Source organism: Fringilla coelebs, assembly GCF_963513975.1.
Source record: "Fringilla coelebs genome assembly, chromosome: 1".
Classification (NCBI taxonomy): domain Eukaryota; kingdom Metazoa; phylum Chordata; class Aves; order Passeriformes; family Fringillidae; genus Fringilla; species Fringilla coelebs.
The window spans coordinates 120,071,218-120,215,396 of NC_140028.1; the positions used below are offsets into that span (position 1 = coordinate 120,071,218).

The 144,179-nt window shown below is 41.1% G+C and overlaps 4 protein-coding genes across 15 annotated transcripts; 1 reads left to right on the top strand and 3 right to left on the bottom strand.

Annotated features, from left to right (window-relative positions):
• Positions 1 to 42,432: 42,432 nt before the first annotated feature.
• Positions 42,433 to 83,170, bottom strand: SNX10 (sorting nexin 10). 5 transcript variants are annotated; one of them, XM_084201033.1, is made up of 9 exons: positions 78,484 to 83,170; positions 74,637 to 74,725; positions 68,963 to 69,001; positions 61,868 to 61,924; positions 56,537 to 56,623; positions 53,818 to 53,918; positions 53,139 to 53,237; positions 45,071 to 45,286; positions 42,433 to 44,628 (listed from the first exon to the last, which is right to left on the bottom strand). In XM_084201033.1, exons 4-9 carry the CDS (start codon positions 61,889 to 61,891, stop codon positions 44,550 to 44,552), a joined length of 606 nt encoding a protein of 201 aa, XP_084057159.1. In that variant the 5' UTR covers positions 61,892 to 61,924; positions 68,963 to 69,001; positions 74,637 to 74,725; positions 78,484 to 83,170; the 3' UTR covers positions 42,433 to 44,549. The 5 variants fall into 5 exon arrangements, with proteins under 5 accessions (XP_084057159.1, XP_084057156.1, XP_084057157.1 ...); XM_084201030.1 differs by lacking the exon at positions 68,963 to 69,001 and having other exon boundaries at positions 78,484 to 83,166; XM_084201031.1 differs by lacking the exons at positions 68,963 to 69,001; positions 78,484 to 83,170 and adding an exon at positions 77,958 to 77,988.
• Positions 83,171 to 100,353: 17,183 nt separating this feature from the next.
• Positions 100,354 to 112,151, bottom strand: CBX3 (chromobox 3). Of its 4 annotated transcripts, none has more exons than XM_084217876.1 (6): positions 111,080 to 111,211; positions 109,501 to 109,551; positions 105,634 to 105,776; positions 103,954 to 104,119; positions 102,508 to 102,602; positions 100,354 to 100,992 (listed from the first exon to the last, which is right to left on the bottom strand). In XM_084217876.1, exons 2-6 carry the CDS (start codon positions 109,522 to 109,524, stop codon positions 100,866 to 100,868), a joined length of 555 nt encoding a protein of 184 aa, XP_084074002.1. In that variant the 5' UTR covers positions 109,525 to 109,551; positions 111,080 to 111,211; the 3' UTR covers positions 100,354 to 100,865. The 4 variants fall into 4 exon arrangements, with proteins under 4 accessions (XP_084074002.1, XP_084074001.1, XP_084074004.1 ...); XM_084217875.1 differs by lacking the exon at positions 109,501 to 109,551 and adding an exon at positions 107,586 to 107,735 and having other exon boundaries at positions 111,080 to 111,140; XM_084217878.1 differs by lacking the exons at positions 109,501 to 109,551; positions 111,080 to 111,211 and adding an exon at positions 111,979 to 112,151.
• HNRNPA2B1 (heterogeneous nuclear ribonucleoprotein A2/B1) lies at positions 111,289 to 124,734 on the top strand. 5 transcript variants are annotated; one of them, XR_014616605.1, is made up of 12 exons: positions 111,289 to 111,489; positions 116,522 to 116,632; positions 117,572 to 117,718; positions 118,843 to 119,053; positions 119,341 to 119,442; positions 119,531 to 119,611; positions 120,117 to 120,179; positions 120,642 to 120,761; positions 121,034 to 121,156; positions 122,198 to 122,280; positions 123,605 to 123,735; positions 124,560 to 124,734. XR_014616605.1 is itself a non-coding variant. In XM_084217836.1 (11 exons), exons 1-10 carry the CDS (start codon positions 111,460 to 111,462, stop codon positions 122,257 to 122,259), a joined length of 1,050 nt encoding a protein of 349 aa, XP_084073962.1. In that variant the 5' UTR covers positions 111,289 to 111,459; the 3' UTR covers positions 122,260 to 122,280; positions 124,560 to 124,734. The 5 variants fall into 5 exon arrangements, 4 of the variants coding, with proteins under 4 accessions (XP_084073962.1, XP_084073961.1, XP_084073960.1 ...); XM_084217836.1 differs by lacking the exon at positions 123,605 to 123,735; XM_084217835.1 differs by lacking the exon at positions 124,560 to 124,734 and having other exon boundaries at positions 123,605 to 124,549.
• Positions 124,735 to 127,849: 3,115 nt separating this feature from the next.
• Positions 127,850 to 136,612, bottom strand: NFE2L3 (NFE2 like bZIP transcription factor 3; the record flags this gene model as incomplete). The annotated part of the gene is made up of 4 exons (XM_084208989.1): positions 127,850 to 132,705; positions 135,099 to 135,182; positions 136,042 to 136,143; positions 136,559 to 136,612. The coding sequence occupies 4 exons, from the start codon at positions 136,610 to 136,612 to the stop codon at positions 131,494 to 131,496; spliced, it is 1,452 nt and encodes a 483-aa protein (XP_084065115.1). The 3' UTR covers positions 127,850 to 131,493.
• Between the last annotated feature and the right edge of the window lie 7,567 nt (positions 136,613 to 144,179).

Genomic DNA, 144,179 nt, shown 5'->3' on the forward strand with positions numbered 1-144,179 from the left:
CACTGGTGGGGAGGGTTAACCCACAGGACAAGGGCTGCTGGTGGAAAGGGGCTCCAGGGCACATAATTCCCTCTGTGGGATTCCTCTCCAGGTCATCCTGTAGGAAGCATGCAAAATGCATCTTCTTACCAGCACAGCATGCCCCTTAGGCCTTCCTCATCCTTTAAATTCCCTTAAAGTGCATTATTGTCCACGGTGCTTACAGACACGGGGAAGGAGAAACAGGTCTTTATACTTACGCTGGCTTTTCATTTTGTTTTCAAATTGCCGTGCAAATCTCCTGACTTTTCATCTCATTTAGTTTAACCCCCAAATTCCTCATGGGTACAAGCACAGAGCCTGGCGTCAGATGAAGTTACTTAGAGAGCTTTATGGCATAACTACTGAGGAAATTGTAGCTGTTGTTCCTTATTAATATTTAATGTTATTTGATGCATATATTAAATAAGAGTAGCAATAATTTAGACCAAAGTATTTTGTAAGGTTAATAAAGACAGGAGACCATATTTCTCTCTCACGTAGTCCTCAGTTCACCAAAAACGTTGTGCCAATAACTGCAATAATAGGATAACAAAAGAGATCCTGGCAGAAAGCATGGCTGAAATCCTTGTCCCAAGAGTCTACAGTAACACAGTCACTGTCTTTGCAAGGACAGGATTTCAGACAAAAAGCTATTTCTATTATGGACTAAGGAACAGCCAACTTTGAATCAGAGATTAACTCCAGCCAGAAATTAGAAGCAAAAGGTTTTCTTCAGATGTTGATTGAAAGTTTGATTAGCAGAGATAATAATTCAGATCATAAACATTTCTCAGACATCAAACAAAATGAAAAAACCCGACACAAGCAAAACCAAGATAGAACAAAACTAAAAGAAAACTATCTACTAAATCAAACATTCCTGCTGCAGTCATTACTCCAGTGAGACCAGGGTCTAAATGATCATGGCAGATGTGGGTGTAAGCAACCCCATTCTGAGGGTCCTTTTGAAAGGCGGCAGTAAGGTTCCAAGATGCAAAACAGAAAAAAAAAAAGGTAGTGGATAACAATTTTTAATTGAGCCAACCCTCCTTTTTTCCCCTCACGGTCTTTGCACTGATGACTGGTATGTCATCTTTGTCAGTCCAAAAATAATTCTTTATAAACACACTGAATAGTAATGACCAGTGTTGTAACGTTACTGACTACTGTGTGTGGCTGTTTGCATGAGAGAGAATTTGACCTTCTTAGCCCCACTCTCAATTATTGGAAACAAATGGAATTTATAGTTCTTTTATAGCATAAATACATGCATAAAATTTTGAGATGTTTAGGAAAGCTTAATAGCAGAGCTTTGTGTAACAACTTGCCTAGACAGCACAGATAAAGGCCAGTTCTTATGTTCCTACAGAGTTTACACAGAATACAAAGATTCCTTTGTGTTTTCTTGCCTTTGTCTCTGCCTCTGATACCAAAGTTTGTTGGTACCATCTTAAATAAGAAAGGGTTGCTTTTCCAATCCATCAGAATTGCTGTATGAACACATTTTGCACTGTAGCCTTAAAAGTAGTTGTGCTTCTCTCTTTTGTTCTTTCATTATGAGAGACTCACAGTTATTCAGTATTTTATTCTCATTAGAACACTGCTTGTCACATGTTCTCACCAGAAACATTCATCACCAAGGTCAAAGGGTGAATATTGTGATCTATTATGCTTAGAGGAATCTAATGAAAAGCCACATAATTATCCAATTTTAAGAGAAGAATGTAAAAAAAAGAAGGGGGGGCACTTGCTATAATTTAAATTGTTTTGTTTCCCTGAAGCAAAATTCTGCACCTGATTGACAGGACATAATGATAATTCTTATTGATATGGTGATGTTAATTGTGTAGAGATATTTAATAAGTCCCATATTCCTGAGGTAAATGCATGCTCTTAACCTGCACCTGAACCTGATTTTTGATGCAGTCTGAGGATGAGGCAAAGATACAGATAACTGAGCACAAGTGGATTTTCAGTCTTGTGTGGCAGAATGGAAATTGGAATCTTCAGAATCTATTAGGAGAACAATTCTGCAGTTGCTCACACTTTTATAAATTATGCTGTATATGATGCTAAGACACAAAGTCAGGAGTTCCAACTGGGGAAAATTACCATGACTTTACTGCATCTGCAGGAGTAGGCTTTTTTTTCTTCTTTTCCCAGAAGAGGTTAGAAAGCAGTTTACATTTTAATAGAGACATACTTAAATAAGATGAAAAACATTCTGTCACTTAACCCACTGACTGGCTTGTCCTCTAAAAGCTGGGACAAATAGCAGAAACAACATGCACAACAAAAATATGTAAGGCAGAAAGCTGAAAACAGCAGAGCCACTTAAATGTATTTTACATTTAGATTTCCATTTTGGTCATGATGGTCACCAGCTGTAACAAGAACAGGGTAGAAACAGTGAAGGGCTATTGAAATGGCTGAGATCAGGAGTGGGTTTCAGAAAGAAACAGGTTATATAATTGCATTTCCCTTGAGGGCACATGCCTTGAGTGGACTAAGTTCTTCAGCCTTTTCCAATGGGAAGTTGGAAGGTCCACAATTTGCATAATGTGTTGGGATTGATCCATTTGGGGCTTGATAGCCCCAAGATGCTCAGCACTTCAAACACTCGTTCATATTTCAGCACATGCCTGAAGCTCACTGGGATCATCCATGCATCAAAAACTAAGCACATGCTCTGCTGGAAGGTGCCCTGGATGTGCTGCAGGGGCAAGGCTTCAGTTCCCCCTGAGGACTATGTCAGAGGGCTTCCTGTATTTGGCTCACTGAAATGACAGAACTGATGTCCTTTGCTGCTAGGGCTCATCTTTCAGGTGCTGTTCCACGATCCTGCAGGCACTCAGAGGGGTAAGAGTACCTCTTGCTTTTCACTGCCCACCCAGGAGAATCCATTGCTGGTTCAACAGTGTGCTGATGTGTAAAGCAAAGCCACATCCTTCCTTTTTCTGGGATCTGAGGAACTTGGCCATGGGTATGCTCGCTGTACCCGAGTGCCTACAGAGCTACTCATGGTGCCTGAGCACAGGACCAGGTCCTAAGGACCTGTCTCTGACACCTGCCCCAGCAGTGTCACCCTGCATCTGATACCAGCTCGCTGAACAGGGCTGTGCTTTGTGCTCTCACACCATCAAAGGCAGAGAGGGGCGTGAGGATAACACAATTATCCAAAAGAGCTGAAGGGCATGAGACCTCCCTGCACAGCTTCTCTGACAGCTGCTGCTACTATAAACTAGTGTGTGTGCTGCCCTGTGCATGTTTATTTCTCTCCAGAGGAGGAGGAGGTGGGTTGGGAAGCCTGGAGCTCACTCCTGGCCACCCACAGAACAAAGGCAGGGTTGTCCTTCTGAAATCCAGGACAGAAGCAGAATTACTTCCTCCCGAGAAAGGTGGAAACAGGGGAGGGCCTGTGGCTTGGAGAGGAGTCTCAGGGTTATAATGCCTCTCTGGGGTGCTCTGGGTTTGGTACAGTGTGTCCCACCCTGTGCTGGGGCACAAACACAAACCCAAACCCATGAGGAGGGCTGGTTCTTACCCTTCAGGCATAGCCACACACTTCTTGCAGTTTCTGTCATCTGGAAATCTATCCAGTTGACATTTTTATTCACAAAGACTTACAATTTAGGACACAGACTATTCCACTATGGTAGCAGAAGTCTTAAGTAGGAGCCAAGATTAATGAAACAATGAGGGACAAACCCAGAAAGAGGCAAGCAACTTCAAAAATTATATATATGTAGTCTGAACACAAGGGAGATGAAGAAATAGTGTTTAAAACTGAGTCAAACACCAATAAAATAACCCCCAAATCACATTTCTAAACATTAATAACACTTTAAATAAGCTGCTATAAAACTGACAAAAAATAATATATTAACTTTGAAAATAGCATTTACAGCACTTGCACATAAAACTGAAATGCACTTGTGGTCCACTGTGTAGTTTGCTCATTAGATGAGCAGCCAAGGATCAATAACTCTGCAGGACAACTGTTAAGAATGGCTTAGATAAGATAATTTCAGCCTCTTTTTTTATGAACATGTGTGGCTGAACTACTGCTTTTTAAAGTAGTTTGGAGATATTGCACCTAACAGCCCCCTAGCTTTGGTTTGATTTTCATTTTAAGTTATAACATGCTGGCAAAAATTATTATGTTTTAAATGTACATCTTGCAGACAAGTGTTTCCTTATTAAGTGAAACTGCCATCAGAAGATGCTGGCTGCCTAATTTCAAAGGCAGTCTCTGGATAACAGGATAAGGAGTGAAAAGAAAATACATAATTAACTATGTGTCATAACGGTGAGTGGACATAGGCAGGATAACTGCATCAGCCTCAACCACTCCACTGAGAAACCATAGAATCATAAAATCACAGAATTATTTACTTTGAAAAGACCCTTAAGATTATTGACTTCAACCACTATACTGAAAACAGAGTACAAAATATATTATTTTCATAAAGAGTTAGTCTTGCAGACTCCCCCTCCAGAAAAAATAGTATGAAAATAAAAAAAACCAAAACAACAAAACTATTTTGGCTACAGAAAAATCAAACCATGGACCATGGATAGTACTTCTGAGTACTATAAATAGTGTTAATACATGCTCTAACAGGGAAAAAAGAAATGCTAAAACACTATTTAATCTTCATGTTTTTTGCACTGATTGTTTGGCAGGCTTGTGCTTCTTTCTATGAGAACTGGCACATCCTTCTAAACAACCCTTATGATCAACTCTTTAATACAATGGATGTCTTTCTACCCACTGAGCATATCCATAAAGAACTGATAAATATATCTATGGGACAAGAAGGATTGATGTGTAAGGAAAAATAATCAAATAAATTGGGATTGATCTTGAACTGAAGAACTGAAAGTAGCATATTGAAGACAGTAGGACTTTACTATTTTAGATCCATTGTAAGTGAATAAAGACCCTTTATTATCTGGCTTAATGATAAATGGGAGGAAGTTACTGTAATGAAAGATGCCCTATTGTGCCAGAGAGACTAGAATATAACAGTTTACAGGGTGGTAAATCTATAAACAATATCCTTAAAGGTATCATAAAGCTGTTGTATAAAAAGGTCTCCTTGAAATGCAACAACGTGGGCAATGCCTACACTTAGCTGATATGTTGAAGGATGCACAAATCCTTTGGTGGCCCACATATTGCATTTTTCTTTCCATGAAATCCAGTGTGAAAACAGAAAAGAAGCCAATATTCAGCCTGTTCTCAGATATGGATGAAACACATACCCACACTCATGAACTTTGATATGCTCCTGGATCCATGACATGGATTACCACCTGAAAAGGATTCAGATACTAAAGAGGCAAGAGGATCCTGGAGCAGACTGTATGGTTTTACCCAGTAACAAAGCCTGACAACATTAGTAAGGGTCAGTATCCACTGTGGAAATAGAGTGGTCAAGGAAATCTGTCTGCAGAGACTATGGGACCTTTGACAGACAATTCTTCTAGGCATGACTTGCTGTACCTGAACAGAAGCTGGATCAAAAACCCCCTAGGCTTTATGGCATTGCTCTTCTCTGCTTAGGGATCTGCTGGATATCCTGGAAGGAGCAGAGTCACTAACTTAGCCTGGCTCCACAGCTATGACCAGCTCTGTATCAAGGTTTATTACCACTAAACAAGAATTCAGAGTCCAAATTCTCATACAGGTTATTTTTCGACCCTGAAGTTTCTGGGTAAAAACAGCAGAGAAATCGCCTGTGCAGAGATGGTGTCACACAGGCAGCCAAGATGGTACAACCCCTTCCTGCACCAGCTTTGCCTGTAGTTCCATGGATAACAAGAAGGAACACACCAAGAGGGGTTCAGGAGAAGAAGGTGGACAGAAGTAACTATGTTATGCACTACAGTAATTTTTCCTTGCTAGGTATCCTTGTTAGAGTCTGGAGCTGGAACACTCTATGGTGCTGAGTTGTTTAATAGAATGAAGAATTAGGGTCTGCACTATTCAAAACTTGTATATCCCTCACTTTTTACCACAGAAGAGTATCAGGTCCAAGGCCAGAGAGGAAGCCCTCATTAGGTATAATGCAGCATACCTGGATATAACAGTGTAAATGATGGCTGGCCCAGCAATTTTATGAGGTCTTCAGGTTCCTGGCCTGTCACAAGCCTTTTGTGCAGCATGGTAGCTACCCAGCTGTCCTTGATGTTCCTTTCAGAAAACTGGGAAAGTAATGCTTTCTCTTTTTATGGGATGAAAATTATTATACTGCTGCAGAGAGGATCTTCTTCTTGAAGGCAGCTTGACAGAAGGATTTCTTAGGTACAAAGTTGACTCAAAAGAGTTGTGGTAGAAATCCTCTCATTAGAACTGTTTCTAGACAGAAAGAATATGGCCTAGGAGAAGCCTGTCTCAACAGGCTGTTACAAGCAGCTTGAAAATTAAACTTTTGCACCTTGTGGACTATCCTTTTGTGCCAAGACAACAGATCAGATAACTTTGATTTATGAGAAGCAAATCCTGAGAAGTGCTGAACGTGCCTAACAAATTGATGGGTGACACCCTCCCTGAAACGCTCCTGGACTCAGAAAACTGTGCAACTCAAAAGTCAAGTACAAGAATGCAATGAAAGGCAGATAACTGCAGAGCTGACTAGTCTTAAGAATCATGTACTGAATTCCAAACCCCAGCCAATGCCCTCTAAATCATATTTCACTTTAGGAATCCCTTTGCTCCAGGGATTAGTTTAGTCACCTTGCATGTCACAGCCCAAATCCATAGGGAACAGCTACCAAAATAATTGTTTTGACCAGGTGTCATAGACTGCAAGCTTTTATCACAGTAGACGGTGTACTTGTGGCATAATAGGAGATTAGGACTCACTTGAGAAAGAAATAGCTTGTCACTCCATCGATCAGAAGGTCACACAAGAGACCAGCGTTGCCATCATTTTGGAACAGGGGCAAGTTTGAGGAGGGACAAGGAAATTACTGCTGCTATTGAAGAGACATAGATCACCTCCCTGCTCACACCTGGCCAGCTACTTTGACCATCAAGTTAAGGCAGAAAACTTCATGACAGATTGAGGATATATCTATGTCAAACTGTGAACTCCATTTTGTTCTATGAAACCTGTTTTGAGTCAAGGCTTCTATACAGTGCTATGACCTTCACTGAAGAATGTCACCCCATGTTGGAATGCAAACTCATTTGTAGATTACAGCATAGATTTTACTGCAGAAACAAACAAGCCATCAGACATGAAAAGCTCTTTCCTGTGGGAGCAAATGCATTTTACTGGATTTTGTCTTTGAATAACACTCCAAACCACAGCTAAGGAGGAAGTTGATGGTAAAGTCTGGAAGAAGCATATAGAGCAAATAAAGCAGAGCCAAGATGCAAGAAGGCTGGAAGAAAACTCACCAACTCTTGGGTTTATATGACCCGTTCTCTATCAAGGTTTATCACACTAAACAAAAATTCAGAGTGATTTGTTGACAGTGAAATATTTGGGCTCAAGAACATCCTTCCTTTCTGACTCACTGCTCTTTGGATACTGCTAAAGCTTCCCTGCATGCAGACCCTAGGGAAAAGTGCCTAGGCAGACAAGGAATCAGGAAAGCAGAGATTCATTTAGATGGGCAAAGATTGTGCTGATGAGTGTCTCTACTCAGAAGATCACACTCACAAGGGTTTTCCTTTTCCAACTTGGAAAAAAACCATCAACTTCTGGAGATGTATGTAGCAAATTTAGAGGAAGAGGCGATTACAACAAATTTCCTGAGAGGGTAGCTACCCACTGCAGGTGGTTCTGACCATTACACCTCTGCCTGTCCTCTGCTCTTTTCTCAGACTGTGCATCCAGATTTAAAGCAATAGCTTCAAAGTTGAACCAAGAATCTCTCCCTGTGCTTGTGTGAACAGAGAAAAGACATCTATATGCTGCTCAAAGAAAAGGGACAAATGGGCTCCCTAATTCAGGGGAACAGATTGTAGGTTGCTGTGCTGATTACAAGAAGTCATGACTACTAGGAGACCTTTCTGTGGAATGTTCCAGGACATAAGGGCTGCTCCTCAGCAATATCCTTCTGCCAGTAGTTCTGACTAAGAACCAATGAGGGTTTTAGCAAAAGCTATGAGGGACTACTCAAAAACTGTTGAATTACATAAAAATAAAGGGAAATGGTCCCTTCTGCTTTAGGATTTGTCTCCCCTGATGTCTCTTACAGGGCTCCTGGAAACTATCTGTATATATTGAGTTGAGATTAGAGTCAGAATTTCCCTGTTTCAAAAATCCATTTTCATCCTTTCTTTCTCCTTCTATGGATGAAGTTTGAAAACTGCAACTCAAGCTGGAAGTGGTCTTGAGGCACCAGAGACAGCAGGGACTGGGGGTCCTCCTATTTTATCATGTCTGATTCTGGTCTGACTTATTCACAGAAAAATTCCTGGGAAGAAATAGCACAGTCATGGCAATTTCCTTAATTTTAAAAGCCCACTACATAAAATTAAAGACCTTTATTTAGTCTGTCTCTCTGGATAGTCATATCTATGTAAGCCAGAGACTGAAGGGAAGCATTCAGTGACCATGTTAGAAAGCTCTGTGTGTCTTCCTGTCAGATGCCCCATGAGAGAGAAATACCTTTCATTACCAGTCTAGTCCAAGGAAAAATAGGAATAAGATGAGAGAGAAATATAAACAGATAAACTTGCCACAAGTCTGGATGTATATTTTTTTGGAAAATTTCTCAGGTGTCTGTGCTCAGTCACCTGGAGTCTCCAACAATGGGATGAAATAGGAAGGTTTTTTTTTTAAATCCACAATCACATATCCAAACTAATTCTGCCTAACTCATAAGCAAGATGTGAGGTAGGACAAATAGGTACTGTCAGATGTAATACAGTGAAACAAATCACATTTCATCCTTCTTCATCTGATTATTTCCCCATCGTATTGTTTATCCTCATAGGCCACACGGGTTTGGACACTGAGCTGGGATACTGTCTGGAATAGGAGAAATGGTTTTAAGTCCATCTAGGTAATTTGTAGGTTTTACTTCTCCCATTTGCACCTGAGGGCATGTTGTGGCTGAGTTCATCCAGGGCAAGAGACAGTGAAGTGTGATTCATGGAGCTCATGCTCAGAACACAGGGTTGGCTAAAAGGAGTGGAAGGACATAGCCTGAGTAAAGGCAAGAGAAGCCAATGGAACTAGAACAAACTACTCAGATCTGAGGAAAACTTCTCAGCGAAGCCTAACAGCAACCACTTGGCTATTTTTACATTAAAATACTGTGGAACAACATATGATGTTTCTCAGTGCAAAAGAAAAATATGGCATCTATATGAGCAAAGGAATGTGAATAATCTGTGTTTTACCATGTGGGTGTATGGAGCAGTACTTACACAAACTGACACAGGAGGTCATGTTTGGCAGTGAATATTCACCTGTGAAAATTCTGACATGGTCCTGGGGTTGCAGAAACACCTATGTTCCTGTAAAATGTGTTATAAAAAAGAAAAAATGCCATAGAGTCAAGTTCCAAACCTAATCAGGCAGGTGTAAATGTGGTGGGCCTAATTTATATACATTTAAAAAGAAAACATTAAATAGACATAGGATCTATTACAAATAATGTTTGCTGTAGACAACAATACTGATTTTTTTTTTAAGCCTGCATTTTTACAATCTGCTGAGCATATAGTATTCTACACCTGCTGCTGCTACCTCTGTAATACTAAGATACACTGGGAGTAGCTTAAGGCCAGACTCTGATTGTACAGGACAGAAAGGAAGACTGTCTTTGCCATCCTAGCATATTTACTGAAGAGCTGAACCTCCCTGGACTGGATCAGAACAGAAACAGAACTGAAACAGAAAAGACAGCACAGCCAGCTGGACTATTTGTTCTAAACTGAGCAAGTTTTCTCAGCCTGAGGGTGCACCCTCAGGGCAGGACCCTCCCTGCAACCAGGAACCTGCACACAGACAGCATACAGCGCTGTAACTTAATGCTGCTTCTGAACATATTCCCCATGTGTCTGGAAGAACCAGTCTTTTATGACCTTAAAACACATATACTCCATGCACTTTCCCCAGCCACTGGGCCAGAGGCTTTACCAGTATGATTTATCCAGTAATAAAGTAGTGCTTGGTCCTTGGTTTCTTTAAATGAAAAGCTTATTTATAAACAGAGAAACAACAGATTTCTCCTTAAAGAATCCCAAGGGCTTGTCATAAACAACTGCGAAATCGGGGCACAGATTTAAACTTTACTTGTTTTCCTACTGCTTTATTTGCAGGAATGGTAAGTGCCAACCTTTATTTTGGGTATCCTTATTGTAAGTATTAAGTATTAAATATTAAATGGTGAAATCTTCATGATATTCATGGAGAGCTTTTTGCTCTTACACAGGCTTTTACCTGGATATCTGTGAGATGCATTCATGCATGCACATGCCAAAAGCTAGACAGACGTACATTCATGCAGTCACTGTTCATGCTGCACAGACTACGCCTCAGCTGGGGTCATTCAGACCTGCTCCTCCCTGCAACAATGCTGATTTACATAATCAAGGACCTGGCCTCGAAAACACGGCCGATCCAGCCATGGTTGCCTCCTGCTTCCCCAGCCATTGCTGTGAGGTAGAATAACACATTATGGGATTTTCAGGCTGAGTCCCCACACCAGGAAACCCATTGAGCTGGGAGTGCCAACTCTGGACATCTGTGCTGTGGGGCAGCCTACCAGTCATGAGCACTGACTTACAGCAGCCCCCCAGTGCCCCAGAGAAGACAGACTGCTCTGCCCTGCCCCCAGAAGGTGCTCAGGCACCGCTTCCTCGGAGCACCACTTTAGCAGTGGTCTAACACAATACATCTCAAGGAGCATTTATGCTGTGTTCACTGCGCATTCAACTGTGGCCACTTCAAAGGTTTAACCAAGTATTTTATGGCCATAGTAAAGGGTTCTTATTGATTTAAATTGCAAGCCTGGCTCCCGTCAGCTTCACTTGAGGGCAAAAATGCAATAAAATATCCCACATCAGAGAGACAGACGTATCGCATTCAAAATCTTAAGGCATCTTTTTTAGTATAATCACCTTCAGTGGCGTGCTGTTTTCCTCTTTTTTTTAAGGACAAGGTTATCGTAGAGATTTCTCCATCTCTACAGATTTGTGATGGGCTGCCTTTTAAATTTGCCAGCACGTCCATCCAGTGGTAGGCATGAACCAAGCCTCTTGGGGTTTGGGTTTTTCCCTATTTGTTGGACACATGTGCAACTTTGCTGGGATGACATTGATGCATTGGCAAATGTTAGCTCAGAGTCGTAGAGTTTGGCCATTAAATTATTTGCATATGCAGCAAGCAAACCCTCAGAGGGGTGTGCTGGGGGGTGGCTTTGCTGTGCCCCTGGGATCCTCTGCCTTCATTGGTGTACCTGCCACCATTTCAGGAAAACCCATTCCAGATTGGGAAAGTCCTTTGCCCTCTGGCACAGTTTTAATAAAGGAGAGACATTGTCAATTCAGAGCATTGTTTACCATCTTCTCATCATGGAGAGGCTCTGTGCAGCCACAAAGAAGGTTTCCTCACCGGGGCAGTACAAAAAACCAGACAATACTTTTTTGTGTACTTCACAGGTAGTTTCTTTAAAATAATTTATCTGAAATGTATCTGAGGTGAAGATAACCTCCGGACACATTCGGAAAATAGCAAACGATTGCTAGGTATCTGACATTTGAAATAACATGTTTCTGGAGGGTTGACATTACAAGAGTCATTTCACTTCAAAATGTTATTCCTAATGTAATTTTTTCAAATTCATAAGAGGCGCTTGCTAGGATTCAGCGCAGCGCCGGAGTCACTCGAAAGACAGAGGTCAAATTCATTTCATTTCTTTTATGTTTTCCTCTCCTCGCTAGATGAAACAAATGATTGAGCCAGGAGCACTTGGCAGGTCGGTGGCTGTGCGCGGCGGCGCCGTCGCAAGATCGATTTTCCCCATCTGGGGGGCGCGGGCGGCATGGGTGACATCTGTCGCGGTTGTCATGGCAGCCCACGGCGCGGGCCGGGGTCAGGCCTGACAGGGAGGGCCTCCCTGCCTCCGCCCGACGCGCTTCAAGGTTAACAGCCAATGGACCAAAGAAATAGGCAATTATAGTGCAGTCAATTCTGGTTAGGGAAATACCCAAGAAGTAAATATATCTGATCAGCAGATGAAAATGAAGCAGCCCGGCACTGTGGGTGGGGGCTGTCAGTGCCCTCCGGGCGTGGGGCTGTGCCCTCCCAGACTCGGCAGCTGCCTTCACCCACCTCCGGCTCTGCCTCATGGAGAGGCTTCCCCCTTTCATCCGTGGACGGTCTCTGTCTGGGTCCCCAGCCTGATGAAGGCCGCCACCAGCTCCACAGGAGAATCTCCCCCTTCACGAGCTGACAACAGACTGTTTCATGGCTGGGTACTCGTAGTGCCACCCAAGGGGCCTAAACAATGGCTTCAATGAATTATGTCTCCATCTATCCAGGTATTATATGTATATTCTAATGTTGGTATCTTTTCTGTGGGTGGTCTGGTTGTAGATCCGAGAGGGGGAAGAGATGAGGGCTCCTCAGCTTCAGCCGCTTAGCAGGAGTGGACGTTGCCTTCCCTCAGCCGTCGAGGCAGACCGAGGCACCACCATGCCCAGCAGCTGCCCTCAGAGCTCAGCACCTTCAAAGCCTCTCGGTCTGCCTCCGTTCTGTCTTCCCTGATCAGCAGGGTGAATGCAGCAGGCCATCCCAGAGCAGCTGTGGTGTGGATGGGGGAGGAGGAGGCAAGCAGCTGGGTCCCTGGGCTGGTGAAGTACCCGAGCCTCTGAGCCAGCTGTAATGTTTGGGATGGACACCCTCTTCCACAGCAGGAGGGGTGGGTGAGGCATCAGGAGATTGCACTCAGATACATGCAAGAATGCCTGGGCACGAGTCCCACAGCCATCTCCACTCCTGAGTGATTTTGGAGGTGATGCAGTTTGTTCCAGACCTGCTATCCATCAAGCAAGGTACGCACCAGCTACCTCCAGAGATGCCCATTTCCCGCATGGATTTCCTGCGGCTTCTTCCAAGAACAGGCTAAGGAGGGTGGGATAGAGACCACCTTGGACAGCAGGAGAAGAGTGATTAGCTTCACGGGCAGTCTCTGCATGTCCTGTCATCACAGGCAGGCTGGAAACACTTTTCTCTGCCTCTTGATGCTCGTGGAAAGAAAGAAAATCCCCCTGGCTCAGCGCTGCAAAGGCTGCTCTCACTGAAATGCACGCACCAATTCCGGTACCTTGGGGTAAGAGTCTGCCCTAACCAGAGCCCCTTGTCAATCACTCCTGGCTCCCAGGGGGATCAGCACAGCAGAATGGAGGCTTGTTTGTCCCGGCAGCTGCAGTTCCTCCAGAAAGAAGCTATCTGAATCAATGAAAACATTCAGTTTTAATGACCACAGCAAATAAATCCCTGAAGATCATGAGTGTGTTTCAAATGATGCACCAAAAGCAATACTGCCATTTCCTTCTGAAGTTATTTTCCCCGTATCTCAGTCTGGTAACAGTCTTTTCCCCCACATTTCTGACTTTAATCCAGAGCTACAACTTGAATGAGATGAAACTTTTGACTTACAAGAGCACGGAGGAGCTAGAGCAAAATTTTCACAATTCTGAATTGTGTTTGCAACCCCAGTTGATTCATCACTTCTTTCTGCCTGTATCTGGTTCCCACTAGATCACCTGTGGTGCTCCTGTGGTGTTCTACCTGCTCTGCTCTGCTCAGCCATGTGTGGACACGTGTGGGGTCAGGGCAGGGAAATGAGACTCAGCCTTAATCCTTCAGCCTCAGTGCAGAGGTCCAGCTACTGCTGATCTGCCTTAACAGTGTTCATGGTGCCAGAAATATCCTTGCTGGAGTTTATGAGACCCCACACCTCTTTGGTATCACTTTTAAGATTTCTCTTGCACAAAAAAAAAAAAAAAATACACATTTTTGCAGCTTTTTTTTTTTTTCCAGCAAAGCCAAGATATACTGCCTTCCCCCCCCCCTTTTTTTCCTGAGAAGTTTTTCTTCAGATTTGCCTTTAGCAGCCTTTTCCACTGAGAAATCTTTCACAGAACTAAATGCTGTTTACCAGAAACTCATTATCAATGACAAAGCGAAGTACCAAATACTGAAGATTTCATTTCTTCCATTTATTAGTGTCTTGGCTGTCATCCTGGTCTGGGGTTCTGTTGATCTCCTGTTGCCCTGCTACATTCCTGTCAATCTCCTCAGCACACTGCCTGGGTACCAAATTATTTGGCATTGCCCCTCAGATGCCCTCTGGACTCATTACATGGGTAATAGTGTTTTCTGTATTACTGTCTCCATCTGCTAAGGAATTACTTTCAAAGTATACCGTGTTTTCCTGAAGATCTCCCTCTGGTATGCTAAAAAAGAAATATTTATCCCTAAGAAGGTCACCACCTCTATTTAGTCACCTGTTGAATGGATTCAAGATGCTTTGATTGCAGGCTTTCTGGGGCAGGTTTTCTTTGTGTCACTCATTGACACTCAACACCTGCTAAAATGATCCTGTTCTTCAGAAGGAGTCTTCATCTATTACTGCAGCAAAAATAATAAATGCAAAAAAAATATGCTTCCCAGATCTGGGGTCACAGTGATACAATTTTTCCTCATCTTGGTCACATTTGTTGTCCCACAGAAATTGATTCATGAAGTCATTTAATTTCTCAATCCTTTATGTGATCAACGCAGCAAAATTTATAATGCCCATATACTGTGTGGAAGGCACCAGTATGTTGCAGCATTTTAACCTTTTAAATATTCTGTATTTCAGCTGGCTAGCCTTCCTACCCCTTCTGCACAGTTCACTGCAGCTGTAAATAGTGGAGGGAGAGGAACAGACAGCCAATCAAATTACAAAAAGCTGAAAAGGTCAAAACTGCACAATTTACTACTACCTTTTCCAAAATACAGGAGACTTTAAGATCCCATTATTTTCTCTTGAAACACTTAATTAAAAGAAGCAAAAATTGTGTAAAAGGAGTATGTGGATGGAAAAATAAGTAAGGCAGTCCTTGTATAATATGTGTCATCAGTGTAACTGTTTCTTTACAGTCTTAATGTCAACTACTTCTACTCTTTCTCTGTTATTAAGAGCCAGTCCTGCAGCTGCCTTCTTCAATTTTCTGTGGGCATCCCAGTGACTGGCTAGCTGTCAGCCTTCCACCCTTCTTCTGCTTTTGATCTGTTCTTGCAAGCAATTGAGCGAAAACCTGGCAATTTTCTTCGGGGAGATAAATTTTGCAAACACACAAAATTCACTTCACAGCTTCCAGCAGACCGGAGGACACCAATACGTAGGAAAAGGAAGAAGACAAGAATTTATCTTGACATATGCAACCCCCAGACAACACTACAATCTCCTTTGAGTAATATGCAAGGCACCTTCTTTAGGCTGAAGACGACACTGGAAAATGTCCCTCCCTCTCTATTTGCAACACCACCATTCATATTGCAAGTCCATTTGCTCTTATTTCTGGCAGAATCAATGTCTACAGCATCACACCACTCTCCCTGTACTCTCCACATGCTGGCCTTCTGTCCATTGCAAATAGCTTAAAAAATTCCTGCTGTAGACAGAAAGAAGCACCACTCCTCTGCTCCTTGGTGCATGGAGAAACAGCTCAAGGATGACAGCTCTGTCACCCCCAGGTGTGGGCTGATGTCCCAAGACTCCATGATTTGCAGGCAGAAAAGTAATTTTTTTGTTCTGTGTAACTTATTCAGCCAGTTCAGCAAGTGAAAAAGAGGCCTCTGCCACTTTGCCAGCTGACTGGTCTTCTCTGTGGAAACACTGGCAAATAATTGTTAGGATGTGCTTTCCTGAGACTTTTCACTTTTTTCTTTCTGTTGAAGTCATATTTATGTAATTTTATGAATTTTGCTTGGTTATCCTTGGCAGTAAATTAAAACAAAAGCAGCAGAAAATGAACAGAAGGTAGACCCTGTGGGTTTTGATACATGAGAAGTAGGATAAAAAGAAAAAAAAAAAAGAAGAAAAAAAGTGGAAAAGAAATACCTCCTCTCCTGTTTTCCACAGCTATTTAATGGAAAATCCTAAAGAATACCAGAATTGTTTTTCTTTTGTCAGGCCATACATATATTTTCCTAAGGAAAAAGAACTAAGATCATATGGATGCTTACTCACTTGGTCTTATTTTCTTTTTCTGCAAAAAGGATCCCCACTTTTTTGTGTCTGGTCTCTGTACTGTACATGGTAGAGGAGCCCTGGCTGAGGATGTGTTGCTGTAGAGCTACTACAGCCCTGCACGAGGGTGAGAAACCATCCCAGTGCCAGGGCGGTTCAGCGAAGCCTCCCTCTTCTTCCAGGGCTGAGCAGGGGCCCCAGACACGTAACTGGAAAGGGTAAAACTCTGCTGGGGCTCGGATGAAGGGGCAGCTGCTGAAATGAAGGACTGGCTGAGGTGCTGCCAGTTTAGCTGCCAGGGACTGAAGCTGGAGCTGGCACTGCATTGCATCCATGCAGTCAAGAGGCAGAGGTCAGTCACACAGTCACGCTGGTGCCAGCCAGGAGGCAGCAGTGTGTAACCTCATGCCCAGGGTACAAGGAACTACAGCTCACACCAGGCTGGTGAGCAGCAATTTGTCTGAGGTTACCTACTGGCTGAGGGTTCACAAGTGTAACATGTGGAATCACATCATTAATAGAAAGGTGCCATTTCCAGATTTTTTCACAAACAGACCTTTCAATTCATTGTGCTCAAAAGATTGAACACACAATTCTAAGGTATCCCATTTTGTTAGAAAAAACATCTTAGTCTGGATTTCCCATGCCCAGCCACGGGGAAATGGCCCCCATTCCCAGTAAATCATTCTAATGGTCAGTTTCTCTCTATGTAAACACTAAAGTGTTTATATGATGAAAGGGAGCTTTTGTAATTGACTTTAGCTTGTAGCCATTTCCTTCTCCTTCCCGCTTCGAGTTTTCTGCTTCCTCATGTCATTTTACTCCCAACTATTGTTTATCTTCTTTCCCCTCAGCTTTGCTTCCTACCCACCTACTATTGTTTCTGTTTTCTCAGCCTTTTTGACCCTCCATTCCTTCTCTCTCTCTGTTTCCTCTTACAACATCCGCCTTTTTCTGAATTTATCTGCTCTGCAGAATCTCACAGTGTCCGAATACAACCATGGCACAAAGCCTGCTGTGATTTAGTCGCCAGCAATCTGTCACTCAACCATAATGAAACCCTGTCACAAACAAAATTCCATCATATGAGAGGAATTTCCTGTATGGAAATTATATTTTTGGATGAGAAGGGCATTTCTCTTGTGGCAGTTCTCCCCACAACATCCCATTCTTTGCAGAGCCAAAAATTGATTTACTTTGATATAAGAGAATGCCAACATAGCCTTTTGGGGAGGGAAGAAGTAGTGCAAACTACTGATAATCAAGATAAATCAAGCCATGACGTAGAACATAAGCACTATGCTCCATTCAATTCAGCTAGGGAGCTCAACTTGTTCAGCACTGTAGGTTATTTTCCATTTGTAATTAGAGCAACAAAGAAACAGCCTTTCCCTGTTCTGCTCCATCAGCACAGCCCCAGCAAACATCCTCATTTTCAATAACTCTTCCCCTTTATCTCACTCTGCCTGATGCCTAATAAGCTGATTGCTATTTACTTTGGACCAACAGCTAATCTGTTAATGATTGATTTTAAATTTTTACAGCCATTTGTCTTTGGCAGGACTTGAGAGTGCGAGCAGCAGTCTTTCTTACCTGATGAATTGGCTTTTCTTTAAAAAAAAAAAAAGGGATTTAAGTCAAAAGTCTTCACTGTTATGTGTTGCTGACAAACAGCTGACACACAGTGAGCAAAGCTTAGACAAAAGGGTAAATCTTCATCAAAAATTTCATAAGCCTTTGAAACCACCAGTAAATAATATAAGTGGACATTTTCTTAATAGTTGTAGAGGGGTAGAGACCTACTTATGAAGTAAAACATAATTGTACTATAAATTCACAGGGCTTAAAATTCTTAATTAACAAAATTGATGCTTGTAACGATGGTAGGTAGGGAATAAGAACTAATCCTGCTACTGTGCTCGAAAATGATCTAAATTGTATACCATATGATATATGTATTACCATGATATATGCCTAAAAGTGAATTTCATTTCCCATTAAAGGACTGCCAAATAGACAGTAGTTATTTTAATTGCTACAACACAGCAGTGTGGTGCAATTTAATCGTTGATTCTAAAAATGGAAAAGTGAATAATAACAGCTTAGCCTGTATACTCTGAAAAGAATAGGAAAAATTCTATACCAGGAAGCTATGCATATTTATAAATGTTGTTTCTTCAATGAGCCACTTAGGGACAGGCCCAGCAAGGAAATAAATCATGCTTAGAATGCCTATACTATGTCTCACCCATAGATCTCAACGCTCTTTAAAAAGCCATGCAAGTTGTGTGATTATCATTTTACAAAGGGGAGAAGCCAAATATCAAAAAGTTATTTCCCTAACATCTAGAATGTTCCAGATCCAGAGTTTGGTTTAGGACTCACACTGGAAAAGCAATCTCTGTTCAAGAAACCAGAAAAGCCACTTTGTGCTTAACTATCAGCAAGTTCCAACAATAAATGCCTTTTAATCACTCAACAATTGATTCATAAGATGATCTTAAAAACGGTATATTCATTACACATGCTGTATATACATTATATATGCATCCAGGATCCAGGTACATAATGAAGGATAGTCTGACAGAAACAGGGAGGCAACCCAAAAGGTTGTGCAGCTGCTCTGTCCCCTTGTTGACAATGAAATAGCAGCAGAGAAGGTGGTTTAATCCTCACCAGTCCCACACCACAGTTCTGGTATCACAGGTAGCCTCTGCCAGGCTTGAATTGCAGAAGCCTAAGAACTCCTCCCAAACAACCCCAAAAGCAGACTGATGCACATGGAAGTTGTGACCTACCATTTCCTTATGTATATTTTGCACAATTTGACCAGGACTAATAAATGTAACCAAACATAAACTCTGTATGTACATCCAAACCTCTCAGCTCCAGGCTGAGTTACCCAAAGCTTACTATCCTCCACAAAAATTTTGAACTTATGGCTAGCTTAAAATGCAAACTGGCACTTTCTCAAAGGAACTGAACACTGATGTCACCAATTTTGGCAATACCACCCCAGGCCAGCAACCATTGGTGCAGAGGTTTTGCATTCCATGGACTGGATGCATAATTGCAAAGCACCGAAAAGGAAGCACTGAACTCTTTGAAAGATGCAAGCTCTAATCTCATTAATATTTTAGATGCCACAAGACATGAAAGCTCCACCTGCTGTCAGCAATATCGTGAAGACAATCAAGGTGACTTGGGAACAGGACTCATGGGTCTCCACAATGGTCTATTGACCTTCTGGTGAAGCAGATACCGTGCGACAGAGATTGCCTATCTCAGCAGGCAGGATGGAAACAGGAGAAAGTGTTAAATATAACCAGGTAGACAGTGATGAATTGACATGCTGAAAAATCGAACGCTTCAGTAATCAGCCTAAGGATCTGATATCAACAACATTTTTCAGTTTTGTCTGAATTCATTGAAAGGTGTAGTTTAGCAAGCTCACTTCTCATTGGTAAGACCTTTCATCTTTATGCAGGTTTTCTGATTGGATTCTGAGACATCATCACTGGGCTCTGTGTCTTGCTGTTCTTTGCATAGAAAACAGAGAAAACATTTGCATGAGAGTGAAGTGGCCTGAGCAAACCACAGAATCGGAGAAATTACTGGATTTGTGACATTAAAAAGTGCTACTTTGCTCCACTTACAATAAGAAGTCAGGGCGAGATTCAGCCCCAACATTCCCACACATGGCTGTGCAAGGTCTCCAAGCCATTTCCAAAACATACCTGTGATCCTCATCTAACATGAAAACATCAGTCTGAGAAATTAGGGATCTATCTGAACCTTTGTTGCAAGCTGGAGGGGACATTTAGTTGAGGCATGCTCCACAGCAGCCCCCACAGAGAGGATCTTGGAAGGTTGCAGGGTGTTTAGGAGCTGGTCTCCAGAAATGTAGTTTTGTGGGTTATTTGCCCTGTTTGACACTCAGAACCCTCTCACCAGTTTGGAGGTGAATCCCTCCTCCACAGCTCTGAGTTCTTCCCTAGATGAAGGCTGTTTATTGAAAGCTTGAAACAAGTAAATGTTGCATGCATATTTAGCACTCTGAAGTCTTTGTAGCTATAATTCTAATTACAGAAGTCTAATGAATGTCTTTATGGCTTCATTAAATCTTTGGGATATTTATATTATCCAAAGAAATAATCTCCATCCATTAAGAGTGCATAAATCCTGAAGCAGAACTTTAGATATTGCTACAGATATGCTTATTTCATTGCAAAACACATATAGAGAATTTAAAGAAATCCATTAATAGGATTATATACCTTTCTTCTAAAATATATTTTGAACATAATATTTTATTACAAAAGCCTGACTGCTAGCAAAGCAGTACAGGAGAGGACATTCTAAAGTAATTACTCAGATGGTCAAATGGGCAAATATTATTCAGCTAATGTTTGAAAGATCTTTCATAAGGAAAAGTTTAGTGTACTTTTCATCTGTATAAAGCAGCCAGGTTCCTTTCATCTCAAAATTAAATACTAAGGGCACAAATGTCGAAATCTGGAAGTTAAAAAAAAAAAGAAGAGGAGTATTTTTCAGGGTATATTTATCTCAGGCATGTGCACAGGACTTAAAGGTTCTCAGGACAGCTATAAATTGCACATGCACAGCACCAGTTTTGCAACAAGACCTGCATTTTTTATGGGACTCGATCTGTTGCCTAGACAAGGGGGCTGATGTCACCTGAGATGCCCTTGGACAGCTGGGATAGGCTTCAGCTGCCTCTACTGATGGGCAGAGATCTCCCACAGATCCAGTGTCACTGCACCCAGCCTGAACAGACCGCTGAAATGGCCAAGGACATATCCAATGGGAGGAGACAACCATGAACAGATAACTGAGATTCACCCTATCCATCTTCACACAAATCTCATGCACCTTTATACCAGAGGGTGTCAGGAGGTGTCCCCAGCCCCTGGAGAGCTCTTCTTTCAAGATACGCACTGAGAAGTGGGTCTTGCCATCTGAGAAAAAGAAAACCAAAACAACCCACTTCTGAGACACAGATGGATTTCTTGCATTCTTTCCTTAGGGCCCAATCTTTTCCCTTTCTTCTTCCTCACTTCTGTGGAAAAATGAGCCTCAGATCCTTCCCTGAACTGACTCTCTCAGATCCACTTACATCCTGATTGCCAAGCTGAAATCAACCAAGAACTTTTCCCTCCATTTCTCCATCTATTTCCTACTTGGACTTTCCATTCCTCCACATATATCAGGACTCTGGCCATATATTTTTATTCTTTAACAACTTGAGAGTTGGGGGTCTAATTTGCAGCATGATTTTGAGCACAGTAGTAACTGGCATTGGTTAGGTTTCTCAAGAAAGAGAGATAATATAATTATTATTCCAGCCTTTCAACTTCTGAATGCATCAGATCCATAATAGGTTTTACACTTTTGCATCATTTCCCATTAATATTGCAAAGAAAAGCAGTATTCTCTCTCAAATTGGCTGAAGTGTGCAGTATGTCTAGGAGCAACCTCAGCAGGAGATAGATAGATAGTGGCTGTCCCCAGGGTATCCTGCTGCTACTGATGAGGACAGATTCAGCCCTGTTCAGACATTATATGGTACTACTGAAAGCATACCAAGCATCTCTGAACAGAACATTTTCAGAAAAATAGGAATTTTCTGTAAAATTATGTGTGGGTATATCATAGATCTCTTACTGGGAATAAACTCTCTGGACTATGGCAGAAGGTTAGGGCCATGGCAGATACTAGGGATGCCACATGTTTTCCTTCTGCCTTCCCTTTTCATCTTTCTTAACAAAAACAGATACCATTTGTTGTGCTTTACCCCAACCCCACTGAACTATAATGATGCCTTGTAGTTTAGTCAGCTTGGGAAAAAATTTACTTCATTTCTATATACACCAGGGACTGGCAAAAGTGCCTCAGAGCAAGATATGCAAAAGGCTCATTCTGGTTAGCTTATCAAAACAATTATACAATTATTTTTTAAGTAGTGAATACTGTGGGCATTATATATTTTTTTCATTTTGATACTGCAGTTTCACAATGCACATATTTACAAGCAAAGGAGTATAGAGGAAGATTGGCTAAAAACGGAGCAAGATTTGTGGAAATAATGTTCTTGAGAAGAAAAATTCGTTATAATTATCAAAATGGGTGAATCCACAGTGTGTGTGTGTATATATATATATATATATATATATATATACACACACACACAGACAGAGCGTGCTAGGGATGTTTGCTAGTAATAAAGTCATGGTTTGTCTCACCTGGAATCAAGTCCCATGGTTTCTCCTTAAATGCAACAAGACATCACCCCAGTATCTGGGATCTCTGAACATCAGCAGAATCATCAGCTGTCAGCTGAGATGGGCTTCTTAAGCCTCTGTGTGGAGGTAGATTGTGAAGAAGTCAAGGACAGGTGTTATGAAGAGCCTTTCCAAAGATATATTTCCATTTTTTGAAGACTATATGATTCTTCTGTATTCGCAGTACTTCTTTAGGATGCGTCCCCTCTACTTCTGTCTTCTGCAAACTGCGTTGAGTGCCAGCCTGTAGCCCAAAACAGATTACTCAATACCCTGATTTCCTACTGCATCTTTACTTTGCTGTCCAATCTGGAGTCCCAGTTGTCACTCCCTTAGCACTAAATAAAATCAGTTGACTTTCTATGGCAGAGAGAGAGGTTGGTTGAACAACTGCTTATAACCTTTTCCGTTTTGTATTTCTTGAAATGAGCCATTAGCAAGCTGAATGTTTGCAATAATTTCTGCTTCTCAAATCTCCACGCTTGTCATCAAAAATTGTCAGACCTTCAGGGAAAGGGAACTTCTAGGAATGGGGAGACTGGAGTAGTTTACTCCTGAAAATCAGCTAGTAATGTGAAGGGAAGGGAAGCTTTCACCTTATACATTATGAAATAAAGCAATTCATCCACTTAAACATGATTAAAGTAGCTGTATGTATGCTATAAAGTGGTTTCTTCTATTAAATTATAAACTTAATGAAATTTGTAATTTCAGGAATATAAACAGTGAAAATTATTTGGAATTTAAGCCACCAAGCATCAGTGATGATCCCTGGACTTTTCTCAGTAGCACATATTTTACCTCTGAAAATAAAATGGAAGTCAGACTTCACTTTCTGTGAAGGTAAAATTATGCAGAAGATGGAAATACTCTTAAAATTCTTACTATGTACCTTTTTCCCCGACTGTCAGGAGTCAAGGAATTTAAACATTTCAGAAAATGGTATATTATAATGGAAATTTTTATAATGAATGTCAGTGGACCTGAAAAGCCAATATAATGCATCTATAAGCAGCATTTCATCAAAGAATCCAGTTGTCAATGTGTAATGTATTTGTTTATATTGTAATCACAGTCAAAGACCTTCTCCCTTTTTTTCAATTAAATGTATTCAGAGTATTATGAATTTCTTCTGAGATAGCTCTGTGAAGGTTGATGGAACTCCAGTTTTAATTGTATGTTTAAAATTTTATATTTTTGTTTCAATCCTCCAAAATTGGGTTTTAAAATATTTTTGACTCTGCCTCTCCTGCTGTTTCATTTGCAACCTGATTTTTTGACATCTTAACTTTTCCTCCACCATAGCAATTCTAAAGCTTGAGGAGCTGAAGGTGAAAATGCTGACCGTGGATGCTGCAAATGCCAGACAATTTCTGGATGACAAACACTTACTAACACTCTCTTCTTACCTGTCTCTGTCTTCCTGACTTCTTCTCTTCTGTCTCCACAGAAACAGTACAAGGACTAGACAATATTATTTTCAACGCGTTAAGCCCTGCTGTCGGTTTTGAGGCATATTAGGAAAAGCTGTATTTTGCTCATAGTTGCTCTGTAGTCACAGGTTTACCACATTATATTTGTTATTTACCAATATTCCCATTTGTGCAAAGGGGAGGTTACAACTGTTTGAGAGGCATTTTCTGAGATGCAAGTAAACAGAATAACTAAGTATTATTATGGCTGGGGTTCTCATTTCCCCTCCCCACCCTGCTCTATAGTAGGAAGAGCTATGCTTTTTTGCATAGGAAGTCAGTCTGTATCGAGAATGATACAGACTCAGTTTGAGTCTTGGTACCCTCAATGACAGTGACAAAATTTTAATGGGACAGTCTGCCTCTCTATGAAGAAAGATTTATGCATATAAAAGGTATAGGAGTGCACTTGCCCACTTTTTTCATATGAACCTGCCTGTGCATGTACATACACAAGCAGAAGCCACCCAAACTACAAAACCCCACCACTGAAGACGCTCCTCAACTGATCCGAAGGAGGAAAAGATTGTGAAAACTTAGTCCACGTTCCTGTAGCACCCAAAATAGTCAATATTACTTAAGTGGGACAATTTTAGCTTTTCCTTTAGGAACCACAACAACTCTGGTCTCAGTGGATCTGCACAAGACACTGTCATTATCACCGGATCATTGACATGATAGACCAAAACAGCTCCAGTCTATCGTGTCAATGTGCACTTAGGGAGCCCTTAATCCATGGATCATTGGCATAGGATGCTGTAAAATCTCTGTAGGAAACGTTATGGTGTAGCGAGTCAATGCACACCTAGGGACTCCTCCATTTGTGAATCATTTACAGTGCATCATGCCAATTTATACTCAGGGAGCCTTTAATCTGCAGGTTGGTGCATTTAGAGTAGCCCTGTATACTGGAAATTCTTGTAGGCTAACTGTTGTACTGCAAACATAAAGTTCACTTTCTTAAATAAATTTTGGGTTCTCCAAAAGGAGCTCCTGAAGGCATATGAATTCAAATGATGTATCATGCCATGAAAATTTGTATCTTGCTGGGGTTCTAGGGAATCTTTCAAAATCTCAGTGTAAGAACAAAGGCCAAAAAATGCTGCTGCTGAAACCTTTGTGGTTTTGACCCTCCTCTAAGTTTTTAAAAAATGCTTGAACCAGTCTTTTTAGCATGTTGCTTACAAAATAAATTAGTCCCAGGGGCCTCCTGTGCTAAAGAATCATTGATCATTTTCATAAGACCACCAAAAGTATCCTTTTCTGCAAATAATGAATGAGTTGCTGATTCAAAAATGAGACTATTGAGGCAGCTAAATATTTACCAGGGTGATGAATTTTTTAAAATGGTTTTCTGTTTCACAATGTGTATTTGACAACCTGCAGTTTCCTATCTACCTAATGACATCTGCCCATCAAGCCTAGAAGCTATGATTTGTGCCCACAAGTGGGTCCAGTTACTGAGAACAGAGAAAAGACAGCCTTCCTGTTAAGTATCCATCCCCCAAGTCTTCATCCTGGTATAAATCACTGTCATTCCATTGACTTCAGTAGGTTTGCACCAATTAACACCAGCTGACAGCCTAGCCCCATATTTAGTAAAAGCTAGTTTCCAAGGCTAATGGGGTTGATTCAGACCTTTTGCTTACCAGGCAGCTTTGCCACAGGGAATTTTTAAAATTCTTTTCCTCCTAAAATGGATGTAAAATTTACCAAAGGCCAGTTCTAACTGCCTTGTTATTTATGATGCTGTGGTTCCCTTTACGAGGACAAGGTATTTCTGCAGTGCCCTTTGCCAGCATCCCCTGGTGAACACGAGTGCTGGATACCGCTTGGTTGCTGCCTCCCTCCCAGCTGTATGCACAATTTGCACCACGTTCTGTTGCTCCCCAGCAAAAGGGCATGGAGGGCACGCCAAGCACGAACGTGCCACTTCACTTCGAAAATAGACAGCAATGTGAAACCCTTCTCTTCTCTTTGACCACAACAAAGTGCCCCCGACGTTCAACCTGGGATTAATGTGGTGTCTTGGGAGCTTTCCTCGCAAGCTTATCAAGACTGCTGCTGCAGGCAGGGCCATGGTGGGGCTGTCCAGGCACTTCAGTGAGCCTGTGACAGCCCGTGTGCCTGGGCAGCGTGGGCAGCGTGCGAGGGTGGGCAGCGGTGTGCAGCCAGGCTGGGGCTGCCTGCTCCCTGGCTTGGAAACAAAAGCACTTGACAGGGGCAAGAGTGCAGGCACAGTCAGAGCTGGGGAACCAGCCAAGCAGTAATCCAAGAAGTCAGTAGATCAGCTGTGGGGATGGGGGGAGAGCGGGGAGCAGAGGGCGGTGGTGAGGAGAGGGGAGAGCTGGCAGGTCTATTTGAATATCAGGCTCTGCCACACTCGAGGCTCCGCTGACAACTTCATTACCTCCACATATAAAAATGACTGCAGGGTAATGCAAATGGCTTTTGCGTTGTACACTCGCCTGCGTTCTCCGTGCCGGCTGCAGGCTGAAAAGACCTGGCAATGGAGCCTGGAGGCAGACGAGCTTTTGTGCAATTTAATAGGATATCTCTTCAAGGCATAATCCTCCCCTCCCACTCCCCATGCATTATGGAGTCCGGTGACCTGGCTCTTCAGACACGGGGAGAGGAGGGGGGCTGTCTCCGGCTTGACCTCATCTGTCAATCACAGAAGAAAGAAAGCGAGGGGAGAAGGAGGGAGGGATGCCTATCTATCTATAAGAAATTTCTAATGAATGTTAAGCAAATTTCCTACAGCCTGACACGGTGATCTAATTAATATTATAGAAATGTCGACGGAATATCATTCCGCAGATAGGATTTATCACCTTGAACTGCTGTATAACTGATGGTGAAGGAATGGGCACCCCCGTCCCCCCTGATGCTGATTAAATTAGACATAAGCATCAATATGTTACTTATTGGAGACTAGAATTTCATGCTATTACTCTTCAGTTAATCAGAGAACTGTATCTTTTTTTAAAAGATATCAGACTCCCAGTTCTGCTTGTCTGATAAAACAGATGAACAGTTTGACTACACGACACTCACTGTGTGGGGGACAAATTCAAAAAGAAATCCTACCTAAAGCAGGCTGAAAGGTCCTGCAATGACTTTGGGAAAGCTCATTCTGAATGCACCTGACCCAAAATTCAGGGTGGTGTTGGTTCAGATGAAAGGAGCAGGAATGTAATATTATTGCCCCTTTACTGAGCATGAAGAGACTATTTTGGAGGAGATCTGCTATTCACTTGCCCAAGATATTTGGAGACAAGTCTTTTTCTGCTGTACAAGATGCATCCAAGCCTTACTTTCTGAAGCAAAGACACCTGAGAGTGCCTGAGAGCACTGGGTTGCGGCACAGTTCTGCTGCCTCTTGCCTGAACCAGTCACAGCCCACTGGGCTCTAGTATTTATCGACCTACCAAAACCTGGAAATACAGAGGAAGCCTTAAGCTCCTCTTGAAAGAAGCTTTATCCTAATTATTTGTTGTTAGGGGACTTTCATGTGTGAGTAGCAAACGTCTCTTTCCACAGTAGTGCATAACACCTGAAAAGTTGGTGGGGTTTTTTCCTAGACTTTCTTTTGTTCAGCCTTTAGCATGCTTCTTTAAAGGCTGTGCGCAGAAAACTTTTCCTCTTGGAGCAACTTCGTTCAATGCAGAATGATCAAGGCACATCAGCACTGGCATACCACCAATAATGATAACCAGTGGCTGAAATAATTGACTTTTTCTTTATGTGTTTACTGCCTAGGAATCATTATTCCAAAAAAAATAGTGAGGGGGGGATGGTAACTGTCATTATGTTTTGCAATGATGTGGCTATAAAAGAAGATAGAACTGTTCAAAAACATGTAACTATGTAAAAAGGCATGAGTCTAAGCATAGGAAAATTGTGGCAGAATATCAGGAAACATTTCCTCACAGTGAGGCTTTCAATTGTGCAATGGTCACCCTGGGGAAGTGATAGAAGTCTTGGCACTTGAGTAATTTAAAATTAGAGTGGGTAAAGCACAGGGGAATATACTGTTGGGAACAATCCTGTATCGATAGTTGAATAGACAGAGTCACCTAATTGGTCTTTTCAGGGAGAAGTGGGAGTCTGTGATGACTGATCTGTCCCTTAGGCATTAGGTTTCAGAATGACCATTTTGCATCACTAAATGCCTGTTCCTGATTTTCTGGTTGGACAGTTTAATGCATTTCTAAGCTTGGCTAGCAGAGATGAATATTGTTGCATCCTACATGAAGCATAAAAATATTAAGCTTGAAAGAAGTTCTTATGGCAAATAAGAGGATTTGTGATTCTGATCCAAAATGTTGTGATTAAAATCTAACAGCAGGATACAAAATTTAATGAATGGGTGTCAGCATCCTTTTGCTCCGGGTTCAATTTCACAATCTGTTTAATTTTGCACCGCCACCAGCAGCAGCAACCCTGCCACCTCACAACATCGGCAATCACTGCCTTCCCATCTTTCTCCCTTGTGCCAGCACCAGTGACTGTGGGGCTGCATGGTCAGCTAGATCTCTAAAAATGAAAAGTTACACTGTGACACCCCCCAAAGACTTGTGCTCAGCCAAATCAGCTCTAAAAGCAGCTGCCTGCTGTGCTGCGTGGATGCTGAGGCCAGCAGAAGTGAGGGATACGGATATAGCAATGCAGCTTCAGGCTGGGGGCTCTCTGTGACAGCCCAGGCTTAGGTCAGCCTCTGCTGATCAGCAAATCCAGTCCTTTTTATTTTAATATTTTGGGAAAATAAGGCACAGCCAGCATAAGCACTTCGCTATGGTTGTGTGCTCAGTCTCCCTGAGCTTCAGCTACCTTCGGGTCATCATCTGATGACCTTCCCTTAAAGATCCTCAGCAGAAGTCAGATCCAGATGCATAGTGTGGGATTCAGCTCATCTCATTTAGCAGACTAAAAGTTAGGCTTCCAGTATCAGCTTCCTACATCCCAAAAAGAGAGCCAGCATCTCCAGAGAGTGATTCACCTCCTGTAACTTAGGCTCAGCCTCGAGCACCAGTTTCAGGCTGGGATGAATCTCAATGACTGTGAATGGAACCCAGATGACTAATTCAGACTAGATATCTAATTTTCCACAGCAAAAGTGAGCTGGGGTGAATGCCTATCCTTGGATATAGAGAATTAGCCCATGAAGTGCTTGTGATAGTGATAAGCCTCAAAATGATATTGAAATATTGTTTTAAATATGCTTTTAGCAATCAAATTTTCTTTCAGAGAGGGAGCTTTGAAAAATACCTTTTGGGATTGAGAAAGATTTTCTGTGGTCCCACAGCAACACTTCTCTGTCTCAAACAGGTGTTTCATCTCTCACACACATTCTTCTCAGACCCCAGAAGGCATAAACTCACAGAGTAATTTTGTTTTGGTTTTTTATTAACTAGAACCATTTTCCCCTTAATTTGCAAAAAGCAGAAACAACTTGATAGCAAGCTAAGGTGAGGAGTGGTAAGAGTGACATGGGACATAGCTCCACTTTTAAAGCCTTTTAGTCTGGCTGATATACTGCTGGGTCCAGGCACAGCCACACAACTCCTCGCTCAGGTCACCACCTTGGCAATATATTAAGGTTTGTGTTCATGTGGACCGACTCACCCACGGCCCAAGAAGTAGTCAGATGCACTGCCCCACTCAGATGTCTTATGGTTGGTACACCTGGCTTTTTTCTTACAGTTGAGCCTTTCTAATACATGCATGCCCAGGCAGACATGCATGGTGTGAAGATGGTGTCTGTGTGACTTCTGCTAAGGCACGACATGGCACACAACACGAGCAAACACAGACTGCATCACCCACCATTTTGTGCCACCTGTGTCCTCCCCCCCAACAAATGTACGATCATATTTGTGCTTGTGTGTAAGCAGTCATTCATCACCTTCAGTCCTAAAATGCCAGGGGATAAATACAGTGCAGTTCATCCCTTTTAAACACTGGGGAACTCCCGTGTCCTAAGGAAAGCAAGAGTGGGGTATAACATTGGCTTTAAACTACACACAGCTGCAAAACCTCTCCACTTTGATAGCTGTTTGCAGAGATGACAAAGTGCACCTTCCCAGCACAACTTAAAGACTGCTCTTCTTACACGTTTAAAACACAGATGAGAAAAATATATAATGATTTACTAACATTCCAAAATTATGAAATACAGTAGGAGAGAAATGATAACTTTCCTTTTCAGCAACTGCTCTAACCTACACTAATGAGTAGACTGTTAGGAATTTTCTTCACTTAGCATTTCTCATTATTAATAAATTTTGCACTGACAACTATAAAGTGAACACTTTGGATTTATGCACCTAACCTAATTACATATGCTGCATGTACGCATTTCATTATTTACTTGACAGATTCATTCCTTGATACCATAAATAATTAAAGAAGGATCAAATATTAACAATCAGATACATGTTAATTCTCCTCAAATCTGGGGAAACAAACACATTTTATTTTCTGTTCAATAAAAAATGGAATAAAATAAAATGCTTTCATTAGAAGGATTTAAAAAAATAGGTAAAGTTCTTGAGTGTCATTTTTATTTTGCATAGAGTGAAAATTAAAATGTCCAGCTGCTCCCTAGTCCCTTTACAGGAACACACACAGCAATTTTAACAAGTATAAAAGGTTAGTAATTCCCTTTTGACAGTTTCTAAATGAAGCATTTTGGTTTAGTGTTTGTCAGGCAGTTTGTCAGAGGGAGGTGACTTCAAATGTAAAGTCTGATTCTGTTCCCATGAATGTCAACAACAAATTTGTACTGAACCTCAAGCAGGACAGCATCCATTCCATTATTTCCTACATATTAGTGGTTCATTTTTTCCAGACTAAAAATCCTAGCTTGCCCTCTCCCATGAAGCACAATTAGTTAAGCAAGGGCCTGATCCTGCTCACTGAGCAGCCCTGCTGCAACTAAAAGGTGAAATTCTGCTCCTGCCCCTCTCTGCTGCTGTGTTACATCCTCTCTGGAAGCATCCTACTCTGGGTTTGGTGGGGTTTTCTGTAGAGGGCATTGCACAGCAGGAACCAGGCAAGGCAAGGAACTATGTGGCCTTTCCTGCACTGCCAGATAGCCCTAGGAGCTGCTCAGGGCCTCCAGAGTTAGGGTTCTTCTCAGAAGAGTTACTGTTTAAGCTCTGAGTTATAATTAAATCTGCAAGAGAATTATTTGTGACGGAAAGCTGCTCCTAGTCACAAACCTGTACAAACTGTCTTGCCTGCTGTGCAATTTAAATTGATGTTTAAATATTTCTCTACACATTATTCAATATCTCCATTTGATCAAAAATATTCTCCAATTTGAGCAAATTTACTTTTGGATATCACATTCCACAATTTTATCATTTTAAAGGTGTTAAAAATTCATAGATTGCCACATTATTCATCATGCAAGATTAATGCCAGCCTGACAGGTTTTGCAAAGATGTGGGTTTTTTTTTTCTAAGTGCATATACCATATCTGCATGAGATGTACCATGGTTGTTGAATATTGATTATTCACATCTCCTTTCTTATTTCTGATGCTAAAGAGAGAATATTAGGGTGTGATTGTCAGGGTTAGCATCTCTCTGACCTACACATGTACTATTAATAATTTATGAGTTGATTTGAAATAGATCTCTGTGAAATGAGCTAGCAATAAGCAGGGCTGTCTAAGATGACAAAGATTCAGAATAGGCCAACTCATGTACATTAGCTTCCTGGTATCAATCTGAAAACAAAATGAAACAAAACCTCACTGTGCCTTACGCAGCAGTTAGGGATGTATTATTTGAATACACAAAGCAATATCACCTCTCCATGTTAAAATCTGTGTTTGAATGATGAAAACTTTAGTCAAACTTTTTAAGGTATTACACTTTTTCAACTATATAAATATATCTACATGATGCACAAATGAGCAATACAAAGTATGGCAATCTGTTGGTCAAGCCAATGAACAGAGCCAGCTCACAGACTCCTAATTCCATTTAAGAGTCGTCTCCCTGAATCCACAGAAGATAAAAATAACAAAGGTCAAGACCTGCAAGTGCAGCTGCTGGATTGGCTTGAGGTTGCCAGCATCTAATGGGAGCTCTTCAAAGACTAACATTATGGGTTTCCTACATTAAAAGCCATCTTTCTTTGCACTTCATCCCTTAATTTAGAAAGCAGCCCTGCTTATGTCCACAGGCTTACTGAGGATGCCCAGATTGCATTTAAGGGGTGTTCTCAGGAGCAGAGCTGGAAGAGGCAGGCTGTCCCCTGATTGCTGATAGCAGGCACACCCTGAGGAGGTACCTCTGGCAGAGCTGCACCCTGCTGGAGCTGCTCATGGAGAGGAAGGTGTCCCCTGGCAAGGGGCAGTGGGACCAGGGTGTCCCACCGGAGCAGGGCAGGGGCAGCCACACTCAGGCCCTCCCAACACTGGCTTAGGTGCAATGGCAGCAAGTGAGACACAGCTAAGAAACCACAGGGCTGCCCACTGCTTTCCAGAGGGCACTCATAGAAATTTCATCGCAACACTGACTTCTGCCAGCTCCCCCAGAAGAAAAACCTCAGGCCTCATCAGTTAATATTTGGCTCTCTATGTCCTTTCCTTGACTGCTGTGTTACATGTGTTTGTTACCCACTGATGAGGGGTATTTCTGGTTTCCTTGTCACATGAATTCTTCAGATCCTGAACCCTTAACCTGCATGGAAATATACCATATAAGGATGTTTATTTATTTCTTTTTAATGTAATGCAAAATCAAATGCTATAAGCAAAAATTCAGCTGACCTGAACAGGAAAGAGATAGTTATTTAAACAGCAAACAGCCAACAGTTAGGCTTAGGGAAACTAGTTAATACCTTGTTGCAATTTTAAAATAAAGATGTTCAACCAAGGAAATTACATTGAACAGCACAAGCTAGGGCAGCACAGAGCAGTGTGTCAGAGTCACAGGGGTGTTGCAGTGACACAGAGACAATGAAATTGGACGACACCAGCTCTTCTCAGTGGGAGGGTTTTCTCTCTCTGTCTCCTGGGAGTTTTGCTGTACATTCTTTGCAGGGAACCTTTCCACCCAAAGTGGCAGGAAGCCTTTTGGAAATCTTATTAATATTCTTCCTCAGTGCTGTGAAGCATGCTGCAGACAGGAGATGACAGTTACCTTACCAAGAGCAGGGGAAGAGCAGGGGACTAACACCAGCACTGACATACTCCAGTAAAATTGCCTTGCTGGTATCTCAGAAAAAGAAATGAATCAGGAGGGAGAATTGACTCATAATCCCAAGCCCAGCAAGCAGCCAAAGCAGTTATTTATTATTTGTGGTATGGCACACCAAACGCATTCTTCCCAGACAAATCGGAGGGCAAGGTCCTTGCCCTGAAGAACATACAATTTATGGAGCTGACCCTGTGAGATGCGGTGGGCCCTCCCGGGAAGAGCAGGGCAATTTCATCTCAGGATGATTCTGGCACATCTTGGGAGGTCTCACCTCTCTTGCTAACACAAATTGTTCTCTGACCCCAGGGGATGACTTCTGTAAGTGAGGATGGTTTGGTTTTTAATCGTGACTTACAAGAAGTAAAAATCTTTGATCTGGCTGTAGAGTTTCTGCATGTGCACAGTATTAATACCTGCATAACTGAGGGGGAAGCTTGAACTTCTCAGGGGAGCTGCAAACCATCATGCATTCAAGTGGCAGAGTTCAGCACACATTTCTCAGCAGGCTCCAAAGCACCATTTTTGGGGGGCTGATTTAGGCAGGGCAAAACCACATGAAAAAAAAACAGGGAACGAGCAAGAGAGGTGACTCTCCTGCTGCTGACATTCCTGACACTATCCACAGCTCTTGCTGGGTCAGGAGAGCTCTAGCCAGAGACCCCTTCCTGTCCTCCCTGCTATGGCAGAAAGAGAAACTGAGAAGTGCCAGAGGAACCTTCTGTAGGAACAGCAATTCACGTTACAAAGGCAAATCTTTTAGGTCTCCATCTTGAATTGCTCCCACAGGGGAATTTGGATCCTGTCTTCTACGAAATTTCAGGGTGCTGACTCTGATGGTTATGAATTAGTGCAAACACATCACCACCATTGCCATGATCTGTCTCCTCAAACCATGTTTCACTAAATTTAACATTCAGATCTCTGCTACCTTGTGTTGCACCCAGAAAAATTCCAAGTACTCAGTTCTCAGACCAACAAAATTCCTTTTGGACTTCTAAGCCCTGAATTAGCCCAGAATACTCTTCTTACAGGATGCAATGGAGCAGGGAACATTCAGCTCATCAATCCAAAGCATCAATGAGTTGGCCATCTTCAGAAGGAAACATAAGCCTCATCTTTTTACAATGGCTCCAACATCATCCAGGAACAAGGAGGGACAAACTAAACCAAGGAACTTCCTAATGGCTCTCCTCTGTGGGAAAGAGGAAAGATAACATTGTACTTCTGGCTTTTGGAAAGGACAAAAACCTCTCTTATTTACAGGCAGTGGCCTGCCCTGATAAATGTGTTGTAGGAAGCCACTGTGATTAGTAAGGAACAAAGTGGGAGGGAAGAGCCAGTCAAGCTCCAGGAACAGCACAATGCCCTGTCCTTGGCACAGTCTTCATCTCCTGCTCCGAAGTCATCGTCACTTTCTACAAACAATACAGACTCAAGGATAAGCTTGAAGAGCCTTCTGGTGACGTCTCTGTCATTACCCCAAGAAAAAAAATCTGGTCAGAAAGCAAAATATGAACATTAAAAGATTCTGCTTGGATTTAATCAAATGGGTTGTTGTAATCTAGAAAATTATATTTACCTATAGTGCTTGCATGTCATGTCAATTTTTGAGAATTTTTTTTTACTTATGAAAGGCCGGGTCATACATCCCACCATCAAAATAAACTTACATGGAGAGGAGGTCTGCTGAAATCAGCTGAACAGGCAACACAGCTGTGGAAAAGGAAGTGTCCAGTGCTCACTTAGACCAATGGTCTTTACTCATGCTAGCAGTTCCAAATTGTTTTAATAACTAGAGCCATGGATGGATGAATAAAGACTGAAAGATCTGGCCAAAATCAATCTTTCCTATACTTTTTAGTCAACATCAGTTCTGCTTCCTTCAGTCCAGTTCCAGTGATAACGCCATCTAATATCAACAAGATCATAGCACTTCTGCAAGTATCCCTTAGAGAAAATCCTGTCAGTCCTGCTTATTTAACCAAGCTAAACAAGGTACCCCAACTACCTCTCTCTTCTCACTTCCTGTTTTTTAATTAGTGAGAAGAGTGAGTAACTCACTTTTTCCAAAATTGGCATAAATCTCTGTTATGAATGCTGCAGCCCAAAAGATAATTAGCTCAAAATTAAATGCAATAGATGCCAGAAGGAGTTTGGTTTCCAAGTGCATGGTGCTGGGAAGCAAAAAGCAAATCCCTTTCAGGTGTCAAGTCAAATATCAAAAAGTGGGACCCCCCTGCTACCTCTCTGGAGTGCTTTGTGCTGGCAGCTGGGGGTGAGATTTTCAGAAGGAGCATGGCACTTCATCCCTAGCAGCAGGTAATCCAGTGGAGCCCAGCAGCAGGAGGAACACTGCTCCTCCCTCATCTGAGAGAGATGTCCTGTACTGTGGTCACCTTACTGTTCCTCAGTTTCCTCAGCTGTAAAAAGAGTAGATCCTGTTTATTGTAAGGCTGAATTAATTCCTCATCACAAAAGACTTTGAGACTCTGGACAGGAAAGCTTTATCATAAACACAGACAAATTATTAACTTCCTATATCCAGCCCATGATGTGTGGGCTCTGGTGCCAAGGTGGATGTTGATTTCCCAGCAAAACTCAAACCATCCAGGAGCCAAACTTACTTTCAGACTTCTTTTTGTGTGTGACCAAATTGGCAACATTTTATGGACAGACACTCATATCTCACCTCCTCTCCCAATGCCTTAGATGATTAGAAGCAGCAACAGTTTTGAGCCTTTTAGAGAGCAAGAAATAGTAATAAAAAAGACTAATATAAACAGCACTTAAAGGGCATTTCTTGCCAAAAATTAAGAAGCTATCTTATATAAAGAAGTTACTCTTCCAACAAAGTCATTTCTTAGGGCTACAAGAATGTCCCAAGGTGGACATTCATATGGTTACTTTTCTGTCCTAGGACCAGGGCTCCCAAGGCTCTTGCACATCAGAGGAGTGATTGGCTTCTTCAGGGAGCAAGCCAGAGTAACTAAATTTATTTAGGAACCAAACTCCCTTGGTCAGTATTAGCTTCTAAGAAAAGCTATTCCCACACTTTTAGTGCCTCAGTCTCACAGTTCAACACACAAAGTTCTCAAATGACCATCGGAAGTAAAAAGTGTTGTGCAGACACAAATGGGAACACAGGAACACTGTGGGTGAACTCCCGTCCCACACTGAGGATTCTACTTAAAGCCCAATTTCATGGGATGAGTGCTGGTCCAGACCAAGTTCTACGTTACTGCCTGACAGCCACTGCCTTCAAGAAAAGTAAGAACTGGTTCAAACCAGCAGGTCCTGGGACTCTGAATCTACTCTTGGATAGGGGTTGCCAGCATATGCTGAAAGCAGACTGCAGGGGCAAGACAGAAATAGGGTGGTGCCTCTCTCCTAGGAAACCTGCCCAGCTCTCAGCTCTACACTGACTGTTCTTATCCACACACAGGGATAAAAACACAAGCCCAAAATTTATCAAAAACCAATCAACTCCAAAAAATAATCGCATCTCCAGAAATGCATAGTTTAAAGAATAAGCTGCTAAAATACCTCATCCAGGCATAAGTGAGGAGCGTTATGAATAACTCAGGGCTGCATTTTCAAGTTTTTAACACCCTCATCTGACCCAGGCTTTTAAGAGGCCTGGCCACCTATGGCTGCTGACTGCCTTTTCCTTGCAGAAACCTTTTAAGAATGTACTGCTTATATAGGAAATAAAACAGAATCAAGATTTCTGACACTTGGCTCAGAAGAGTGACTTCAGAAAAATCACAAGTACTCTCCTTCTGAAGCAGAAGGAGATACTGTTCTTTCGAAACTGTGTTCATTAACTGTGAAATAACAGGAAATAAGAACTTATGAGAGGTCTTAGAAACTGGAAATATATGGCATTTTGAAAGCATGAACATGAAAAAGGAAAGAATAGACTTTGTAGTCCACTTTATCATCACTATTATTGATCCCGTAGGACAAAGGAAATCGCTTTAAACTGAAATGTGGGTTAAGATTAGATATCAGGAAGACATTCTTTCCTGTGAGGCTGATGAAACACTGGAACAGGTTGCCCAGAGAAGTTGTTGACAACCCGTCCATGGGAGTTTTCAAGGCCAGGTTGGAAGCAGCTTTAAGCAACCTGGTCTAGTGGGAGATGTCCCTACCCATGGCAGGGGGTTTGGAACTGTAATGTCCCTTCCAACCCAGCCCATTCTATGAGCCTATGAAGAACCATGACTTAATGCAAGTACACCAAAACCAGGAAATAAATCCAAAGGTTCACCTATATATTGTCTTTCAGAAACAAACAAACGAAAAAATCACTGTATTTGAAAATGACTGTTTTAAGATGTTCTCTATCTCAAAGCAAACATTTTTCTGTTTTCAGGAAAAAATTTACTACAGCACATTGAAAAAGGCCACCTATTGGTTCCAACAAGAATGTAATTTTTATTCTCAGCGTCATTCAGAAACCAGAATTTTTTAACCTCCACACAAGCAGCACAAAGTTTTTATCATGGACTTCATCTGAATCAGTGCTTGATACGTCTTAACCACTTTTACTGTGAAATTTGCATTTAGTATTTGCACAAAGACTAAATCAGTCTTCTGGTACTGTTCTAAGTAACAAAATATCTGAAGCAAATACATTTTTGTTCAGAAGGCCTAACTGGGGGGCTTTTTCCTGTAAAATTTTTTCCTTGCTTTCTGAATAACCATCAAAGAATTAAAATAGTGTAAGAATCTGACAAAATATTCATCTCACCTGAGGGCTGTTTTCTTATCTACAAGCCAAAAAAAAGAAAAAAAAAAAAGAAACAGAAAGAAAACAAAAAAGAAGCAGACACTAGAAGTAATTCTGCAAGCACTCAAAATCATGGGTATCACAGGAAAGTTCCACCACCAACATATATTTTAAATATAACCATGGGAAGAAATCAGAGAACATGCAAATACTTGTAATTACAGTATCCATTTAAACTTTAAAATGTTTTTTATTGCTGTTTGAAATAATTCTAAACTCAGACATATGCTGGCACATTTAGCATGGAAATTAGATGTGCCTGATCAACATTTTAACAAGAAGAACATTTGGACAAAACCTACAACTGCAGCAGTACCTGGGTGGTTTGCTGCTCCTGATCATCAGAAAAGGAAAGATAAAAACTGAGTGAGACAATGGTTGAGTTGGGTGTACTGTCATAAACAATAAATCATCCCCTACCTTTTGGAAAATATGAGATAGTTGACATGTGTCAAGAATTTTTAATGTATCAGGAGACAGTAAGACAAAATACATTCTTTGAAAGAGAACAATCCAATTGCAATCTATCAGTCTGATTTTTTTGTTTGGTTTCGTTTTGTTTTTACAACAAGAAGATCAAAGCTATGATCCAAGTTATTGCCCCAGATTTAGGACTGAATACATTTTAGTGCCACTTTAGGTTTTTTTAATCTGCATTTTACTTTACAGTCTTTGCAAACAATTGTGGTTTTACTGTCCATACACGTTTTACGACTTTTCCCTTCTCACAGCAGCAAATGGTGGATCTAAGCAGTTGTGAAGAGGAAATGTTCAAGTGCCAAATGGCATAAAGCAAGGAAAAAATGAGAAAAGGAAAAACACTCCTCCATTTCTGCATGGCGTTTATCACAAGAGTAGGTAAACACTTAGCATGTAGAAATATGATGAGGCCTCATGAAAACCTTTTAATGTCATTGCTAACAACTGCATTCACTACCAGGGCAGTCATTAACAGGCTGCCGGGAGAGAAAATATGAGCTCCTAGACTGTTTCCATATAGACTGCACTCAATGTTATTACTACCACATCAATGCCAAGAAATGATAATGGGATGAGGGCACTCCCCAGCCAGGCACCACGAAAAACCAAACTGAGAGGTTGTCACAAAGCAGCAGACAAAGGGACTTTTTCTTGGTTTTGTACTGGGGAACTTGAGGCATATAATGCACAGTCACCCTTGCCATGGCTGCATGGAGGCCTGTCCTTGTCCTTGGATCTCTCACCCACCCTAAGCATCCTTTTCCCCACGAGGGAGGGTGTCACAGTCCAGGCTATGAGGGTGTCACAGTACCTGTCTTTACAGGAAGGGCCTCCCAGTCCTGCCTTCTCCAGGATCATGAACCAAACCCTTTTTTTCCTAAATCCCTCCAACTCTCAGCAGCCCAGACCCTGTTCCCAGAACCTCTGACACTGCAGCCCCAAGTGCTCAGTGGCTCCTGGGAGGGTCCATCTGAAGGTCAGCCCAAGAGACAGCAAAGCCCATGGTGACACCACAGACCTGTCCTGGGCTGGTGGAAAGGCACTTTCCCTTTCCACCACCCCAGGGCTGCCTTTGTGGCATTGTCATTGCCACGGAGCTGGGAAAACCCCACTGGTGCCTGTGCTGTCCAAGATAAATCCCTCTTCCCCCTCCCTTGCTGTGCTCCATCCATGAATACATTCCTCCTTTTTTTTCCGTATTTTTTTTCTCTTTCCCATTACCCCTTTAATGCAGAGCAGGGCTGCTGATTACAAAAGAGGCAGTTTGACTTGAGCAATAGGTCTTCTTCACTAATCCTCACTGTCATGGAAATTCCAGCTGCTACAAGAATAAGAGGCTCAATCCATATTTGCCAGCTCTAATATGAAATCTGTCAGGGCCCAAATTAATGAGTTCCAAATTCCTTACATCACGATAACAGGTTAAGACTGGTCAATTAATTACATAAATCCTTCCCGATTCATTGTGCATTTTGAGGCGAGATTGTGTCTTACATAACTGGGTGACACAAGGCCTTTTGGCTCTCGCTGTTCCGCAGAAAGGCCTCCATTTAAGAGCAGCCTGCCTGCCACCGAGGCCGGCCAATGTCACACCTGGGCTCTGCGCGGGGCCCTGCCTGCCTTTGTATAAAAATACAAATGAATTAATTAATTAATAGTAACGTGTGCTTTCAAAATACGGCGGTGCTGCAGGGGTCGGTGCACGGGGGCTTTCCCGTGGGCCGGCAGGTGATGCCCCCGCTCCGCCGGCTGCGCCCACCCCAGCGCGGCGAGCGCCTCCCTGTTTCGCCCGGCTGAGGAGCTGCGCGGCTGCGGGAGGAGCTCAGGGACGAGGGGAGCCGGTGGGGAGCAGGAAAACCCAGAAATGACCCAAAACCGCCCGGCCGCCCCCGCGGAGAGCCCCACACCCGGAGCGCGCTCCCGCCGCGGGGCCGCGCCCGCTCCGCCCCGGCCCCGCCCGGCGGCGCCTCCCGCTGGCGCACAGCGCCCCCTGGCGGCCGGCGGCGGGCGCGGAGCGGCGCGGGCGCGGCTCCTCCTTCCGCGGGGGCGGCAGGGAGGGAGGGAGGGAAGGAAGGAGGGAGGGAGGCCCGGAGCGCTGCGGCAGCGCTGTGGCCGCCCCCGCCCCGGCTCCCCCTCCGCCGTTGCCATGGGCTGCGGTTGCCACGAGTTACCGGATGAAGGCTGGGCGGCCCCGCTCCCTGAGCAGCGGGCGCGGGGCGGAGCGGGGCGGAGAGCGCGGCGGCGCCAGGTAAGGCTCTGGCCGCGCTCCGCTCCGCGGCCCCGGGGCAAGGCAGGGCAGAGCGCGAGGAAGGGCCGGGCCGGGGCGCAGCGGGGAGCGCGATCTGGGATGCTGCCGTCCTTTTCTCTTTCCCCCTCCCCGTTGGCTGTTTTGTTCTTTTTTTCCCCTCTCCCTTTTTCAAGTCCTCCCGCCCGCTCGCCGCTCGTAGCGGCGGCGGAGCCCCGCGGGCGCACACGCTCCCACAGCCGCGGCTGCGGAGCATCCTCGCTAGCCAAAAGCGAAAGGCCACAGTTCGATTTCTGTTTTACAAGGCCACTTGAATTAATTTCTAAGGAGGTTTTGTTCCAGAAGGTAAAGAAGCCACTTAACCCGTTATGGTGCATTTTTAACACCGAAGCAGAGAATAACTGTGTAGTAATTTCCTAAAGCGTTTAGGCCTTTCATGAAAAAAATCAGCCTGAGACTGGAAATTATTATTTATATTTTTGCCACCTTGTAAAAGCTAGGGAAGAAAAGAAAAGCCCCGGTCCTTAGCCCTGAGCGTAGTCCTGCAATTATAGGGAAACGACACAGATTTATTCTTCTTCTTATCCATACCGTGTATAACAGAGCAAGTCACAAACATTTTTTGTTTTAATAATTCATAGTAATTATGTAAAATTTAAATATTAATCTGGAAAACAAATTTAGTATGTTGCCTGTCAAAAAAATACCCAGACACCAAATTTTGCACTGTTCTACAGTGTGGGATTTAGAGTGTGAATTTCCCTCTGTGCTTATAGAAATACATTGCAATGTAAACAACAATTTTCACTCCAAATACAACATCTTTGTGGAGTTTCTTTGCTATTCTTTTTGTAGCAAATGTAAAATGAAAACCCAAACACAACAGGGTGTGTGTGTGTGTACACATAGTGTGTATATATATACTATATATATATATATGTATGCATATAGTTATGTAGATCTACACATATTACAAAAAAACCTGAAGACTAAATCACACATGGTAAGTCATAAAGTGATTAGGATATTGATATTGAAATAAAGGAAACCTCACTGTCAGGTTTAAACATGAGCTAGAAAGAAGTAACTGGTTTTATTTAATTACTTAAAAGCTTTTAAGAAATCATCATAAAAATGAGGATGTAAAGCTATAAGCAAAAGAATGCAGAATGCAGAATTATTGCAATTAGATATAATGTAATCTGATTACTACTTCTAATTTATAAATTAGGTATTATCCTGTTTTTTAAAAAAAGCTAGTAGGAAATGTCAACATTTAGTTCAAAACTAAAAAATGAGAATCAAAGTACCAGTGGCAACTGATCAAACTGTGTGTCATAGTGCTGAAAAATTACCAAATCATTAAAGTAAAAAAAGGGATTAAAATTATTTTTTGTTTAACATTTACATTTGTAAAAGCTACATTTAATGTTCCAATGAAACAAAATACTTAAAGCCTTTATATGTGATTATATACAGCTGATACATGATGGAGACATACTAGAGAGCATGGAGTACTTTCCCTCCCCCATTATGAAGAAAAATTCTACTAACGCTAGCTACACAAACAACATTCAAAAGAAAAATATTTGAACAAATTTCTGTCAAAGCTGAGAATAAAGTTATAGCAGTCTTAGATTTTTTTAACAGAATGACAAAGAAAATAAGAGAATAACAATAGAGCTATTAGAAAACAAACATTTATTTCAGAAACATCTTCATTTGGAAAACACTTGCTGGTGTACTGATAAGCTCCTAGAATTAAAAAATACAATTAGCCACAAAGGCTCTCCAAACCTTGTGTTTCTGTAATTTTTGTCAGGTACTGAGGATGTGTTAGTAAGCCAGAACTGTAAAGTGCTTCCAGAGTTTAGCTCAATCTTTTAAAACAAAAGAAAAACCTACATTGTCTCAAATAAAAATGGAAATATTCTTCTCAACATTATTCCAGTTTTCCTTTTTAAATCTTTCCCACCTTTTAAATAAATTTGCTAAACAATTTTCTTGTAATGTGCCATCTTAAAAATAATATAGAAAAAAGAATCAAGTAATGAAAATCTCTGACTGGCAGTAGCAGCTATTTTTAAGCTGCTTTTAGTGATAACTTGTTGCTTTAGTTAAACATTATCACTTTTACATTAAAAATAGCCTTGCTGCTAATTCACATGGAAACTGAGATGGTGAATAGATACATTTGTGCAATTCAGTAAGACCGAGCAAAAAGAAACAAGGATATTTATCTTACAAAGTGCTACCATCAACAAAATACAGTGGCTTAAAGTAGTTACCTAAGAGATGTTATTCTCAGGCTACTAAAACCTGTTTCTAAAATTACACAGATTCCCAGCTGGATGCTTTAAAAGAAAAAAACATGCCCAAACATGTTTATGCTACCCCTTACTAGTTGTCTGTTTAATAATCTATTGTTTCTGTAATTCACATGTTTAAAGTGCTCCTTCTTTGAAAGTAACCACAGTTTTCTTTAAAAAGAAAAAGGAAAAAAAAAAAGGGGGCATGTATTTACATCCATTTCTAGGCCGGTAACTACCGCACTGAAGTTAATGGGAGCTTTGCTAGGGTGATCAGACCCCCTAGCTCTTTTTAATAGCAGTTAAATGTCAAATATAAATACAACACCACAGTGAAACATACTCCTTTGACAGGATCTGGGACAAGACACTACGCAGCTGCTGTGAACAATAAAGAGCAAAACTGACGTTTAATCAAAATAAGTGTTGGTGGTTAAGAAGTTGTGTTCAAGCCTGCCTTTTGTTTGTGAAGAAAGTCAATATTCCAACGTGGTAACTACAGCCACAATGAAATCAAGCAGCTCCTGTAACTCACAGAGAGTGGAGAGGGCCACATCCATGCAGGGTGTTACAGCTATGTGATTATCACCATCTCACAGAGGGAGATACTCCCCATTTCAGCTGCTGAACTAAAACACCTCTGCCAGCACCTTCAAATATAGATGCCTAGAGTTAAACATGCTGGGTGAAGTCCTGGCCCTAGCGAGGTCAGTGCAAAATTCAGCCATTGGTTTTGATGGACCTCATCCAGGATTTTCACTAGGAATGAGTATCCATAATTCCCTGGGAGCTGAGAATCTCCAGCAAGCCTAGAAATGATGTAATTTTTATTTATATTTCTAAACTTCCAAGCAACCATGCTCAAGAATTTTTGCCTTCAGTACTTACGCATGATAAAACCAGTCTTTCCATAAACACTACAGAAAGACCAGAGGAAGATGTATTTATATCTCAAATTGTCAGCAGCATATAGTTTGTACCAATGTTGTTTTGCTGATGTTGCTGAGCTACTTTAAAAAGTGAGTACCTTGGTGGGGTGTGTAATTTCATCACCAATGTCAAATGACTTCTAAAGATGAAACTTCTCTGATGCAAATGACTAAAAGATGCTTTGAATATGTTTGATATGATATATCAACTTTTAAGATGAGGAATTAAGTTATCTTTATTTTTTAAATCCGAGACACGCACTCACTGAAGGAATTATTTTAACTGCCACATGTCAGAGGAGCACGATTTACCCAATACTGAGATTTTAATAGTCACAAAAACATAAATAGGTAGCATGTAGACCTTCACCAAGATACATTTTATAAAAATCACCAAAAAGATAGGTCTGTTTTGAGTATTTTGTAAGGACATATGGTTACATTAACAATGGGTCTTTTAGATTCATGTTACCAGACAGCCCTGCTTGTGTGGTACAAATAACCAGTAAACAAAGCAGAACTGCTCTGTACTGTCCTTAAGGTAGCAATACAGGAATGATTTTTCATGATTCTTCAGAAGCTGGGCTTGCTTTACATCCACATGAAATGCTGTCATCACTAGGTCCGAGCCCGGAGGATGAACTGCAGAAAAGGGGAGAGGGGGGGAAGGAAAAAAAAAAATAAAAGGAGGAAATTGGTTTTCACAACACACTCAAAGCCTGAGTAACAGAGGAGAACTTTAATTATCTCCAGTCACAAAGAGAGACAGGAAATTTGGACTTTTAATTAGCCATTTGGAGTGCAGTTGGATATTTTTTTAGCAAGATAATTTAAACGCGAATAATTCAAGTCTGACTAAATGAAATTCACATAATCAGAATGCAGATAATTGAATTTCTACTGCATTCATTAATTCAGTGTGGAGGTGTGTGTGAAGACTTCTATGATGAGCTGTCACAGCTCAATAAAATCTCAGTCAATTAATTTTTTCATTATCTTAGTATTACATCAACAAAAAAGTGAAGCATGTGCGTGTGTATGTATGGATATATAACCTCAGAAAGTAAGGATATACAGAAATCACCTCTCTGAATCAGAGTCTGCATCGTTTTTTCCTTTTTTTTCCTCTTCATCTTCTATAGGAAAACGTCTGTTCAGGGAGGCGAAACTGAGAATCGCATCAGCAACAGAGAATTTTGTCTGTCCAGACACACAGGCCTCCATGTCTTCTGGGCTTAGCTGAGTCTGTAGGAAGAGGTGAAGCCTACTATCTGAGAGCAATAATGCATCTTGTAGGATCCTGGAAAAGGAAAAAAAGGCAAATGTTTATATATAACCTACACACACACACATATATATATATTCTAAAGTGTTTTCCCAGAACAAATTCTAAATGATGTTCTGTTTTTAAAGTTTTCACATGAATCCTAAATCAGTAACAGAAGGCAATGAACATATTAAAATGATTAGGTGCATGTTACTTTCTTATTACATTATTTGGAATTTTAGGTGAGTAAAAACATGAAGCTAATAGTGAGGCACATCTGCTATTAGAATAACTTCAAGGACATTTCTTCCATTTAACCATCTGCTATTACCACATGGATCAATTAATGATTTTTAGGCAGTTGGAGGCATATACTCTTACAAAAATTTGGTCTCTCTCTTTTTTTTAATAGCCAAGTTTTTATAAAAATTGCAAGTCACCGATTTGTTTGGTGGAGTAAAGAAGTGTGTAGAGAGACAGTGTGTAGGCAGACCAGACTTCATACATGTGCAACGTCAGGGCTTTGGAATACCTGTCAACAACTGAGCCAACACTAGCCAAAATTATTTACACTGTTATGCTGGTTTTAATTTACTTGCAGATAGTTTTCAGGGACTCTTAAATTTTATTTAATTTCCAGCTATTATTTTCAAAAATAGCTTTTAAAATTTGGTTCATATATATTTTAAATTAAGCCTCCAAATAAATTTAGCACAGAGTATTTACTTAAAACACATGAAAGTAAACAAAATACAATACATTCCTGTAACACAGAAAGTTGTGGAGAGACTTTTCCAAGGCCTGAGAATTGAGGATCATTGTCTCTATTTTTAAAGAAAAGATACACAACTTTTCTTCAACATTTCTTTAAAGAAAGAATTCTTTACTATACAAATCTTAGAATGGTTAACAACAAACTTCTTCAATTTGTGTGTATCATTTTACTTGTGTAATAAAGACATCAGAGGTTATGACCATGCCAAAGAATGCTCCACAGAAAATTATTAAAATATCTTTAAACATCTCAAAGCTACTCAGACTCAATACTTACCTATTTATACCCGTTTAGGCTACAGTTTTTACCAAAAAAAGTCATTGCTGTGCAACAGGAAACAAGAGATGACATTACTGCAAGAACTAGTAAGAGCAGAAAGAAATATTGCATTTTAAAGGTACTCTGACTAAAATGAAAAGTGTAACTGATTAGTTCCTTCTCTTCAATAAGATTAATGGTGTGTTTGGACTGTAACGTTTTAAACACAAATACGTCCTGAAAACTGTTCTCTAAAGCAGCCAAGATTACAATAACATTTAATAAACACACAAAGGATTTCTGGCTTCATTCAAGCCCATAAAAATCTGTCAAATTAAAATAAGTAGTAAGAGATATCTACGTGAAACCACTAGATACTTGTGTGCCTGCACATTTCACTGCCTAGGTGAACATACAGCCTCAACCAAACAACTCCAACTCTGACACCTTCCAATCAGGAAATGCCTCCAACAACCCTAATGATCTGCCAGGTGCGGGTGAAATTGAGTCTCAGAAAGACCAGATTTTGCTGAAGTTCAAAATAAGCACACTTTTCACACACAGAGAAAGCCTTTTTAATCCATACTGAATTCTCACAATTTTAATAGCAAATAGAAGTCTATAAAATGTATGTGGGTAATGTATTAACAGAAAAACTTCTTTGTGGTCTAAAATCCTGCAAAGGCTGTGTAAAAATGATTCAAAACAGAATTTACAGGTCCACACACCTTGACAGCAACAGCTTCATGATTACAGTTTGAAAAGCCATCATTCAGCAGCCACTAAAAGAGGATTTCAGCCTTGACTCTTGATAAACGCACATTCCAAACAAAGACAAACATTGCAACAAAAAGTAGAGGTATCATTCCAAACAATAAATCCACTTTTATATTTATGCACGTGGCAGAGTAAGTATTCTACTTCTCTTAAAAAAAAAACCAAAACAACAAAACAACAAAAAGAAGAAAAACAAAAGAAAAATAATGCGCCGGAGCTTCCTGTAGAGTAACTACAGTTAGTGTTTTTCTCAGGCACCGTGAGGAGATGCACATTTCTGCAATTCTAACATTTGTGTGTCTAATGCCAAGTAACACAGCAAAAAGCCAAGTCATTAAATTCTGTGAATGGCATTTAGTTTCACAGATTTTCCTCTTGCTATACCTTCAAAAGTTTCCTGCCAACCAGTGAAAACACGAGTAACTAACTGTTCATGAGATTACACTATACTTACAGCTCTGTTGCTGTTTGAAATGTATTTTATTTTCTTTATAAAATAACGGGTAATCTTTAAAATTGATTTTAGATGGTTTGAGGCATTACACCAGAGAAGTAATGAGCACTAATGTCAATGATATTGGACACAAATTCATTTTAGCTTTATTTCATGTCCAGTACAATTCTGCTAAGCCTTGAACTGCTAAAGCACTGTTATTAACTCGGCAGTAACCTAACACATGGAACAGCAAACAAAAGTGATAAGAGTACAGACTGATCAGGACCTCAAGGCTACTGTCCTTTTTCTGCAGCTATAATTCAATTTCCAATTTTACTTTACATTGGACTCATTATTTCACAGTAATTTTCTTTTCTGCTTCATAGTGCCATCTGGAGGTGAAGGGAGTGAAGAGAAACCAAGGTGCAGAAATAGAAAGATGTTCGTAAAGCTAATCACACCCACACTCATATATGTATATGTGTGTGTTCACTATGTGTTCACATTGAGACCAAACACTCAATGCATTTTGCAAGTCATCCAAAACCATCCTGAAAGCAGATACACAAATACCTTTTACCTGGTTGTACCCTTGAAGAATTTCTGTTTTCTCTTCATTAAAAAATAACTGCTGCTTTTCCCACCCCCTCTGAACCAACAGGTTAGACTGCTTTTTAATTGCAAGCTTCAAGCAATCAAAATGTAAAATAAATTCTGCACTACCCCGTAAGTGTTATGCTTTCCTGTTCAAAATACTCTTTCTTCAAGGGAATACCCACACATTTGTCACCAGATGGTACTAGCAGTATTTAGTGCTGGTACTGCAGTTGCTCTCTGGGGGCATTTGCTGTCCTGGGGGCTCACTGTGTGAAGGCCTTGACATTTAAAACCTAGACTTGGCTTCAAGGACTTAAAAAATGAAAATTACAAACCGCCACCTAACAAATTAAAAAGGCAGAAGGGAGGGAGGAGCGTCACAACATTAATACTCGGATGTGTTCACGGAGGCTGGGCGCGTGCGCAGTCTGGACGCGGCAGGCAGAGCTCCCAGCGCTGCTTCTGCACTTTCACTGCAGCCACTGCAGGCAGGGCTGTGCTCACAGTGATGGAAATCAGCGCTGCTGCAGAGTCACGGCTCATGGTAATCATTCCTGTGAACTGACTGAGCACACTGAAGAGAACAACAGACCTTCTATGCGAGAAGAAGGAAAGGCTAAACCCTGCAAGTCTTGATCCCATCAGCAGTCATTACTTGTCAGAGATTTCACTCCTCTTGGCCAGATTGCTCACATGCATAATGACTACTTATGTGATTAAGGGGGCTGCAAGATAAGGCTCTACATTAGAATTAGAGATAATAAAGTAATTTTTTATTCACAGCCACGTGAATCTTTGTTTGTAAGCTTTCAGTAAATGCTCGTGATCTCTAGACCTTTAAAGAAGCGAGACTGAAAAACATCACAAGCAGAAGAAATAATGTCATTTTTGAGGAAATGCTGGATACTATGAGGAATATTTCTCTTTTCCTGTGTTACGACAAAAATATTTACGAAAGAAAAAAGCATGTGTTTTTTGTTATTTGGACAAGGTCCAAAATCTGGTTTTCTTCACCATGATTTTATTATATATATTATACACTGTTCTGCTGGAGAAAAACAACATATGGCCGAACAGTACAACTTAATCCTAACTAAAGATTTCCTGTATCTACTGTAACCTAATACAATGACAGATGCGTACTTGAATGTGTGTGGAAGGTTAACACTCCGATTTTGTTTTCGACAAATTTACTCTGCCCATTTACAACAGCTCACGAGAGCAAGGGAAAAACCCGAGGAGCTGAGAGACGAATGACAGCCTGTGCTGTGGTGCCCTCTATTGAGCATCCAGCCCCTCAGCCCCAGCCCACACCAAACAAAGCCCCAGTTTCCTCTTTAAAAAAGCTGACTGTGTTTCCTCCTTCGCTTTTTATAAGGGAGGAAATGTTACTGATATCAAGCAACTGTGAAGCAACTGTTGGGTATGTGATAATGCGTGCGGTTAGGAGAAGATTAGGCCACATGTGCCTGCTACACATTATTCCCTCACCAGATAGGAAACAACAGCAAGGCGGCTCCACTGGAGAGAGGCAACTTGCCCAAGGTGGTTCCACCTGCCCCACAGCTTGCCCAAGGTGGTTCTGCCTGCCCCACAAGTGCCAATGCTCCTGCCTGAGCCCCTGGCAGGAGCAAGCTGGCATCCATCCCTTTAAGAGCCAGTCTCCCACTTTCCACATCCCAGCACCCAGTGGAGACACCTCCAGAAGAGACCTCTGACCCTGCACCAGCTGCACTCATAGGACTGCAGTGGAAAAGGCAAGGAGGTGCCTGACGCCAGACACCTTCAGAAAAGGGCTCTGCCTTAGGCAGATGAATTTTATTGTGGCTTCCTCACTCTGGCACCCAGCAAGCCCAATGCATGGCCCTCTGCAGCAGCACACTGTGGATGCCCTCTGCTCCCTGTGGATCCATGCATTTTGTTTCTCAAAACTCTCAGTGTCTTCCACCCCATCACAAACTGCATGTCTGAAAAGTAATTGAAGAGTAATCCTTCTCCCTAAACCATGTAAGTTTTTGGGATCCGACTATATTCAATTAAAACAAAAAGTCATCAACTGAACTCAACTTCATTTAAAATGGCTTTATTAATTAGTTTTCTCATGAGCAAACCCACTTTATCTTCTCTAAGGGTAATCTAAATCCCAAAGTTAGACCTGCACAGCTACAAATGGATGAAAGCAAAGAGGATCTTGCAAAAGCTAAAATTATGAGATAGTGTTTTAATTTTGACCTTTAGTTAAAGAATAAACTTTTCTGAGAATTCACAGGCATCCTCAAAGGACAAGGATACTTAGCAGGAAAAACACATAATTTTCCTTATTCTTACAAAGTAATTCATAATTGAAAAGGGGCTAGCTGACTTCCGTTAATGCAAATGGCCTCTTGAAATATTAAATTATGCCCAGACAAGAAGTGAGCTTTACAGCTCTTCATCACTCAGAGATAATAACCTGTAAGACAAGTAGATCTTACACTGCATTTGTGCAGGAAAACCACATCAAAATGGGACACCTGTTCCCAGATTTCACCAAAGTCTAGTGCTTAACTTCCCAGCTGTTGGCCTAATTCTTACGCTACTGTGCTCAGCACGGAGAGGCTTCACAAAGGCTCTAAGTACACACTGTGCCCTGTGCTAACTCGCCCTGGAGTGGAAATTGAGGAAGGATAACGGAGCTCTGTAGCCATCCACATATAGACAATATGGAAGTGTTCCCAGGGCCAGAAGCTGAGCACTCCAGCTGCTCAATCCTGGCTCCTGCACAGGCAGGCACTACAGCAATCTGCTCATACAGCACAGGGCACAAACCAAGACTTTGAAAGATCTAAACCCCCTCTTCAGAAATGTCTTGGATCCCAGTAACACCTGGGATTCCTGCATCACAGGCAGGCATTTAAAAATGTTACCTGCGAACCGCTCCCCAGACAGGTCCACAAAGGCTTGAATCGAATTTCTCCCCACTGGCACAAAGAAACACCAGTAGGATCATGAGCTTGTCATTGCTGGGGTGAATGGTGCTCTCAGCTTGGCAGTTTGGGGTTAGGGTCCCCCTTTTCTAGTGTATCAGAACGTGCAGCATCCAGACCCAGAGCTCAGTAAATTCCAATGTGTGTATTATATGTAATATCTCTGTAACACGTGTATATTGTACATATATGCATATGGTACACACAGATGATACATCTATACAGAATATATGTGTATATTTTACATATATACATACATACATATATTATACCTATATATTATATATAGGTATATATATATTTTTATACTAACTCTCATTAGAGAGTTCCACAAAATTCAATTCCAGAAAAAGAACCATAACCTTTGGTTCAGCTTCATAAATGGGAGGGGGAGAAGCATCACGGCAGCTGAGCCAATAGGAAGATGCCTTCTGCGAGCAGCAGCACAGTGGATCCAGCCAGCAGAGGGCAATGGTACAGCACATACGGTGCCAGGCCAGCGCATCTCTCAACACAGCCTCTGAAAATTCCTTCCAAATGCTCCCCAGGGCTGAGAGAAAGCTGGCACTTTTCTTGCACTTAAGTTCAAATATTTAAATCATTACCTTACAATTGAGTTGCCTCTTTTCCCACTCCTGGGCTAACAGCAGCATGATGAAATGCTCCACATGCTGTCATTTTCTGCTGTCGGTACTCACTTCAGCTACAGTCATCCACAAAACTGGAGCATGAGGATGTCTTTTAAGATACTCTACCTTTCTGTTTTGCCTTTTGAAATGCAGACAGCAGTTGTAAACATTTTTGATGCTGATATACCTTGTTACCAGACTGGCCTCTTTCAAAATGAGAATGTTTTTTGAAATACACTACTCCATGGGGCAGCACAGCTAAGACAGAACTGCTCAGACACTAGAACCAGAGCTACCACACTCTTCATATTATCACTGACATGCTTCTAGGAGCACAGCCCTTCCATTTCACTGCTTTTCTTTCCTGAGGTGTAAAAACACCCTCTAATCCTTTTCTGCTTTCTCTTCCCTGCCTCACATGCCTTCAGCCAATATTTATTGGCTGACCTTTTGGCCGCAGATCCTATATAACTGCATGCAGAATATCATTCCTGCAGCAGTTAGCTGTCCCTGCCTTCAGCTGCTAAGCCTAACAGATATACCTCGGGACCAATGATTTGTGGTCTGTTAGGGAGGCTTATAATACACTGACTGGAAAGAAGATGAATAGTCTCTACTCGCAGTGTTTCACCATGCCCTTACCCTGAGCAGCAGCTAAAGGCAGCCAGCAGAGGCACACACAGCTCCTGCTTCAGCAGCTGTGAGCAGCCTGCTCTCACACCAGCAGTGCCAGGACACGACAGGAATGGCAGAGAAAAAGCAGAAAATTACACCACCAAGGGCTCAGCCACTGCAGAAGGTGAAGTGGTCACAGCAGTGGGACTGAGGGATGCAGTACTGAAACTCATACAGTACTCCCTTGTAATGCGGGTCAGGGACTAGCTAAACCTGATGAATGATTTTATACACATTGCAGCTGCACTGAAAATGGTCACAGCTGCTAGAGCTTGCTTATGCTAGTGGGACTGGTAAACAAAGCAATTTGCATTTTAGGAAAGCTCTGTGTTAGGAGATCTCACTAGAGAATTCTCCCAGGCTCACAGGGGTTTAGCCCACAAAGACACTGATTTTCCATGAACATGAGGGGGGGAGCTTTCTTTGTACAAGAATATCCAGCTCCTTATTGAAAGCTTGAAATAGACATCACAAGTGAAAGATCTCCCCAACTTAGTATGCAATTGCGAAGTGATTTAAATTTAAGCCTATTATCTATAATCAGTGCAATGAAACACAATGGAAAAGTGCCAGCTGAAGTCTCCTTATAACCAACCAATAGAGCTGAAGTCACGTGTATGAATTATGACAGTGCAAGTAAAAAAATAGAACTAAACGTGTAGCATGTACAGATGACCACATGGTGGCTCTCAAGTACCAGAGATGAGCTATCTTAAACCAGAAATTGATGACCTCATAAAAATTCCAACACCTCTGGATAGGCTGTACTCACTTTTCCAGGAATTCTTGCAGACCCTGACGGCGATGGTCCACGTGATTAGGATTGTTCATATTGAAAAAGGGAGTTTTGGATGGCAGTTCAGGTAGCTGTCTTTATAAACAGGGAAAAAATACAGTTAAAACCAAATGTGAAACAGCAGAGAAAAATGCAGAAGGCAAATGCCAACCCCAAACATGTGAAAATCATGGGTTATGTTTCAGAAGCTCTTGAAATCAATTTGGGAACACAAGGTTGAGAAACTGAAGGGTTTCTCACACACCTCAAAGGGGAAAAACAAATTAATCTCATTTTTCTGGTCCAGATAGGCTACATCCATGTCTGGCTGGGTCTCTTATGGTGCTTACAAGACCTAAGCAGACTGAAGAACACAGAGGAGGTACAAACACCTACACTAGATTGTTATTTCTGCTACTCATGCATAACAAAAGAAAACACAGATCAAGTCTCTTACAAATTAGAGGGGGGCTCACAAAAAAAAGGGCCGTAAGTACAAAACACGTTCTTTTGAGTTTAAAGCACATAAAATGCGTTCTACAGAAAAAATCTTGTGCTAGTAAGAAACACAGGATACTTTCCAGATCTGCTTTCTGTAGTTCTCTGAATGAGGATGAAACAATCCTTCCCTCCATGACTGACAGATTATTGAATAGCCACATATAAAGTTGCTCACATAAGCACTGCATTGCTCTGAAGCCTCTGCCGGAGCCAAACAAATTCTCGATAGCGTCGTCGAACACACGATGTTTTCCTTGTAAAGCACATACTGTTTGTCTGTTGGGAAATAAAAAACATTTACTTTGCAAATCAGCTTAAGCTAAAGTGCAGGCATGGTATTAACAACGTATCTAAAATGTTATACTAATGCCCGAGACACCAATGGAAAGCTTGACATTAATTCAGTTTATTTTAAGGGCTGTGCTTTACCTCAGGCAGGACTGCTGACAGTTTCTACTGCTTCTCAGGGAAATATTTTTCACTGCTTTCTTTTTAAAAGGAAGAGATTTGGATTACAGTACAACTTGCAGGAAAAACAGACGTCAGAAAAAAGTTTCAGTAGATAATGTCAATCTTTGCAAGGGAAAAAGATTCTAGCTATTTTAGTTACAATCCTGCAAACAGGTACACAGTTTTTCCAGTGTGCAGTCCCAGCCTAAATCAAACCAAAGCAACTGCTCTCTGCAAGTAGCAGCATTTGGAAATTTTCCCACAGAACACTATTAGTTCACTAGGAAAACGCCAATTCATCAAAAGAGAAACAATTTGTGGAAATTAAATACTTTTGCCAAATTTTCCCACGGAGCATACATTTAGATGAAATCCCATATACCAGACAGGACTCCATTAGTAAGCTGCCTGCAGCCCAGGCCACCCTCCCTACCTGCCAGGAGCCATAACTCCAGCCAGCCACAAGATGCAGTCTGTAGAGAGCACAAAGATGTCAGCCTCCAGGAACAGAGGAGCACACCCAGGATACCCCACAGCTGGAGAACAGAAATGCTCTAAGAGCTGGGTAGAAGCAGAACTTAGCTGGCCTAAAAGCCAGGCAGGCACAATACTTGGAGTCCACTGAGAAGTCTGGATGGTAGGACTGACTTAAGGACTTGGTCTCCAAAAGCCCTGGCACTGTGGTGGCAGGAAGCTGAGCTGATGCTTAATAGCTTCAGAGATGTTGAGTGATGGATCATGTATCACTGCCTGCTGGCATTGGCTGGGGAGAGTTAATTTCCTTCACAGCAGCTGGGGCTGTGTTTTGGATCTGAGCTGAAAACAGTGCTGTTAACACAGGGATGTTTTAGTTACTGCTGAGCACTGCTTGCACAGAGCCAGGCCTTTTCTGCTCCTCACCCCAGCCCACCAGCCAGCAGGCTGGGGGTGCACAAAAAGCTGGGAGGAAACACAGCTGGGACAGCTCATCCCAACTGACCAAAGGGATATTCCATACCATATGGCATCATGTTCAACAACAAACTAGGGTGGAGATTGGCTGGGGACTGCCACTGAGGGACTAGCTGGGCATTGGTTATTTTGTGCTGAGCATATGTTTTCATTTGCATCACTTGTCTTTCTACAGTTTTATCCATTTTTCTTAAAAAAATTTCTTTATTAGTATTGCTATTATTACTATTTAGTATTATTATTAATATTATTATTAATGATATTACTACATCTTGATTATGAAACTGTTCTTATCTCAACCCACAGGTTTTCTCCCTTTCACTCCCCCAATTCTCCTGCCTCCATCCTGCTGGTAGGGCAGAGGGGATGTGAGCAAGCACCTGTGTGGTGCTTAGTTGCTGGCTGGAGTTGAATCAAGACACACTGGGTCTAAACAACATCTTCCAAACTCAGCAGTCACTGAGAAAGCCTTAATACACTTTAATTCAGAGGCACTGATATCTGTGAAACAGTATTTCAGCATCCACCCTGCCAAATCTACAGAATTTCTATTTACCAGAAATGAAAAATATAATTGCTGTGGAAGTGGTACTTGAAGCACATTACAAATTTATAAGTTTCACAACTTTGATTGCCACACAGGAGAGACGTACTTATCACACAGACATTTAATAAGTGATCATTTGACTGCTTGCTCTCATACACTAACTGCTTAACTCTTCCACACAATAAGGAAATGCTTTCGGTCTTGTGCCAAGCATTAATCATGTAACTTGGTGCTCTCAAATACCTTCATTTAACACCGCAATTAAAATCCTTGGATTTAGATTTGGCAAATTAGGATAACTTCTTCCACATGTCATCCACCAAAGAACAATCAAGAAAACAAAATTATGAATAGGACAGATTTATGGCACAAAAAAAAAAGCACCATAATGCCAAGTGCGTTCCCTTTAACGTATAGTGGACTACAATCACAAACCCAAATGGAACTACTTCACACATCCAAGCACCACTAAATTAGCATAATATGAATGTCAAGGTATACTGAAAACAACCACACTGAAGCAACCAGTAATTTGGCAAAAAGGACTGAGAAGAATTTAAAGTACAAATAACCAGCTAATTACTTGAAAAGGAAGTTACTTTCCCATGAATACCTGAACATCACCATTCTTCTATGATGGTAAGATATCACTGTCTGTACCAGTCTTCTTTCTAGTTGATAAGTAAAGCTAATGATTGGCTGTTGCAAGACACTGTGGAATGCATATGTGAGCACATTAGGTTCCACCCCAGCTCTGCTAAACCTACCACACGGCCATTGGCAAACCCACTTTACCTGTTCCACTGCATCCCCACTGTTAAAAGGAGAATAATAGCCTCCGGCATCCCAGAAGCAGAAATTCCATTTATATCCCAAAGACAACCCTGGCTTGGACAGAAACAGCAATAGGAGCCCGAAGAATCTGTTCTCATATTTTTATACTTACGTGAATAAATATCTCATAGTCTATGTAAGAATGCCATGAGTCTTCTTTCTGTATCCTGGGGTCTCGCACCAAGACAGTTACAAATTCCTGTAAGTGCATAATAAGCAATAATCAAGCAATTAATTTCAGAGGACAAAGGCAGCCTTAAAGGCTCTCTTGATTCTTCTGCTGTTCCACAAACTACTGAGTCAGATTAAAAGCTGAACTGCTGTTTTATTGAATTTTGCAACCCTATAAATGGAGAAGCATAAAGCAATGAATCATCTGAGCTACACCACATGTCTGGGAAAGTCCCTGCCAAATTGCTAGCTGAAAAGGAATATTTCAGATTAAGTAACACTGTGAAAAGTCATACATGTTTCATGCATGGGAGACGACATCTTGGCAGCAACAAACTGAAAACCGAACATTCAAAGTCACCCATGTAAAGGAGAAGGAGGCAGGTATTTCAGACTTTTCCCACATTTGTAATCAACACTGACAAAGAGCACAGCTGCAGATGCAGCACTGGGGCATTTCTGTTCCATCAACATGCCCAAGGAAGCAACACAGCTACGCTGCAGAACAAAATTCCCCATTTTGAAGGGACAATCATATTGAGTATTTGTTGTAGAGGTTGTCATATCTAGCTTACTTCCTTGTGATTTCTGCATTTACATAATTTAGAGGGATCTCAAGAGAGAGAGAAGGCCTGTGGATATTACTGTAATGTAAAGCTAATGGGAATTGGAAGAGACTGAAGAATTAAATATTTCTCAGTACTCTCAGCTAATGATCAAAATTTTGTTGTAGAAAAACAAAACCAAGCCAAACCCCCAAATCCTGATAAATCTGTATATTCATGCTAGGATGGAAAATATTCCTTTAAAATACAAAGGTCAAAAGTGTGCTTAAATACCTGCTGCTTCTGGAGCACATGTGGAGGCTGCCCTACTTCAGTTGCTTAAATGAGCTATTCACCCCAAAAGCTAAGCCAACCACTTAGCAAAGACTTAAAGAAAAGTGTATCACTTTAAGCTGTAGATGTATTCCCCCTGAGAGGAAGGCACTGCACAAGATCTCCAGGTACAGGAATCATCTGTGGGAGGAATGACAGTGTCTCTGGTAAAAAAAACATGCTTTTTTTAGTGCATATTTGCATAAATCAAGAAATCTTGAACTAGAAAGCTCTCAAAGCATGTCTTCCCTATGTCCAAACCAAAGATATCAGAAAAAAAAGTTCTATTCCTCAGCCAAGTATTCTCCTCCAACACACACTTGCATGTACCACCACGGCAAACCTTCAGCAGACTGACAGAACAATAACAACCTTGAAAGGCAAAGATACACTTTTTCCTGGACAGCCTGTAGGTAGCAGGCAGACATTCAAGGTCTGGATTAAATAATTTCCCTCCCTGATTTCCAGGTGTTACTGAGATGGGGAGCCTGTGGCCTGACGGCCGGGCACAGCTTTTGGTTTTATGTTACTTAGCCCAGCTCCTGGTCCCAGGGGTGTTTTCTGTGTAATTAGTGGTTGCCCTTCTGGTGAGTATCATGAACACCTTGCCAAATAAAGCACATTTGAAAAGCTACTCCTGCCACCTCTGCTGCTTCTTTCATCGCTGAAGAGCACCAGAGGGCCAATTCCCCCCTGCAACTTTTTAACCCCATCCCAGCATGACACAAGAGGAACAAATGATCAGAGCTTTAATCATTTCTACCAGCTGAGGGTCACGCCTTTACTTTTACAAAAACACTAGTGGGACATATGAGGAAGTTATTTCTGCTCCAGAGAAGATACTCAGCAATGTGCTGAACACAGGAGAGGACACCATTTTTTGGGTTGTTTTTCTCCACCTGCCTCCCTGTCTGTCATATTTACCATACAAAGGTAGGTAGGTAGGTAGGTAGGTAGGTAGGTAGGTAGGTAGGTAGGTAGGTAGGTAGAGCAGACTTTCAGACTTTCTTTTTACATCACAAGGTTTTGTCTTCCCCAAATTCCTATTTCCCTGTGTCCCAATCTTCTCCAAAGCTGCAGCTACTTCTCAACATACTTTCTTTTCTTTGCTGAGTGCTAAATGCATCAGTCCTGCAAGTGGAAGAAGAGAAATTATGCCAAGAAGCTTCAAACAAGACACTGCACTCATCTTCCCTTCAACTGCTGCAGCACAGGGGTCACAACCTCAGGCAGCCTGCTTATAACCTGACCTCAGTCTCCTTCCTCTCATCTACTGCTGGATCAGCTTCTTGTTGACTTTCCTTTTGTCCAGGTTCCCCAAATTACTCCATTTCCAAATAACCTGCCATAACCTTCTCCTTTGTACAGAATCAAAACAGTCTGTGAAGTAAAATACTTCTTTCAAACCTTTATAGTACCAAAGTATTGTGACTAAAAGTTGCTATTGGATAAGCTGTTGGTTAGCTATGGTTTACCTTGCAAATCATTCCAGACCACAAGATTTGCATTGGAAAACTTCTGTACACTTTTAACTTGCAATTAACTAGTCACTGAGTTTCAACGAGGGGGAAGTTAAAACCCTTCAGACTCTACCTACGAAAGAAATGAGACCTGCTGTATATGCAGTGGCAGGAAGTGTCTAAGCAGTAAAGAACTGAGCCAAGAGGAAAAATGATGGGCAAAACAGCAGAGCACCTCAGCAAAATGTAGCCCTTAAGACACAGTCACTGTCAGCTTTGATTTGAAACACGAGGATTTCAACAGAAGTCTGGGTGTTCCTTCCCCCCCCCCGCCCTCCATTTACTGAAAAAATTACAATGCTGAGTTTAGAATGAAGCAAGATAAACAGTAAGCAACTAGCAATGAAAAATAAAAATGTACAGCCTTTCTCAAGATTTAGGGTTACTTCCCCTATTCATCTCTTGAATCCAGGAAGTGTTATTCCCATCACAGATTTTGCTGCTCTGAAACAGTGGCATTACACATGTAGACTGTTCCTTCTCTTGACCTTTAAATCTTCTCCAGAATACAAGATCCCACTGGGAAAACAGCATTGCTCCAATCAAAGCAGACCTAACCACCCAGTATAAGTGATGATCCATTGCCAGAAAAGGTGCCTATGCTTTTGCATCCCTAGAGTAAAGGTCTATATTCACTTATAGGCTATGTTATGGTCTAAGCAGAGTTAGGTGGCAGAATACTCACTCCTCTGCAAGAATGCTGTTATATGCTCAGTCCATCCTGCATTCACTGGTCACAAACAATCAGGAGATTACAGCAATACTGGGTAATAACTGCCTTTCTCCCCTCCATGTACTCCACTCCCTTCCCATTTTGCTATAAAACTCAGGACACTCTCAATAGACATGTCTTTTCTCAAGTGAGGCACTGTCCACCTGGGGGAGGTGATGCTGACCTCTCCCTCCCACAGGCCACTTGAAAATTAACTTATAATCACCTGTCACAAAACTGTTCTGCAGTTCACCTGTACAACATGGGAGACCCAGTACAAAGACAGCCAAGGTTTCAGGGACTTTTTACTTTTGCCAGCTTCAATCCTGTTCAAGGTGTCTTCCTCCCCTGCCCAGTGCTGTTTGGTTTTTCCAGAACTGCAGATCTACCTAGCTATTATGCCACACTACACATATTTTCAGTTTTGTTTTTTTGGTTTTTTTTTTTTTTTCTTGGTTGTGTTGTTGTGGTTTTTTTTTTTTTGAGTGGCACAACACATGATTCATATATCAATGCATTCAAGAATATGTATACTGTGATGCTTCAGAGAAACAATTCTCTCAAAACTAAAATTTGCTGCTGACAGTTAAAAGTGGCCAGGCTTGGGCAAGGAGGCCTCTTGCACTGGAAACAGAATAAACTCTAGAGAAAGCTACTGGAAGATGTGGCATCTCCATTTATTCCTTCTCTCTGGAAACTGCTAAATTCAGAGGCAAACCATTTTCTGTTCAAAGTGCTAAAGCTATAGCTTTGATATGGACCCCAGCAGCCATGCTGGCCTAAACATCCTCCTGAACATTCAGAATCTTCAAATCTGCCCCAAAAGCAGTCAGAGCTACTTAACAAGCAAGAATTGCAGAGCAGTTTTTCGGGCTGGATGTGCCTTTTAATTCCTGCCTAAACCAGCCAGTTTAAGCATGGCACTGGTGGTATTTTGCTACCCTGTTCTCAAGGCCAGGAGCAGTCCAAGTAGATAGAGTCACACATAAATGACAAAACGGCCAAAGTGACACCCAAACCTGGATTACACCTACTCCCTCATGGTTACAGATCTGTGCAAAGAACATGAGCGCTGACAAGAGACTACAAGGACAGCACTGAGGTCACATAGGCACAAGCATGGAAAAACAAAATGTTCCATTTGGATCTGCCTCAAAAGGAAAAACAACCCACAAAGGCAGCTGAAGCAAACACATTAAACATTTCTCTTTTAATTTTTCTGTTTCTTTTTTTCTTCTCCTTCTCTCTTTTCTTTTCTTGGATATATTTCTGCATAATGCAATGGATTCCTCAGAGAAAAGGATAAGGCAGAAGCCTTCCTATATAGAATTTGAACAAAAAAAATGTGCCTTTTTCAGAAATCTCTTAACATTTTCCTACTAGGAAAAGAGGAAATCTGACATGGAAATATCTATTTTTAATATGAGGGGAAAATCTACCACAAGAAGGAGGAATAAAAACAATCTCACATTGGTTGACTATTTGTATTTAATCATTTCAGCTGCATTTTAATTCAAATGTCTGTGCTCAGGACTGTATCAGGTGATGAGCTTGTGCTCCTATTACACATGTGATTAGTCAATAACCCCTGAAGAGTAATTTTCCACAAAGCTTCCAAGGAAAATAGCGTATCCCATCAGGTTGCCTGTTAGTAAAAGGATCAGCCACAAAGGACACGGAGTTTTCATGCTGTGGGTGTTGGCATCTTCACTCCATGCATGCTGTGTAGTAAGGCTGATAAGAGACTAAGAGCTGAGACAAAATAATTTGTTGAAACTTTTAATGTTCATTGGACTGAGCAGAAGAGAACATGCAAGTGGGATTCTTGTGGTCCATGCATCTGGTAAACAGAGTTCAGACCCAGATCCAAGCATTAGCCCTATAAAATATCTAAAACTGATAAAAAGAAGACTCCATCCAAAACCTTCTCTCCTGTCTCAGTGTCTGAGCCCTTTATGCACAGTCACTTACTCTGAATGAATATCTGATTCTTCTATCAGATTTTAACAGAAGGAACTGGTACTGCATCATTCCAGAATATTCTGTATCCTGGCAACTAAAAGTATGAGGAATACAACCAGTCTTCCCTGATCCATGCGAATCGTAATGAAATTCAATCCACAACTTGAATCCCTTTTTATTAAAGCTTCGATACCACTTACCTGTTTTTCGTGTTTTGGCGTCATCTCCACTGGTTTGTAGTTAAAAAAAAAATCAACCTGGAAAAAAAAAAACAGAATAGACATCAGATTGGTATTTAGTAGTTATTTAAAGGTCATTATCGCTTTTTGCCCTTTATTAGTAGACAGTGGAAAAAGCCAGACTTAGTGCCATATGCGGCAGAAAGCACATTGCATCACCTGTATCTCAGAATTCATTAATTTTTAAAATAACCCCTTTTTAGAAGCACTGGGCTAATCCCCTTCTCTATATATTTGTCATACTTGACAGTCCAGTTCATCTCTGGAAGTCAGTGCTTTCCCATCTCTGCTCCAAGAGCCATCTCAGGGCTCATCCTCGCACCCACTGCCAACAGCTCCGCTGAGCCGGCGCTCGCAGCGCACAGACACGGCCGAGGCAGCGCTGCCTGGGCCTCACTCCCAGGCGCCCAAGAACAAGTCTGTGTGACTGCAGCTGAGGTCCTATAACATCTGAGTCAAAAGAATCAAATGCCCATCTCAATCATCTTCCTAAAACTCAGAGAACTGGAGACGCAAACTTCTTGGATCCTTCAGGAGAGGTAAAACTCAGGCTAAATTTCACAGCACCTGTGTTTTCAAACCTCCATGCAGGGGAGGGGATAATTAGAGCAATGCAAAACATCCTGTCATTAACTTATATTTTAAATCTCCTCTTTCACTGAAAATCCCAATCAATTTTTTACTGTGTCTGCAGTCCAATAAACTGGACAGTTTGCTCAGAACAGGTACCACATGTGAAGAGCAGGACAGCTTTATTTACTTGCCAGCCTATATACACACCACCTCCTGTTTAGTGATATGGAGCTTGAAGCTGCTCTTGTTATTATACAACCACATATTTATGTCAAGCCCAGCCAAGGAGTGCTGAACACCCCACCCCTGCCCAATGCCTCTCACAAACACTTTCAAATAACAAACCCCACCCATTTTAATAAAACAGAACACAAAGATAAGCACACATACATTTCTTGGACTGGGAAATTATTCTGGAATAAACACTCTGTTGTCATATTTCTATAGGGTCAGTCATATCAAAATAGGATACTCTGTTTCCAAATAAAAATGACCATACATAAGACTTCATCCTAAAGAGTGCCATTGTACAGTTCCCATCTCCATAAAGATAAGGCCATCATTTCACTTCTATAGCTAGAATGGCACTGATAAAGTAGGAATATCAAAAACCGCAATCAAATATTCTTTTTTTTAAAAAACTCCATTTATATATGCTTAACAAGCATGTATGTTCCGAGTTGAAGCTATAGAAGAGCACTCAAACCCTTCTTGCTGCACAGGCTCAGCAGTGTCAAGCATCTCTGCAAGGTGGGGGTAAAAATTTGGGTCACTGGTGCCAACTGCTGTTAATGCAAAAGTATATTAGAAACTTTCCCTTTAGGGAGGCAATTTTTGGCTTTTTACCTGACAGGAAGGCAGCAGCTTACATCACAGACCTTGCATGGAATTGCATAATCCTTTAGGTAGCCTCCAAGATCATCAAGTCCAACCTTTGACTGACCTTGTCCACTATACCACAGCCCATGTATAGCTGTTTCCTGAACATCTCCATGGTGACTCCACCACGACCCTGGGCAGATCATTCCAATGCTGAACAACCCTTTCTGTGAAGAAATTCATCCTGAGGTCCAACCTGAACTTCCTGAGCACAGCTTGAGGCCATGTGCTCTTCCCCTGTCCCTGGGTGCCTGGAGAACAGGCTGATCCCCAGGCAGCGACACCCTCCTTTCAGGCAGCTGTAGGGAGCAACAAGGTCTGCCCCGAGCCTCCTTCTCTCCAGGCTGAACACCCACAGCTCCCTGAGCTGCCCCTCATAGGACTCAGTCTCCAGACCCTTCCCCAGCTCCACAGCCCTTCTCTGGACTGGCTCCAGCCCCTCCATGTCCTTCACAAGTGAGGGACACAGAATGGACACAGGACTCACGGTGCAGCCTTACAAGTGCTGAGTACAGACAAAAAAACCAACTATCTTGGGCTCGGGCTGTTTGAAGAAGATCTTTCTGCCATCTCTCCCCACTGAGTATAGCTGTAAACCTATATAGTTTGATGTGATTTCCCTCCCTTTCTGATGTGGTTGAATGTGCTGTGGTTTTTTTTCAAAATGGCAATTCAAAATTTTTTTTCCAGTTATGTATCTTTATTCCATCAAATTCTGCAGTGTGTTTCTCTCCTGCCTCTAAGCTGATTCAAGTGAGAAATTATGCAAGCCCAAAATATCTCATTCCTAACACTGTCAGCGAACAACAAGGCTGAAATAGCATGTTTCATTCTGTCATCTGTTTTTCTGATGACCGAGTTATGTGTTGGTGCAGGTGAGCAAGAACAGCTTGAACTCCAAACAGCCACCACAATTTTAAATATTTAATGGCAAAAAATTAATATTTCAACACCAAAAAGCTTCCTAAAATATTTAAAGCACATCAGTTTTTCATCAAGTAATTTGGGGGAAAAAAAAAATCAATAATGGAAACGCAATCCCCCCAAAGCTGCCTTTTTTCACTGATTTCAGTGAGATTGCCCAGTCATGCTGCAGCCACTTGCAAATATACTGAATGCAATATTCTGTCTGGTAGCAAGATATATATTTGGGGATGTCTGTTACACATAGAGAAGCCAGTGAAGCAGAACACACAGTGAAGCTAGTGAAACTTCTGCTTAAGAAGTTATCTCTGTATCTTGAAAAATAACTACCCAAAATACCAGTAATGGAGAAAAACAGCCATCAGGAGACAAACAGAAGGCTTTTGGTTTTTTTGCTCTAAGCAAAATTTCCTCTGACAGGGAAATGAACAAGTGCTGGGAAACAGAATCAAAAAAGCCAGTGATCAGCCTGCAGTTTTGATAAAACACTTTCTGTTGAGAGTGGGAAAACCCCCCCCACATTGCTTTGAGTAAGTTTTTGTTCTGCTTCTGATCCATTATCAGTCTGAAAACTTCTCTTTTTTTTAATTAGTTTCATATACTATATCAACTGCTTCTTGCAGTACGTATTTTTTATGGTTCTTAATTGCATAACCAACAAAACTGCCAGGGAACAGCTCCACAGCTGCTAACAGCAACCACTCAAAAGCAAAAAGATTACGTAGGATGAATTGCCATATTTCCTGTGCCTGAAAAAGAACCAGGAAGAAGAGGGAGGAAAAACCACAAGTACTGCAGTACTTTTCTTAGGGAAAACAGATAAACTGCAGTGCTCTTCTTAAGGGTAATGGATAAATAATATTAAGTATTATATTTTATTTCATATTTTAGAGATTAGTTTCTATTTTAAAATCTAAATTAAAACAGATAGTCTAACATTACTAGGGATATACTCTTTTATCATGTAGATGGACTGCTCCTAAAGGAGGAAGTGATTTCTCCCCAGCGTTCTCATACTGAAAGATGAAAACTCAAGCAGTAGTGCAGACAAAAACAACATGAACTTGCTCTAAGAACAGCATGGACAAATGCAAGTCCTCCTGGCTGCCTCACCAGTAGCTGCATTTAGCTGCACTGAAATTTTACAATTTCACTCATTACTGGGCAGTGGCCTATGCAATATCCTTATCTGCTCTGGGAGTGGTCAGGGTTTCCTCTCAAGGATAAATGCTGGTAGTCAGCTCCTCCATCCATCCATCCATCCATCCATCCATCCATCCATCCATCCATCCATCCATCCATCCATCCATCCATCCATCTTTGCTTATTTCTAATCATATAACTAAAAGACCACCTTCAGGCTTTAATAGGGAAGTGTGATTTAGTTTTAGACCTTGGTGATGATTGAAAGTACTATCCAGTTATAAGCAAAGTCCTCAGCTGTGCTTCCAAGGCTATTCCCACTATCAGTATCAAATGAAACTTTAATTCAAGGCTTCAATATGACCAAGAAAGAGAGAAAAATTGAATCTCTAAATGCTTACAAGTCTTTCCTGCATTTTGTGTTTTGCTCACCTTAAGACTCAAACAAAGTCATAATAATTTTCCTTCACAGCTTGTAGAAAGTTCAGCTGCATACATACATGGAGTGCACTGTCAAAGAACATGCCCATGTGCACCTGGTCACACTATGTTCTGAAAGGCAAGAGATCTGTGGGGATTTGTAAGGAAAATACACATGCAGGGGTGATGGTGGAACTGGGAGGAACAGGAAGAATGATTAAGAGATGCTCTGGAGAGCTCAAAAAACCCCTAAACCTATAAAAACAGACAATTTTGTGTTGCCAAACTGACCACATCCTAACACAGCTTGGCATTTACAGCAGTCGGTTACATGGCTATCACAGAACTACTGCTCTTGTTGATGGGAAAAATCTTATTCAGATGCTGCTCCTCAAGCAGGGGGCTTCCAGTCCATCCAGAATAACTCAAACTCAGCATAAGCTAATGCCTTCTACTTCACCCATTCCACTTAACACCTGGGGTCAACCCAACTGTTCTGATCAGACCCATGAGTTCACTTCTGCTCCTCACTGTCCATGAACCAGATGGTGAGGACTGAAACTCCAGACTAGGCAGGTCACGGAGCACGTTTCCTCCTTTCATCTGTCCTGATGGTTATTTGCCTTGCCCTCAGCAAATTACTGTAAGGATCTGTTGGGCAGAAGTGAAAAGAGTATGAAAGACATGAGCATTCTGCAGCCTGCTTAGTGAAGTCCACAAAATGCAGTACCCCTTGAGCAAACCCTTCTCACTTCCCAGGATCAAGGTACCAGTTACATCAGTGTTGTACCACACTAGGAGCACAATCACTTCACTGCTGAGAAAAAAATAAGCACACTGTCTAAACTGCTTTTAAAAGAATGGGAGCTTTCCAAACCACTGAGAGAATCCACACACCTTCCTTTCCACCGCAATGCAATGTAGAAAGGCACTGCCAAATATCATGCCTTTGTGGCTGCACTTGAAATTCCCAGGTGCTGTTAACAAGATGCTTAGTTAACTACTCCTTCCTATGGAATTTCACTCCATTTGGTTTCTAAACACTTTTTTTATGGCCACAAGGTATAAGACAGCTTCTCCTTAACCATTACATTAGCCTTTCTCTCCAGTCAGCCATTCCCTTGTCCGGCAATATCCCTAGGTATTAAGGCGTGTTTTACCAGAAGGATGAATCTGGATCATTAAAAAAGAAAAAGAAAAAAAAAAGACAATATATGAGAAATTTTTATTTGTTTCAGAGGAACTTGAGAATCAAAGAGTTAATGAAAAATACTAATTTCTCTCTGCCCTCCAAAATAAATACATCACAAGAATTACAGTGTCAGGTGTGGGTCACAGATTTCCAATTACAGTGGCATTATACCATGCTTTCAATTGCTTCAAGTGAATACCATATTGCTGGACAGCAGCGTGAGTTGCGTGCCAAGCCTTTCTGAAACCTCTAAAAGCCTAAAGACAAACAAGGAAGAAGTACTAAGAAATCTGTTCAGAGTAGGAGAGAGCTGTTCAGATGTTTCCCCATTCTCCTCTTTTTGTTGTTGTTGATAGGTTGGTTTGGTTTCTGGGGGGAAGGGGGTTTTGTTTGCTTTGGTTTTTTGGTTTTCAGGCTCAAATTGCAGGACCTCACGGATATTCTGCAGTTTCAGTGGGTTGCTGATCTCAAAGGAACTACTTCTGTTTTCTCTTAATAGAAGCTACTGGTAAGGCTAACTTTGGCACCTTGGGATTTCAGGTAACAACTACAGAATAGTAATTGTGGGTCAAGTCACTGAAAGAACAGTACATGCCAGAGCTGGTCGTAGTAATTATTTATTCCTCAGGGCTAATGCTTGCCACTGCTTCTGCAGACAACCAGGGCACCACACACACTCAGAACTTTCCCATAGCTCCAGGTCCTGTGTTTTCCAGGCAGCCTGTCAAGCTGGTCTGCCATGTAAGCCTGCCTTTGCTACTCTTTCCAATTTTTATGGTGCATAAGAAGTAAATTAAACTACACAAAATGATTTTTTGTGCCATACATAATCAAAGGTTTTGTTGCTAAGATGTTTTCAGAAGGTTGACAAAGAGATAAGGCAGTCTTTGAAGGAAACATTGGTGACCTTCAAGGTAAAGTTTCAGGGAGCTTTTGAGATTCCTTGAGCTAGGTAAATCAATTTCAGAAGAAACAGCAACCTTGGCAAGCCAGCAAATCAAGCACCTTTTCAGCTGTACTCAGCATGGAAAACACTGGATTTCAAGGCTTCTTACTGATACTTACACAGAAGAGGCACACCACTGGCACTGAAACTACCTCTGAGAAGGGAAAGAAGCAAGTAATTTCCAGGCTAAGCCACCTGCTGAGTAGCACTGTGTACTTTGCAAGTGACAGTTCCGTTCAGTTGCAGAAGTGATGAGTGAGGACATACACACTGTGCACTCACAAAGCACACACAGATCTCACGAGGTACGCCAACACAGACAGATAAACCACCCCAGGTAGTTTTTACAGGATGCAAGTTACAAACAACACATCAGACAGCTGTTACTTTTAGAAACCAACAAGGTGGGGGTTGTCAAGAGACTAATGTCTCAGCATTTCAAAACACGGATTAAATTCCCAAGAAAAATATTAAATGCTGCTTCTGAAGGAAGGTTCAGAGAATGTGTATGTCTTTCTTTCAAAAATCATGGTTTTCTCAGGAATTAAGTATTTCATTGCATTAAATCAAATTAAGTTGCCTTAAAAATAGTATCTTTCTCAAAGTATCTCTGTAATAATTAATTTTTACTTATCATAGGAGAAAAAGGGCTGATGGAGGCTGTACCTTTGCTGCTGAGTAAGCAGAGCAAAAGTCAGCAAATACTGTGCAGTGTTATTGCTACATTTCCTTCTCTGTCTCAGATGCAGAGGCTGCCATCACCTGACCCTCTCCTTCCTGACTTACCCACTGGAACGCTTTGACTCTCATGTATCAGAAATTTCTCATTTTTTGCTTATTTCAAAATCTTTTAATTTATGATATAATTTTTGTCTGCTGCTTGAATTGCTGTTAGTTAGCACTACATGTCCTAGCTTAGCTGTTTTCCTGCTGCGGATTTCCTTATGCTATCAAAGCATCTATTTTTGTGATGCGTTACCTGCTCCAATCCAGGAAGTGTTAGTGTTTGGTCTTGTGCCTGGAAAGGAAAGTAAAGCAAAAGTTATAGTTTTGGCTGCAACCACAGAATTAGAAGTCCCAGTCTCGTGACATGGGTCTGGGGAGATGGCTGGGAAAGACCCAGCACAGCTATAGTAAAAAATGAAATGAACAGCTGAGGAGTAACATCCTGAGACAGATTGATCATAAGTAAAAAATGAAATGAACAGCTAAGCAGTAACATCCTGAGACAGATTGATCCTAAGTAGCCTGTATAACTGCAGCTCAAAACAGTGGGTAAGACAGGAAATCCTGCAGTCAATACAGCGTGCCCACAAAGCATTCTGATCAACTCTCTTCATAATGTTGTGTCTCTTGTGTCTTTCAAGTTGACCAAGCCCACAGCAGATCATTACAACAGCGCAGCTGGATCAGACATCCAGTCTTGCACACTATGGCAATTCACTCTTTGGGCTCTCTTCCCCTGCAGAATGCATCAGATGGCCCGTCACTGACACAAAATCTTACTGCTGTCACATTTGTGTAGCTGCAGCCACATATTGCACAACTTTGTGGGCTGGGTCTATCAACCATCAAATTAACCATTAAAGAATGCGTTAACAGTGAGTTTGACTGGGCTGTTCACTTGCTCAACAGGCTTTGTTACCTTTCTAGAAGCTAGACTGTGCCAGTGGCATGAAAACAGTATTTTGGAAGCAAAGAGCTTCTAAATAGTGTTACTTATTACTAAAGCAAGAAATTCTGAGAAACAAACAGCATTTGGCAGGCGAAACTTTTCATGAGACTGACCAGCAAGAAAAACAAGCCGAAAATCCGTGATTCATCCATATACCTGGATTTTCTACTTCTCATTTGTTTCGTGCCTACTGAACATTAAGATGTGATTTTTATTGATTTCACCCCACTGCTGCACCGTGACTTTATAAGATTGGTATCAGCTTTTGGCCAGTACCAGCACAAGAGGCTCGACTGTGAGGTGGCAAACTTTTTTACTGTGTTGTGAGAGAACAGCAGGAGGCATAGCAAATACACAAAAATGGGAGGGAGAGAAGAAAAGCAGCACTTGGCTGCTCTGCCATCACAGCCAAGTCAAGAAGTTGCTGGTCAGACTGGAACAAACGCTGTTCAAGATAAAGTGGTGAGAGAAGCAAACAGAGAAAACAGTGCTTGCAGGACAAGTAAGGCTCACAGCTTGCTTTCACAGCACCCAAATCCATGTGATGTTTTTCCAACAATGAATTCAAGTAGACCACTAAGCAGTCTGAACAATAATTCCTGCCTTCAGTAGGAGAAAGATTTCACACTCACAGAGCAGGTGCTGCTGAACTGAGCAAGAATGCACAGATCTGTATGGCAAACACTGGATCGAGAGGAAACTGGTTTGTGTTAAATAACACTTATTCCAAGTTCATTTATTAGTCACTGTCTTTAAACACAGAATATATACACTAAAGTTTTGGAAGTCCCAGACTGTTTACTGCTTGTGAGCACCTCAGAGGCAAATACTGTGAGAAAATGCATACAAAGTCACCAGTTGAAATAATTTATAGTCATAAACAATGTCCCAGAAGTCCTTTTCTTTTGAAACACTTGCAACAGGCCCAGTCCCATTCTTTTGGTACCTGTTACGTTTCATTTACTTCGGGCCAAAAAAAGCTCAACCCAATCTTAGAACAAGTATCAGTCCATACAACCACACCTTTAACTAAACCAGCTGAAACCTACACATTTGGAATGGATGTATTACAAGTACTCCTTTGTGGCCCCACAGTTAAACCCATATCAAATGTCCATCCCGTGGCAAGTAGGATCTGATAACCATCAAGAGATCCTCTCCAGCCCCACTGGTTTGTAGAAACACAGTGATGTTGCAGGGACAATGGCTTTCTGGCTGGGGGCTACGTGCAGATCTCAGAACAAAACCACAATCACGGCACTCAATGAAACCAAGGGCCCAGATCAAACAGAAGGTACCAGCTACCACACACCCCCTGCAGCTGGAAGCCCAGAGAAAAGCCCCACTGCAGGTATCCAGCCTACACCTCACTGCCAGTAATTCTTCTGCAGAACTGACACAAGTAGGTCACTCAGTGCCACTGGACTGAGTAAACAAAAAATGGATGTAAACAACCATTACTGAGGATGCTTTTCCCCTTTATAGGTGAGTTTCAAATCCTGCACCACATTATGCACAGCAAATATTTTACAACAGAAAGCACTGCAAAGATAGCACTGTCCTTGACAGGGTCTATATTCTTGTTCTACCAGGAGAACAGGAGGAAAATGGTTAGAGGTTTTAGTCATCTAGACAAAAAACAATACAACTTTTGTAATTACAAAAGCTAGTTATTAACTGACCACTGAAATCCAGAATTTCTTCTACATTAAAGAGAGAATAAAGCTGTTTAAGGTTGGAAAGTTATCTAGCTTAGCCGAGCCTATGGAGAAAAGGCAGCACTCCTTAGAATTCAGCTTTGCTAGAAATCCAGTCATATACATGAACCCACATGATTTTTCCATACTGCTAACAAACTTCTATTTCAGATGGTCTAGGACAAGTCAGTTACCACCCAAGGTTGGAATGGAAGAAGCTCTAGTGATCCTTAGGGGGTCAAAATAATTCTGGAGTGTCAACTGGTGTTCACATAGTGCTGTTCAGGTGCTGTAAGTCCCAAAGCCTTATTTTTTCAAACAAACCAATAGGTTTGCTCAAAGAAAAGGTATTTAATGTGTACAAGTCGCCTTGGTCCAAAGGATCTGTGACTCTGGAAATCCTGGAGATAAAGAAAGAATCCTTTTTTGATAGAAAATCATTGCTTATGCACATATGCTGTAGCATAGGCTATTATTTTCCCAGTCTGACTGAAGCCTAAAGATTGCCTTATGTTTTCTTAAAGATAGTCCACAGGACTTCAAATTATCTTCATGGTTATCTTGCATTAGTTACAAGGTTTGGTGCAAATACTGATGGATAGTTTTCCTGAGAAAATCAAGATATTTTCTTTGCAAGCTGACCCAGACTATTAACAGCAACCTACCGTGGTTTGCATTAAATCCCTGTAATTCAGCTGTGGAAAGCTCACAAAAAAAGACCTCAGCTGGGAGAGGATCTTGCATTTCTACTCCAAGGTTTAGCACTGGATTATGTACCTACTGTTGGCATAGTTTTTCCAGCCAGCACGTCAAACAGATCTTCCAGCTCAGCATGTTCTGTGATTCATCTTCATCCACCCAGAGAGGGGGAGACAAGGGGCTTTCTCTCATCTGGAATGAGTCATCTGCCTTCCTCCCTCCCCAACTCCAAACAGTCATACCTGCAACCAGTGCCAGACAGATCTAACAAATGCCACGTAGCCCTGAATCCTTGGGGAGCACAACAACTCGTGTCCCAGCCATCAGACACCAGTCTCATTATTCCACATGTCTGAAGACATGTGAGGGTGTCTTTGGGCTGTGCATGAGAGGCAAGGCTGTTGGACTCAGCTGTTCTCAAAGCACGATTGCAATGACACTGCGTGCCAACGTGACTATTTATACATGAGCGCCTGGCACGTCATAGGCTCTGGCATTATCAAGATGTTCTTCGGTGCCTGAGACTTGCAGATATGTCCCTGCTCCCCATAATCACTGCCCAACACCTCCACTGCCACCTCACCTTTTCATATGTCATTAGTGGAAATTCGTTTCTTCTGGGAAAAGACACACTGCTCTTGAAGAAACAAAGCCTTCCCCTCTGGGAAGACAACTGAAGGTCTCATTAAAACAGAAGCTAAAGTTATGACTAATTTAAAACCACACATCACCATTACACAATTAAAACAATGAGACTAATAGAAGGCAAAACTTATAACCTGGTGACTGCTGCTGTACACAAGAAGCAAGGCAAGTGAGCAGCTAGGGACTCCCTGAGGGAAAGGAGGAGCAGGAACTTGAAGGATGTGTGGGCAGCACATAAACAGAGGTCAGAGTAAATTACTCATTATCAATTCTACAGTAAAAATAGATGCTTTATTACAGGAGTAGAACATTTGGCTTTGAAAGATAGTTGTAGCTATGAGTGCCTCTTCCTAGACATCTCTGGGAGAGAAGAAAGGGAAAGGAAAAAGAAATTTCCTTAAGCCTCAAATTCTTTCAATATCAGGAAACAGGAATTCCTTCACACCACAAAAAAGTAGGCATGGAGGGCAATTTGCTTCCTTTTTTTATGCACAAGAGAGAAGATCCATAATGAAATCATTGCTGGTTTACCTGTTCTCAAACAAATGCAACTTGCTGGCGTGCATCCTGCCCCTCAGCTCTGTAGCAATCTGTAACACCAGGCACACAAAAATGCTGGAGCAAAGAGAAACTCCCTTCAATCCTTCAAGTACTTCCTTTTGGGCTGGGCCCACAGGGTGATACTTTTTGTAATAATTTTTTCAAGGTTCCTATCTATTGATGCATTCACCTCCCATACTGGGACACAGTCTGACATAAGTCACACTGAGGTGCCAGTGGGACAATGTGCAGTGCTGCTGTGCTGGGACACCTTGAGCAACACCTGCACAGCATCCATCCAGAGACATACCCTGTTTAACTGCAGACTTTCAGGAAAACAGCAGAAAACAAGCAAGAAGGCTGTATGTGTGTTAGTTATGTCTGCCCCCCAAGTCCTAAAGAAGTAAGCACACCAGGGAGCAAGTCAAGGGCCAGCACTGGCTGGCAGACCATGTGGGCTCCTTTCTCTGTGGAGGACAGGCCCAACAAAATCAGAAAGGAAACTGAAACCAGGAGCCCTGAGGATATTTAAGGATTCTGCAAAGACATTTCACTAATTAGGCCTTGAGAAGAAAAATTCTGGTTTGAATTTCTCCAAGCTGAAAGAGGATCCCTGGAGGAACACTGCGGGAATTGCAGAACCATTTGTGATTTCATCACTGGATTATGTTCCATTAGAACTCCCACTGTTCTGCCTGGTCTACAGAAATCTGGACAAGCAGGATTCAGACAGCTAAACTTAGATGTTCGTGTCCTTGTGAATGCTCACAAGGTGTCTGTGAAAAATGAGTATTTTATGATTGGCTTTTTGCAAATATTAAAATGAGTATTATACGTGTTGTGTTAGAAAGTAATGCTGTATTAAATCTCTTAAGTAGTGTGTTAAATACAGTTTTGGGTTACAACAAAATGTTAAAATTGAAACTGTGCTATGTAGGATACTTTTTTAAAGAAAGGACTTGCAGTGAGCTAGCAGCCACAGGACACCTAAATCTTTCAGAGAAAAAGAATTTATTGCCCTCTTATCAGAAGAAACGAACTTCTTCCCGCCTCAAAGGCGCTGTCAGGATTCAGAGGAAGAAGTTGATGACCAGACAGAATCCTGTGTTTGAATGGAATTTATGCATCATGTAAGAGGTGTACACATAGCAACAGGCTGTTGTTTTTAAGGGTTAATCCTCTGTTAACAGGGGTCCATTTTCGGGCTTGTGCTGCCCAGAAAAAGGTACCCAGACGTCCGTAACTCTTTGTTTTTGTTGTCTCATATTGTCCTAATCCAAATTGTGCAAATTATTATTACTCTAATTGTATTACTATTTTTATAACTATTTTATTACTATTAAACCTTTAAAATCTCAAAAACAAGTGATTGGCGTTTTTCACAGTGTCCTACTTACTTTTCAGCTGCTGCTCAAGAAGAAGGTGGATCAACTGCAGGTCGTGTGCCAGCCTCAAACAAGTGTTTTGGATCCCTTTGGACAGTCACCTGGAAAGGCACCAGACACACACATGAGGCCACTGACCCACGCCCAAACCTCTGGATGCTGCACAGGCAGCACTCTGGTGCTCTGTGCAGTGTAGACAGATTCCTCAGGAGATTCTGCAACATCTCCCACCAGAAGGGCTTGTCTGTGCCAGGGCTGCTGCAAGTGGTTTCTGCTCCAAGCTGCCTTTGCAAGCTCTCTGCTTCTTCCTTCCCTCCCACAGATGCTTGATTTTAACAGCACAGAAAGCTGTTGACCAAGCTCTCAGCAATTCAGTTGGAGCTTTTGCCAACAAGGAAATCGTGATGGCAGTCCTATTTCTGTGGGTGGAGAGGTCACACCTGCAGCCACCAATGAAGTGGCATGACAAGCTTTTTATTTTTGCCTTCCTGTCTTTCAGTGTCTATACACAAAACATGACTGTTTTGTAAACATACTAATCAAGGATTCTTCTGGGTTTCTTTTCTTTTTTTCCCCTCCAAGCTGGGGAGGAAGAATGCTTACAAAAGGTGTTTCTATTCTTAATGTCTGTGCAGAGATTTAGCAAGCAATGATATGAAGGTCTAGAGACAAACACTACGCAGCAAACTTGTGCATGTAACTCCCTGTAGACATGAAGCATGATTTGCTTCTCTTTTCCAAGACTTATCTTGCCAAGAAGTTGGGAAATTCCTGTAGGACACATAGCTGTGCTTTTCTCTTTGTATTTTTATCAGAAGAACAAAGAAGTTGCTGAGGGTTTGGTTTTTTTAGATAATAAAAGCATGCAAAATGTTTAATGAGAAGAAAGAAAAAACACAATACTCTAAATTATTGAGATCTCTTTTACTCCTCTGCTTGCAAAAGCCAAAACCTTATGCATACTACGCACCACACACATGGGAATAAGATCCATGTGACACATTGCAGAGATATGATACACCAAAGTCGTCACCTGTCTTACACTGCCTACCTACTTCCAGGAAGCAAGAAACAGCCCCAGCAGCCCTGAGCAAATGTTCACAACTTTTTTGTTTTGTGATTTATCATAGTGTGGGTTTTGTTCTTTTGGGTTTGGTTTTTTTGTTTTGTTTTCATTTTCTTTTAAAATCAACCTGCCAGAGGAGCGCTTCCTTCTTTCACAGGCAGAAGTTACAAAATTGCGTGATAAAAGCAGAGAAGGTTGCAGTTGCCTGAAACGATGGCAATTAGGAAACATACTGAGCAGAAATTGACTAAAATGAGGCCACAAGACTGATCCAGCCCTTTATGATCAGAAAGGGCCCACCTTCTGCATTGGTACCCTTGGCAGTATCTCTCCCCAGGAGAAGGGTGGCAGAGGGGAGCGCCACACTGAAGGATGTGCCTGACCTGCAGGCTCAGCCCAGCAGGCCAAAGGCAACGCTGCTCTGTGGCAGGGGCAATAAGCTGCCAGGGGAAGAAAGGAGGGAGGGAAGCATCAAGGAAAGGTGCTCTAGGGTTTCTTAGTTAGGTATGTTCAAACTGATGACTGCCACGGCCTGTGTCCGGGTGGAAAATGGTATTCTGTAAGAGATGGATGTGCGGCAGCAGCACAATAGATCTAAAATTTCTGTGAACAGAGCCTTCACCCCCATGATGATGCTCCTCATCTGTTCAGTGGTAGCACTGAACTGCCTTGCATCAGTCCTGTCACCAGTTCTGGCTCAAGGGGGACAGTCCAACAAAAGGTCACCCCACGTTTGCCAACTGATGGATTGATTCCATGCTCCACTTGTTCTTATGCCTGAGAATTGCTCCGTTTCACCCAAATGCTCAGTAGTTTTTGCTCAGTATGGATTAGTGCTTGGGAAGGGAAATCTCAGGACACTTGGAGCCTTGGCACAGCAAAACACTACTCATGTGCACCTGTGCTAAAAGCACCTCATCACTGTGGGCATGCAGAGAACGCAGAATTAGCTCAAGCAGCTACACCAGGGCTGCCTAACCTCCAGAACAGCTGTTCTTCAGGAGTTAATATGGAAAACCACAGCTGTTTGCAATGGTAGAAAAGCCCAAATCCTTAGCAGTAACATTTTCAAAATATTTCCCTCCTTTAAAAAAAAATTAAGTATAATTATTTTCCTAATAAAATTTAAAATAATAATAATCATCATCATCTATAATAAAGGTACAAGTATTTCTATGAATACAACCATAGTATACCAATGGAAGATCTTTAAATTCATAAAAAGGCAAATACAAGTATTTCTATGAATACAAGTATTTCTATGAATACAACCATAGTATACCAATGGAAGGTCTTTAAATTCATTAAAAGGCAAATACTCCTTAGATTCAACACAAAATATGCATTATAAACAAGAGGTTTCTGGATTTCAAGTCAAGCATCATAAATAACACCCTAGGCTGAGTCAGGCATGATTATTATTTGCATCTTCTACACAAAGAAAACATTAGTATTTCCACTTTTCTAAAGAAAGTCCGGTATTGTGTCATTCAGGAAAGCCCTGCCTTGCATTACTTTCAGTTTCAGTTGTCCCTAGCAAAATAGGAAAACCTCTCCCTTCACTTGAGCTATTTCTGTCAATGTGAGAAGCAGAATGGGCAATGAAAACTCCTGCTTATTTTCCCCGGGGTCACGGGTGATGTGGGCACATACTGGGTGGGTGTCTCAAACACTCCCGAGCGGGCCAGACCCTGATCCTCAAGAGCTTAGCTCCACATTTCTGCCTGCCTCTACTCCCTGGACACTGCTAGCAGAATTAGGCAGTATTTACTTAGAATTCTTGAAGGGCCATGAGAACACGCAGCCAGTTGTCCTGATCTTGTCCTGATCTGATGGCGACTGTGTCTCTAGAGGTGTGACCCCAGCAAGTGAGAGATGAGCAGCAAACACGGGCACCTCAGGGAAAAGCACTGGCAGCTGCCCCCGTGCCTTCGTGCCCAACTCCAGAACATGACCCAAGGCAAACCCAGCAACCCTCAGTCACTGGAACTTCCTTTGCTTTATTAAATTAGTTAGTTTTAATTGCATACTGTGTTTTCATAGGCTGTCCTCATATGTACCTAAAAACTTCTCATGCTGCTTAACGCAGATAACACAGAATTTAAAGATAACATAAGGCAGTCTTCTGACTAACAGAACAGTACATCGAATGTACTGCATTTAATAAAAAGCCGCGCTCTGATATATATTATGTATTTGTATATGTATATTGCATGTTATATAATGTAAATACACAACAATAACAATATGTGTGTTTATATACACACCGAGCGTTCGCACATCCCTATGATCTTTAGGTCACAGTTGCCAAAGGCGACGGATTCGCTACAGCAAAACAAAGAGGAGCGGACCAAAACAAGATTAGTAGTTGCTTAAACCAAATCTTCTCGCCGCCCGGCGTTAATCATTGCCAAGGGCAGTCATTTACCGCGCCGTAAACGGCGGCGGAGCCCTCTGTCAGAGACAGGAGGAAAACACACTCCGAAGGGCCGGGAGGATCCGAGCGCCGCCGCCGGGGCAGCCGGCCCACAGGGCTGCCCGCTGGGCCGGGGCTGGCCGAGCCGCCCCCGAAGCGCGGCCGGTGCCACCGAGCGCGGCAGCGCCCTCCGGCACCCGCAGCCCGCGGCACGGCCGCAGCCCGAGCCCAACCACCCGCCCGGCCAGCCCCGCCGGCTCCCGGCTGTCCGGAGGTCTGGCAGCCCCCGATCCCGACCGCGATCCCCATCCCCATCCCGACCCCGATCCTCATCCCCATCCCGATCCCCATCCCCATCCCGACCCCGCACGGCTCACCCGCCGCCGCCGCCGCCGCCGCCCGGAGCCGGGAGAAGCCGGCGCGTCACCGACAGCAGGCGGGGCCGCGCTCCCCGCCCCGCCCGGGCCCCGGAGAGCCGGAGGTGCGGAGAGGCTTTCCTCGAACAGCGGGTCTGACAGCCCCAGCCGCCGGGGAGGGGAGCAGGCTGAGCCCTGGGGCGCGTCTGTGGAGCTGAGCGGGCATGGAGGTGTCCTGTGACCTGCATCCTGATGGGATCTGCATCCTGATGGGGTCTGCGTCCTGATGGGATCTGCGTACTGATGGGATCTGCGTCCCGATGGGATCTGCGTCCCGTGATCGAGTCACCTTGATTGAGTTTGGCTCTTTGGTGTTTACGACTTGTAACACCTCAGTTGTACGCACCCCATGTGCTTTATGAGATTGCATCCTAAGTACGCATCTTGCTCCGACGGAAAAGTCCAAGAGTTTTTTTAGAAGCCTTTTAGTTAAGAAGGGGGAAGAAAATAAAGAAATTGAAATTATCCCTGGAGTTTTACAAGAGATGACTGGACACAGGAGTTAATGCTATGGTCTAGTTGACAAGGTGGTGATGGGTCAAAGGTTGAATTTGATTATCTTGGTGGTATTTTCCAACCTAAATGATTCTGTTGCTCTGTGATTGACAAATCAAATTAACTAGTTTTCAAAAGGTGAAAAAAAAATCTCCTGAAGGTTTCTTTTCGGCTTTGCTTGGTTTCTCAGAAAATCAATCTTCTAGTAATTTTATTTCCTCACTGGCTAGGTGTTAAAATTCCAAGAACAATTTGAAATACGTGATTAATGTGCGTGCCATCACTTGGAGATTTTCTTTGTAATAGTGTTTATGCCACAACTCTTAAACCTCGGATCCCTGGGTTTTGAAATGTCTTCTGAAAAAGAGCTTGGCCAGCTGGGGGAAATAATTTATCTGTGACAGTGCTTGTTTCTTGCTGTTGAGGCTTTTCTTTTGTGCTGAAATTTGTTTAAGAGTGATAAATGAAAGCACCTTGCAAAATATCCACTGGTGAGAGTGGAAGGAAAAGAGTTAATTTTCTGTTGCAATAAGAAGGGTTAAGGGTTTCTACTTGTGAAGAGCTTGAATGATTACTTATCTCAGTGCTGATAAGAATCCTCAGAGGATCTGAGCAACTTCTCCTATTCTGAAAAAGAGAACTAATTTTAGTACCATTATATGTATTTACTTAATTTCTAAATACTGAAAAGGCTATAATATTTTCTTTTCTTAGCTTTTTTTTTTCTGTAAACTGTGGACTAATTTTTCCCTTAATACATGAAAATATGAAGCAAGTTCTGGGATAAAAATTCTCAAAGAAAATGATTATTAACTTGTCCTGAGTACTCCTGAACTTTTATCCAATAAGATCTCTTAAGCAAAACGCTGCAGAGACAGGTAGAGATTGAGATGAACAACTAGTGGAACAGAGAATTACAGGGATGTTACATGAAGTGTCTGCATCAGTCTTTTCCCCCTCGTGTGGGTGTAGACAGGGCTCCAATTGTCACTTGTCCTGTAGTGGCAAATTCTGTGGTAGGATGGTGAAAGCACCTAAAGGCTGAACATCACCTTTTTTGCCATTGCTGTCAGATGTTGCTCTGAGCAACCACCCTGTCCAAGAAAGGATTCAGCCAGAACAGGAAAAGGCTGAAATGAAAGGAAAGAATGACACTAACATAATTAAATAGCTCTCTGTGCAATTGCCAGTATTAACTTTTTTTCAGAAATCTATTTTTTTCTTATGTTCTAGCATTCAAAAATTAATATCGGTGAGATTTACAAACCTTGGTTATCTGTGCATAAGTGTGAAATAGTGCTACCTGTCAGCCACAAAATTTTGCCTCCAAAAAAAAAAATATAATTAGATATAGTTAAATTTAGCAAAAAGGGGCTATACAGGCAAGTGTTCTTAATGGAATAAAGATCAATTATGACAGGGAATAGTTTTTTTCTTTGGAGAAGGCCTATTCCAACTTCCAAACTGCTTATTTGTAGATTTTCAATCCTTCATTCATTTTCCATACTTTTTTTTGTTCTGTCCCACTTCAGTGCTGTTCTGAATAATCACCTTTCATAAGGCTATGGTGTGCAGATATATTCCAAGAAAGAATGGAAAATGAAAGACCTTACTAAGATGACTGTGACAAGCAGCAGATTGAAGATGTGAATGATGCCCCTACAAAATTTTTCTTCCTTCCTATTTTTATAGGAAAGCTTGCATCAGGAGGACCAGATGCCAATCATCATAATATTCACATTTTCTGGTTCTGAAGTGGAAGATCTATTCAAGCCCTTCTTGTGGGATTTCCTCACGGGATGGGCTTCTCTTTCCATAACCTAGTTTGGTCAATGTACCCAGCTTTTAGCATGGACATGTTCCTAATCTAAGCCACCTTCATGATGTTTCTTATTTTATGTTTTCCTCCATTTATTCATGGATGATGAGGGCTGCATACTGCAACTGCTCTTCCTCCTTACTTTTGCCAGCAAAACAGGCTCTCAGTTTACCTTGATCTATATAAACTGTCTGGTGGAAGATTCAGAAGAGCCAAACTTCAAGATTATAAATAAATAAATAAAAAGTATAATATCCTAGGGAAAAGAAACAGGAAATATGAAGGAGAAAACATTAAAGGACTGGAAAAACGAGATTGATTTCCTGAGGAAAGGGATAGAAATCAGGGCAAGAGGGAGTTATAGAAAACTGGTGTTGCCAATTTAGTTCTGTTGACAGATGAAAATTTGCATCAAGGAAATTCCCGTGCATTTTCTGTGAAGTCCTCATGGCGTTATGGTCCAGTTTTCTTCTGCCAGTGGCATTGTGTCCTGACATGATGCCCAAGTGTTTCTCAGGGTGCAGCTGTAGTGCTGGAATGGGTGATGGGGCCTGCTGCTGGCATTGCTGACCTGCTGGTCTCAGGGGATTTCCTTCCCTATGCCAAGAACTTGTCTCTCAATGCTATGAGAAACTAATTGAGCTTCAGGGAGCTATCCAATCTATGTAAGGTTTTTTTTCCCTGTTTCAACGACAAATAGAAAAGGAAACTTTATTCCACAACAGGTCTTTCTTAAAATTTCTACAGGAAAAATATTTTATTCTGCTATCCTTCCAGCAGTTTGATTTATTTCAGATTAAATCTGCCACCGATATGACCACCCATTTATTCATAAGGGTAAACTTAAGTGTGCATTCATCTATACTGACATTTTGTTTTAGGTGAGGTATGTATTTTTTAAGCTAATCTCAGGTTGCACTCCCTGCCTGTTCTTTGGTTCATTTTGTAGAACAGCCCCAAAAGACGCAGTAAGAAATGTTCCACTTGAAACATAAAGCTGCATTCCAACCACTGATGGAGCCAGCCTGAAACAAATCTTCCAGAGCACACAGAGGGAGGAGGTTCCATCCTTCACACAAGCTGGTTTGCACTGCAGAGCTTTTCCTGTTGGAATCCTGCTGCTTGCTAACATAGACCTAGCCTAAGTCACAGTGTGATTACAATGCTGGTTTTGTTAGCCCATGTTTAAAATCCCTCAATTATTTCATTCAAGTTGAATACATTTCTGCATCCAGAGAATGTTACAGGACTGGGTCCTGACTGCTTGATTGTATAATGGAAAAATTCCAGATAGAAAGAAAGATTCTTAAATTTGCAAAATACACTGCTTTGAACTAAATAGAGTTAAAGAACAAAGAAATGTGGGATATTATGAAGACAAATTAAAACATTATTTTTAAGACTTTCCCATATTTTCCTTTTCATGGCTGAAGAGGAAGAAATCATGCAGCTGTAGGCTGCAGAGGGATTCTTAGGCATTACTCTTAGAAAGCATTAATAAAAAATGAGAGGAGTTGTGTCAATGACTGCAGTTCTGAAAAGTGGTTGATAAAGATGCTCAGTGTTTTTGTCTTGTGGAAGGTGTAAGGATTAAAAAAAAAAAAAAGTGAGATGAACAAAAGAAGGAGCTCTGTGAATGTTTCCCCTTACTGGTTTGTGTTCTGAGGTGGAAAACAACAATTGTCCCTCAACTATGGTGTTGTGTTTGATGTTTGCAAGGAGGGATTTCTCTGTAGCTTATATGCAATAAAGCATGGAAGCAAGACATTTTCCAATGTCTTGCTACTGATTTGTGTCCATTTTCCAGGTATGTATGGCAATAAGCAGATGAACATATTTAAATACTCCCACCTGCAAATAGGCTGTTCCCTCATGTAGCTTGGGCAAATGTTCTCTTATCTAAAGCTGCTGAAGGAATGAAACTCTTGACTTTAGCTTATCCATTTAGGTGACCATGGCTAAGGGAGGACTTTTGGTTAGAACAAGCAAGTTGCCAGGACCCTGGATAATTTCATGCAATGAGTGCAGTAGCTTTAGGCTTGGTTTTGCAAGTGCTGTGCTCTCACATTCAGTAGTATCTGCTAAATTGCTGTCTCAAAAGTGCCAGGCTTACAAGCACAAAGTCTGCCCAAGCAAAATTGGGTCAGACTGTGGGAGGGAGAGGATTATTTGGATTTGCATGTAATATGAAAAAAGACTGCTTATTTTGTTTTGGGGTTTTTTTTCCTTTTTTTTTTTTCCAATAATTCCAGTTTTCCATACTATATCTGATCTGAAGACAAGGTCAAATGGAAGGCCTTGATGATTTTAGTGTGAAGAAGAAGAAAATTATCAACTGACAAGAAAAGGATTATTAGTGAAATTCCTTTGCCATCTTTTCAACTTGAGCTGAAGCCAAGAGCCTTATTAAAAACTGAAAACCATCAGAAAGAGCTATGGTTCGTTGCCACACACTTGTTTTTGCATAGCGTTGTCTAGTCAACCTGCTGGACTTGCATGATACTCTGCAAGAAAAAAATAAACGAGGAAAGAAACATGAATATTTTTAAAGGGACTCCTCCTTTACATGTTTGATAGAAGCAAAGGAGTACTTTTTTTTCCCTTTTCTCCCCTAAATTTTCTTCTTACAAGGTTGTTTTTGTTTCCTCCCTTTCTTTCTAGGCATTTTTTTTTTCTGCTTGGTTTTGTTTCTCAAAGTCAGGTTAAATAAAATTGCATAGAGATGCTGTTTATTTTGCATGAATACACCAGACTGACCAACTAAAGTCAACATCCAGGGCAAATTCTGAAGTAACAAAAGATACAGCCCTAAAATTTGCCTTGATATTTATGACTGTTTCAGAGAAGGTCATAATACTGTAAAGCAGTGGTTGACTGGAAGAGCATCATACACTGGTTTTCAATTTGCAGTTTCTTTTTTGGTTGTGTGCTGGCTTCTTGCAGAATATGAGACCAGAACAATCTTGTTCTTGAAGGGGACTCCAGCTAAGTGGGTTTTCCCCATCTTTTCCATCTTCCCTTTCTATTTGTGTCCCTTTCTAATGGGATGCAAGGCACAAAAGCCAAGCAGCTGGCTGCCCTATTTTCCCTGCTTATACAGCGTACTGAGATGTTTGTAGTCAAGGCAGACACAAACATCTCCTTCAGACAGCTCAGATTGCCCAGGAATTAATTGGTCCTCCGAAAACACCTGTGCCCCCAGGGTCCAGAGCAGCAGCCAATGGCAATTCTGCACCTCAAGAGAGAGATGTCTGGGTCAGACTGGCTATAAAATAGCAGCTTTTTCCTTAAGTTTCCAGAGGCTTGGCCATGAGTTGCCATTTGGTTAGCACAGAAAATGTGCATGTCATTTGAAAGGCAATGCCTATGTGGGTTACTATGTACTGCCCACTGTTGTCCTGATACATTCATAAAAAGAATTAGGAGAGGCTTGTGATATTTTCAGTCCAAATACTCTCAGTTGGTACAGACCTTTCTGGTTTTTCTTTTGACAAGAAGAAACCACTGATGAACTGTCATGTGCCATTAATTCCACATCTGGAAAACATAAAATAAAACTTTAAAAATTAGCCATTCTTCATAAACTTTAGATGGAGCCCTGCTTTAAGCAGGTTGCATGTGTGTATTTCCAAATGAGCGTCTCTTTCCTTTGGTAAATTACCCCACAGTTCTCACCACGCTCCTGAATGCTTGGAAACTTTCTTCTTCTGCTGATGGGACCCCAAACCTGAGGGGCAGGTGGGTCTCACCTGGTGAGGTGAGTGAGACTTCTGCAGTTGACTTTTAGACAGTGTCAGTGCAATGGCTTGATAAGGTAACTTTTTGTTCCCTTTAGGCAGAAGGAAGTTGGAGTACCAGCAATGGGAACCAGGTGTGACAATAAAGAGGCTGGGAGGAATTAGTAATTTTGAAAGGTATTTGGATTGATGGTTTTTGTCTGAGATGAGCACGGATGGGAGCGGTCAAGTTATTGGTGAATATTTTAAGACAAGCTGCCGCCACGTGGCTACCAATGGAGTTAGAAGATCTAGAACAGCAGAGATGCAATTAGGAGAAGCAGGCTTGGAAACTAGAAGGTTTAGAGGGTCTGGCATTACTGACAGTGGTTAGGGTACTGGGGAATGAACCCCTTTTCCTAACATCCAAAGACATCCTAACATCCTGGTCACACCCAGAACAAGCCTCTCCCATTGGTACTTTGACAGTCTCAGGGCTTACACCTCTGCTGAAGATGCGGCAGCTGAACAAGTTGCTGTGCACCTGCTGAGTTTCAATGAGTTTGCTGTTGGTTCATGTAAATGCCACATCATACAGTCTCATTTGGCAGGAAAGAAGAGATGTTTAAGCTAAAAGCTGTCACCTTGCTTTCCCAGGGCTCGTAGGTGCTGCCTGTGGATGGATGTCACCAGGCCGAGGAGCGATGGGAGCCTGCTCCCGTGGTGACTCCTCCTGCCATTGCCCCTGCCTTGGCTGCATAGCCTGGTTTGCAGGGTTTGTGCTGGTGCAGGAGCCATTTAGAGTGGTATTTTTTTGCCAGAATAAATACACTGGTACAATTCCTAGTATTAACATGTTAAGTATTCCTAGTATTAACATGTTAAGTTGATTTAAAAATACGTTACCTCAGTGTAACTGAGTCTCTTACCTCAGCCCTGGCATAAGCATATAACCTCCAAATGCTAATTTAGTGAACTCTTCAACAAGGCTTTATTATTTTAGGCAGACCTGCATACTTAGACTGAGACTACTGTCATGTGGTGATAAGATTCCCATAGGCAACCTGTACCTCCAGCATTTAACATGTCAGTGGCTGAGGCTGTCACTTTTAGTTGTATCAAAACCTCATTGTTGCAAATAAATTTTACAAGTACATGTGGTTGAAATCTTTTGTGCAGTAAAGGAGATGGGCAAGCAAAACTATCAGTTGTTCAAAATCACCTCTTTTATTTTAGGATGTTTTGCTTAGTTCTTTTAATAGTAGTAAGTCAGATGCATCAGATGCCTCCTGCTGCCTGGCACAGCCACATCAGACTGGTTTTGCCCTCCCTGTTTCCCACATATTCTGTTCCTTTCAGAAGGGTGTATCCATTGTTTTGAAGTTATTACAGTGAAGAAAAGCTACTACTTTTTTCAGACTCAGTCTAAAATGTACATGGAATAAGCAGTCACGTCTGTGTAATGTTTGAACTTACAGTATGAATTACACTGTATGCACTAGTATATTTGCAACAGCTTCTTGTTTGTCTGAGAAACACCTGCAATGTCATTTACAGCCAAAGAAACCTGCTGTAGGGTGTGAGTGGTGCTGGACTTTTGTTGCTTCTTTGCAGTTGTCAGCCTGGGCTTTGTGAGTTGAGACTACATGTGTGAGTTGCAGCAGTAGCTCAGCACCAGCAGCAGCCTCTGACTATTACCTCATCATGAATCCATGTGGTCTGTTTTTCCATTTCCTTCATTTTGTACATTTACAGTGAAGGAATAGTGCACTTTGCCTTGATCTGTGTAAGGTGGTTACTGGGAAACAATCTGAAGTGCAGAATTGAGAGCCCAGAAGCTGTGGTACACCAGTTCCTAAAGAAGATGCTCTTATTTTCCATGATGGATGCTTCTGTTTGCTTTTAACACAGCTCACTTCTCATGGTCAGCTAAACCACACAAATGCATACTTAATACAAAAAAAAAAAAGTCTCCATGGAAAGCTGTTGCAGAGCAGATACTCTGCAGTGGTTATTCTTAGCTCTTTCCTGTGTGGACAAGTCCTATGATGTAGATCATTGCTTTGTCTGTCTTTAATGTCCTTGTGTGAGGTTTTTTAAATTATGTCACAGGGCCAAAAAGAGCTAATGCCAAGATCTATCTGAAATGTGTTATTTAATTAGACATGGCTTTTGGAATTTGACTCTAGTTTCCACCTGTGTCTTGGTTGCCTCTTTCTGACTCCAAATTTTAAAACATTTGGGTTTGTTTTTTAATTACCTTGTAAATTACCAATGTTGGATAATAACATAATGTGGGAAGAGTGGTAAGGATTCCTTAGTTAAATTTTTACAAAACTCATTGTCTGACATTCAGATTTGTTGACATTGCAATACTCCTAGGGAGATTTATAATACCTCCTGTCTCATCTCAGTTTGGGATGTGGGACTCTACTATGCACTTGCTGTGATTTCATGTTTTATTTCCATGCTCTACTGTGCTGTGTTCTCACTTTATTAGCAAAGTTAAGCAAGAAACCAGAAGCAATTTTGCAATTATTTATTTCTTTTTAAAGAAAAAAAAACAAAACCAAAGAAAACGTTTCAAAGTTTTTGTATTGCTAAGCCAAACCAAAAGGAAATAATAAAGAAGCATTTTGCCTGTGTGAATGGGAGCCTGCTCCTGCTAGCTGGGCTTGCTGTTGCTGTTACAGCCACTATACTTTGATTACAGAAACATTGAGTAATATCTGGGGAACAGGGAGAACTGAGACTTGAAGGGGCTACATAAGCAACACTTCTTTACCTGTGCCTTTGTAGAGCATGTATTCATTCATATCTGCAATGTCCAGGCCTTGATGTACTGACCTCCACTCAAACCAGCCTTAGCAACTACAGAAATAATTTCTCACTAAGTACAGGAAAGGGGAATGCAAATTTCAAGTGAGACCCTGCCAAATTGTCTTAATAATGACATGTGGCTGGGTCAGACACAAAAAAGATGAAGTTGGATCTGGTTTTGTGCTTATTCAAAACAGACATAAGCAGTGGGCTGTCTGTAGCTGTTCTAATTGAGCAGCTTCAGATGGCAAGGAATATGAAGGGTGATAAGCAAGGGAAGGAAGTTTGAACCTCAGTTTTACTTCAAATGTTTTTGAACCTCATTTCTCCGCTTAGAGTATCTCTTAAGATTGTTACTGCCTTTGAAATCCTACTAGTTCAGTGCTGATGTCTTTAGGTACATACATCAGCCTCTGTTAATTCAAGCTTTAGTATTGCCTTAAACTTTATTTTTTGCTTTTTCAAAGCACTGTCAAATAGATTTATGTCTTTTTTAAAAATACAGCACTGCTTATTTTGAGAGAAGTTTACATTCATCATGGGAAAGAGTGAAGGATTAGGAATCAAAAGCCTCTGATGGCATTGGTGTTATAGGTTTCTTGCTACTGTGGGAAAAAAATGCTCTGTCTTTTGTTTTCACATAAAACCCCCAGTGTATACTCAATCATTCTATCTGTATGGGTAAAGTGCTCTCATTTATTTTCACTGTTCTTCAGGTGATTTGCTGCATCCTCAGCCTTGCATTGGCAGGTCAGCTCTGAGTCTAGTCCAACATTTACATGTGTAGGGTGTGAGTGGTGTTACTGCAAAAGGAACAGGAATGTTTCGGTAGGTGCTGCTTCAAGGGCTCTTTTAGCACTACAGCTTTCTTGGGAACATGGTGATTTATCAATGCATAGTCTTCTGACCAATTTGAGATATTCACATTTTGCACTTCCAGCTGTTGAGATGTGTCCCAAATCTCTGTTTATCACCATTTGCTCTGCTTCTTCTGTCGCTCTTGCACATATGCACAGCAGGCAAACTGCACATCTCTGTGTACAGCTGGTCTGCATTCCTCTGTATCTGGTCTCTCCTGCCACTCCACACCTGTCCTGCACCAAGTTAAACAACTCCTGCCTCCTGCCCAAGTGTTTGACGAGGGCATTTGTAAGCCAGTGAAGCAAGCAGTAAGTCATATATTTTGGACATTACTACCCACCAGTGTGACATGAAATCACAAGCAAGAAGGCAACCATGACTGTCCCAAAATCAGCTTGAGAAGCTGTTATTTTTCAGCAGAATTGTTGGTAGTTTAAAATAGTCCTTTACAATGTCTTTGATAAGGGATTTAAAATTCTAATCCATGTCATTTTACATATCTATTGAATTGAAGTTTAAGATTTGTCACTCATCCTCAAAATGCATTTAGAAACTTCAGCATGGGTCTTGCATATCTGCCATGAGATAAAGAAAATCAAAATCTCAATCATTCAAGCCCTGACCCATACTTAAGCAGTTAATATTGAAGATTTACATTACTATCTTTATTCCCCTGGTTCACTTACTTCCCTCTAAATGATCACAACATCCTCTTAATGGAGGCACTAATCTTCATGACAGGAGCTCTGACTGCTGATCTACTGGCAGCAAATAGATCAGTCACTAGAAAGCCATGAGCATAATTAGATTCCTGGATGAGATGTCAATATATGGAACCATTTTGAGGGAAGTCACCATTCATCTCTGAAATTCTTTGGCCACTGCTTGCCATTCCATTCTTGGGACTAGCACATCCAGAGTGGACCTTTGCAAGGAGATGGCCATACAGAAACAGCTGCTTTCATGGCTCCCCTTCTCCATACATCATGTCACAGTGGCATAGGATCATTGAATCACAGAATGGTTTGGTCTGGAAGGGACCTTAAGGAGCATCTAATTCACCCAGCCCACCTTGGGCAGGGACACAACCCACGTTGTTCAAAGCCCCATCTTCCAACCCTTTGAAGTCATCCACCCAGAAAAGGGGCAATATGGTGAAGAACAGTTCAGTGGTAGTGTCTATCAGAAAGATGGTGCACGCTATTTTGAATATGGCACCCGGAATGTTAGCAGCAAATTTAGTCTGCAGCACTGAACATGGCAAAAGGGGTATATTGTTAGTTTGGCCCCAATCCTTAGTTTTCTGAAAGGTTGTAAAACACATTGCACAGAGCAGACAAAAGGTATTTCACTGCAGAATAGCACACAGGCTATGAATTCTTTGCAGTTATGTGGGGAAACCCAAACATCCCCCCCCAGCAGCACCTTTCTGAAAAGGGAGGAGCAGAGGATGACTGACCCCCTGGAAGACCCCGCCGCCGCTCACACCATGCCCAGCCGGGTGTTCCCGGGGTGCTGCGGCTCCCCATCGCCTCCCCGGGGGTGCCCGGCACGCAGGGCGGCGCGGCCGCTCCACCTGCCGGGCACCGAGCGGGCTGGGCGCGGGCAGCAGCGACCGCCAGGCTGGAGTGCCATCTACTGAGTCACCGCCGCTGCGCTTCGGTGATTCAGCCACCGGAGTCGAAATAAAAGCAGCAGCACCTGAGATATTTGAAGTACGTCTTATATATAACCACGTTTCAATGCTTAAACCTATCAATTGTGTTTTCCATTGTCCCTGAAAGGGTAAAATTAGCTGTAAGTCAACAACCCATTTAAGAAAAAGATAGATTTAACTAGGTTCTTTTCTAAATTGAGAGAATAGCATACATTTTCTAAGCAGTGATGTGCAGAATACTGAGACGTGCCACTGGTACATCCGTTACAGTTTAGAGAAAAAGCAGAATTTCAATGGGGAGCACACAAATTCTGCTATTAGTCTAAGAACTACCAGGTATTATTCCCTAAAAGCAAAAGTTCTAAGCACCTGGGTCATTAATACAGTGGTTATTAACACTGTCAGGACACAAGCATTTCCAGGTGACTGGAAGCATGCTGCCTGCACATTGCTTCACCTGGCTTTTGTTCAACAGAAATGTTGTGTCCTGTCCAGGCTTCTTGTGGTGCTTGGTGATTGAAGGAGTAAATAGGTTTTCAGTTCTTCACCTTCCCAATCCATTTAGTAGCATTTGGTGGTTCTGGGAAAACCAAAGTCGCAATTCATTGCCTGCCTTTTGATTGGTAATTTAAAAGGTGCGGTAAAGAAATTCAAGCAGCCTTTCAATTGCAGACAGTGGAAGAATAAAATGCATTTAGCAGCCTTCTGTTGTCCAACTTGTGTGAACATATTGGCTCCTGTATAGTAGCCTCCATGACTGTATTTGTCTTGACTGGTGACATTCTCTTGGCTTCTTTTGAAACAGATTGTCCACAAAAACGAAAGATATTTTTAGCTTGCTGACCATAGCATGTGCACGCTGAAGAGAAATTGTTATTGCCTATGGGACAGCAGAAGACAATACAAATCAGTATTGTAGTAAGTGCTATTGTTCTCTGTAGCTGAGAACTGCTCTTATGTATTTCTCAATATTATCCTGTTTTATCTGTGTTTAACTGTAGTTATCTAGTTTAAAATAGCTTTTTGTTGTCCTTAAAGGAAAAGAAGATCTGACTTTCTAACATCATTTATGGAATACTTGAAAATATGCAACTTAATCTATTTGGGCCGACATCACTGAGAATTATATTGAAAATCAAAATTTGTAATTCCTAATTTTTAAAAGAAGCAAGTACTGTTTATTCACCTTTACATACATCTCAGATGTATCTTTGTAGTATCTCTTGCCTTAAATTTCCTCATCCAGAGAGTTGCACTGACCTATTTCTTTGCCGGATTTTATACTGCAGTGAGAGAAATGGGGGAGTTGCCAAATATAAAATCCTGAATTCAGAGAAATGCATTTACTAGAAAATCAACCGTGCTGTGACTTGTCAAAATCAAGCAATATTTAGCAACAACATCCAAAACTGCAGATTAATCAGCTGCAGTAGATGGAATCATAGAGAACAGTCAGAAATGCTGCTCAGTAACAGACAGTGATGTTCCTGCAACAACTGCAGAATGTCTGTGACAACAATGTGAGATGCTGTTTCTCCTTGAATCTCTGATTTTACTGCCTTCACAGGATGTGTGGTTTAGTACAACTGTTGGAGTATCTAGTTTAAAGGTTCAGCATACAGAGAGATTACCTTCCTTGCCCTGGTGAAAAATTTCTCCTTTCTAGTTTTACAGGTGTATGTGTGTGTCTGGTTTTTTTTTCAATTAATCAAATAAACGAAAGTTAACTGAAAACCCAAACTGCAACTCTGTTCATAAGATTAAAAATTAATTAAATTAATTAATAAAACTATCATTTCTTTGTTACACAAGGAAGATTCCTTTATGTATCTATGATTTCAGCTTTTCTGAAACATTAAGACGTGCTTTTTTGCAGGGTTTTTTGGTTTCAGGTCAATAATTTCAAATGATGGTAAACAATCCACTGAACACAAAGTCTTGAATTAGACCCCAGTAGGGTCTGGTAGAATCATTAGACCTCATCCAATTTTCTGTAACAGCTCCTTTCCTGTGGTGATGTAGAACTGGTGTGCAACTCTATGTGCAAAACTGATTCAGTACCTGCAAAAATTATGGAGAAGGTCATGCCTTTTCCATGAGAACCAATTCAGGATATAGTATGAATCAGCAAAGTGTCCTTTCATGGCTTCTCCTGTTTCCTGCTTTTAATTGTGTTCCACTGCTGCTGCAGTTCCATCCAGCTTGTCTCCCTCTGCCTTGGCTGCAGTGCTGCTGTGTTGAACTGATGTCCTCAGCACACACCTTCAACCGGACTTACCAGTACTGCTGTATTGTCAGGGTTTATTTGCACTAACCCAGCAGATGGGTGTATATATATATATATATATATATATATATATATATATATATATATATATATATATACACACGCACACACACATATATCTAGATACACAGATACAGACATGTAGGTAGATAGAGATATATAAATATAGATATAGATATATAGATAGATATAGATGTGGGTAGTTGTGTGTAGATACGTTTTCCCCAGTGATTTCTGAGAGGTGATTTTGCTCATTTTGTTCCAGGAGTGGGCAGAGACAGGAGCATTTTCTGGTGTTGTTTTGAATGTGAATAATGGTGTTGTGCCTAAAAGAACAGTTTGTTCAAACAAGCACAAAAATTTTCTAATTTCAGATGGGAGCCCAGCTGGGGCTGTCTTCTGCAGCCTACAGCAACATCTCCAACAGCAAACACAGCGACTCTCCCTTTTTCTCTGAAGACCACTCAAGAAATAAGCCTTATTGGAGGAGAGATCAACAGTCATTCTGCATTTCAAGGATGTGAACACCATTGCCAGAGTGATTTGTCATCAGTCTCTAAATATCTACCTTCTATACAGTACCCTTAAGTGATCCTTAGCTGAGCTTTTTAAAACTCTTGTCTTTCCTGAGTTTTGCAGGGAAAACCTGCTCTGTCCACAGAGCTGTAAACCAAATTGGCATCAAAACACTTTATTGATCTGTCAACAATATGGAATTAAGCAGCAATCAGTGAAGTGTTGCATTCAAGCAGTAATGCAACAAGTAAACCCTCAGACTAGACACATTAATGTTAATTGACACCAGCAATATAAACACTCCCTGCAACAAATGTAAGAGGTTTCTGAAATGCTACAAGCCTGCCTGACCACACATGCACATATTTTAATACTTGTAAACATCAACTCTGAAACAGATTCAGGAGAATAAAACCCTGTTTTCTCTTGTAACCTTTTGATTTGTCTTCTTGAAAGTGTTTTTTGTAGCTGACAAACCCCTGGCATTTCATGCAAATAAATATGTAATTTTTATTCAACTAGTGGTGAGTTCAGGGAAGAGAATAGAACAGAAGAAAACTTTGTGAGGGTGAGGGTGGTGAGGCACTGGAATAGAATGCTCCAAAAAGTTGTGGATGCTCCAAGCCTGGAGGTGTTTAAGGCCAGGTTGGATGGAGTCTGAGCAACTTGGTCTAGTGAAAGGAAGACAAATTCCCCTGTCTATAGTGGGGGAATTGAAACTAGGTGCTGTTTAAAGTTTCCAACCCATGCCATTCTATGATTCTATTAATGAAATAGAATAGATATGCAGTGTTAAGACCAGCATTATGCATGACAACCTGATGTAGAAGTGAGGGGTCCATCCAGGACAGCACCTCTCTGCTTTGCACATCTCAGGCCCATCCAGCACACAGGGGCAGAGATGGACACAGAAGGGGAAAGGTAGGCTCTAGAAGAATATGATAATAAATAGTGACTTTCTTAAAAAAAGAGAGTACTCCTGATTGAAATAATTTAATCTAGAAATTATTGAGAAGAAAAAAACCTGCCACCATCTTATTTTCATTATGATTTCCCAGAGCAGACGTGTGCCTTTAAATGTGTGAAAATATATTCTCAGTTCTAGGATTTAAAATACCTTCAAGCTGAGAATAAGGTAATTTGCTCATCTTCCATCCAAAGAGACATAATTCATCTTTGCTCTGGATGGGTGATGGTGTTTCACTTACAGTTGTGTGATATTACATTGCATTCAATCTCCAAATCCTATCTTGTGATACAGCGATCACTGACAGAGTTTTTAATTCCCAGACAAGTAAGGAAGAGGTCAGCAGAGCTGCACCTTGGACTTCTGGAGGGCAGGCTTTGGCCTCTTTAGGAGACTGATTAACACTGGCCCTTGGAAGGCAGTCCTGAGGGGCAAAGGGGTCTAGGAAGGCTGGTCAGTCTTCAACAGGGAAATGTTAAAGGCAGAGGAGCAGGCTGTCCCCATATGCAAAACATGAACCACAGGGCAAAACCAGACAGCTTTGGCTAGAGCTCAGTCTGTGATACTTAATGCCTTCTTTGCTGAAGTCTTTAATGGTAAGTCCAGTTGTTCTTGGAGTATATGGCCCCTTGAGCTGGAAGACAAGGACAGGTAGCAGAATGAAGCTCCCATAATCCAAGGGGAGATGGTCATCGACCTGCTACACCACGTAGACAAACACAAGTCTGTGGGGCCAGATGAAATCCATCCAAGGGTACAGAGGGAGCTGATGAAAATGCTCAGCAAGCCACTATCCATCATTTAGCAGCAGCCCCTGCTAACCAGGGACACTTGAGTTGACTGGAAGTCAGCAAATGTGACCCCATCTGTATGAGGAGCTGGAAGGATTTGGGGAACTACAGGATTGTCAGCGTAACCTTGGTGCTGGGGAAGGTTAGTGAGCAGCTCATCTTGAGTGCCAGCAAGTGCAGGATAACCAGGGGATTAGGCCCAGCCAGCATGGGTTGACCAACCTGATCTCTTGTGACCTGCTGACCCACTTGGTGAAGAAGGAAAGGCTTTGGTTTGTGTCATCTGCACTTCAGCAAAGTCTTTGACACCATGCTTACAGCATTCTCCTGGAGAAACCAGCTGCTCTTGGCTTGGACAGGTGCACTGTTCATTGGGTAAAAAACTGGTTAGATGGCTAATCCCAGAGAGTGGTGATGAATGGTGCTACATCCAGTTGTTGGTAAGTCACAAGGGGTTCAAAGGGCTCAAACTGGGACCAGTCCTGTTCTAGATCTTTATTGATGATGCAGATGATAGATCATCATGGAAAACACTAAGGTGAGCAGGAGTGTTGAACTGCAGGAGGGTAGGAAGGCTCTGTAGGGGAATCTGGACAGGCTGGATTGATGGGCTAAGGCTCATGGTCTGAGGTTCAACACGGCAAAATGTTGGGTCCTGCATTTGAGTCACAACAATCTCATGCAGCGCTACAGGCTGGGCAGAGTGGCTGAAAAGTGGCCCAGCGGAAAAGGATCTGGGGACAGCAGGTGAATGTGGGCCCAGCGTGTGCCCAGGTGGCCAAGAAGGCCAATGGCAGCCTGGCTGGAATCAAGGATAGTGTGGCCAGCAGGAGCAGGGCAGTGATCGTCACTCTGTACTGGGCACTGGCGAGGCCACACCTCAAATCTTGTGTCCAGTTTTGGGCCCCTCATGACAAGAAAGACATTGAGGTACTGGAGTGAGTCCAGAGCAGGGCAACAGAGCTGGGGAAGGGTCTGCAGAGTGAGTCCTATGTGGAGTGTCTGAGGGAGCTGGGGTTGCTTAGCCTGGAAACGAGGAGGTTCAGAGGGGTCTTGTCACTCTCTACAGCTGCTTTGAAAGAAGGTTGTAGCTAGGTTGAGGTCAGTCTGGTTTTCCAAACAAGCTACATGACGAGAGGAAATGGCCTCAAGTTGCACCAGAGAAGGTTTAGATTGAATATTAGGAAATATTTTTTTGCTGAAAGGCATGTCAGTCATTGGAACAGGCTGCCCATGGGAAGCAGTAGATTCACCACCCCTAGAGGTATTTAAAAGATGTGTATATGTGACACTTAGGGACATAGTTTAGCAATGGACTTGGCAGTGCTGGGTTAATGTTTGGACTCAATGACCTTAAAGGTCTTTTCCAACCTAAATGATTCTTTGATTCTAAGTTTCTTTAACATCCATTTTCTTAATAAAGACAGAACTTCCTGATTGTTGATCCTGCTTATAGAAACACAGGCAACAAGGCCCAGTGCTTTTCAACAAAGATTCCAGAGCAAAACTACATGCACATTTCTAATTGTAACTCTGTGCAGAGCAATGCACCTGGATAACATTTCTGGGAGGGAGAAATTGTATATAGAAGCCAATGATGCCTCCTCTGGTTGTAAATCTGAGGGATTTACACATTCTATCAAGGAAAAAAAAGAAACCAAACTCTGCCATCCCTTCCCCATAAGGGTGACCTTTTCACCAGATCAAAATATTTTGGCAGACACTGGAATGCATGCAAGTACTTGACCACTTACTTTATCCAGTAAGAAAATCCATCACAAAATGTTATTGCATTCTCAAACACCATGCCATCAACGCCAGCATTTTAAGACAATATGAGCTTCCATCTGGCAGGTGCCATCTGGAGCCCTGGGAATCAGATCCAATTCTCTCACCAAGTTAAAAAATGCTACAGCACTCTACAAGGAAGAAGAGCACCATTTCTACTTTCATCAGACTGGAACAATTGCAGGCTTTTTTTTTTGGGACAAGTGTTTTGATTTGCTTGATATAACTTATTAGTATTTCTAGCTTAAATCATCTATCATTTATTTGAAATCAGAGTCCAGAATGTCAGGAGCTCCTAACATGCATTTTGGGACATGGAAGTTTTCTATTTAAACTTCAAAAGGTTGTGGTATTACCCAAACTGATGGCTGGGACTGTGCCAACAAGAGGCAGCAGGAATGAAGCACAAAACCTCTGCAATTCTTCCTGGTCCTGCTGAGATGAAGGTACTACCAAACAGTTTTGGCTCCACTGCTGCATGCCCTCAAGTGTTGTCACAACTAGAGGTTAGGAGAGTAGGACAACACTGTCAGGTGGAAACTGCTTGTGAATGTATACATCAGTCAGGTAAATCCTGCAAGAGCTAGTCTGGATATTCACTCTGCAAAACAAAGCACAACTCCTTGAGCTGGTAGAGTCACAGCATCATAAACCTAGTGGGAAAAACATGGTTCTGTTTGATCCTGTGACATTTTATTCCAGGAACCACACAGCCCTACTTCCATGGTAGTGCAGTTCAGCTTCTAAGGTGCAGTAGGTCTGTGCAGCAACTTTTCACTTCAGAAACAAATCTGGGGTCATCTGGCTTGGCTACTAGCCCAAGTTTAGAAATCTCTGTCAGCAGAGTAGACATGCCTTAACATAAGCAGCTAAATTCAGGAGTTGAATAAAAGGTGGCATTTTGAGAAGACATATTAAACAGAGAGGGACAGCAATGGAAAGGAAAATACTGAGAATATTGGAGAAAGATCTTAGAAGAGGAAAGGAGTACAATCTTTTATGCTGCAAGAGCCCAATTCAGGTAAGTACCTAAGATAATTTGCAGTTAAAGGAAAAATGTAGTTATAGTTAGATTTCAAGTTATGACAACATATGTTGAATCCTAAATGTACTATAATCTATTGCTAAGAGACTGTCGCACAGTTTTAAGGAGAACTGCACCATAAATCTAGAAGAATTACCACAAAGCAGGCAGAATCCATTTGTGCTGAACGGATAGAAATCACTTGCAATGCTAATAGTTTTTTTGCAGGTGCCATACTTGTTTTATTCAATTGAATAGGAATTATTCTGATTAATTTGCAAGTAATACAATACTAATTAACAAAGTGTGAGTTTTATTCTTTCCTAGTGAAGAAGTAGGAACCAGGCTATAAAAGGATGATAACATAACTGATCATGATCTTAATTTTACATAATCTAGCACTACCTGGTTATGTTTAACCTGAGTATTTTCTTCAGCCAGAGTGAAAAGCATTGGAGCAAGCACAACTGTGATTTTTGTGGTTTGTGTGGGTTTTTTTTCAGGACAGAACCATTAATACAGAGTAATCACAAAATGACAGCTTGAAACCTATTTGGTTTGGTATAAAAAATGAGACAATGACGAGAAACCTCTGCACAACTCAACTAACTACAGAAGATATCTCATTTATTTAATCAGTAAATTTTAAATTAATAACATTTGTTAACTTTTTGCCTATGTATGCAGCACATTCAGCATAACTTTACATAACCTGTAATTTTAAAGTGTTGCATTTCGTTACTAGCAAAACTCAGTTCGATACAAAGTGAGGAGAAAAAAAAAAAGGAAACAAATACCAGTCAGCATATTTACCATCATAACATAAAAAAATCAGCAATCTAAAGAACTGTCTAACAAGCTGCAAAGTTGTTTAAGTGAATTCAGTGTATTTTTATTAAGTCAGAAGGAAGAACCAAATATAAGGTAAAAAGCTGTATATAGTTACAAATCTGTATTTTAAGGGTTACAAATTGAGGAGAACCAACCTTTCAACAAAAATCCTTGTCTACCACTAACAATAACCAATAATTAAAAACAATCATTTAACCTGTATTGCTTCAAATTAGCAACTTCACACAGACTTGATATCCACACTTGAAATGTGTTACAGAAACTGCAAAGTTTCAGGCAGTAAAATGCAACTTGTACAGTAACAGTTTTAAGACTCTTTACAAAGTACTCCATACTGAAGAAACTGGCAGGAGAATATAAGCTGCTTTGAAATTCTTTTTTAGTCCATGTGTTTATCAAGCTACTGGCTAAAAAAGCAAGGATTTCAGAATCCTATATACTAGGTGTACAAATATTCCTATTACAGGCCTCCCAAAAATTAAGCCATGAACTCTGTAGGAGTCTTATATGTGATAAAATCAGGGTGATTTGTCTAAGGAATAGGCAAGAGAGGTTAGTTAAGTGCTCAAATTATCATTATCTGGTGCAAGGGAGCTCCATGTTAACAGGGATATCAGATTTTGAATTCTGCCCAAAACCAGTAATAAAAAATCTTTAGGAAAAAGTTCACATAGCAAATTTAGCCATTGCTGTTTAACTATAAGTAGGTGTTCTATGGTGGCAGGCTTTGTTTTGCAATATAAATGGCTTTTGAAACTATTGAAAAGACAAATAATTATAGTAGATTTGTGAAACAGTATCAAAAGAACATCAAGCAGAATCAAAAGTATCAACAGTATCAAAAGAACATTAAGGATTCCTTCCTTCACTCATCAGGCTATGCACACTACAGGAGGGTTTCCAGGAATATCTACTTTTTTTAATCTTCTGAAAAAACATACCCAGGCATTCCCAACTGTCTCACCTTTGAGAAGGGCCACAAAGATGATCAGCACCTCTAGCACCTCTAGCACCTCTCCTGTGAAGACAGGCTGAGAAAGTTTGGATTGTTAAGCCTGGAGAAGCCTCTGATGAGACTTAAGAGAACCTTCCAGGACCTAAAGGAGGCTTACAACAAGACTGGAGAGAAATTACAAAGGCATGTAGGGACAGGACAAGGGGAAATGGCTTCAAACCAAGCGTAGGGTTAGGTTAGATATTATGGGAAGAAATTTTTTACTCAGAGGGTGGTGAGGCATTGGAACAGGTTGCCCAGAGAAGTTGTTGACAACCCGTCTCTGGAAGTGTTCAAGGCCAGGTTGGATGGGGCTCTGAGCAACCCGGTCTAGTGTAAAGTGTCCCTCCCTATGGCAGGCAGGTTGGAACTACATGATCTTCACAGTCCCTTTCAACCCAAAACCATTCTATGAGTCTATGGACACTGACAGTGTACTACAAGATTATATTTTTTAGTCAAAACTGTAAATTAAGGATAATTCTGAAATAATCTTGGCCATTGACATATAAGCACAGCTTAAGTCAAACTATACTACGGTAGTCAAAACACAAAGATGGTGTTTAGATAAAAGCAAGTGAAAAGATGAATGGCAACTTTACTCTTCCTGAGTTCCCCACCTTTTACTTCTGCCCTTCTGAAGCTACTATCCAAGCAGCTGATTATAGGACTAATTTCAAAATTCAGTCTGAAATAGAAAGAAAGTCTTTTGCTCCAAGTATGACTTAAGTGTCTTCATTTAAATATTCCACTTTAAAAGCTGAGCTATGTAAGTATTCTTGAGGTGATGGCCTAAAGAATAATTCCATCTGAACCAGCCCTAGAGTACATTATAGCCTCTTATTAAGAACTGAAATTAAAGCAAGGGCTAATACTGTCAATACATGCCAAATATTTCCTATTATGCCTACAGAGGCTACTTGGCCTTGTGACCAACTGCTGTACCTAAGTTGTGTGGTTGCAATCTGTGACTTACAGGAGTACCCAAAGCACATTAATGTTACAGGCCCTTCCTGACTGAGAAAAACCCATGTCTCAGGCAGTATTCAGGAAAACCTCCAACTAATAATCAAAGCATGGTACTTGTCCAGTATTCTGATAAGAGTAGCAGTGGGGCAATATTAATAATCAACCTACCCCCCGAGAGAACAACTTACAGTTAAATATATTACAAACTGAGTTTAACATATCAAAAGTTGAGAAATACCCCGCTTCAAAAGAGTCACAGCCTATCAGTATAAAGGAAGAATATAAAACTATTTTATTGACCACTGCTCACCAGTATTTACAATAAAGTAAACAATATACAGTCTGATAACATTCAAATTACTACAAAGTTAGTTTTCACCTGGTCTTCTTAAGACCAAGTGATCCCAAATACTAGAAAGAATGACCTTACAGGTTTAAAGGGCTAGGTTTGGGTAAAGAAGATACATGCACATCAATAGTATAGAAGACTACAAAACATCTGTGAGTTTGTTTAGACATTCATTATGATTCTGTAATAACTAAGGAAGTTCATCAATGTTTTATAAAAGCTTTTACCTAATATGGAGGAAGTAGTAGTATCAAATGCTCTCTTGTGGTAAATGAAACAGGTTGCAGAAAGCTTTTATTTACTTGCTGTTGATGCAAAACATACTACTCCAAAAAAATATCAAATTTGAAACTTGTTAGAATGTATGCTTCTCACATTGCTAATAAATCAAATTTCAGGTTTTAATATTCTTATATATAAAAAAAGCAATGCAAACAATTATTGTGCTTCATCTTCTGGGCATGAATGCCAAGTTAGCCGTTCTTCATAAAAAGCAATTACGATCTGAGGACACTTCACATTAGCTTCTTTGGCCAGCACCAGATCTGCCTCATCAGAGTCTTTCCTGATGTAGAAGAGAGCAAGATTTGAGAAAATTAATAAACAGTATTTCAAAACATTTAGCAGCTCTTCATAAGTCCTAAGTTCTGAAAACAATGTCAGCTAGAAACCAGCTTCCAGTATACCTTTCACTAAAACTACCAAGACTTTCCATGCTAATGGTAATGACGAGGTTTCATAGCTCCATTGTTCTTCCCTTCCCATGTTTTTTTCTGTTTGAAAGGAAAATGCTATTCAAAGGGAATCAGTCATAAGGTTACATACTGGAGTATGTAATGAAAGAAGTAAAACTCAGTTACTTTTGTCTTTTAAAGACTAATCAAAGCTTCAAAGTAAGACTTCAAAACCAATACGACCAACCAATCATTAGAGTTGGCACTTGCAAGTAACTTCCTGTATTTCATACTGTTATACTTGATGCTGTCTTGGGCTGACAAACCAAGCTTGCCAGTCTGCCATGACTTCATTTTGAAGTGTATGTTGCCTTTAAAAGTCAGCTTTGTGCATACGAACTCATATCTATGTTTGTTACCTAAGACCAATTATGAAAACCTAATCAACAGCAACTGAACTAAACAAAAAAAGTCCTCTGTGTCTGATATTGCCAATATTCACTACAGAAATTCAAACACTAATGATCTTTGTTTTTCAACTTTTTAAAGTTTCACATAGAATTTATAGAAAATTTGAGAATGCAGAAGGGAGACAATCTCCCACAGCACTAATCTTCAGAAGTCTAGGTAAATCCCAAGACAAATAATGTCTCAGGAGATCACTCTGACTCCATTCAGAAAATCTGCCCTTCTCAACGGCTGTGGAAAGCTATCCTTCTAATCCCATCACCTTAAGAAATCTGACTCTCAGCAAATGTCAATTCAATCTCTTGATTTCTCAGCACTGGGAAGAAGCATTAATTTTACCCCATTTGTTCACAAAGCAAGAAATCCTTCTCCCAACACTGTAGCTAAGCTGGTCCCCACCCACTCTCCCAACAACACAAACTCCCCACATCACTCTTGCCTCTTACTAGCCCATAATGTCAAGCCTCTATATATTGTTTATTCTTCATCTCCACCTCTGCTTTCTCCCCTAGTTGCTTCCAATTCCACTTTGATGCATGCAGAACAGCTGGCACTATGCTTGGTTAAACAGCTGGCTATGCAGCAGCTGGCTTCTGCTTATTGAAACATGTAAAGCTGGATTTCTGCCTGCCATTCCATCTGCAAGAGCATTACCAAGATCCAGTTTTTTCCATACAAATGCCAATTTCTTCCTATTTTATCAGAAATTACCTTTTAAAGTAAAGCTGAACCAACAGAAATGAAACATATTTTGGGTTTAGAAGGAAAAGGGATTAAGTCCTAACCGAATATAGAAAGCTTGTTTCTCTAAAAATATAAGGTTAATAAGGAGACCACACAGCTTCTGTGTCTTATTCCTGAGACGAAGTTGTCTCTTTAGGCTAAGTGCAGCTGCCTGCCCTCCCTTTATGGACAAGAACTGTGGATGTAAGACTTACCATTTCATGAGGAACATAAGCTCTCCACTGCTATCCGTAGCCCCAATTATCCGCTCAGGATCAAGACCCCTTGCAAACCCTCTTGGTTTATCAACCTAAGTAAGTTAGAAGATGGTTATCTAGTTTAAGACAAAATTCTGTTTTGGTACTAAATACAGGAATTTTTGTACATACATACATGTGTGTGCTTGTGTATCAGAATGAAAAAATACAGCGTTTAAACCCCATCAAATCTATAATTACATAGTATTTTTTCATGACCAATCTTCAAGTCAAGTAATTAAGAGGTAGGATAATAAAGGATTTTATATCCATGTTTCCAGCATTTATTTCTGAAAATATAATGGATGAAACAAATGGTCTAAAATAATTTCAGCAGATAAACAAACAAGAATGGTCAGCAAAAATAACAAAAGCAGCAAAGTAAAAATGCATACCTGGAAGTGGAAAAAACACATCCTTTTCCGCAAAACAACAGGCATGGGTTGGCTAAACCAACAATGAAACTGAACCCTTAGGGAACACCTCAACTCTTGGCTCACTGACATCACATTGGTGACAAAAAGTATCACAACTATTTCCTGTATTAGCTCCTTTATAGGTTCACAATATCCTTTTAGAGACAGTGGCCACAACTGTACCAGATGAAGCCGAACAACTGACTCTATACAGAAAACAAAATATTCTTTGTATAATTCATGAACTATTCTTTCTGATGCCTTCCAACCTTTTTGACAGTAACCACAAGTCCAACTGCCTGCTGTCTTCAGTACATGAAAATGATAGGCAGTGTTAAGTTTCAAACTGCTAGTCCAAAAGTTTACAGAAGAAAATATGAACTGTTGAACACATTACTACACGTGTATTATTCTGTACTTATCAGCACTAAATGTATCATGTTGCCTACTCATTTAAACTGAAGGAGAAATCCAGACCTCTCAGGAAAGGTAAGCTTTTTTCACTCACCCCTTCTATTCCTTCTCCACCATTATGCCTGCTCCTAGTCTAAATAACTGATTGGTTTTCATGTTCTGCCATCTTGCCACTCACCCATTCAAAATCATATACTAAATATGGCAGCAAACCAGAACTTCAACTTTGTTCCATTCATGGACCTTTTGTTCTAATAGAAATCTATCACTTAATACCATTAATTAAAAACTCTTAACCAGTCCTACTTTAAATTATTCAGTAAGTGTTATGAGACAATGTAAGAGCTTCTAATCATCATGTCAGTCAATCATCCTTTACTAACCATTTGGACAGTCTCATTACCCACAATGAATGCATACCCTTTTCAAACCACAAATCCAGATGCTATGACATTTTTACAGTTTTAAATCAGTGTTCAGTCTCATTCTCAAAGTCACAATATAATTTTTGGGGGATGGAGAGGTAGGGGAGAGATGGAGGAAACAAAAATTTAATACATGAACATATACTTACAGAATCACGCTTTTTCTTTGATTTACTATCATCAGATTCACTATCTGACAAAGATTTTCTTTTGGCACCATCTGTTTTTTCTTTACCAGCTTTCTGAGAGTTCAGAAAAGCTTCAATTAGCTCTGGACAATCTAAGTTCTCTTCAGGTTCCCATGTGTTGTCAGCACTGAAACATACACACATTTACATAAAACTAAGCAAAAAAGAAAAATTTAAAACTAGCCCCATGGCTCCCCTTAAAATAAGCAACTTAATTTTTGTCTCACTATATAAGGTAGGTCTGTTAAACCCTAAGGACGTTTATTTTGCCATTTTTAGTAGCCTTCATGTACTGCATTTGATGACTGAAAGGATGCTCCACTAGTATTGAAAAACAACGTTCTTAACCTGAAGGTAACACAAAAAGCAGCTCTATTAACACCTGTGTTCTCAGTGGGGTACGAGAGTTGAAACAAGCAATCCACACCCTACCAAAACTTAACTGTCCATTTAAACTGACTCACGTCCCTGATTCCTCTAAAGACTGTCTATGAAAACAAACAGTATGATATCAGAACTAAGACTTCCAGAGTGTACACAGCAGCCATTACAAACAGCCTAAGTATAAATACATACATATAAGCCTTCAGACATGAGGAACACACTAAAGTTGTCTCTGAGCTCTGAACATAGCTATACCTAGAACTGTTTCCTTCAGTTGACTGACTGTAGGAGGGAACAAAGGTGGGCAGAGCTGGGCACTGCATATGTTTCAGTGAGTATGCATTTTGCTAACTGAAATTTTAAGAAGAATGTTCCCCACCACCACTATGCATCTCACATGCAAATACTGGTACAGCACTACCACACCAGCAGGATACCTACAAATTATTTTCCATTACAGTAACATACTATTACAAGTTCAAATCAGACCTTCAAATACTAAACACATTGTGGTTTGTGTTTATGCACACATCACTACACACATTTCAGGTTGCCAGACTGCACAATGTTGCAATGCACTCACTTTGGGAGGTATGCAACAACAATATCATAGCATACATAACCATTTATGCACAAATTCTTCTTTCAGCTGGTAAAGCAAGCTGCCAGAGTGTCACTGGAAGGAGGCACAACTACATTTCTTCTTAAACAATCAGCTTCTTAAGTCTACTGCAAAGTTTTAAGATACATATGCAAGTCCTGGGAAAGATGCTCAAAAATTCCTTTCAAGTATGCCTAATGAAGGCAACCATTCCACAGGCAAATTCAGTTAATTTGAGAACAGTTCAGGAAAACTAATAATAAGCAAACTATCTGCTTCAGAGCTGCCTGCAGTTTACATTCCTGCGTGATTTCTTACTCAGAAGTACCATTCATTCTGCTACATATATGATAACTGTCAGTCTATCTTACCTTGATAGCTACAGACACAAGCTCTGTAAGAGTGGTAAAAGAACAATCACTAAGAAGTTGGTAAAAGTCCTCAAATATTTTATATAGCGTGAACAATGAATTACATTATTTTCTATTTTATTTTCATACTCGACTCTCCCACTTGACTATGCATTTAAGGATGTCCTTCCCTCAAGCTTCTTTGAAGTGGATGCCCATTGTCCAAGCTCTTGGCACAGTTTCAAATCAATGGTGTTTATCATTCTATCAGAAAAAGAAAAAAAAAAAAAAAAAGGAATGCCTTACTCTGTAAATCCTTTCCACTTCAAGTAGTATTCCACCTTTCCATTTACAACACGTCTGTCCAGGACTTTCTCCACAACAAATTCTTCAGGCTCTGCCTCTTCAACTTTTTTACCTTTGCCATTCTGTTTCTTTCCCATTTTGTGCTACAAAAGAAATTCAGAATGACATTATTCTTTTTTTTTCCTTTGCTTTACACAGTTACTTCACTGGCTTATTAACATTAAAGCCAGAAGCTCAGACTCCTTTCATGTTAGTGCATGTGGTCAGGTAACCTGAGCAAGACCTGGTAATCTTTTGGGTTTTTAGCAGTTGCTTAATGAGACACCCAACACCAGTTTTTAAAAAGGTGAAAATTTTTTTGTCCACATACTCAGTGACTATACTCCCCTTAAAAATTTAATTCTCAGTGCTACATGCTCAATACATCAAGGAAGCTTCTAAAAGTTAACTCTATGCCTGTGAAAAGGCAGAGGGCAAGGCAGAAGTAAAGAGAAGTAATAAGGAAACTATGAAAATAAATAAAATAGAAAAGGGATGGTACTGAAAAAAGGTGGCTTCTACCTTTCCCAAAAAAAACAAGGAGAAATTGATGGCAGCAAAGTTTATGATGTATTGCTACAATAAGCAAAATACTAAATAATAACCCGCAACTATTGGACAGGACACATGCTAGGAGCATTCCATTACTGCAGTCCCTTCTCATTCTTAGCCATGCACCCATGTAACTTACAAAGAGATGTCACAAAGGTGCATAAATTTAAGACTGCTACACTTAAGTACAGCACTTAACGCATAAATGGAATTTTGCTAACTTACAAAACTTTTTAAGTGTTTTAAAGTTTACATTTGATAGTTCAGGTAACATTCTTTAAATTCTTAAAACAAATATTACATCCACATCATCCTCAAGGCATTCCCAGTTTAATAAGGCACAATTAAATAGCAGTAGAAGGACACATTTCAGAATTTCCTTGTTTGTAATCTTAAAAAAATTGGAACAAGCCTATCATGCTGTATCACAGTTCTGGAGGACTAGCAGACCAAAAGCAGTTTGCTTGCCATTTTGGACTGCACCTCATAAATAAATTGTCAAGTGGCAGCCATAAACTAAGTATTAAGCTCCTAAGAGTTATGCAGCACCCTAATTCAAAGTGGACAGAACTAATTCCTCACTAAAGCACTTCCTCTACAACAGAACACAGACAAGCAAATACCACAAAGCACCTCTATTTGCTTGATAGCCATTCTCTAGTCCTCTCTAATGTGGGTTAGTTTGACAACACTGCAATTTTGAAATTTTCAAACTTTTAGACTCAGTAGAATTTTGTCTTGATGTGGTGAAAGGTAAAAAAAAAAAAAAAGTATGTTAGAAAAAAAACTTTATTCTTTTAGTGAAGACTGGAAGATGAGTCTCTTGCCAAAGCCCTGTCTTTGTACCCTTTATTTTTCATAATTAATTTTTTCCTCCCTCCCCAAAATACTTCACTCTTTATGGTTAGCAACCCATAAATTGAAGGTTCAAACAACAAAGAGGAGAAAAAGTTTCTAGTTTCTTATTTAAAAAGCAAGTTTCTGGATATATCTCACATGGCCATTGTTTTGATTTGAGAGCATAGAAGAGAGAACAGAGCATGTATTTCCAATTAGATTTTAGGTGCCTGCATATCCCAGGTGTATTTTGACCACAGCATTCATGTCTGAAAAGTGTTAACTTAAGCATATTGGCTTTTTTTGCCTCCACAGGAAAAAGAATGCAAGACTGATATTGAAGGGAAATACAACATGAAGATGTCCAAGGCTTCTATGAGGGCAGCTTCTTTCAAAAAATGGAAGTGTGAAATAGAAAGGGGTAGATATGAGGAAAATAAACAAATAATAAAAGTAGCAGAGAGGAAAACGACAACACAGAAAAAGACAGACTCACTATACCATAGTAATAACATTATAATTACTGGTGATGAGGCAAGCAGGCTACAAGTGGGGAACATCTCCATCTGTATTCTCCGTTGGACTAAAATTCTTTGATTCAATGGAAGACTGTTTTCTGGTACTCTTTTCGGCTTCACTAATTCTTGTCACTTAAAGATCAATGTTTTGGATTTCTGTATCAAAGCAACAATTTGGTTTTTTACTTTCTAAAACTTAAGTATCTTAAGTATCTTCCACAGAGGAAAATGAATGTCATGGGGGTCTGTTTTTTTTCCTTGAAGTGCAGTAAGAAATAGCAAAATAAAGAGTATGCTGCTTATTTTAAATATTAGAGATTTATTAGGTCTTGTGCATCAGCACTGCTCTTCAAACTCTTGAGCCTATTAAAATAACACTTGATTGCAGAGCCTGCAGAAATACTGAACATGTTAAAAACCTGTACATTCTGGGATTATACAAGCCCATGCAAATCTCAGCCCACAAGTGAATTGTGACACCTGACTGAACTTAAAGCATACTAAAAGCTTGACCCCTGAAGCTCTCTTCTCTAGGGTTGCATGTTGTAAACTGTAAATTGGACATTCAACCATGGACGGCTAATGTATAGCTTGTTTCTCTTTCTGCATTCAGAAGTCATATGACACTACATATGACAGATGCAGAGCTATGGATAATCACTCTTTCTTTGAGGGGCAAGCTTAAAACACTGATGTGACACTGTGGTGTAGAATTTTAACATACAAGATATAAGAAAATCAGAATTACAGCTCTAGAGCTATCCTATCCCTTAACACATTTAGGTTTTGCATGCAAATATATAACGAAGCAGAATTAGTTATGGTTCCCATGGGAACCATAACTGATTTTCCTGACCTGTGCAGCAAAATTCTCGACATCAAAAGATTAAAAATACTGCATTCGTAAGATTTTTTCTCCTCTCTCCAAAGCACCGCTCCCCAGGCTAACTTCTTATCTTCTTCATATTAGGGGTAAGTGGACAATCAATTACTAACAGAAAGTTTAGACATTCACCTCGGTGAAATATTTTAAACTAGTACAACACAGAGGTAACACTCCATTGCACTTCTAAGCCAGGACTTAATACGTATTAAGTTTTGAATATATTTTGAGCTGAGTGATCATTTCTGTAAATTTAAGAACAGGCTTTTTGAGTGTATTATAAACCAGCTGTTCTGCTATTGAAGTTTTGAATTGTGCACATATATTTTTTGCTTACTTCCCCATCTCAACCTCAGATACATCTCACATTGTACTTCTACAGGTCTGTCCTTCATGAAACTATGTATCATTATTAGTTGAACTGTAACCAGCAACCAACTGCCCTTAGGAGTCCATATTTTAATGTCAAGCAAAGCTTTAGAGGACTTGAGATCCATGAATGCATCATTAAAATGGTCCAGGAGGGGTTGACATCTGATAATCTCTGCTCCTATGAAATTCAAAGAAACTGTTATTTGTTAAAAAGCATTTCAAAAGGCATCTTAACTATGCCACATCATTTCTCAATAATGTTACTTTTCATCTGTAAAGACTGCCTTTTGTCAGGCAAATAGACTGGGAGAAATTAAATGAGCACATGATTTGGACTTTATTTTTTACATGTATGATGAATTACATGGTATGTTGAAAGGAGGCTAAAAAAAATCCTCAGTGTTTTCTATTGTAGAATAGATGAAATAGTGCAGAATCCTTTCACACTTTTTTCCCAACAAGTTTCTCTTTAGAAATGGCAGATTTATTAAAACCAAAGACAATGTCCTTTCTAGTAGCCTTACTTTCTGGATCTGAAATTTTGGTCAGAATAATGCTGGGGAGGGGAGATGTGGATGTATCTTTTAAATGGAGATGCCAAGTTATAAGTTTGAAGAAAAATATGTTGATTAAATCCTTATATACTTTAGGTGTGCATGAACTTACCAATGTAGTTTTATTGGAGGCCATTTTTATTGCAGACTTGCAGAGCTTTTACTAGAAAAATGCATGACAATTAAAAGGAAGTTTGCATTACTCAAAGAAAGGCATCCCAAGACAAGCATGGTCCTTGTTCCAACCCCCATGTATTCACTGCATACAACATTTCTTACACGGATTAAATCCAGAACAAAAAGTAGGTTACTACTTTGTCCGGCATAACCCAGTAATGCACCATTAGGCTAGCCAGGATAAATGATACTGACAAGGTGGTATATAGGGTTGAAAAAAGATTTTTCCCAAGGCCTTCAAAAGCATAGACATGTTTCTAGGGAAAAGGGGGAGGACCATCAGGGATGCTTATTTCCTTAAACCAAATAGAACAAGAGTTCAGATTCTAGCAATTGAAGATATTCCTAAGTTATATTAACTGCAAATATCTGATGGGGAACAGATATATATTTGTGGTGCAATGAATCACCCATTATTCTTACATGGTAGCAAATTCTTACAAACAGCAAATATTTATCTTAATGCAACTATAATGTTGCCTTCTGATTCTCAAGTTGAAAAGAGTTAAGGTCCTAGAACAATATTAACTCAGCTAAAATGTACATACTACATATTTAACCTATGCAAATTATGTTGAACACAATCCATCCCCTTTTCCATGTCATTTCTCATACCGACCAGCTCCATAGGCATGTATTGTCACCACCCCGCAGCGAGCTATAGAAATGCTAGAATTCCCCATATGCCTGGGTAAGGCGGAGAAGTCCTTTAAGGCCAGAAAGCCTCCCGGACTCAGCAATCCCGCCCAATCCTCCCCTGACATGGGAGGTGGATTTTGGCAGTCCCATGGGCGGTGGGGTAGGCGAGGTGGGAGAAGGGCCGGGGCCAGGGCGCCAGTGCCGAAGGTCTTGCCTTGTGTCTCCCGGAGAGGTAGCAGAAAGGGGTAAAAAAATAATCCCCAGAACCCAATAACAACCCCCCCCCACCACAGAACAGAGGCAGCCCTGCGGAGGCCTGCTGGGGGCGGCTGCGCCTCGGGCCTGCGGCGGGCGCACATGAGGCCGGCGGGGCCGCCCCGGGCGAGGTAACGGGAACGCAGGCCCCGGGCCGCTTCCGCCGCCGCTGACAGGGCCCCTTCCACGCCGTCTTCCCCCCGCCCCTTCACGTTTCCCCCGGGCCGGGCACACGCAGGGACCGCCAGCGGGCCGGCTTTGTCTGCCGCGCGGGTGCCCCGGCCCCCGCCCCCGGCGCTGCTCTCCTTCCCCGGGGCGACAGCGCCCGCGGGTCCGGGGGCCGGCCTGCCTTCCTCCCCGAGCGGGTGCCGAAGCCCCGATTCCCCGACAGCTCAGCTCCGCTCCGCCCGCCACCCCCCACCGCCAAGGAAGCGGGGGTGGGGAAGAAGCGGCGGTGGGGGGAGGCGGGCGGGTTGCGCTCCGCATCTCCCCGCGGCGGCCCGCAACGAGCCGCAGAGGAAAGGGGAGTCGGGGAAGAGGACTCGAGGGTGAGTGGGGTGAAAGGAGGCGGCTGCAGCGAGAGAAAAGAGGGAGAGAGAGAGAGAGAGAAGGATACAGACTTCAATGGTGCCCAGCCGCTTGGGTCTCCTGTCTCCTCCTGGCTCCCGCCCTGCGCGCACTGAGCGGCGGCGGCAGCAGCAACAGCGACATCCGCGGGGGGCTGAGGCGGGGGGTGGGGGCAGGGAGGGAGAGAGAGGGAGGGCGGGAGGCGGAGGGCGGGGAGCGGCGCGGCGGTGGCTGGCGGGGCTGGGCTGGGCTGGGCTGGGCGAGCACTGCGCGCCGGCGGCTGTGACGGGGCAGAGCGCACGACGCCGCCGCCGCCTACGCGCGAGCCGCTACAACCTCCGACCGTCGTCGCCGCCGGCACAGGAGGGGGGCCAAGACGTCTCTCCAACGCGGGGCGAGCGCAGGACCGCGCCAGGCGTCCAAAAGAAGGAAGATGCCTCGCGGCGACAGGGAAAGCGACTGGGTAAGCCTGGGGGAGCGGACGGGGTTGGCGGACCCCGGGAGCCACGGCCGCCATCATGGCCGCCGCTGCGAATGCGCGCCGGGCCGATGCTGCCCGCCGCCGCGGAGCGAGGCCCTCGATCGGTGCTGCCGGGCGGGCCCCGGGCGTGGGGAGGGCGGGCGAGGAGCGCTGGGGTGGGTTTGAAGCTCATTTGGAGGGGCTCCCCCTTGGAGCGCGGCCATTTCCCGCGTTGCGGCGGGGAGGCCTGGGCGTGAGCAAGGGGAGGGGGGAGGGAAGCGGGCTCGGAAAGCAGTGGGGCTCTGAGGCCCGAGAACTCATTCATAAGTGGGAAAAGAGGTTTGGGGAGTCGGCTGGGGAGGCTTCGCTGCGGGCGGGAGATCCGCTGGTGGATCCGCGGTGAAGCTGAAAGGGAGGGGGGGAGCAGAGGGGGCGGGAAGAAAGGAGCTGCTCCAGCGCCATTTCTTTGGCGCGCGGGGCGGCAGCACTCACCCTTTGTCGCTGTGCGTGTACGGCCGCCGGAGAGGGAAAAAGGGAGGGGATGAAGGAGGGGAGGAGAACAGAGCGGCGGAGCGGGCGGCACGCCCGATGCCGACGGTGCGGGTTAGAGCGGAGCGGGCTGCGGTGAAGTCCGCCTGCCTCCGCCGGAGCTCCGCGATGTGTCGCACTTGTGCCAAAATCTGTGTAAGCTCTCACTTCCTCCTGCCTGGGCGGAGGGAGAAGGGGGCCAGGGTGAGGTGTCGGGGGGCGATGCGCGGCCGCCCCCGACTAATATTAACTCCGATGTTTGAGCCTTTGGGGCCTTTTGTCAATTTCCGGAAAAAAAAACCAAACAAAAACAAGTGACACGGTGCCAGCGGCGTTCGAGGCCGCTTCGGCTGCGCTCGGGCACGTCTGGCGAGCCTGTCGGTTGTCGGAAACTGCCGAGCTGGCTGAAGTAGTCGATGACTTGCTGCGTCTTTCTGTCCGGAAATTGCCGAGCTGGCGCCGAGCGCCATTTTCGCGTGCTGCGGCAGATTCCGGAAATTACCGAAGCGAGTCGAATGGGTTTCCATTCCTGGTTCGGCTTTTTCCGGCGGCTGTCGAAGCGGATAAGCTCGACGACGACAGCTCCTTCGGCTCATTTCGGAGACGGCCATTACTAACGGAGTCGATGACTTTTCATTACACGATAAAAACACGTAGGGGCGTTATTCAGAACTGCAGCCCCTTTGGAGATATTTAAGCTCCAAATTCTGGTTTTTGGGGTTTTTTTCTTTTTTTTTCCTTCCTTTTTTTTTTTTAATTAATTAAACCTCGGAAGCGAGCCCGAACTGGAGTAGGAGGGCGCTAACACTACGCGGAGCTGAATTTCAAATTACGTAACAGCTCAGGCAGCCATTACCGACCGGTTGTACGGTACTCTCGAGCAGGAACACATAAAACATGAAGAACATGGTACGTGGAATGGGAGGCTTTAGAGCTTGCTTTTAAGGAGGGAGACGCGTTTGCTTGGGCAGATAAGAATGATTTTTTTCGGGGCTGAGAATTGCAAGCTTGAGATGTCCGCGCAAGTCCGGGCGCTGCTGCCGGGTCGCAACGCGGGGCGGATGCTGGATGTCTTTGCGGAGGGGAAGGTTCTGGAAGCGGCGACTGGGGCTGGCGCGCAGCCGGGCGAGGCGGCGGAAGCTGCGGTAACCGCACATGGCGGACAGTGCGTTCTTGAGCCCGTGGCCATGGCTATTAGCTGCGCTACTGCTGAGGTGTCGGAGGAGGAGTGGGAGTCGGAGCTCCGCGGGCTGGGGGCCGTCTTGGCCCCGCGAGGCGCAGAGCGGCCGAGGCGGCGCTGCGGGTAATGGCGGTGGCGAGGGGGAGGGGTAAAATGGCGGCCTGGCCGAGACTCGCGGCTGCGAGGGGTAGCGGGGATCCCTGCAGCAGAGCGGGCAAGGCGGGGGACAGCTGTAGTCGTCTGGTATGCACGCCAGGAGCGCCGGGGAGGTCTTAGTACCCTTAGTACCGTGTGTATAGGTGCACGCTAGGAGCAATTTGTAGCGCTCTCCCTGGAGGCGGCGGCTGCTCCCGGGCGCCATTTTCCCCGCCCGGCTCGGGGCCGCGGTGTTCCCGCTGCCGCCACATGGCGGAGCCGGCGCGGCCGCTGTGACAAGGCCGCCACGGGCGGCGGGCGAGCAGCCGCTGAGAGATTGCCGAGCCTTGGAGTAGAGGGATGATCCCCCTCACCAGTCTCCCTTGAACATTTTTGTTACCCGAATTCTCAGTTCCGCAGTCAGCGTGGATTGTGTGTGCGCACGTTGCTGCTATATGAAACACCTTTCCTTGCTATGGTGATTAATTTTTCAGAAAAGGTTATGCATTTTCCAGTGCTTTCAAGTTGCTTTAAGCCTGTGAAGGAAAGGTTAAAATACACATGGATGAAGATCCTGCAGAGATAAAAATTTGCTGTGGCACTTGATTCCTGCCACGGGATGTACTGTGGAAATCTTGAAAAAAGTGTTACCTCCGGCTTTTATATTGTGGCCTTGCCTAGGTATGAGGTGTCTGTGTCTTTACCAAAAGAGTATTTTCCTGAGGATTCTAAGATACTGGCATGATGATAGTTATTGTTGTACATTTTATACTTTCTGCACAAACTTTAGATTGGCAGAACTCTCTGGACTTTGGTAGGAGGTTAGTGTTACACCATCCAGAGCTTCTCGAAACTGGATCATTTATGACAAATAGTTTCTCTGCATCTAGAGATGGTCTGCATGTTAGTGGAGCAGCATGTGTGTGCTGTTTTCGCACAGTGGTTTTTATTAAAGAACTGGTAATGAATTTCGTTATTGCTGTTTTCTGACGTGTGGTGCTTGGATGTTCTAGGTAGATCGTGACCCTAAATAAATCTGTAAAATGCATTACTATTCTGTTCAATGTCTGTTAGTTATATGTAGTATATTTTTATAATTGTTCCATTGTTTCTTTGAGTTCCATTTACAGGTTTATAGCTGTTTTCAGGGGTAAATACAACACTGAAAATGTCCTACCTGTGTACTAAACTTTCTTAATTCTCATATTTTCATAATCATGTCCTTTATTAAATGTATGGTAATTGATTATATAGGAAAAAGTTTTTTTGTAGATCTGTGAAACTCTAAGCAAATGGTCTCTAATTCTCTAGCAACAGAACTGAAGGGAGGATTTTTATTTTTGCAGTATTGTTGCTTAAAATTTTTTTTGGCCTCTTACTCAAAATTAATAAATTACATGTCGATGAATACGATTTTTTTAATACTGCTCTGCTGTTTAGTGTTCTTTTGTTTGTTCCTTTTATGTGAAGAGGCGAAAATAGATTGGTTAGAACATGTGTCTGCTGCTTTTGAGTGCATGTCTTATTTTGCCTGTCCTTTTGCCTTTGGAGGAGACAGTACTAGCTTTCTTTTTATTCCTAGAAGAAAAAAACTAGATCCAACAGCATATGCCAAATATTTTTCAAGAGAAATTTGAACTCATCAGTTTTAAATAGAGGATGTATTTGGAAGAAGGAGGGGAGAAAGTTGACTTCCTTGTCAGACTGCAATATGTGAGGCTGGTAATATGGACGTGTATTTTGAAGATATAAAACCCTGGGTTGTTACTGCCTACAGCAGTTGTGTTCTGTTATATCCATCTTGATCTTGGACCACATCTGAAAATATGTTGATCTGTATGCAGATTGGCTTAATACTTCTAAAAGCATATGTGCACTGAAGTATTTTGCTTGTTTTCTTAGTCTCAGTGTTTTTCTAGTTTTCTATTTAAATTTATCTTAATCCCCATTGCACAGTTAATCATGTTGTGTTTGTCCATTACACCTGCTGCTGCAAAAAATAACCACCACACTAAAGAAAACACAACCAAACATCCAAGCAGATTTTTTGATTTTTAAAGTTGCTTAACATTATAAAGCTGAAGTGATTTGGTTTGAATTCTCTTGTCCCTAGCAGAACAGTTTTCTTCAAAACATTAGAAAATAATAAATTTGTGGAAGGGGCCTACTTCTTAGTGCATTTTTTTTTTTAGTGTTTGACATGAAATTTCCACATGGATGAGCTAGTGATGCTTTTGTATGTAGAATGGCAATTAAAAGGCCTGGCTTGTATACAAAGTTACTATAAAAGTGCTTTGAACTGGTAGAAGTCGCAAGGTTGTCCTTTCTGCTTTAGTTTACCAGTATATGCCAATAAGTGAATTCAATAACTTAGTACTGGTCCTATTTTTTGTTGAGTTTGTCTGGGTTTTTTTATCATGCTCTTGTCATTGCATACAAGATCTCTGCTTAACAAGTGCAGTGATTATTTCTCTTCAAGAAAATAGTCTTACTGAAAGCATTAGTGGATATGAATATATATTATTCACATTTCTACTTGGAAAGGAATTATTTTAATGGTGCTCCAGTTGAGGGTGTATAGGTTTGTTGATAATTCCAGTGTTGTGGATCCCAAATTAATTTTACAGATGCTTGAGTTTCATTTTTTTTAGTAATTATGGAGAAAATATGAATTGTTAACCTGTTATAGAACATATTTAGATGTATTTAGTTGATTTTTACTTCTAATGCCTTGGATGAATAGTATGGTAGTATTAATGTAAAACAGTTTAACCAGAATGATTTTTAGAAATGGATGTTACCCAGGATGGAATCAGACAGTATAAATTAATTCCTATTTTCTGTAATAGAAACAAATTCCAAAGTTCTCATTTTCTTTAAAAAGCATCTCATATCGGTCTTACAGAGGAATATTCTGAAAGTCTTCAAGCGTGGTCCCTTGTTGATATCTAGAGGGAGACACAGGAATAAGGACTAAAAAAAATTTGTATTGTAACTGTGGACCTCTAGAATTGCATAAATTGCTTAATTTCTGTAATAGGGGTAGAACCTTTATAAGAGCCTGGTCTCATATTGAAAATAAATCTTACTGAAAGTCTTTGACACTTATGAAAATCTTGGTTAGTGTCTAATTTGCTAATGCAGAAGAGGTTTTTCAAATTATATTAATGTAATATTTTTTTCCCATGGCAGAGGGAAAAGGAGCAGTTCCGCAAACTGTTTATTGGTGGCTTAAGCTTTGAAACCACAGAAGAAAGCCTGAGGAGTTACTATGAGCAATGGGGAAAGCTTACAGACTGTGTGGTAAGTTTAGCATACCAATACATAGCAATTGTATGGAATGTGTAGGAATTTTAAATGTTTGTTTTCTGGATAGCTTAGAGAAGATGGAATATTAGCTTTTAATGGTACAGTTTGTTGCTTGCACTCAATTCAGTCCATTGTAGCAATGCATAAATTTTACTCTTGCAAACTTGATCGAGTTAGGAAAACATTCACAATCTGTTTTCTATAAAATTCTCCCAGATTATCTAACCACTGATTGCAGCAGTTCAACTTTGGTATCATTGTCTGATGTGCTTTAGGAAGTGCATACAGAGAACATGATTACATCTGTGTGGTTGGTAACATTTGACAAAAAACTGGTGTCTTGGTAAGCAGCCTCAGTAAAGCTGGAAAAGGTAGTCTTTATCTGTGATGTTTTCATAGTTGTTAAGGTTGGAAGAAACCCTTTAGGTCATTGACTGTTTAACCAAGCACTGACAAGTTTATCACTAAGGCATGTCCATGAGCACAGTGTTCGTGTGTCTTCTAAATACCAATAGGGATGGTGGCTCTGATGGAAGTTCTCTGCTGAATTGACTTGGGAGTAGTAAATTATAACACAGGTTTAAAGTCTGTAATCTTTATGAAGCTTAAAAGAAATGATGTAAATTTTTTTTGCAAAAATGAACACAGATATAAATGCACCTCGCTGATCTAGCAGCATTTCTGAGTTAACTGAGTCTTGGAGGACAGCAGTGGTTTGAATTTCTTTGATCCCAAGCAGTGTTACTCATATTAAATCAACAGAGTCTGCTAATTTACTGTAATTGTGTTTTGAAATCAAATCAAGGAAAAAGTAAATTAAGCTTACACAATTTCTCTTAATACTGTTAGCAAAAAGCTTAACATGAGACAGGTATATATAGTTTAAATGCCTTTATTGATTCTATGTAGTTTAAATGCCTCTATTGATTCTAGGTAATGAGGGATCCTGCAAGCAAAAGATCAAGGGGATTTGGTTTTGTAACATTCTCTTCCATGGCTGAAGTTGATGCAGCTATGGCTGCAAGACCTCACACGATTGATGGAAGGGTGGTGGAGCCTAAGAGAGCTGTGGCTAGAGAGGTAAGTATGACTTCAAAAGCAGATTCTTCTCATGCTATGAAAAGCGCCTGTTTTGGTCAGACAGTTAGGCTTTGTTCTTGTTTGAAATTGCCTGGGTTTAAATTACCTGGTTCAAAGCCCATAGTTGGGGCGCTATTTCCCACACTTTTGGTCTCTTATGTAAATGTCTGCTATTACAGAGAATTCCGATGTTATTCTGGTTATGGAATCATGTCTGCAAGGGACACATCTGGTGATCTGAAAATTGTTGAGCAAATGTGTTCTGTTGAAAAACTGTAATTATGCAAATTCCAAAGTAACTCTTCTCTGGAATAATTCCTGTTACAAGCTTCAAATTAATAAACTCCTTTGAGTCTTTCTGGCTATTCCAAGATCTTTCTGGGGTATTTCTAAAAGGTACATAAAACCAGAGCCAGGTTACTGTGGCACAGAAGTACTTGAGGAGCAAGGGTGGATTTATATGGCAAGTTCCGTTCACCATGTGAAAGCTCTGGGAGGGTTTACTGGATTGAGGTTGGACTGATGAACTGGATTTGAATGAGCCAAAGGTATGGGGAAATGGCAGTTGTAATCACTGGCAGTTGTGACCCCTCTTAGCTATCCCAGTTTTCTTTCCATTCTCTGCAGAATGCAGGGTTGGTTAGCATTCAGAAAAAGGCAATTACAGCAGCACGTGTGTATACTGTTTAAAGGGGTTAAAGTGCATAGTTGTGAATTTGCTGAGGTTGAAGGACCTTGAAACAAGTGGAATGTGGGTTCTCTGCTGTCAGGGAATTGGGCAGAAGAAGCCAATGCATCTTTGTTTTAACAATTATAAAAGTCATACTATAACTTAAGTTATTAAATACTTGCAGTTCTTTCAAACAGTTGATCTATATAATTTTTTAGTGCTTTTAAAGCTTTGACATAAAAGGGAGAGGAAAAACCACCAAGTAACCCTATGTTACTTTCCTCTCAGAAGGCCGCCTAAATGAGCTTGCAAGGTCATGCCTCATAGAAGGGCTGTACTTCAGTGCTTGAAAAATTGTAGTTTATTATCTGAGTTCTATTCCTGAAATCCACGTAAAATAGTGCTTTGTGAAATTGGGGTTTTTTTGTGCTAATTTAGAAAGTTCTTTTAACAGGAATCTGGAAAACCTGGTGCTCATGTTACTGTGAAAAAATTATTTGTTGGTGGTATTAAAGAGGACACTGAAGAGCACCACCTTCGTGACTACTTTGAGGAGTATGGAAAAATCGACACTATTGAAATCATTACTGACAGGCAGTCTGGTAAAAAGAGAGGGTTTGGATTTGTTACATTTGATGACCATGATCCTGTGGATAAAATTGTATGTAAGTAATTTCACTCCTTCTTTGGATAGTATTAATTCTTACAGCCTCAGTGTAAAGCTAAACTTATTGATAATGGGATTAGTTTTGTGCCTGTATTATTTGCTGCATCATAGGTTGCTGGATTGTGTGGGAACATGTATTTCAAATAAGTGTTGCCATCCTTGTGTAAAAATTGTATGGTATTTTGTGTTCTTCTATATGATTCAGAATGTGTTTGTATTGGAAGTCTGATATTCTGACTTGTTGCCAGTTAAATGCTGATACCCTGTTATTTGATATGGTTACAGTGCAGAAGTACCACACCATCAATGGACATAACGCTGAAGTAAGGAAAGCTCTCTCTAGACAGGAAATGCAGGAGGTTCAAAATTCTAGGAGCGGGAGAGGAGGTATGTATAAGTAATAGTTAATAGTTTGTGATTGATTTTTGTGTTCATTTCCACAATCTCACTACTTATAAATATGGAACTGATACAGGGAACTTCGGTTTTGGTGATGCCCGTGGAGGTGGTGGCAACTTCGGTCCAGGACCTGGCAGCAATTTCAGAGGGGGAGCCGGTAAGACAGGCATGTTTGTAGCATTTACGTTTTTTACCTTATTAATGCTGTCTTTCTGGTTCTGGATAACTTTGTATGCTGTGGTGCTGTTTGACTTAAATGCACCTGTAGCAGTTGAGAGAATTTTTGGGAAAAGTAACTTGCAAGTGAACTTGTGTTTTGGTTTTTCTGTTTTGCTTTGGTTGTGGTTTTTTGGTTGGGTCTTTTTTTTTAGCTTTTATTGAAAGCCAAAAGCAATCTAAACTTAATTATTTGCTAAAAAGAGATTTCTCTAGTTCTGTGCAGTACTTGCCTGACATTTTAAAATTGGGTACCGTACAAACGCAAGAAAAGGAAAAATGTAGAGCAATGATTGGATGTTTTGCTTTATTTTTTCTGAAGTTAATTGTATGTGTTCTTAATTGATAATTTCTGAGATTTAGTTCTTAAGGTCATAAGAGTTTGAGAAGTCAACTAGTTTGCTACAGGTAAATTGAAATCCTTTGGGATTTTTTCTTCCCAATAGACGGATATGGAAGCGGCCGTGGATTTGGTGATGGATATAATGGATATGGCGGAGGACCTGGAGGTTAGTTTGCTGTTGTGGTAGTGATTTATTTTTCTCTCATTAAGAAACACTTCCATATTTATATCCATATGTATAAAATTTATCTGAATTACCTGAGCCATTTTGTTGGCTTTAAGAAATGTGCATGGTTGTTGGCTTATGTCAAATTTCCATATGGCAGATTGTATGTATATTTCTTGGACAAGCATTCTTTAGGATAAGAGTGGGTCTTAAATTTCCTGGAAAATAAAGATTTTAAGTAAACCTTTCAGTTGAGGTCTTTAGGCAATCTGACTGTTGGGGTTTGGTCATAGTTCAGTTAGAGTGGGAGTTGGTATGTGATTTAAAAAGTACTGTCCACAGAAATTTCTTTACAAAACTTTTTTGTTGTCTTCATTCTTCTAAACAGAAAAATATTCTTTGTGTATAATTTGAGTGCATTTTATATTGAAAAGCTCATTTGAAAGGATTATATTCTCACAGGTGGCAACTTTGGTGGCAGTCCTGGTTATGGAGGAGGAAGAGGAGGCTATGGTGGAGGAGGACCTGGTTATGGCAACCAGGGTGGGGGCTATGGAGGTGGTTATGACAACTATGGAGGAGGTAACATTTAGGCTTAAATTGTTCCAACATTTCAGTTACAAATTACTGCAAGTCATTTGAGGCTGGGGGGATGGTTGTTTGGAAAGGTTGTGTAAAGAAGCTGTTGTTTTTCAAGTAGTATGAAATAGAAGGAAAACATTTTTTGGTGCATGCACCACTGAATTATGTGTGATTTTGTACTTTATTTAGAATTTTTATAATGGGGTGTCTTTGAGTGTTGCATCCATTTTAGCTCATGTAGGTGTTTCTTCACTTTTGTGTTGATAATACAGGCAATTATGGAAGTGGAAACTATAATGATTTTGGCAACTACAACCAACAACCTTCAAATTATGGTCCGATGAAGAGTGGAAATTTTGGTGGCAGCAGGAACATGGGGGGACCATATGGTGGAGGTATTGTATATGTCCTGTATATTTCCTTGTAGCTGGAGTGGGTGGACTTCTAGGACTTTAAGGGAGATGGAAGACATGGGTAACTGTTTTGAACTAAAAAATGATAGACTGAGATTAGATACTAGGAAAAAATTTACTGTGAGAGTGATGAGGTGCTGGAACAGGTTGCTCAGAGGTGGTAAGTGCCCCATTGCTGGCAGTGTTTAAGGCAAGGTTAGATGGTGCTTTGAGCATCCGGGTCTAGGGACAGATAACCCTCCCCATGGCAGAGGGGTTGGAACAAGATGACCTTAGAAGGTCCCTTCCAGCCCAGGCTATTCTGTGTGATTCCAGGGTGGATATGTAGGAATTGGATAACTTCTGCAATAGATGGGCTGTAGTGCCTGTGTTCTTTTTGCAAGTTTGCTTCAATGTCTCATCTTGAGATTGTAAAGCTTATCTCAGGGAAATTTATTTTTATTATTTTGAAACAGATAAAACATATTAACTTTTTTTCACAGTGTTGTGCTATTTCAAGTTTAAAGATGCTATTTCATGTTTTTGCTGTCAGCTCACACTATTGTGGAGAGTCTAGTTACTTAATTTTAGCATATTTGCTGTGATTTCTTTTTATCCTCCTCTTGTGTCTTTTTTTTTTTTTTTTTTGAGACGTCCTGCTTTTTGTTGTCTTAAAGTTATTTAATATGGAGTATCAGGCTTGTGAAATGGGAACTGAAACATGAAACCCTTTCTTGTAAGGTTTAGCCTGCAAGCAAATTCAGCCCTCACAGGCTCTAGACAGCACAGTGCATCAAATTACGTGTGGCACTGTTGAATCTTCTAAGATTTCAGCATGTAGTTGCTTCCTGTGGCAGTCTTTGGAGGCTCTTAAGAGGAAGACAGTGAAATGTTAGAAGTCTGTGTTGCAAATGCTGTCACTGGAAGTAAAGCAGATGTTACTCTTCATATAGTCAAACTTTGATTGATCACTTCTGTGAAAAACTTTCCTAGATTTAAAAATGTACTGATGGGATCATTCTGTTTCTTGTTCTGCAACTGCAGGAAACTATGGTCCCGGGGGCAGTGGAGGAAGTGGTGGATATGGAGGGAGGAGCCGTTACTGAGTTTCTTCAAGCATGCCATGGGTAAGTATGTTTTTAAGTGTTAAAATTGCAGTGATTCTTGAGAGTAGCTGCAGGAGTTAAAAGTTTTTTAGGATATTATCTTTCCTTTAAAAAATGGTTAGATGAATAATTTCATAACCTATTTTTTTACTCTTTACTTCTGTTGAAACAGGCTTCACTGTATAAATAGGAGAGGATGAGAGCCCAGAGGTAACAGAACAGCTTCAGGTTATCGAAATAACAATGTTAAGGAAACACTTATCTCAGTCATGCATAAATATGCAGTGATATGGCAGAAGACACCAGAGCAGATGCAGAGAGCCATTTTGTGAATGGATTTGGATTATTTAATAACATTACCTTACTGTGGAGGAAGGATTGTAAAAATGCCTTTGAGACAGTTTCTTAGCTTTTTAATTGTTGTTTCTTTCTAGTGGTCTTTGTAAGTGTAGAAGCATTCCTTTGATAATGTTAAATTTGTAAGTTTCAGGTGACATGTGAAACCTTTTTTAAGATTTTTCTCAAAGTTTTGAAAAGCTTTTAGCCAGGATCATGGTGTAATAAGACATAACGTTTTCCTTTTAAAAATTTAAGTGCGTGTGTAGAGTTAAGAAGCTGTTGTACATTTATGATTTTAATAAAATAATTCTAAAGGAAATATTGTGTAATTTTAGATTTTTTTTTTAATACTGTAAAATAAGGCAAGGAGTGGGTAGTATAAGGTCCCACAAATAATACAAAGCTATTGTTGTACGTGTAAAATTTAATGCTGGTGAGAAAAAGTATGTTGTCTGTAAATTACCAGGTTTAAAATATCTAGGTAACTTAAGGGGTATCTCTGCAAGGAGAAACACCTTTTTAGATTTTTTAGATGCTGCTTCTTCAATGGCAAGGAAAGGAAAAAACCCCAGCAAGGTACTCTTCCAGGGACGCAGGTCTAGTACAAGAGAACTCTTGAAAACGTCACTAAAAGTTCAGCCAGTCTTAAAAAGCTGTGCTGTATCTCTGCAAAGCTTTAACTACGGTAGATTGTTTATAAGGATGGCAACGAAGGCTGAGGGTGTAGAGCAAAATAGTTCTAAGCTTCAGTTAAACTTCTTTAGGTAAGATCTTATTTACTTTTCCTTTCTTAATGTTTCAAACCCAAGAAATTAATAATGTATGACAGTATTCTTTCAGTATAGTGATTATCATTATGTAGTTTAACATATAGCAATGATTTGAGTTAACAATTACAAATTGAAAAGAAACTTGTGAATCCTGTTTTCTTGTATTATTAAATTTTTTTACAAAAATAATTGTTAATTTCAGCTACTTAACATATTTTTTTCCTACTGGAATCTAGCTATGATATGAACCCTGGACAAGCATAGACTGCTGCCACTGTACACTGCTACAGTTGAACAAATGAGACCTGCAAGTGTCCATTAGTAAAGCTTTGCAAGGGTTCCATCCCTGGTGTTGGTAGTTAAAATGGTAGGTCACAAGTTAATTAAATCATACAACTTTATTTTTGCATCCTGCAACATTTTCTTTTTTCTTGGGAGTCTATGCATTATGGTGGTTGCAAGGTAATGCAATGAAGGTAGTTCTGTGCTGTTGAAAATGAACTATGTTGTTACGTGTCTTGTCTGCTGTAATCTATTCTATATAACACATTTCATCCTGAAGGTTCCCAAGTAACTGTAGAGTGTTTACGTGTAAGGAAAAATTTCACCACAGAATACATCTGCCTCTGTGAAGGAATGTGTCGTCCATTCTTTTAACAACTGCATAAGCAGTTCTTTAGGAGGGCAAGTGAAACCTTCAAATGAAACTGCAGGTGGTATTTCATAAGTGTACAGTGTATTTATGTAAATTGGAATTTGGCTAGAATGTTGAGGTTTCCACCATTTTTTATAGTTCTTGCAGCTAACAAACCTTAGTGCCAAATTTAGTCAGCCTTACTCTCACTGCATTGAATGTTTGCACCTCAAATTGATGGAAATTTATCAAGTAATTAATGAGTTACTCAGAGTAAGGGTGGCATACTCTACTAGATTTGATTTTAAATAAAAATCAACAAAATCTGTCAAAAAGGCAACCAAAAATGCCTTAATTTCAAAGTTCATTGCCTCTAAAAGGCTACCCATTGAAGAACGTGGACTCAGCTTACAAAAGTCCTGTTCCTTTTGTGTTAGACACACCAGTGAACTGCTTATACTTTTTTTTTTTAAAAATGGCTGAAGTTCCCCTATTGGTAATTTGGTTTAGACATATGTGATAAACATCTTCAGATACACTTTTTTTTTCTTTGGCAGGAAGGTGCCATGCTGCAGGTAACTAATGAAGAAGTGGTCAACCACAGAAACGCTTCAAGAAATAAGAAATTCTGTATCATCAGAAAATAGTTGTTTTTGCTGCCTTCATTAAAAATCTAGAGGTTAAATGAATACTGATAAAACATCACAATTAGTACAGCTCCCTGTAATGATGGGTTTTTTAAATTATAGTAATGTCTTGTAAACCTTTCGAATAAAATTCAGATTCGTTAGGAGAAACAAATCACTAATGTTAAAATAGCAAACATTCTGTGAGTAGAAAGTTTAACTACATATATTTATAACTTTCATAGCTTTAAAATAAAGTATTTTTATACCAAAGTAGTTCTTAGTGTAATGCTTAATAAAAACATAGTGTGTATCTAACATTAAATAATGCTTATGTTTAGACCCTTTCATGATTTGAAACATTCCATTTTGAGGTGAATTTAAAACAGAATCAATTTGACAAGTGTGTTCATGGAACTTGTTTCTCTGACTATGGGCATCTGTTCTCTTTTGGGAGAAACAGTGCTGCAAATTTAAAAGTGCTGATGTCTTTGCTGTTGGACACAAGTGCTTAAAAGTAGCTTTTTTTGGCTGTGTTTTATATTACCTCATACTTTCCTGTTAACGAAACTATGACCAAAGTCAGTTTGTCAGATTGCAGTAGGAGAAGAGCTTTATCCTTTTCACTTTTAAAGTGCTTTTAGCATGAAGACAGACTGACTGGAATGTAGAGTTCCTGCTGTACAAAACTCTTATTACCCATAGCTGCATCTGGGACTGGAAGGAAAATACCAAAACAAAAAATGCCAAACCAAACAAAACCATTAAAACAAACACCAAGTGTGAGCTTGGGAAAGCTTCAGTTCTGAGTGTATTTAAGGGAAGATATTTTGAGGTTACACTGTTTTAACCACTTATCTTCATGCATGGTTTATTCAAAACTTGAAATTTATATGCTTCGGTAGAATCATCATGTCTTTAACCTTTATAATACTGTTTAAGGATTCACGTACAATTTTTTTCTGTTTCTTAAGTTGAACTTTGAAATACTTGAATAGGTAACCGATGGGCTGCAACGGAAGCAGAAAATGAAGAGGCACAAATCTACTTTACTTTCTTCTTTCCAACAGAATGACCAGATCATAAGGAATTTGCCTTCTTTCCTATAACTTAGACGTAGTTGATGAAAGTTTTTTCTTTACAGTTGCCAAGTCCACATTCATACACCATTTAAAAAAAAACTAACCAAACCACTTCAAAGGGCAGTAATTATTTTTCTGTTTAAAATACTATTTCAGTAGTGTAGCAACAAGGTTTAAAATATTTGCGTTGAGTATGTTTTCCATAAGGACGATGTTCTCATTTTGATCTGATGGCAGTGGGGGAAGGGAGCATTTAGGGGAGACAGCACTGTGCAAGAATGAAATTACTGGATATTTCAAGTCTTGAAAACCTGGTGTCTTTAGGTTTCCTGATGTCCTGCTGTTGAACTTTCATGACTTTTCTCTTGCTATGGTCTTAAAAATTTTAAGTCAACAATGGTCACCAGCAAATGTGGTGAGACAAATCAGAGTTTTGAGTCAACCTGATACTGGAAGTTGGCAGCATTAAATAAAAGCAGTATTGTGTGGTCAATTATTCGTCATCGATTTGTAGGCAACGGATTCTTACTTTCTATCAAGTGGAATTTAGTCACTACAGACCTTGTTTTCCAAGTAAGTGTAACATTGCAGTGTTTCCAGGTACTAACAGCTGAGGATCAGGTTGTCAGTACATAGGTCCAGCTTTCCCGCAGCGAACGCTTTGTGCAGCAAACTGAAGGAAGAAAGAAAAACAACATAACTTGTTGCTAACTGGTATGTGAGCCAAAGAACACCCAAAAATTCAGTATGAGTTGTATTTATAAAAAGTGATGGTGAAAAGAGGTCAGTAGTAGGGTTCCGGCCACTCAGAATTTGTGTTATCTACAATGAAAGTTGAATTTTTTTCACTTCTTTTGTCCTGCAGGTGCTAAAAAACAGTCAAGAAAATATGAACAATTGCTGTTAATGCTGTAAAATGAGCAGGACTTGAACTTTGTTATGTGTAGGAAAGACTATTCTTTTAGTTTGATGATGAATGTACATGATCTCTTGGTGATGAAGTCATATCGCTTCTGGGGAAGAAAACCCAAGCCCCAGAAATTGATCTGAATTTTCAAACAGTTGTCAGCTGAGTTTGTTTTGGCAGCTTTGTCTCATTGGTGGAGGATAATTTGCTGGGAACATACTGGGGCTGTGCATTCCCTGTAGGTTTAGTGTGCTACTTGGTTTTTGAAGTAGTGTGTGATGCAAGTGAGCACTACCATAGTAGTTCTCTTGCTTTTACACCTAAGGGAGATGGCTGTTTCTCTTCATGTTTATTCAGCCATACCATCAATGTGTCTAGGATAGGAGTGTTACATGGAAGGGTTTGCCTGGGTAATAATCCATTTTGCCAGAAGTACTGTCCCTTCTAACAGTCATGATTTTGCTTTGCAGCTACTGTTGGTTTGTGTTGCACAGAAATTTTGTCAGGAGTTACTCCAGTTAATGGAGCAAGAACTGGTTTGCTCATCAGCGGTAAAATTACCACTGTATAATACCTGTGTGACTTACCTGACAGAGTGCTATGAACGTTAGGTCAGCAGTGTTTGGGCACCTTGTGAGACCTCCCATGCTGCTTCGCTGTACAAAAAAGGGTGACTGCTGGGGGAAAGTCCTAGAAAATTGCTGTTACCAGCACTGTTCCCTCCCCCCTTGTAAGGTTGATTTTGAGGCATTCTTGTATGAAAATGGGTGGCTGATGGACTTCATGGAATTCTAGTAGCTGTGCCGCATGTGTCAAGTTGCAGTACTTCATGAGGTACACACTACAGTAATACGACTTCATGTGGTAACATCTGCCATCTGTTTGGTTTACTTAATAAACAGTTTCTCACTACACCCTGGTGTTGAGTGTTCTGTTGCCTTATTTATAGGTCTCTGCCACCACTGTCCTCAAGCTTCTTGTTAGCTGACTCCCAGAGGATGAACTAATGTGTGTGTGTGTTTTGGGACAAAGATTGACAAGTTCATACTGATAAAGTGCTTTGTCCATTCTTTTCCTCATTGAAGTTTGTTCTGGTTCCCCCATCTAAAACTAGATTGTAAGCTCTTGAGCAGAAACACCTTTAGCTTGTAAAATTTGGCATTGTAAAAAGCCAAATCTATTGAATAAAACCTAAAACATGAATTGAAAGCTGCACTTCGGTGCAGTACTGCAGTGGTCATTTAAAGTGTGTGTAGTGTTTCAGCAGAGTGCTGTGTGTTCTGTGAGCGCTTGTTTGTAGGATGCCTCTATGCTCTATGGGAGTGTCCAGCCTTACAGCTCAAAAAGCTGTAGCAATGGGGGTTGCAGTTGGGTGGAGTACTGGCGTGCCTTGGCTGCTGGTGGATGTTTCTCCACAACAGGAATGAATCTTGGAGCAGCCAGCAGGTAATGCTTCATAGTACATGTTGTTGCCATCAATAATGGGAATACAGTCCAGCCAGTGTTTTTCACTTCACTTAATCTGACCTTTCCTAACCTCTTGCAGATTAGGTTTTACTAACATAACAAAAATGCAGTTTACCACTGACCTGTTAGGACTACTTAAAAGCTTTGCCCTGGGACCCGTATTTTAGTGATCACTCCTGCTTGGGTATTTCTGGTTTTTGTTGCTGTTGTCAACAGCTATGTTTACAATCATCAGCTTAGTGGTTTCCTAGTTATATTAAAGTGTTTTCAGTCCAACTTGAGACTTGTGTTTCAACAGAGTAGTAGTAAGGTAGGATGCAGCTGTAATGTCATTGTGCTATCTGGCTCCAGAGTAGGTTTGATACCATATCGTGCCTTTCCACACAGTAAAGTTCCTGGTTTGTACACTTGGGATTTTGATTTTGTGAAAATCTTGATCTGTCAGTAATAAAGACAAGATAAACTTGAGTCAGGTGTTACCCACATTTTACAAGCCTTTCAGTAACAACTTTGATCAGTCCTGTTTACCTGAAAAGCTCAATTCTGTAGTGTCACTGTTTTGGTATTGCAAATGCGGTCTAAGGCCAGTACATAAAGTGCATTAAAACCTTCAGCTGTCTAGCCTAACCATACATTGTTTAAGGACATGGAATTATAAAGTATAGCCAAGACCAGGCCATGTTTGGGAATTTTTGTTTGGTGTGGATTTTGTGTGTGTGTGTCTGTCTGTCTGGAATTTTTCTTTAAACACAGGCTAGTTGCAGAAAGGGAAGACACTTCAAATGAGTGTCTACTCCAATTAAAAACAGGACATTAGTCTGAATTCCACCTATGGTTTTGTCCTGTGGGCAGGTAGCTGATGGTTTAAAAATATACACATCCCAACTTAAAGTTCAATGTATCATCAGTACTGTTGCAGTCTGCCCAAAATCAGTATTTCAGCTCTGTTTTGTAGTAGAGTTGCTTGTTGGGTTCTGAGGAACTGAGGTTCTTACATCAACTTGTAAAGAAATACAGTTACTGGGCAGTAATGACAGTTGAATTAGCTGAGGGCAGTTCATGATCCTTTTTAATCTACAAATTTACAGGGAATGGAATGGTGTTGGGGCTGATGTCTTAAATGGATCAGTTGGAGCAAGCTGCTTTCATTAGTATTCTGAAAGGGTTACAGTATGCTTTATTTTTGGCAGGTACCAAAATGTAACTGTGTAGCTGTTTCCCAGTTGGGTACATGCAATACTCCATTAGCAGCTGGCCTTACAAAAATCCAAAGAGCTCACCTGCCACTGCTACTGAAGGAATGGGCACCAGAAAGTTTAGTGATTTTTTTTTTTCCTCCCCATGTGAGGCCCTAAAGCAGAAATACTTTTGGCTTTCTGGATTTCTCAGCTGTGAGCATAATGAAGTAGCTATGAGAATTTATGCACATGGGCAGTGAAGTAGGTTTAAAGACCTTGTCCTGCAAAGGGTAAGCGCATGGATTTTAAAACGTTTACATCATTTAATTGAGTATGATCATTCTGATTTAAATATGTACTTCTTTTTTCCCCTACAACTAGAAATAAAATGCACACTTCGTCATATGTATCTGATACCTATTGCATGTTTTGGTTGGAGTTTGAGTTTGTGATCTAGCCAGTAGACACATACCATGTGAATACAGATTAGGATACATGTGTCTCACACTGATGCTTAACCAACAGCAAAAAATAGCACTGTCTCAGTAATGAGACTTTCTGCTATGAATTTACACTTACCAATTTGAGGCTGTGGTGAAACCAATAAAGAACACATGCACACATTTATTTAAAGAAATATTTTAATAGAAAATGCTGAGAAAATTGTTCAAACAGTCTGATTTCATTATTGATAATTCAGTGCACTTGGCACTATCTTAGGGCTCCCTTTTTAGAAAATTCATTTGATAGGATCTGTTTTGTTACAGATAAGTGCAAGCAGCCAGTGTGACTTCCATGCTAGTGGCAGTTTGTTTCTTCATCAGGTATAATTTGGCATTTAAGCTTGTACGTGTAGTTCTTACATGATTGGTACAAGTGATTTTTTTATTGTACCTGAATGTAAGTTTGCTCCATTGTCATCATGCCATGACCAATGAGAACTTTTTAAATACCAATTTTATGTGTTTAAGTTATAAAATTAACAAGAAGTATTTGTTGTTATCTAGAAATTAATATTAGTAGTTACTTTCACTATAATATATCTCAACATTCTTTCCTTATTCATTACAGGCCTTTTAGGCCATTTCTCTTGCAGACCTTTTTCAGGCTGTAAAACAGTAAAGGATAGGATGTTGTAAGTATGTAAGTGAGTAAAACTTCTCCTTCCTAATAGCACAAATAAATGTCAAACCAAAAAATTTCATTTGGAGTGCTATCAGACTGTAACCTGTAAAATTACAAGTATAGATAAACAGTAATTTGGTTCAATTTAATTTAAAGACTAAGTAAAATGTCTATTTTAAAAAATTAAATCTGGAACATTAAAGACACTTAAGAAATACCAGTTAAAAATGCCACAGAGAAAAACTCAAGTACTTCTTGAGGAAGGTGTCAAAATGGGAGGAAAAGAGAAGGTACACAAATAAATATCACAGTCACTAGGAAACAGAACAGAAACTCCTTCACCATTGGTCATTTTGTGGAAGAAAGTTGGGAATAATTTAGTTGCAGAGGATGAAGATAAGAAAATATTCAATCAGCCACTATTTTTCAGGATGTTTGCAGATTGTGTGTATGAGTTGTAAAATTAAGAGGCAGGTTATCTTTGCTTGGAGTTACGATGCTGACAGTAGTGAGGAAAAATGCAGTAGCCTCCTGGGCTGCTCTCCTCAAAGGAAAACCAGGAAAAGCAGAGCTGTTCTGAATAAATGCAAAGCATGCAGTTATCTCTTGAGCCTAAGTAAATCCACAGTGAGTTTAAGTTGAAAATGCACTAGAACTATAATTTTTCTTTCAGTGCTAGAGAATAAAATAAGGTCATTTTCTGTATAAAGAGTTGAGGATTCAAGACTAAAACATTTTCTGGCATGTGTAACATTGATCCAAAGTTGACTTTTATCCCTCACTGATGTTCTCCCCTCTGCTCCCATTACCAGTAACTAAATTCCTAGTTTCAACATAGGTCTATAAAGCTACACTACACTGATGGTCTAGCTCCTTTAATTCTAACTAAAACTAAACAGATTTCCTCATCCAGAAGCCTCAGCTCATGGACCTTCTAACAGATCACAGCTGCTTGGGTTTGCCAGACTCTTGAACACAGAGTATTTCTCCTCAAGTGTAGTTGTTTCTGTTTGAACTGCTGTAACCACTGACCTTTAGTTGTAAAACAAGTACTCTTATCATCCTTTCAGGTAAAATAAAGGTGATTTAGGTGATCTCCAGTCATCTTACTTTTGTTTCTGCTCTTTTCTGTTATCTTGTTTGTGTTCAGATTTGGCCAAGTGCTTGGGTATTATGAAAACACTACCATTGCTACTGCAGTGAATGACGTATTGGCGTGGGTTAACAGGTCTACCCTGGTCATCCCTCAGTCTACTGAAAATGTCGTGGTACAAGTTGTTTAATTTTTGCTTTATCTGGTTGATTAATTTGCTGCACTGGGAGTGCTCCTTTTTAAGGCTCTCCTTCTGTGTTTGGAGATTACACACATCTTCTTCCAAGTTGAGAATTGCATTCAGTTTGCGTTTACGACATTTTTGGGCAGCTACCTTGTTTTTTCCTCTTCGTCTGATGTCACGTAGAAGTGATACCTGAGTTTCTGTCAGCTGGTTCTTTGCTAGCATGGTGTTGAAAGAGTCAACGGACATGCTCACAATTTCCTCGACTGAAAATGGTATTCTGAGAGCTCTTGCACGCCACTCATCTCTGCTCCGGTTTGTAGCAGTAGAATTATGGCACCTCTCCTTTATTTCGTTTGATTTCTTCATCCACATCTGTTGATAATGTTCTGGAGTGGATGCTGCTTGACTTGGCAGCTGATTGTAAGTGTGATTATGAAGAAACTGCTGAAGCATGGCTTCTGTAGAGCACTCTGCAACACCTGGATATTCCACATGGCTGTGCTTGATGTTTTCTTGGCAGTGGCCACCAACAGCTCCTAAGCCTTGTGAAGGAGCAGATTTAACACTGCTGCTGTACCCAACAGAACCTTCACAGCAGACTGAATAAGAGGTGGTGCTGTGATTTGAATTCAAACATAGTCCTGAATCTGAGCCAGGCTCTTCAAAGATCTGAGAAACTTCTATAGGACTAAAGCCTTCCTCCAAAGCCAAAGACATGAGCTTAATTTCATCAAAATTATCATCATGGGCTGTTAGATTTCTAAGGTCAGCAGCCGAAAACAGCCCTGTCAAATTTGACCCATGAAATTGTGATTCTGGATTTGTGATATCAGAGCTTGATTGAGGGAAAAACTCTTGCCTTTGTAAATGTCTTGGTTTTGAATTTAATTGAGTGGGGTAGTCTGTTCTTAGTAGTATGGCATCAGGAGGACTGAAACTGTTCTGAAGTGTCTGGGTCAAGTTTATATTGTGGTGTGAGGATGATGGGTCTTGGTCTCTGCTAGAAGTAGCAACTTGTGTATCTTCCAGTAAGTTCACCTAAAAGATGGAGGGGAAAAAATGAGATCTTTCATAAAATGAATGCTTCTTCATCCCTCGCCTACACAGTCACAAACATTTTTTAACATTCCACAACTTTATTCTATTAAAGCCAAATTTTTGTATGTTAAACTCTTCTTCTAGCTATTTGGAATGATGTTTCCCATCTGTATAAAGTAAATCTGTATTGGCATATGGCAAAAGGAGGCAGGAAGAGTGCAGAAGTGGCTGAAGGAATGGGAGAAGGACTTGCAAAGGACAATGTGGGACTGATGAGGGTTGAGAGGGAAAACGGGACAATTGCCAAGTGTACAAACTATGGCCTAGGTGTTCTGTCTGATTTGATCTAAGAAAAAAGTCCTGCTGGGAGGAGTGGTCATGACCCTTCCCTGGCAGTGGTATCGATGATTCAAGGGTGAGCTGGTTCAAGGTGCTACACTGTTAAAAACCAAACTTTTTAAAAAAGATGAATAGCTCTTCTGCAGAAGTTAACCAGTAAGGACAGTGGTGAAGAAGAGAGTTGGAAGACAGGAATATTAAGACTGTGCTTTTGCAGTCTCACTAGTTATTTCACAGTTTATGAAGTTTTCAGGGATGTGAGGTGCCACATTTGGTTTAGTTCCATTTAACTGAAATCTATTGTATCCAAAACTCAGCTGAACTGTTTTACTGATCAGTTTGGAGGTAACACCCCCACCCCCCCCACACCAAGTCACACCTTTTGTGGATGTCTTGACTTTAAATTACTACTCAGGGTTTTTTTACAAAACCAAAGCTGATATATGATGCCTCAGCCCTGATGTTCAAACAATAAACTGGACTGGCAATGCTGTAGTAGCACTAAAGTCCACCTTTTGAGGGCCTGAGTTAGAGTTGCTGGGTCTTAGAAGCACAAAGCCACTGTCCAAGATTTTGTCGGGTGCTTGCTGACAAGCAGAGTAGTCACGAACTACATCGATACAAAGTACTTGAGAATGTAAATACATCAAGTAGGAAGTGTGTAGGATTCCTCCATAGTTGAGTGTCCTTACTGTGTTTCAGGAAAGAACTTTCTGATTGCTATTCAGTGAACATGTAAAAAGTACTTTCCACAGGGAAGGAATGATGCACTGTAAGGACCAGACCATCTTAAGTTCCCTATTATGCTTACTGGGAGCTCAGGTAACAAGAAGGTGATCTTGCCTTATTTCTCCTAGGGAGTTACCTTGTTCTAGACCACCTGCACTCTGTGGGACAGAGATGCTATTTTCAACTAATCCTTTGAAAAGAATGATTCTTAGTGAGTCAGCTATCAAAAAAATTCCACTCACTGTAAAGTCTTGATACTTAGCAGAAACAATCCATATTCAACAGAAGGACTGTCACAAGATGGCAGTGCATTAATGATGTTAAATAATATATGCAATGTCTTACTGTGTATTGTAATAGCTGTATAAAGGCTACAGCCAAATTCCTTTCAAATTTTGAGAACAGAGAAAACGACTGATGAATTTCTACATCTCATTAGTGTGCAATCCATTTCCAGAGCTGAACAGAAGAGGAGGCTAATTTATGGGCTAGAAGGTACTATCCAAGCTGGAGATTCCCAAAACCAGATAAGCATGGAGTTATATGGAAAACACTAATGACCCCAGAAGAGGATCCTGTGATGGGAAGTGTATATAAGAGGCCCTTGAAGTATTGCAGAAAAGGAACATAGGGAGTAGCTTTATGGTCAATAGTTGCAGCTATAAACTGTGGGAGTAGGGGGAGACTTCAATTAAGATAACAACTGGTTTTTGTGAGGATGGGCACGCAGAAAGTAAAATATAGTATCAGAGGGCCACAAGATTTAAAAACACAAAAAGCCCCGAAACACTAAATGGGTTTACTGCTAATGCTGACAGACCTGATTTGCAGTGCAGATGATCTGTTGTTCTTGAGAGTAACAACCCTGTAAGCACTTGACACAATATTTATGACAAATGTAATCTTTCACCACAAATACAATAAATAAATGTGTAATAAATGTAATAAATCAGTGTTGCTCTAGAGAAATACACCAAGAGCGGCTGCATAAATACAAACTGGTATTAGGCTTCAGAAAGGCAACTATTAGTTGAACTAATTGAGTTGTCCACTGGCTCCATCCCACTCTGAACACCAGATCACAGTAAAGACACAGCTCTTACACCAGACAAGTTCCTGGGGAAAATTTTTCAAGTAAAGCCAATGAGAGCTGCTGTAAGAGGTGGATAGTAGCATCTTTAGCAGTTTCAGGTAAGTTTTACTACACTGATTTGCCAATAAATTCCTAGAGTGGGTAGGGTAGGCTGTGGTGGTTTTATTTGATAAAACAGAGTAATGCTGACTGTATTAAAATCTCTTGGCAATACCTGTATTCTCTCATTTACCTCTAGCATGTTTTCCACCTGCGATGACAGAAGCTGTAAATAGCCCTCCAAGGAGAGAAGGGAATCTACATAGTTGCTGTTGCCCTGTGACAAAAAGAGAAACATGGTGTAAGGCACAGTTGTTTCACCTATAAGGAGGTAAAAATTGTAAATCTGAGAGAAAACAGAGCACAGTGCAATACTGCTGCTGACCCCACCATCAAGTCTTCATCCTGTTGGGAGATGACACATTGCTAGAACAAGCAGATCTGCTCCCTGGCCTGAGCATCCCTTCTCTGCCCACAACAGCAGAACTGGGCTCTCCTCTGAAGCTGTACCTCCCCACCAGTGTGGAAAAATCAGGTATTTTTTCAAAGCCAAGCTCTCAGGGGAGTGGCAAACAGAGAGGCTGGCAAGACACCTGGATCAGACATTCTCAGCTCTCACAAGGTCTCAAGAAAATTGAGTGCTCTTTTCATTGCAGCTCTTAGAGAGAACAGAACTGAAGAGTTTGGTGTCCCAAATGTAATTCTACCTCTGAGCATCAAGCTTTATATAAATGGTGAGAGCAGTATAATTTAGCATCCATGTCTCTAGAGTTTGTAGGCAAAACCATCCTTGCCCACAAGCACAACACCTTCACAATGGAGAAAATAAACCCAAATTAAAAACTAATTAGTTGCAAGTGTTTTCTGTAAACCTCTGAATATTTCAACTACTCAAAAAATAGTGGGGGATTGAGGGAAGGAGGCAATTTTCAGAAAGGTGTACAAGGGCATCATTCACAAAGCACTGTCTGAAGTGAGCATTTCTTTCCTGTTCTGGCAAGGAACACTTCAAATAAAAAGAGGAAATAAATTATTCCTTTCAAAACTTTTCACTACTATTTATCTTAGTAATAAGTTCTGTATCCTCCCTCACTTCTTCTTCAGTTTTCCCTTCTTCCCTTTTTTTCATCACCTACTTGATTTACGTCTTTCTCCTCTTCTTGCAGTTCCAGCTGATCCTCTCCTGGAGGTGGACAGCAGTCATCCAAAGCTCCCTGACATGCTTTCAGGTCAACATCCTGAAGACACAAATAAAACAGTTCTATTACATGGCATGCTCTCAAAATTAATCTTTAGAAGGCACTTTTTTCCTCCAGTGATAGCATTCCAAATAAAATATGCACTGAACAGGTCATGTGGATGAACTGAGTGTGTAAACTTTGGGGGCAGAATAAGACCAGTGCCAGTTCAGGGGGCAGCCACCACCTCTTGTTTCTGTGCCAGGCACTGAATCCATCTGCAGTAGAAATGGACACTGGAAACAAATTCCTCTAAACCAGACAAAGAACCATGATGTGATTTCATGAAAAGTTTGGACTATCAGTGTCTTTTGGAGGTCATTTCACAACAATATATCCCAGCCAGACAGATACTCACTGATGGAATCATAAGGCAGGCAATTATACATAACCAGTCAGCAAATCCCCTGCTCACCTGTATTGTAATAGCAACTCTGTTTCCCATCACTTCCATGTAGACATTACCCATTTTCATTTACCCAAGTGATGGAGTTTTTTAATCTCCAGTGATGAGATTGTTTGAATTTAGGGGCCTCAGAAGCAATTTTCAAGTTTTATCTTATTTATATTTTATCACCAGACTTCTTCATTGTTTATTATATAGGGCTGGAGTATTCTTATAGTAAGAAGGAATCAGTGCTAATTCCTATTTTTAAAAAGTGTATATTTATATTTAAAAATATTTTCATATTTCAGCTTTTGCAGGGCAAATCTATATTATTAAAATGTGAAACTGACAGGAGTGTCAACCAGGAAACCAAGTGGCCACACTGCATTAGTTCCAGGTATTCCCAGCAAAATGCTATGGCAGGGGCAGTAAAGACAAGTTTTCAACAGCAACAAAGATAATGAGATAGTGTTCAGTTCTAAAAATCTCAGCAAACAATTTACTTTACAGGTTTGTTATGAGAGCATAAACTACATAAAACCTGCAGTTGTAACAGTCATCAAAACATATAAGAGTTTTTAAATTGTTCCTTCATACAAAACACATTAAAAAGTAAATATAAAAAGTTCAAAAACAGGACTCTGGAGAAAAATTAAATATAACTTTACAACAAATCAACATTATTTTCAGTTTTGTACATTCTATTTAAATATTTAAAAATATGAAAACTAATTTCATTTTAAACTAATTTTGTTTGTTGGCTTTCAATTTTTCTGTGCTTTCTTTTCAAGACTGGAAGAGAATTTTAGCTTTATAAACAGCCATTTGTAAAAACAAATAGATCTACAGGGCACTCATCTGTCATTCTGATGCAAGAATGAAGAGTTTCCTTCAGTGATGCCTAACACAGTTTCTACTCATTAGAAATTATATTCCAGTACATTATGTCTTCTTTGTCAGCTGCATCTGGAAACGACCAGATGATTTTTTATTGCCAAATATGAGAAAACAAATTTGCTCATCTAAATCCAGACATACACACATACAAAACAACGACAGCAACAAAACAAACCTCATAACCAACAGTTTTCTCCATGCATTTAAACAGGAGAGGGCATTTACTACGCAAGACACTGAGAACATGGCAAGTGGCTACTTGCAAACACTTAAATGAGTCCATTGGAGCAGATCACAGGCATAAAGTTAGTCCCATACTTATGTGCTAGCAAGGTCAGGGCTAGGCTTTAATTTTACAGAGAACCAAACTAATACTTGTCAAATTAATGTGACCTGTTAATATTCTAATTAATAAAATTCATGATCATCAAAAGTGAGTAAGAAATCAAGGACAACTGCTGTTAAAGACCTTAAGCTCTTCTGGAGCCAAGTGGCCTGGAAAGCTGCTGCTGTGGCAGAGCATTCAGCTCCTGGATAACACAGCAAATTCATTACTCTACTGGCTACAGAAGAGGCAAATACAGGAAATAGTTAGAAACGTGGTACCTATAATGTGATGCCTCTAAAAACCAACTGCAAGCACTGGGTTTGTATACAGAATGTATATGAGTCACAAACTTTTAAAATTTGTCACTCCTTTTAAAATTTCCAGGGGTATAAACCTGTTCCTCTGCCAGGGAAACAAAAAGGTTGGGGTAGCTTTGGGAAGAGCCCATGGTGTGTCCCACAGATAATTCAAAATCCTCACAGTTTAACTTTCTTACGGTGGAAATCTGACTGCAGATGATGCTGGTCTGCTGAAGTCTACAATGGAGATGGTCCTTCCCCAAACCACTGTGAGGACAACTAAATTTCTGATGTACCTGATGGGACATCTCCTTTCTGAAGGGAAACTAAATGCTCCTGAAGCTCACAGAAATTTGTGAAAACTGTCTTGTATTATTTTCCCTAAGATATGAAAGATAACTGAATCTTCAGGTCCTTTCCTATCAGTATATAAAACTCCTCACTGCTAAGGAAATGGAGAATATTTCCAACTACAAATTTTGGAATTTATCTGGAGTCTACATTAATTTTTATGTATCTTTTAGGAAAAAATATTCATCTATTTTCTCTACTCAGCCATGGATGGTGTCATGGTACCCACAGTTACCAGGCTGAGAGCAACCAACTGCACTACAGGATCACAAACCATTTTGCCTAAAAGACTCTTGCCCTTAGACACAGAATGGAGGTCAGAATCTCCCTCTGATCTTTGCACACAGCTCCTGCTGAGGTGGATGGAGCAGAGGTGCCAGTGGGGAAGGGAAGGAAGCAGTGTCTCACACTTGCAGTCATGCCCATTCCCTGTGGCTTAACAAAGGGAATGTGTCATCTCTTCTGAGTGAGCTTCATAATGCTGCCCTGTGTGGCTCTGAAGATTAGTCTTATTAACACCATTTCTTCCTCCAGCAGATGATACTAAAATATACTCATGGCTGTTCACAGCAATTATTACCACAGTAAGTTTTCCATCCTTTCAAAAAACCTGCTTTCAGCACCTGCTGAAGGATCCTGGCCCTGCTGCCAGGTTTTCACAACAGTGGTGGCATAGATACAGCACACGTAAGATATTTCACATCACAAACTTTCACCTAGGGGATCATTTCAGCAAAACCCTCTATACAGCAATCAACCAGAACCTTTTTGCCTTCGTTTCTCTGTTTTGGCTTTTCACAAAAATCCCCTGGATTGTGCTGGTTTTTGCTGGTATGCCCTGGTTTTTGCTTTTTGTTACACTTTGCACCAGCTCGTTAGTCTTCCTCAGTGATGAAGAATGACTGAACAGCACAGCTCAACAACAATGCTTCCTTCCATGCCTGTTTTATCCCTTGGGACTGACTGCTGGATTACTGCTATGGGGAGAATAGGAGGGGTGTTTCCCCAAGAAACAGCCACACTACGTTTTTGAATAAGGCATTTCATTAAAGATACCTTAATTCTACAGACGGTATGTACATCCATTGACAAAAGTTTTATTACAGAGGATATTAATGTAATGACAAGAAGGATTAGGCATAGATCCTATTTATTCAGCACTGTGCTGCCACATTCAGTGTTTCTGTCCTCCCCATCCTTATTTTGCAACAAGGGTAACAGAAGAAACAGTAACAGAGCTACAGCAACACCACTGAGCCCAAGAAATCGGGAAACCACATGGTTGTCTCTGTGTAGAGAAAAAGACTTAATTTTTGCTGATTGTAGAAGACTTAACAATAGCACCAGACCCATCGACTGCAGGAGCCTTTCCCTTTCTACCACTGGAGGGTGTGGAAGTTCCTGCCTCCAACAGTAGGCTGCTTCCAAATGGTAAACTGCAACCCTACCCGAGGGCAACCTTCGATTTGCATTGGGAAGGACTTCTGTGCAAGCACAAAGCCAGAGAGCTACACTAAAATTCTCCTCATAAAATAAAAAAATAAAACCCCAAGTATCTGAAATTTTCATCTTGCTTTTGCCACTTGCTGTTTACAGTTGAAGAACACAGTCTGAGACTGAGTATGATTCACCAAATTATCCACCAGCCTTGTATGTAGAGCCCTTGGCTGGGCTCTAACTGTGCACCTGCCCTTTCCCTAAGGCACAGCTCACCACAGGTCAGCTGCAGGCTTCAGCTTGTCAAAATGAGAAATAGTAGTTCACGTCAAATCTGCTACTTAAGGAGGGCAAAGAATCAATGTGGAAGTGAGAGAAAGAATGGTTTTGTGGGTGGCCTGGCCTACACTTAATTGGAAGCATGCTGCCTGCTCCAGCAGGTTTCCAGAGTTTTTTACTCTATGTTAAAAATAGAGCCTTCAGATTCCAATTAAGTAAATCACAGTACTGGTGCACTGTACATCAAACTATCCTCCACATATCTCCTCCCCTTGCTTCCTACACCCATGTTTTATCTGCTGTCCTTAAAAGAATGTACAGGGAGCAGAACCTGTAATGACACCAAAATACAAAAAGGTCTACTGTGGTGTATTGGATGGGTGAAGAAGACCCCTCTGAAGAAAGAGCAAAAAGCATAATAAATCTCTTTTCAGCTATTGATCTGTGTGCAGTTGGCACCCAGGACTAGAACTACACAACCCAGGGCTACAGGTGCACAGAAATACTTGAACTAGCTCTGGAGTAACAGAAAGGTCTTGCTGGAAGAGAGCAGAGCAGACAGGGTGGCTTGCCTGGATGCACAGACAGCACTGAGAGACAGGGGGTACCTGCCCCTGCAAAGCTGTTTCACTGCAGTCAGACCCAGAGTTATCACTACAAATATCCCAGTGCTGGAGCAAAGGTACACAACCACAATTACTTGCAAAAGAACTTTTTTTTTTTTTCTTTTGGTGCTGTTTACTCATGTATCCTGTTCATGTGGTATCTGCTAGTTACTCTACATTATGCTCTCTTTATTTCAGTCGTTAAATTTTAAACTGCTCATTAACATTCGAGATGGTTTTCCACAAACTTTTGTCCCTTCTCCATTATTAACTGCACTTCTCTGTGGAAACAGCCCTCTCCTCGTTATTAGCTGAAAAGATGTGGCACAGGCATGGCACTCTTTGCCACATTTTGGAAAATTAAGTATCATTTCCAGAATAGAATCATAGAACAATTTGTATTGAAACGATCCTTGAAGTTTGCACAATGCCAGCAGAAGTTAAGCAAAACAGTTTCTAGTAGCATAACCTGTAGTTTCACTTTACTACTTGGTAGGATTAAATAAAATTAATAATGAAATATAATGCGGTGTATCTGATATAATTCAGCTCTAATTTTAGTGATCTTGCTCTTTGCCTGTGTACTTTAAATATGTGATAATAATCTTAAAAATTGATATCTACTTAATAGATAAGAAAAATAGAAAGAAAAATATTTCTTGTTGTTTCTCTACAGTCATAATAAGTCCTAAAATATCCTGAAAATGCCAGAACAGAAGAGTACTTTATGTTTTGAAATGCAGCTAGGGTTTAGGATGCATGGAGGATGGACACACCAAGTATCAAAGTAACTTCCATGTTATGGCTAGGCTTAAAAATGACAATAAACCATGCTAGGTAAGCAATGCAACCAAGTAAATCAAATGGTCCATAGATGTGACTCCAAATGTGGCATCTGTCAAACATTTATGACCTATCTACTCTAAATCCTAACAGTGCCATCTGGGCTGCAACCAAACACTCCCTGTGAGAGCCCTCCCGTGTGCTGCAGTGAGATGATAGCACCTCTCCAACCACATGCATTTCAGGGCTTTAGATAGCATGGGCCAGCTGTGTCAGCTATTACAAAACACACATTCTGTGTGCACTCTGTTCCAACACAAAATTAACACCAACCTACTCCCCAGACGGAGGCAGAGACAGGTACACGTTGAAGACACAGAGACCGAGAGTGTTGTCACTGACTTCAATTAAAACATCAGTTTTCATGCTGAAAATAGCTCAATAACCTCTTCAAAATGAGGTTATTAACACCACTTCTAACAAATACACCAAACAGGTGCACACTCCAGCCATTTGGTCCTGTGCAGATGTTTTTCACCAGAAACCGATTTCATTGTAACGACAGACAACATAAACAATAGAAATTTACAGTTTCCCCTCAAAGTTGCTAAATAGAGCTTAAAGACTAAGTAGCAAAATAGATAAAAGAATGCCAAAGTAGACACACAGGATGCTAAAGACAGCTGGAACCAGTGGATAAAGAGATAACGAGGAATATACTGGCTTTTGTGGCAAAGCCACCTCATAAGAAGTAACAGCGCATGCCCTAAGGCAAGTTCATCTGTCACACTGGGGGCACTCAGTGAGTATGACCACCAGAGACTCATCCAGACAACCCCCTAGGACCATAAAAGGGCTTCCAGTAAGAGACACATGCATGCAAATTAGTTCTCAGAAAAGTGATGTTTACGTATTAGCTAGTACAGTGTAGTGAATATATATGGTCCTGATGGGATAAATAGCTTCTTGTAAAGTTTCACAATACATTCGATTAGAGGAGATATTCTCTATTCTAATCTAATACATTAGATTATAGGGTGTGTTCAGCACACTGAGAATAAAGAATGCCTGCTTTCTAATACTTCCAACTGTGTTTGAAAGTTTGTTTTCTGTCCAATTTCAGTATCAGTAAAGCATGAAACATCCCTGAGAGTAAATGTGATGAGGGTAATTACATTTATTCAGTCACTCTTTCAGACAGAGCACAGTAAAAAAAAAAAAAAACAAACAAAAAACAAACCAAACCCCATGTGCCCCCTCCCTCCTTCCTCCCAAAAAACAAACCACTCAAAACAAACCACCCAAAACCAAACCCAAAATCTCTTTCTATGCCTCTGGTGCTTCAAGATGCTTTCTTTTGTGGTCAATGAACTACTTGACATCAGGGTTCTGTAAGATACCTCCCTCCCTTCATGCTCTACCTTTACCACAGAGTGGTTGTATACCCTTATTGGCAGTGGTCAGTACTGAATAAAGACAAAATTACCCAGGGACCCTTTTAGACAAAATTACCCTTTCAGATAAAACTTTGTCTGCTATTCAGTTCCACATGCCCTCCTTTTGAGTCTTCTCAGGCAAACATACTTTCTCAGGTATCTAGCTTATCCAACTCCCAGCTTTTCCAAGCTACCAGCCTCTCTACAACACCAAATGCTGCCAACTCACACTTCTGAATAGGGAGCGCTGCTAAAATCACAGTCTGACACCTCAGCTCCTCTAGGATTTGAGTATCTTCACCTTCCCTGTGGCCCTCACCTGTAATTACTCTTCTAATTTCCACATTTACCACACTCTAATTCTTTATGCCTGATATTCCCCTCATCTACTCCCTCAAGCACTTTTCATCCACCCCCTGCACCGGCAATACCTTGGCCGCTCTCCAGAGAGCAGGAAAATGGTGTTGTAAGTCAGCCCTACACCACAACTCCAACTTCCTCCAACACCCTCCCTGAACACTCCTTTGACTAGGCTTTTTCAACCCTTGCAAGACTAAGTTTGAGGCTCTTCTCTTATGCCACCTCTTCCTGAAACACCATGAAGTCCTCCCCCCATCTCCTTAAGGTGAATTCTGGCTAACAGGTAAGGGCCATTCACAAGCAGGGACCCATCCCATTCATCTACTTCCAGATGTCTCTCCACTGCAATATTCCCATGTCCTCCTGCTCAATGAATCCAAAAGAAAAAAAGAGTAATTGGAAATATGTTCTGTAAGTTAAGCACACAGCCTCAGTGGGAATCTCTCAAATGGATTACAGAAACAGACTTTGGAGAAAAACCTTCAGAGAAAAGCCTACCTGGTACCTACTTAACTTTCACTTTACCGAACTTTGACACTCACCAAGGAAAAAAAAAATCCATAACCCAAATCATTCTCACTTAATATAAATACTTCAAATGGTGTTCAAAGTCTGGGATGAATTCCGCCTTCCAGTGCTTTAATACCATAAAACTCTGCCTCTGATGGTGTTCAAAGCACTGTGCGTGTATGAGGTTTTACATAACCTCATACTCAGTTTGACTGAAATGGCCCTTTCTAAAAAGTAACATAGGGACAACAGTACAAACAATACAAATTATCCACTGTGCATCTTCTTCCTTAAATTTTGTAATTCATAAACAGCAATGTTATGCTGTTAATTATTAATTAGAGCAGGTGTTGTTTAATCGAC

What these genes read in the sequence shown, in the direction of transcription:
- SNX10 (XM_084201033.1), bottom strand. Translation starts at nt 61,891, where the DNA reads ATGACGCCAAAACACGAAAAACAG. An exon ending in CGCCAAAACACGAAAAACAG is followed by an intron (nt 56,624 to 61,867) that starts GTAAGTGGTATC and finishes ATGCACTTACAG; the next exon opens with GAATTTGTAACTGTCTTGGT. An exon ending in GCAGACTCTGATTCAGAGAG is followed by an intron (nt 44,629 to 45,070) that starts GTGATTTCTGTA and finishes CCTTTTCTGCAG; the next exon opens with TTCATCCTCCGGGCTCGGAC.
- CBX3 (XM_084217875.1), bottom strand. Translation starts at nt 107,627, where the DNA reads ATGGAGATGTTCCCCACTTGTAGCCTGCTTGCCTCATCACCA. An exon ending in GCCTGCTTGCCTCATCACCA is followed by an intron (nt 105,777 to 107,585) that starts GTAATTATAATG and finishes TTTCTTTTGTAG; the next exon opens with CACAAAATGGGAAAGAAACA. An exon ending in CAAAGAAAAAGCGTGATTCT is followed by an intron (nt 102,603 to 103,953) that starts GTAAGTATATGT and finishes TAACTTACTTAG; the next exon opens with GTTGATAAACCAAGAGGGTT.
- HNRNPA2B1 (XM_084217836.1), top strand. Translation starts at nt 111,460, where the DNA reads ATGCCTCGCGGCGACAGGGAAAGCGACTGG. An exon ending in GAAAGCTTACAGACTGTGTG is followed by an intron (nt 116,633 to 117,571) that starts GTAAGTTTAGCA and finishes TATTGATTCTAG; the next exon opens with GTAATGAGGGATCCTGCAAG. An exon ending in TTCTAGGAGCGGGAGAGGAG is followed by an intron (nt 119,443 to 119,530) that starts GTATGTATAAGT and finishes GAACTGATACAG; the next exon opens with GGAACTTCGGTTTTGGTGAT.